This window comes from Delphinus delphis, chromosome 10 (assembly GCF_949987515.2).
Source record: "Delphinus delphis chromosome 10, mDelDel1.2, whole genome shotgun sequence".
Taxonomy (NCBI): domain Eukaryota; kingdom Metazoa; phylum Chordata; class Mammalia; order Artiodactyla; family Delphinidae; genus Delphinus; species Delphinus delphis.
This window is the reverse complement of record NC_082692.2, coordinates 13,139,419-13,283,597: the sequence shown is the minus strand read 5'-3', so window position 1 is coordinate 13,283,597 and position 144,179 is coordinate 13,139,419. Positions and strand designations below refer to the sequence as shown.

Below are 144,179 nucleotides of genomic sequence, written 5' to 3'. Positions count from 1 at the left end.
GAAACTTCTTTATCAAGTTAAAGTTTCTTGGAGATTTCTCTGCATCAGTATCAGCCTTATTCTTTGCCTCATTTGCATATTCAATGTATGGATTTTGTCTGGATTGTCTGGCTTTCTCCCATCTGCAAATTCAATTGTATCCATTGCTCCTATTGCAGGATTACTAAAGTGGACTTGCCGACAGCCTGTGCACTTTTTATTTTGAAGGGTGTTACCAAATGGCCCTCCAGACAGGTAATATAAATGTACATGCCCACCAGCAATGCATGCTACGCAGGCTGTGGTCACTGGGCCTGGTGCAGGCATCAGCAGGGAGCTTGTTAGGAATGCAAATTCTCAGGCCCCACTCCAGACTTTATCCATGAGGTTCTGCAAGTTAATTGCACCTCCAGGTGGTCTCTATGTGTGTAAGATTTAAGACGTCCTCTTGCCTCTTTATGGACAGCTGTCATTCTGACTGTGTCTTTTTATGGTTTTATTTTGTATTTCATCTAGTATGAGTAAGGTTGAGAATATGTTTATGTACTTTAAGAGCCATTTGTAAGTCTTTATATAGCAAGGAAATTATCTCCATGTCTGTGATACGGGTTGCTGTTACTTTTCTAGGTGATGGTTGTCTTGAATTTTTGTTTTTTCTTTGTTGTGCAGAATTTTAAATTTTCACATGGTTAAATTTACCTTTTTTATAGTTTCTGTGTTCTGAGTCATAGAAAGTTCTCGCCACTCCATAATTATTTTAAAATTTTCTGTTTTCTTTAATACTCTATGGTTTTATTTATATTTAACTATGTGTTCTACCTGTCATTTGTTTTGGCTCAAGGAATGAGATGTGGATTTATTTAACTTTTTCCAGGTGGCTACCTCCTTGTCCTAGTACCATTTATTGAATAATTGAAATTTCCCCACTTATCTGAAATATAACCTTTAATACACACTAAATTTCCCTATGTGAACTCTCCATCAATTACTTATTGTATCATGCTGCCTTTTGATTAACCAAGATTCTCTACTGAATTGCTGAATATGTTCTCCCAGGGCTGTGCTTCTAGCCTCCAGATAATAATTAAAAGGATCAAAAGTTATTGCCTTGTACCCCATCCCATCAGAATTCCTATAGGTGACAATTCATCTGATAAAGAAATGCAGGATAAAGGCTTCCCAGCATTCACAGGTGCGGTTTTTTTTTCTTTCATTTTGTTTTAAATAATGCCTCTAAACGAAGTAACTGAAAGGGATAAGAAATTCTAGAATAGGTCAGGTTTTTAGAATTTATTATTTCATATCACAGAAGCAGTGGCTTATTGTGCTTTCCCAGTTCTAGTTCTAAATTAGGAAACTAGACTTAAATTCTCCCCCCTCAATTTTCCTAAGTTTTCAGAGCTGTTCGTTGACCATCTAGCACTCTTTATGTTGCTGTCATCATCTTTATCACCTTCTTGCCTCTGATTCATTCCTTTCTTTTCTTTGAATCAAAACTTCAAAGTACTTAAGTTTCTTGACATTCTTTTTAGCATCTCTCTTTAAAGAAATTTGTGCAGCAACGCTGATAAGTGAAAACAAGGATTGGACCTCAGCTATTATCACTTAAAAATAGGAATATCGGCTTTTGCTGTATGTTTTTGTCATATTCCTTCTAAATATGATAGAGTTATTTTCTCTGATGATGTAAAATGAGGACATTATGACCAGAACAAGGCTGGTTCCTTGTGGGTCTCAAGATATTCCTACAAACACACTTGTGCGAATGTTAGCAGATGACTTTATGTGAAATGCAGGCAGTTTTCCACTAAGAAATGAAATTCTGGGAATTCAACTGAAGATTCCTTCTTAAGGGCACCACACATTTTAACCACAGTTTAGTTTGGAAGAAGAAACTCCATTAAACTCAGTAATAAGAGGGATGTGTTAAATTTCCTCGTCTCTTAACATGATAATTTTCCTCTTACCCATTTTGGAACAATTTTAAGTGCCCTCCTTTTGTCAGACTCGCTTGAATTTTGCAAGCCTGCAATCTGGGGACACTGGTTGTTACCGATACCATTAGCAACAAGCACATGGTAGCATAACGTACAGTGGATTGAAGTTCATCTTCCTCTTTAAGAGCTCTGTGTGGTAACACTGTCACAGAGTCTTGGCTAAAATCCATGGAAGGCTCATGCCATCCTGCTCTTGTGGTCTTTCCTGCTGTCTGAGCCTGGAAACACACAGCCAGAGACTAGGATTGGTGCCTAGTCTCAGACTAGAGCAGCCAGTATACTTAGGGATTTGAGCCCAAGAAACAGAAGGAAGGGGGCACTGGGGAGAGTGAAACAGAGAAAGAAGGAAAGCCAATTCAAGGAGGCATGATTGAACTTGTTACGCCTGTAATCAGTGGGGATCTAGCCCACTGTGGCCCCTCTGAGAAACTTTCTAGAATGTATTTTGGGACTATCCAGAGAGTGGGAGCATGGGAGTATTTACTCCTTGTCTCAACGTCTCTTGCTCAAGGATTATTCTGAAAATGTTGACTCCCTTCTCTCCCAGAACTGTATAGAATGTGGGAGTATGTGTGGCTCAGTGGTCTCTGCAGACATCCTAGGTGGAGAGCTCCCGGCAGGCAGCAAGAGAAAAGCCACTCCACCTGAGGGCGCCTGGCGACCTCGGCAATGCGCACAACAAAAAGAGGTGCTGAGAGGGTACAAAACAGGCATTAAAGATGCCCCCCATCCCATACACCAGGAAACCCATTCCTAAACGTAACCGGGCTTCTGACTACACGTCATCACCTGCTCCTGGCACGGGGTGGGGGGTAGATGTGGACATGACATTTTAACACCAGCAAGATGGTGAGTGACAGAGCACTGCTCCTTGTGGCTTCCATCCACAATTCTCAGGGCCTGGGGCAGCATTTTCAGAGTCCCACAGAGGGCAGGCCACCCAACCAGCACCTACCACCTTATCCACTTGGGAAGTGTCCTTGGGCTTCTGTAATACCACAGACCATTTCTACCTACTTACACCTGCCAGGCCTCAGCGCTAATAAAAGAAATCACATCCCAGGGAAATAAGTTCTGAGGTTTTGCGGTTACCTGCTAGTGCCAGGAACACGGCTAATGCTGCAGGGGGCACTGCACAGCTCACCCAGATTCAGCCAACTGGGACTAAAGCCACACACACACATTTCATAAAGCTATTTTATGGGCATCAGGTACGTACTCGCCCAGCCTTTGGCAAATGATGGGCACCAGGTCACAAAACTTTCTCCAGTGGCCTCAGATCATTTCTGGAATAAAACAGAAACTCCATTCTTACGTCTATATAGGTAAGCACAGCTATAAGCATATACATGCCAAGACCAGTCCTAGTGTGAAGACAGACAACTGTCTATAAAAATGCTCTCGGGTTGTCTCTGAAGATCCAAGTCAAAGGGATGTCTGATGAGGGAACAAAAGCATACGTGGACTTTTAGGCAGAGAACATTTTTATTTTTCTGGGAGAACCAAGAGCAGGACCCAGTCTGACCCTGATGCTCAGAGAAGCAGGTTCAGGGAGCAGTCAGGGGTGGATGCTCACGCCTGCTCAGCAACATGGGAGGCGGGGTGGAATCCTGGCCTGGCTGGACAGCTCGCTTTACGCCCAGGCTCCCTGCCCCTCTTTGTTGTGTGTTGGCTGACCATCTCAGCCCCTGCATCTTCACAACTTGTTTGAAAGCACTTAAGAACACGTTATATGTCAAGCATTAATCTAAGAAGCTCACAAACACGGACTCACTTAGCTCTCATAAAAATAGTACAAAGTGCATAGTATTATCACCCCCATTTTACAGATGAGGAAGCAGAGGCAGGAGAGGGTACGGAATTCAATGCAACGGTGAGGGAGGGGAGAACTGGGACATGGGGTGCTTTCTGTGCCCTTTTTTTGCCTGCCACTGGAGATGAATTCACCACTTCCCCCCTTTTTCACAGTGTTTATAGTGGTGGGGTTTGATTCTCGTCCGACCTATATGATTCTCAACTGTTTTGCATGTTTGTCTTGTTCCCACAACTAGATTGTGAGACACCCACAGGTAACATGTAGAAGCTTACCAAGTCACTGAAATTGTCAAACACAGTCTGAAGGGTATGATCTTTCAGAGAGTCCCCAGATTGTCACTGGGGGCTTATTAACTCCACTGATAATCTTAGCCAGCTTAGGTGTCTTATTTCATGTAAAGAACAGACCATCAGCAGAAAATCAGAAGTGGGGAGGTTGGAAGAGGCAAACACACCAATGGCAGGGGGCACAGTGGGGAGTGACCAAGAGTGTGGCAGCAAAGGAGAAGCAGAAACTGCCTTGTCGCTGCGTCAGAAATGTCAACCTTGTCCCTCAAGGAAAACTCACATGATGTTCTATCTTCTTTTTTAAGAGATGAGGGGAGATCCACTCTATCATGAGGTAGTCAAGATGCAGTAATAGACTAGGGAAATTAACTGCCTTTTACAGAAAGACGGGAAAGCAGTGTTTAATAACAAAGCGCACGAGTGCAATTTCTCAGCTCTGTTGAGAAGCCAGGTTAAAGCATTTTACCTGATGCCTGGTTAAGCCAGGCATCGAGTGTTATTCCCAATCCTCCCTACAGCCACTGGAGGTGGGTATTATTATCCCTAATTTTATGATAAGAAAAGAAAATACAGGGACATTAAGTCACTCGCTCTAGGTCACAACCCTAACAAGTTGCTAACACAGGAGTCTAGCCTTGAACATCTGATCAAGTTCAAACCCTCTCTCACAGCTGCGCTGTATAATAGAACGTGGATAGGTGAAAGGCAGGCAGAGAGATGGAAGGATGAAATGATCCAGGGCAAGGTTGTGAGGCGGCATTTGGCTAGAGAAAATGCCAAGAGTAACCAAGAGCTGTTCTCTTGGAGGGAGAGCTGAGATTCTTTGATGGATAGTAACACTGGACTTTACTTGTCCTGCCTCTGTATTTTTGGGGGGGAAATTGAGAAGGCGCAAGACGCAGGTGTCAAAAATTGAGCAGGAGTAGGTGTGTTGTGAAAGGTTGTTGTGTGATAGGAGCTCTCCCTGCTACTCCAGTGGAAACCTAATTGAGGCTGTGCTTCGAAATGCAGCCAGGGAGTGTCCTGGTAGCAGAGGGGAAGGGGGAGGTTTAAAGGAGAAGAGCCCAGAGAAGAGAGAAGGGAGTTTGCATTCGGCCTTGGCTAGAAACCAAACAAGTATTTGGGTGCAAACAGGTATGACAGTTTATTCGCTCAGCCGCTTGGTCTTCTCTCTAGGTGCTGGAGAATGGTGACTAGAAGAGCTTCAGCCCCTTAAAAACAAACATACCAATCCCTGACTCCAAGTCTTTTGAAAAGAAAATCTAGACCTTAGAAAATAAGCAGCCATTGATAAACTCGGGGTAAATCTTGTCTAACTGGCAAGGAACACAGTGGCCTCCTGGCTGGGGTGGGGGAAGGCAGCGGCTGAGTGTGTTTGGACCACGTTCCTCCTTTTAAAGGCCCCTTGGCCAGCTGGAGGCTTTACAAGGGCCCCTACTCAGGCCAGCCAGCAGGGAGTTAAAGTAATCTAATTTTAATTATGTGACAAAAGCATGAAGAATCATTTAAAGGTCTGTCGAAGGGAAAAATGGCTCCAGTCTGCCAGGACTCCTTAGATGGTAATAAAGAAACCTATGGGCTAAAAGCTGGGTTTTGGTGCTGAAAAAATAGAACTCACATAATAACCAGACTGTACACTATTGAAAGAGAGACAGGCAGTGAGGAGACAGCCACAGCTCTATCAGATAAAGACAGAGGCGGCTATGAGGCAGCCGGCTGCATGACAGTAATTCTAAATTGTTATTGGGGTTAAATAGTCATAAAAATAAGGTTAGTATTCTCCATTTCTCTAAAGCCAAGGAAGAGAGCATTTCTCTGGATAGTAGCAAAAAAAAAAAGAAGTTCAAAAAGCACTTTCAAGTACATTATCCAATTGGGGCTTCAAAAAATATTAGCTCATCAGGTCTTTAAGGAAAGTTCTTAGCTTTAAGTAAAAAGGGTTGATTTTGAGATCTCATCTGTTTAATTTACCACTGGCTATTATTTATGTAACAATGAAATGTCCTTTCGACTAAATGCTATACTCTGTAGCACTACTTTGAAATTTTGAGAGCCTAGAGCCAAGAGGTCAGTTTTTCTTTGGAGCACCTGGCCTTGACCAAAAGATCCTGGAAAATTGGAGGCAGCCTAGTGCTACAGAAAGTCTTCAACATCAGTTGAATAAATGGGAAGGAAGTGTTGAAATCATTAAACAGATTAAGACCAGTGGCTTCATCAAAGGTGTTGCCACATCTTTTTCCAAGTTAGCACAGAATTCTGTCCAGGCTCGACTCCAGGTAAATGCAGTAAGGTTTACTGAAAAGTTGGTCACAAAAAGCATTAGTCAGGAGATCAGTGGGGACCTCAGAGAACTAGGCAAATAGATACAAAATTATCTTGCCTCACAATGTCCGTATCTCATCTGTCTTTGTGGCTCTCATCAAGTGGGAAGGTAGCCTTCCTGAGTTGATTTCTAAAGTAGTGGCCATAGTCTTTCCTCCCTGTACATAGTTTTCCAGTAAGAAGAAGAGCAGAATCTTTTCCCCATTTTCCTCAGAGACCATGTGAGTCAGGGTAAAGCTAGGTTATGCTTCAATAACAAATAAAGCTCAAGTAATCCTCAGGGGCTTAAAGTAACAAAACTGTATTTGTGCTTGTAACAGGCTGATGCAGGCTTCCCTTGGGAGCTCTCATCCAAGCAGAGATCTGGGAGTCTGGGCTTCCATCTTACTGCTGTGCTATCTGCATCATACAACTTCCGGTCACTGTGCAGAGAGGGGAAGTGAGAGGAAGCACTTTAGCTTTGAAATGTCCTGGCTTGGAAGTGACGAACATCACTTCTACTTGAAGTTCATTGTCCAGATCTAGTCATTAGGCCCCTAACCCAGCTGTAAGGCGTTGGGGGCAATGCAGGGAAGCCCACCCATATTTGGGGGATATTAACCATCTCTGTCCCTGAGGACTCTGTTCGGCACCATTTCCCACTACACCCTTGCCCAGTTATTGTGAACCAAATAAAAGGAAGTTCTTTCACATGAGAGATCGGGTTTATACAAGAAAACGGTGGTCTGTGTTACTACTGACCAGAACAAATTTTTTCCTTGCTTCTCTCATATGACTATCTACAAACTATTTTAAATTTTAGATTCCATCTGCAACAGAGTACAGGCATGCCTTGGAGATATAGTGGGTTCAGTTCCAGACCACCCCAATAAAGATAATACTGCAATAAAGTGAGTCACATGAATTTTTTGGTTTCGCAGTGCATATAAAAGTAATGTTTGCACTATACCATAGTCTATAAAGTGTGCAATAGCATTACATCTAAAAACACCAATTTACATATCTTAATTTAAAATTACTTTATGGCTAAAAATGTTAGCCATCACCTGAGCCTTCAGCTAGTTGTAGTAGTAACATCAAAGATCACTAATGAAAAAGTTTGAATATTTCAAGAATTACCAAAATGTGACACAAAGACACAAAGTGAGCAAATGCTGTTGGAAAAAATGGCGATGATAGACTTGTTTGCCATATGCCAGGGTTGCCATAAACCTTCAATTGGTAAAAAAAATGCAGTAAAACGAGTAAAAAACACAATGAGAACATGTTTTGTTTTGCTCTTCTCTCATGATACTGAAAAATCAACTAGTCATGGTAACATCTTGTTAATAAAAGTAGATATAAATGCTGAAAAGGTGGAGTGTTGCCCCAAGGACCTTGCCTCTAATGTACAAGGGGAGCAGAAGTCCCTGGGGCAGCACTGCAGCTCCCAAAACTATGTTCCTATTTACCTGATATTTGCATATCTGGAACCAGCTTCAGAGTGTGGGGGTGCATCCACAGAGCAAATGAAAGTACTTAAAAAAGCAGTTCCACCCCCTTATTTGTGTTTCTCAGAGAATGTCAAAAGGATCCCTTTCATAATCCACAGTAACACTCTTTCTCTCACACCCCAAAGCTGGTCCAGAACAAAATTCTCTCAACAAACAGCCAATGCAGTTTTCTGGCATTTCTCCACCTTCCAACTTCCGCCATGTAGGTTCCCTTCCATCTGGGGGGCAGCGGGGGAGGAAGAGAGTTGAAGTTAAGTCGACAATCCAAAATTCTCTTCAGCAGTGGGGAAAGGGCAATGCCGTGAACACTGAGGTGCTCATAACTCGTGCCCCATCACGTTGGCCTGCATTGCGATCCACGAAACATCTTGCACAGTTCTGGTTCCTATCACCTCTCTCCACGGTCTCTCTTAGCATTCACGTTACTGCTCAAAATCAGAGGCCCAAATATGAATCGTGCTCACGAACGCCTTTGAAATAGCAAAAGAAAAACAAAAACTTTTTGTTTTTTTTGCAGTACGCAGGCCTCTCACTGCTGTGGCCTCTCCCGTTGCGGAGCACAGGCTCCGGACGCACAGGCTCAGTGGCCATGGCTCACGGGCCCAGCCGCTCCGCAGCATGTGGGATCTTCCCGGACCGGGGCACGAACCCACGTCCCCTGCATCGGCAGGCGGACTCTCAACCACTGCGCCACCAGGGAAGCCCAAGAAAAACAAAAACTTTTAACGTGGGGGCAGAAAAAGACATTGGAAAGGGAAATTAAAATCAGAATCCCTCTCAGCAGAAAAATATCTATTTTCTACTCAACTGTGAAGAAAAACTTTAGTTGGTGCTAGGGTACCTTCATTTTCCATTAGTCCAAAGTTATAGAAATAGGGTTTTCCTTTCACATTCTTCCAGGTTCCACCCTGTATTGTCACGTAGTCTTACAAAGAGTCCCTCCTTCTCTCTTCCTAGTGAGACATCCTCACAGACGGACTTCACAGTGGACTCTGCCACCTTCCAGTCTCTATAGCCCTCTTCCTCACATATCTGGTGCCAGTGACTCCTTTGTAGCTCATGTTGCAGACTCTCAGATCCTACCTCTCCTGCTCAGGAGTTCTCAATCCTGGGTGCATATTGGAATCATCTGGAAAGCTTTGACAAATCCCAGTGCCCAGGTGCACCTCAAACTGCTTAAATCAGCAGCTCTGGGGGTGAGACCCAGGTACCAGTATTTTGTAGAGCTCCCTAGCTGATTACAGTGTGGAGCCAAGGTTGAGAACGACTGCTCTAACCCAATGTCTCTCTCTCTTTTTTTTTTTAAATTAATTTATTTTATTTTTGGCTGCATTGGGTCTTCATTGTTGCTTGGGCTTTTTCTAGTTGCGGTGCGCGGGGGCTACTCTTCATTGAGGTGCACGGGCTTCTCATTGCTGTGTCTTCTCTTGTTGTGGAGCACAGGCTCTAGGCTTGAAGGCTTCAGTGGTTGCAGCACGTGGGCTCAGTAGCTGTGGCGCATGGGCTTAGTTGCTACGCGGCATGTGGGAACTTCCTGGACCAGGACTCGAACCCGTGTCCCCTGCATTGGCAGGCATATTCTTAACCACTGTGCCACCAGGGAAGTCCCTTGACTTTTAAAATGATGATTTAAAATGGTTTTACATTCCGTCATTATCCTGTCACAAAGCCCAGTATCTTCACTTTACTTGAGCCCTGTGTATCTCCTCCAAGGTCTCAACCCCTTGAGCAGTGTGGTGTACACAGTGGGTACTCCATAAATGCTGATGATTTCTTATGATTACAGATGTGTAGATACAACACACACATATCCTCCATCACTCTTGAGATTGTCACAATTTATTAATTACAATCCATGAGTTGAGTGACTATTACATGTGTAGGACTGCATTAGACAACCCCTGAAGATAGAGTCACATACACATGCTACTGCCGCTCAAGGGTTCCAATAAAAAAAATCTACAGTCATTTTAAAATATATTAAGTGGAATGATTGGTACCTTTTAAAATGTACTGCTACAAATTCAGAAAGATTATATCATTCTATAAGAGTCTTTATCAGTAATCCCTTTTTTCTTAAACATTTTCTTCTTTATTTCAGGCTTTCACTTTAGGGAGTCAAAATAATTTCCCCTAAAACAGCCTCTTCCGTCATGCCCCATGCCGGCCCCTTTGTTATTTTTATAATATAGACTCAAAGAAACATAGCCTTGTAGAGCTGGAAGGAAGGTTGGATACACATCCCTTTCCAATTTTCTCTTTGAAATGTGTGTCATGTTACTTTCCACTCCGTTATATATATTGTGCAGCTGCTCAAGTTTTGAACATGGGGAAGGTCACTGGTATAAATAGGACACCTCACCAAGTGGGGGATGTGCTCCCAGGACCTTTGGAAGTGAGGGAGCTCAATACCGCCACCATCACTAACATGGAGATTTACTGTTCCCCTTGCTCCTTGGTCACTGCAGATGGGAGAGGCAAAAGGGATTATGGAAGCTGAGCAGAAGCTGGGAGAGGACGGTGAGAAGTGATTTCCTCTGCCAAGGTGTGTCCTCAAACTAGTTTGGTGTTTCCAAGGTTCAGGTCCTTGGAAATGGCTTGGAAAAACGTCCTCAATAAGTAACTTTGTGTAATGCCCTTGGTGGTATTCAGGCCCAACTCCCAATATGATTAACTGACTTTAGGAGGGAAGAAAAACATAATCCAAGGTGTTAAATCACCCAGAATGAGGTCTTTGACCATAGAGTGTCTTAAGAGGCCTGGCATGTTGTCAGGTTAAGGTCTAAATAAAGTTAAGACCTAAATAAAGACCTAAATAAAGTTAAGGTCTGTATTAATTTCACCTGTATTTATAACTGCCATATTTTTTAGAAATACTGATTCATTTTTCTTCAGAATGTATCTTACATTTAATGTATGAATGATAGGAATAACTTTCTTAACTTTGGAGCCTGCCAATAGGAAAATTCACAATGGAAAAGAGTAGCGTATTTGACCACATAATTATAAAGAACATTCATTTATTTGTTTATTCAACAAATATTTAATGAACTCTCATTTTGTGACCAACTCTGTGCCCAGGGCTCGGGGCCCTGCTTAACTTGATCATTCCATCTCTGTACGCTGAACAATAAAAACTAAACACAAATAGAGTAGGAAAATATTTCCATGAAACTGGCGAATTGCTCTTCTATTTACTATATAAGGTTCAGTAGAATATAATCTGTGATACGGATACTATGCCAGGCTAGGTTATTAAAACATGAAAAAGCTGACAAGATAATAAGAAATTAACAGGTTAAAATCTGAATGGAAATGGGAACCAAGCGGACTACATGGGAACCCAAGCTCTTAAAACTCTTGTGCCCTGAGGGCACTTGTTCAGCCAGGTAAATGTAGGCTTACATTTTGACAGTTCCCTGCTGCGAAGGGGACAGATGCCAAAGGCAGCTTCCCCCTAAGGTAGGAAGCCTCCTAGGAGCTTCTCACTGTTATGGCTAAATTTTGCACCCCCTTCCCAAACTCTTACATCGAAGCCCTAAACCCCAGGATCTCAGAATGTGACCCTTTTGGAGACAGGGCTTTTAAAGAGATAATTAAGTTAAAATGAGGCCCTTAGGGTGGATACTGATGCAATCTGACTGGTGTCCTTATAAGAGAAGATTGAACTAAAGGTTCAAACTAAAGACAATACATTTTAGGCAGTATAACTTATTCATTTAGTCCCCAAATTTTGTAGACAGATAGATAGACAGAAATGTAAGAAAAAAGAGACAAATCCACAGTCATAACAGATTTCAACATACACCATACAGTAATTGATAAATTTAGCACATAAGAATTAGATAGGGTACAGAAGATTTTAATAGCATTATTAACAATCTTGATCTAATGAACATAGATGTAAAACTGAACCCACTAACTGCAGGATTCAGTTTTCCCTGGCACACATAGAGTGTTTATAGCAAAGGACCAAATACAAGGTCATGAGGCACGTCATAATAAATTTCAAAAAACTGAAATTTTACACAGCTTGGTTCCAATTGCAATGTAATTAAGCTGAAAATCAATAATTAAAATGAGTAGAAAAGCTTACATTTTTATAAATTAAATATGTAACTCCATGTAACATACAAGTCAAAGAAGGAACCGTAATAGATATTACATAATATTTTGAACTGATTATAAAACTAGTATATGTTTAGCTGCTTATGGAATGCCGCTAACATGCCTTATAAAGGAAAATATATATTAGATAAGAAGAGTGGCTGAAAATTAATGAACTAAGCAGCAGAAAATACCCACCGTGCCCCCCCCAAAGTAGAAGAAAGGAAATAAAGTACAGAAATAAATTAAATGAACTTTAAATGAAGAAATCATATGCAGACTCAATCATGGGAAGGGCAGTTGTTTGAAAAATATATATATACTGAAAAATGTCCAGTGAGATTGTTTAAGAACAAAAAAAAGGAGGCACAAATAACCAATAACAAGAATGAAACCAAGTTTCCACTACTGATGTTCTGGTTATTTTACAAATAAGAGGATAATATGAGCAACTGTGTTCTAAAATTAACATCTAACAACTAAGATGATGACCTCATTTCTAACTTCCATGAGAAACTGGAAATAGAAGAGAACTTCCACAGATCTCGACCACCCAACTCAAGCACCCTCATCTGCAACCACATATTTCCTATTAACATAATGAACTTACCCATGCTCCTAACTCTTCCTTTATGCCCTAGATCCCATCCCTCTCTCCTACTTAAGGATATTGCTTTAGCAATTCTCCCTTCTCCTTGTTCCCTATTCAATTTTTTACTCGTTACTGGGTTATTTCCACCAGTGCGCAAACATGCTTATTTCTCCATCCTAGGGAGAAAAACTCCTCTCTTGGCCCCAAATCTCCCTCCATCTACCCATTTTTCTGCTTCTGTTTGTTTTTCTGCTTCTGTTTCTGCTTACCTTTCCTGTTCTCCCATTCTTTCTCCACTCACTCATGTCCTTTCTCCTACCACTTTACCAAAACAGCTCTTGTCAAGGACAACAAATGACCTTGCTAAATTTAATGGCCAAACTCTGCTCTCAACTTAAGTTACCAATCAACAGCATCTGACAGAGTAGAAGTGCCCTTATTCTTTCTTCTTGAAGTACCTTTTCCTTTGGCTTCCACGACAGCACAGTCACCTGGTTCTTCACCTCCCTCACTCTCTATTCATCCCCTCTCTCTTTTGTGGATTCCTCCTCTTCTCCTCAAAGTCTTAATGTTAGGGTTCATCAGGGTGAACCCCTGAATCCCCTCTTCTTACTTTTATGTACATACACTTCCTTGGTAATCTCACCAGACTATTAACTTCAAATATTGTCCATATGCTGAGAACTCCCAAATGTATATTGCCAGCTGAACTTCTCTCCCAGTTTCAAGATCCAACTACCTAGTTGACAAAACCACTTGGCTGTCTAATAGAAACCTCAAACTCAACACATACCAAAATGACCTTGAGATTTTATCTGCCAAGCACTCATAACCATTCTTCCGGCCACATGTGTGAAAAAAAAATTGGAGCTAGTTTTAATTCCTCTTTTTTCCCCCTCACTCTCCACATCTAATCTGTCAGGAAATCCTGTGGTCTCAGCCTTCAGAGCATATCCAGAATCTAACCACTGTTCACCATCTCCACTGTTATCACCCTTCCTTGAACCACCACCACCTCACGCTTGGATTATTTTAATAGTCTTCCCTGTTTCCAAGCTTGCCGTCTTATAGTCTATTCCCAACACAGCTGCCAGAGTGGTCCCTTTACGGTGTAAGTTAGGTCACGTCATGCCTCTGCTCAAAACCCTCAGTGCCTCTTCATTTCACCCAGAGAATCCCAAATCCATCAATAGTCTACAGAGCCCTACATGATCTATATAGCCCTTTAACTTTCTGACTACCTCACCTACTGTCTTCCCATTGCGACTCCAGTTCAGCCACACTGACCTCTTTGCACTTACTCTTGCTCTTCCCTACTCCTAGAACGCTATTCATCAGATATCCACATGGCTAGTGCCCCTTATCTAGTTTAACTCTTTTCTTAGCTGTTATCTTTTCAACAAGCCATATTCTTATCATCTTATTCCACTGCACCCTCCCATCCTATCCCTGAATCTCTGTATCCTCCAGCCCCTGCTCCATTTTTCTTTATTCCATAGAACTTTTCATCTTCTAACACACTGAATAGTACTTATCAATTATGTTTAGTTATTCTTTTCTGTCTCTCCCTGCTAAAATTTATGTTCCATGAAGGTAAACATCCTGGTTTGTTTTGTGGATGTGGAACTGTGCCTGGCACATTGTATGTGCTCAATAAATATTTGCTAAGAGAGTGAATGAATGAAATATATACATTTCCACAAAAATCAAATCCATCAATATTCTAAAAGGGCAATATATTATGACCAAGTTATGTTTGTCCTAGGAATACAAGGTGATTTAACATTAGAAAAGTCAACTGCAGTAATCCACCACATGAAATTCTTACAGAAGATTCATCCTATTATTTCCTTTATAGATTAAAAAAAAACACATTTGATAAAATTCTACATCCATTCATAATAATAATTTAAAAGATACTTTTAGAAAACTAAGAATAGAAGGAGAATTTCTTATGTTCATCTGAGTATCCAAACAAATCTTCAAAAAAAAGGAAGCTTTCTCTTTGGTTAGGATCAGACAAAGATATCCACTATCACCACTTATATTTACCAGAGATTCAAGTCGGAATGATAAGACAAAAATAAATAAAGATAGTAAGATTGAAAAATAAGAAACAAAGTTGTCATTATTTGTAAATGATATGACAATGTATGTACAAAATACACAAGACTATACAGATAAATTATTAGAGTTAATAAATTAGTTTATCAAGGTTGCTGGATACAAAACCAACATGCAACATTTACTTGTATTTTTAGTGCTAGCTACAAACAACCAGAAAGTGAGGTAAGAAAAAGAATGCTTTTAACATGAACAACTAAGCATACCTAGGAATAAATCTAACAACAGATGTGCAAAAGACCTGTATGGAGAAAATAATAAAACTTCATTGAACATTAAGGAAGACCTAAATAAATGGAGAGCTAAACCATGTTCATGGATTGGGAGATTTAGTGTTACTTAAACATGCTGATTGTCCCTAAATTGAACTATAGTCCTTTTAATCATAACAAAAATTAAAGCAGATTATTTATTGAAATTGACTCATTGCTTCCAAAGTGTATGGAAATGTAAATGATTTTTTAAAAAGGCCAAAACACTCTTGAAGAAAATACAAGGGGTGACTTTGTCCTCCCATATGGTATAAAGCTACAGTAATTAGTGTGGTATTGATGCAGAAAGGTAAAGAGAGTGATGGAATAAAGACCCCAGCAACAGAGATATACTCGTATAGAAAGTTGATATGTGACCGCTATGTCCTTGTACATCAGTGGGGGAAAATGGACTTTTCAAATGGTCCTGTGGGGACAAGTATTATTCCGTAACATCCAACAGGGAAACCGAACAAACTTTTTGGCCAACCCAATAGGTATCCATACGGAAAAAAGCAAAAGTGGATCCTTGCCTCATATTGTACATAAAAATCAATTCCAGGTGGAGAAGAGACCTAAATATGAAAGGCAAAATTATAAAGATGAAGAAGATAGGAATATATCAATGACTCAAGAGTAATGAAAGATTTCTTAATCATGAAGGAAAAAGTTGATGTATTTAATTTTAATAAAATTAAGAATTCTGTTAATCAGAAGACATCATAGAGTGAAAATGGGGAGGGGGAAGCCCGAATAGAAAAAAATAGTTGGCAACATGTGTTACCAAAAAGTCTAGTATCTTGCATATATTTAAAATTCCTACAGATCAATAAGGAAAGAACTGAGAACTCATAGAAAAAAATGAGAAAAACTCCCACATAAACAGGCACTTCACAAGAAAAGGAAATAAAATAGCCAATAGACAAATGAGAAGCTGCCCAGTCTAATTGGTGGTCAGGTAAAGTACTTTAAAGTCACATATAGAATCTACATTTTAAACACTTCCTAGGAAATTTTAAATTCTTTTTAAAGTTTCAGAACTATCTTGTAGCCCATGAATTATTAAGAAGAACTAAATAAATGGAAAGATATTCCATGCTCATGAATAGGAAGACTCAATATTATCAAGATATCAGTTCTTGCCAACTTAATCTATTGATTCAATGCAACCCTAATTAAAAGTCCAGTAAGTTATTTTGTGGATATTGACAAACTGATTCTAAAGTTTCTATGGAGAGGCAACAGACTCAGAATAGAAAGCAGAAAATTGAAAGGCAAGAATAAAGTCTGAGGACTGACACTACCTGACTTTGAGACTTTATTAAGCTACAGTAATCAGGACAGTGTGGCATTGGAGAAAGAATCGACCAACAGATCAATGGGACAGAATAGAGAGCCCAGAAATACATACCCATACATATAGTCAACTGATCTCTGACAAAGTAGCAAAAGGTAATACAATGGAGCAGAGATAATCTTTTTAACAAATGGTGCTGGAACTACTGGATATCCACATGCAAAAAAAAAAAAAAAAAAAAAAAATCTAGACACAGGACTTACACCCTTCACAAAAATTAACTCAAAATGGATCACAGACCTAAACGCAAACACAGAACTATAAAACTCCTAGAGGATAACATAGGAGAAAATCTCGATGACCTTGGGTTTGGCAATGACTTTTAAGGTACAACATCAAAGGCATGATCCACGAAAGACAGAACTGATGAGCTGGACTTCATTAAGCTTAAAAATTTCTTCTATGCAAAACACACTGTCAAGAAAATGAAAAGACAAAACACAGACTGGGAGAAATTATTTGTAAAAGACATATTTGATAAAGAACTGTTATCCAAAATATACAAAGAACACTTAAAACTCAACAATTAAAAAAAACCTGATTTAAAAATAAGCCAAAGACCTTAACAAACATCTCACCAAAGAAGATATACAGATGGCAAATAAGTGTATGAAAAGATGCTCCATATCATGTGTCACTTGAAAACTGAAAATTAAGACAAAGACCTACCACTAGCACCTATTAGAATGGCCCAAATCCAGAGCACTGACAACAGCAAGTGCTGACAAGTTTGTAGGGCAACAGTAGCTCTCATTTATTGCTGCTGGAAGTGAAAAATGGTACAGCCACTTGGGAAGACAGTTTGACAGTTTCTTTCAAAACTATACGTCCTCTTACCATACAGTCCAGCAATCACACTCTTTGCTATTTATCCTAAAGACGTTAAATTTATGTTCACATAAAAACCTATACACAGATGTTTATAGAAGCTTTTTTCACAATTGCAAATAGTTGGAAGCAAACAAGGTGTACTTCAGTAGGTGAATGAATAAATAAATCGTGGTATGTCAAAACAATTGAATTTAATTCAGCACTTAGAAGAAATGAGCTATTAAGCCATGAAAAGACACAGAGGAAAATTAAATGCATATTGTTAAGTGAAAGAAGCCAATCTGAAAAGGCTACGTACTGTATGGTTCCAACGACATGACATTCTGAAAAACGCAAAACTAGGAAGACAGTAAAAACATCAGTGGTTGCCAGGCGTTAGTGGGGAGGAAGGGATGCCTAGGGTAGGGCACAGAGGATTTTTAGGGCAGAAAAACTACACTGTCTGAAACTAGAATGGTGGATACATATCATTACAGATTTGTCCAAACACATAGAATGCACAACACCAAGCGTGAACTCTAATGTAAACTGTGGACTTTGGGTGATAATGATGTGCCAACGTATGTTCATCTATGGTAATAAACGTACCGCTCTGGTGGGGGACGTTGATATGGGGGAGGCAGTGCAAGAACAGGAGCAGGAGATACATGTGAAATCTCTGTATCTTCTGCTCAATGTTGCTGTGAACCTGTATCCCCATATACTGGGTAAAGATAACGATACCACAGAGACCTGACATTGGAATGTTAGCAGGGAGTGCTGGAGTAGTGGAGCACGGAGTGAAGTAACAGGGGAACTTGGAGTTAGGGGGACTGAATGATGGACCCAGGAGGATAAAATTAAGCTGGATCTGAGAGCACTTGGTGCTCTTGGGAAGAGTAATGGTCCTTCTCCCTGCTGGTCCTTTACCTCTCCTCTGCCTTGTTCCTCCTCAGACCTCTCGGATCTACATTCTGAAAGATGACCAGACAGAAGAGAACTACTGTATTCCAGGACTTCCCTGGAAGTCCAGTGGTTGAGACTCCGTGCTTTCAGTGCAGGGGGCACAGGTTTGATCCCTGGTCAGGGAACTAAGATCCCACATGCCATTTAGCCAAAAAAAAAAAAAAAAAAAGAGCTATTCCAAGAGATTTTAAACACAATAATTTAACTGTACACCCCCAGTGGGTTATACCTTTAGGATAAACATAATGGGGAAAAATCTAAACACAAGTTTCAGCATTCATATTGTCAGTGAGTGGTGGCATTATTTCTCTAAGACCGTTGTGAATATATTGTGGGATAAAACAAATGAAAAATGGTGTGATATTCTAATTGTATCATTTCCAGTGTCACTGACAACCAGTTTTATTGGTGCAGGAAAAAGGACATATCTACGATAGAAAAGGTTAAATAAACCCTTTACTCCTGAATTTTGGAAGTATCAATATGTTCTCATGATGTATTTTGTCTTTTAAAAATTAAAAATAAAATCTTTTTCAAAAAAAAAATTCCTAGTTCTGTCTACAGAAATAGCCAAAAAAATAATGATCAACTTCATAGCAATGTATATCCTGAGTGGCCCGACTGTGATCTTACAATACCATTTCCCACTATAAGGAAAGATTTCTCTGGAGAGATGACTTCTTCTAGGTCTGGGTCAGGAAACATACAAGAAAAACCTGGAATATGTGTTCGGATCAGAAATCAAGGAAGAAAGGATGACGGCAAAGACATCTTACTATAAGGCATGTCAAAAGGACTTGGGGCTGACCTAAGAGGCTCTCCCTAGCTAAAGACTGAGCAATTTTAACATTATTAAGGACAATAATTGCAATGGATTGAAACACATAAAATATGTTGAAATCCACAAGTTCACAATGGTACAGAAAAACAAACCAAAAAAACCAACTCAGATTAATTACCAATTGGTCCCCTTTGGAGAATGCTGGTGAACCAACACATTAATTTGAAGCCAATAAACAAAGGGAAATAATCAGGATTTATCCTGATGTTGTTATCTAAACTGTACTGGATAACTAAACAGTAGATGAGGGAAAGTTTCTCTTTATAGAATTATTCCAGCTAATAAATAGATAAGGATCAACAGAATATTATCATTTTCATCCCTTAATGAATTAATGGATCTATGTATTAATCATCAGTGCCTGCCAACATCACAGAAACAACTAAATATTATTTTCATTCACATGGAAGATCACAGCACCCTTATAAAGCAGTCTTAAAAGAATTCGTCCTGAATCTTGCCAAGCCTATAGATCCAACTAGCCATTTACAGGAAATCACAAAGGAAAGAGGAACATTTTAAAATACCATGAAGATAAGACAAGCAAATCCAAACAGGGGAACCCTATAGGATAAATCGTCTGGCTTTCCCCACAATGACAATAACAAACAACAACAACAAATTCAAGGAAATAAAATAATGAATGTGGACCCAACAGATTATAAGAGACTTAAATGACATAGAATTAACTGCCGTTGATGGCCCTTTCTTGGACTTTGACTCAAATAAATTATTTGTAAAAATAAAAATGCACACATTTATGAAACAAATGGAAATGTGAATATTGGGTACTAGATAGTTGATGGTATTGAGGAATTACTGGTAATTTAACGGGATGTGATCATTATGGTTATTTCTGAAAACTCCTTATCTTTTGGAGATAATGCAAAACATTTTATGGATGGAATTCAAAAAAAGAAAGAAATCACCCCAGAAATAATAGAGAACTGACCACAGATGTGAAAGAAATAGAATTAGTTTCAGGAAAGTTTCATTCCCTCCTCACCACACCCCTGAGAAGCCAGAGTTTATTGATTCATGGATGAACAAGCAGAGCCTCCTTGGGAGGTGGATCTTCAGCTACAGACAGAGGAAGGCGGATGAAGAAATGGTTCCATGTTGTCGTAATCTTGGCTCTGACACTATGCCCCCTGTATCAGTCAGCTCAGGTTGCCATAACAAAATACTGTAGCCTGATGGCTTAAACAACAAAAATTAATTTTGTCACAGTTCCATAGGCTGGGAAGTCTAAGATCAAGGTACTGGCTGGTTCAACTTGTGGACAGCCACCTTCCTGATGTGTCCTCATGCGGTACAGGAGGTGGGGAGAGAAATGGAGAGAGAGAGAGAGAGAGAGAGAGAGAGAGAGAAATAGAGAGGAGAGAGGTCTCTTCCTCTTCCTACAAGGCCTCAGGTCTACTGTATTAAGGCCCAACCCTTATGAACACATTTAACATTCATTACTTCCTAAAAGCCCCATCTCAAAATACCCTCACATTTGGGGTTTAGGGCTTCAATATATGAATTTTGGGAGACACAATTCAGTCCATACCACCCCCATGCAGGACTCTTCTGCTCAGTGCTGGGTCCAAGCCAGGTCTCTGTGTCGGTAGCCAAGTACCTGGAAGGATCCAGCTACATGAATATTTGCTGGGCTTCACCACAGCCCATATGGCTTTGCACTGTCCGCCAGGGCTGAATGAATTAGATCAAATCAAAGAAGAGAGCCCAACAGGATACTGCTTTTTTGCTAGTTCTTTCCCTCATATGAACAAATACTAAATCTAATTAATCATGTGATAGAAATGGGGAAGGTTGGTTTTTTGTTTTGCTTTGTGTTCATTCAGTTTCATTTTGTGAGGGATTTCTTCAAGGACCATGCCCAAACATTTAACTCACCTGCTTTTTAACGTAAGGATAATGAACATGAAACAAATCTAAGGAAACAACAGATTCTACTGGGAAGACTTCAATATTGAGAGCAGTTGAAAGGCAGGGAGGAGCAAGAAAGACAAAAGAAATAAAGAGAAAAAGAACAATAACAAAAGAGAAGCCCCCCCCCCCCCCAAAAAAAGAGAGAAGGCCCAGGGCAAGTCTGGAAGGAGGGGGAAGAAGCACAAGGAGGGCAAGGGAGAAGGGGGAGGGGGAGGGGAGGGAGGGAGAGGGAGGAGAGCTCCCTGGAGAAAGGGCAGACACCAGCCATATTCCAGAGGACAACCAACAATTCAGAAAGAGAGGGAATGGCTCAGGAGCCCCTGAGGTTGGTATTTCTTTCTTTTTTTTTTTTTAACATCTTTATTGGAGTATAATTGCTTTACAATGGTGTGTTAGTTTCTGCTGTATAAGGAAGTGAATCAGCTATACATATACATATATTCCCGTATCTCCTCCCTCTTGCATCTCCCTCCCACCCTCCCTATCCCACCCCTCTAGGTGATCACAAAGCACAGAGCTGATCTCCCTGTGCTATGTGGCTGCTTCCCACTAGCTATCTATTTTACATTTGGTAGTGTATATATGTCCATGCCACTCTCTCACTTCATCTCAGCTTACCCTTCCCCCTCCCCAGGTCCTCAAGTCTATTCTCTACATCTGCATCTTTATTCCTGTCCTGCCCCTATGTTCTTCAGAACCTTTTTTTTTTTTTTAGATTCCGTATATATGTCTTAGCATATGGTATTTTTTTCTTTCTGACTTCCTTCACTCTGCATGACAGTCTCTAGGTCCATCCGCCCCACTACAAATAACTCAATTTCATTTATTTTTACAGCTGAGTAATATTCCATTATATATATGTGCCCCATCTTCTTTATCCATTCATCTGTCAGTGGACACTTAGGTTGCTTCCATGTCCTGCCTATTGTAAATAGAGCTACAATGAACATTGTGGTACATGACTCTTTTTGAATTATGGGTTTTTCAGGGTATATGCCCAGTAGTGGGATTGCTGGGTCGTATGGTAGTTCTATTTTTAGGTTTTTGAGGAACCTCCATACTGTTCTCCATGGTATTTCTTAAAATAAATAGCTCTCATTTCTTGCTGAGGTTGATTTGGGCTGAAAGCATAAAGGATTAAATCATAATCTTTTCTAATTGTAAGGTTAGTTAAATATTGTTCATGCACAGTTCTTTAGCCTTAAGTCATGGGATAGTCTGTTCTAAAATCGCAAAGCCCCAAGTGAATGGAATTTGTTTTGGCATTTCAGAATGATGTCAACACGACTGTAGAAAGGAATCAAACCGAGGACCAAAACATCTTTATCCCTCAATGTGCACTTTTTAATTAGTAGGGGAGACATCATTGGTGGCCTCCCCAATAGCCATTCTCCATTCTTCGTTTCTAAAGGAAGAGTGATTTTGTTTGAATGGCAATGTCCCCCAACCCATGGAACAATCCCATGTGCCCTTGGTAGTGGCAGGACTAGGGGTGAGCAGAGAGGGATAAGGGAATATCCGCATGTGGGTTTATGGGAAAGATTTTCTACCTAATAAAGGAGAGAGTTCCTTCCTGCTCTGGGTGCTATCGTGTGAAAATGAGCTGCTGCAGCCAGCCTGTGACCAGGTGTAGCAGGCCACAAGCTGCTGCCCTAAAATCCTGGTGTTCTTGAACCACCGAGCAAACTCTGAAGCTCCCTCCCTCAAGGCTTCTTGTAACAGGGGACAATTCAGTGGCTGCTTGCTCAAATTCTAGCTATTCTGTCACTTGCAACTAAGCACCCTTAACTGAGAACATTAAGTACAAATAAAGCTAAAGGGTGTGAGTAGGATTTGGCTCAGTTATGAGGTACAAACCCCCAAATAGCAGTGGTTCGAAGGAGATAGAAATGTATTTCTCTTTCATGTAAGAATCTGGAAGCCATCCGTCCATGATGCTGTATAGTGCCCTACAGCCTCGGGAACTCAGGGTCCTTCCGGCTTAACGATCAGCAATCCATGACCTCATTTTCCAAGGTCACCTTCTGGTCTATGTTGGCTGTTCCAGTTCAGCCACCAAGTGTATTTTTCAACCAACGGGAAGGAGTAAAGGGGGAAAAAGGGCACAGACATATAGCTTATGTCCAAGTCCTCAAGAAATAAAGGTATAATAATAACCCCAAATAACCATCCACGTAACGGCCTCTGCTTAATGCCTGGGAGGAGAGCCTCCCTTTCAGAAGCAGCCACGGAGCGGGGCTTTGGAGGGTGTTGACCAGAGGACACGCCTGGCTGGTGGGGCTGGTGGTACAATCCCCTCACTTCTCACTCCACCTGGATGGAGGTTCAAGGTGGGAGAGGGGAGCAGGAAGCCCTGGGGAGGAGGGGACTGCAGAGCCAGAGAAATATTTTGCATTATTGTCAGCAGGCCTCGTTTTCCCTCTGCGTCAGTGTGAACTGGGAAACGTAGGCTCCACAACCGCGCATGCGAGTTACGCACCAGAGAGGCCGAGCCAGGCAGGCAGGGCCGTGGGTAGATGATGTGGGAGACGTCAGCTAACTCTCCAGTCCCCAGAGCTCACCCCACTTCCAAAATTAACCCCTACCCTTAGGTGGGCATGAGTGCAGCTGTGGCTTCCCCAGCTGATAGGAGACAGCTAAGGGAGGAGAAGCCTGGGGCCAAGCTCTCGGGAGAGCTACAGTTCAACTCCCAGGAGAACAAATGAGGCAGAGCAGATAAAGACAGATCTGGGTTTGAAGCTGGCTGCTTGACTTCCCAGTTCTTGTTCAAGATACCACCTGAGGGCTTCCCTGATGGCGCAGTGGTTGAAAGTCCTCCTGCCGATGCAGGGGACACGGGTTCGTGCCCCGGTCTAGGAAGATCCCACATGCTGCAGAGCGGCTGGGCCCGTGAGCCATGGCCGCTGAGCCTGCGCGTCTGGAGCCTGTGCTCCACAACGGGAGAGGCCACAACAGTGAGAGGCCCGCGTACCGCAAAAAAAAAAAAAAAAAAAAAAAAAAAAAATACCACCTGAGTTCCGAACCAAGAGAATGCCAGGGGTGAACATGTCTTCTTCTTTAAAAGAGAAGTGTTTCTAATTCTTAAATATTCATTCCCCCCAAATAGTAAATTCTACCAATTAAAGATTTCTAAGAATCCTCTCTAAAAATGGAAATGTTTTGAGCAAATGATGGCATTATCTATTCTGATGAGAACTGATTCAACCAAATAGATTTTCTTTGAATCTTTAACTGACATGAGCCACATTTCAGAAGCGGGGGCTTTTCTCCAAAGAAGACATACAGGCACATGAAAAGATGCTCAACGTCGCTAATTATTAATGAAATGAAAATCAAAATTACAATGAGGTATCACCTCAAACCAGTCAGGATGGCCATCCTCAAAAAGTCTGTAATAATAAATGCTGGAGAGGGTGTGGAGAAAAGGGAACCCTTCTACACTGTTGGTGGGAATGTAAATTGGTGCAGCCACTATGGAGAACAGTATGGAGGTTCCTTAAAAAACTAAAAATAGAGTTACCATATGATCCAGGAATCCCACTCCTGGGCACATATCCAGAAAAGATGAAAACTCTAATTCAAAAAAATACATGCACCCCAATGTTCACAGCAGCACTATTTACAATAGCCAAGACATGGAAGCAACCTAAGTGTCCATCCACAGATGCATGGAAAAAGAAGATGTGGTATATACACACAGTGGAATACTACTCAGCTATTAAAAAAAGAATGAAATAATGTTATTTGCAGCAACATGGGTGGACCTAGAGACTAAGTCAGACAAAGACAAATATCAAAGGATATCGCTTCTATATGGAATCTAAAAAAAATGATACAAATGAACTGATTTACAAAACAGAAACAGACTCACAGACATAGAAAACAAATTTATGGTTACCAAAGGGGGAAGGGGAGTGGGTAGGGATAAATTAGGAATTTGGGATTAACAGATACATGAGAAAAAAAAAGACGTGGGGCCTTTGATAGTGGGATGGGAAAGTGGAAGGTAGAGATGAGACGTAGTAGGGGGTGGGAAGATGGTGTGTAGAAGGGAGGTCTGTGTGGCATGGGGAGGGATGCCAAAGGGCTTTGAGACTGTATGAGTGTCCTGTGGCTGCTGTGACAAACTGCCACAAATTTGGTGTCTTAGAATAACAGACATTTATTCTTTGACAGTTCTGGAGGCTAGAAGTCCAAAATCAAGGTAGCAGCAGAGCCATGCTCCCTCTGAAGGCCCTAGGCAAGACTCCTTCCTTACCTCTTCCTAGTTTCTGACAGCTCTTAGCATTCCTTGGCTTGTGGCAGCATCACTTCATCTCTGCCTCTCTGCCTGCCTCTTTACACAGCCTCTTCTCTATCTGTATCTCCCTGTTGTCCTCTGTTCTTATAAGAACAGTAGTCATTGGATTTAGGGCCCCCCCCTAAATCCTGGATGATTTCATCTCAAGCTTTTCAACTAATTACATCTGCAAAGATCCTGTTTCCAAATGAGGTCACATTCTGAGGTTCTGGCTGGACATGAATTTGGGGTGGGACACTCTTCAACCACTATATAGGCATTGCAAGAGTGGGAGAGAGGGGAGGGGGCCTCATAGGTGGTGCTGGGTAGGACATGTACAAGCTGCAAAATTTAAGTGCGTACTCTAGGACTGGTCCTTTTTCCTCGTCTCTTTGCCAGGTGAGACGTGGCGTCTCCTTTTGGAAAATCAGGCCCAAGGGAGCAGGAGATGGTACCTGCAGATGCCCACCTGGAGGGTCGAGCTCTGTTCCATGCCTTAGACCTCCTGTGTATCTGGAGAACCTTCTCTCCTGCCTTTCTCCTCTGCCTGCTTACTCCTCCCTACAGAGGACCTGATTCTAAGGCGCCCGGGTAGGCTTCACAGGGATAGGGCCATAGTGTTCTGAACATGATAGGCTGGTGTTTGAGGTTTCTGCCCAGGAAATAAATGACTAGTGGCATTCACTCATATAAATGGCATTCTCCAGTTGCCTAAGTGTAATTGTTAATTATTGGCAAGACTTGAATGTGATTGGATCCCCTCAACCTCCCTATAGAGCACCATTTTGAAAATTTCGTCTCTACATTCAAAGGCTTGTGTTTCACGGATTCTTCAGCTCAGCTTCTTTTGGGACAGAGCACAAGCCCGGGGTGGAGTGCTGGATTCCTATTAGCATTTTCCACCAGCCAGTCTGTGTGCTCTTATGCAGATGTGCTGAATGCTTTCCTTTTATGTAAATGTCTGATGCACAACAGGACTACCCTGTGCCTGCTCTCATCTTGCTCAGCTCTTACCGAGTCCTTTTAAGGTAGGGACCATTTGGCAACTCTATCAAAGAAGCTGGCTTCCTTATATCAAGAAGTTAAAATTCTGACATAGTCCTGAAATTTCTTGAGACAAATAGTTCATATAGTTTCAGTTTGATGGCATGTTAGTCAAGAGTTGTTTTTTTCTTTGAATGTGATAAAAGATCAACTCAAATGAGCTTATGTACAAAGAGAGATTTGATGGGATATGGGAATTTCTTATATCATCAAAGGAAACTGACACCCAAAGAGCCAGAGGGGCGAGGATGAAGATGCAGCCCTGCGTGAGAAACTATGATGAGAGACCGAAATATCACAAGGATCTGCGCTTTGTCTATGCTTTTCTCTACCTGTCGACTTCATTATCACTACACACTGGTCCACATTTTACATCTCGCTACTCCCACAACTAGAACAGGACCAACCCACTTTCTTCTTGGTCCCAAGGTTAAATAAAATGCCAGGGAAGGGCACTGATTGGTTCAACTTGGGCAAGCACGTCACTCCTGGATGCAAGAGCCCTCAGATATCTGGAAAAGTTGTTTCCTTTGGACAGCTTATCAAACTATACTGAGTGCTTGAGCCTAAATCCTCTCTTTTGTGTGATGCAAATCTTGATGATTTTGCTGTGTACATGTCGTCACTTTTTGAAAAATGAATGCTTTGAATATGGTGTTTGTTTCCTTCAACAGAACCTTTCTGGAATGAGTGGAAACATCGATTCATCTCGGCAAAAAAGTCTGCCATTTATTAAAATGGGTCGGACATTCTGTTTAAAATCCTGTATTAAATGCTATTGTGTAAAAAATATTTAGTGTTGTGAATAATCGATAGATTTAATAAGCACTACAGCACTGTTTCTAGCGAGAAAAAACTGTTTTAAATATACATTTCATTTGTTGAGGAATTAAAGCTGAGGTTTTGGGGGAAAAGCTGATAAAAGCAGCTCTGGGCTATGTGCCCATATTTTAAAATAGGAATGAGCACTGGTAGTATGTGTCACCATCCTTTAAAAAGCCAAGTATCGATTGCAGCAGAAAAGCAGCCCGGGTTCCACCATTAGGTTCAGCCTTGTTGCATTCAATCATCACTTCACAGAGCAGCATTCTTCCTTTATCCCGCCTACTCCCCATTCCCGGGTCCTAGGGGTAGCTAGTACTTCACTGGAGATATTTATTTGCCCCCTTTGAAGGATGTGGACAAAGTCTGGAAGACCAAGCAGAAAACCTTGCTCTCACAAAGGGTGAGACTTGGAGGCAGACTGGCCTGGATTCAGGTTGAGACCCGGCCACATCCTGTGTGGCACTGACTATAGCATACTCAACATTTTAAAGTTTTTATGTTCTCATTTGTAAAACCGGGACGATATTGGGCTGTCCAAAAAGTGCCCTCGGTTTTTAAGTAAAACTAAAAGACACATTTTTCATTTTCACCAAGAACTTTATTGAACGTATTCACCCTTTTGTTCCACTACCTTCTGCCATTTTTCAGGCAACTTCATAATTCCATCTTCCCAAAACTTTTTATCTTTTTGAGCAAAGAACTGTTCCAGGTGCCTTGTACAGTCTTCCAGGAAATTGAAATCTTTTCCATTAAGAGAATTTTGTAAAGACTGAAATAAATGGAAATCTGAAGGAACAATGTCTGGTGAATACGATGCATGAATCAGAACTTCCCAGCCAAGCCATAACAGTTTTTGCCTGGTCATCAAAGAAACACGCGGTCTTGCGTTATCCTGATGGAAGATTATGCATTTTCTGTTGACTAATTCTCAACGCTTTTCTTCAAGTGCTTCTTTCAATTGGTCTAATTGGGAACAGTACTTATTGGAATTAATCGTTTGGTTTTCCAGAAGGAGCTCATAATAGAGGACTCCCTTCCAATCCCACCATATACACAACATCACCTTCTCTGGATGCAGACCGGCCTTTGGTGTGGCTGGTGGTGTTTCATTTCGCTTGTCCCACGATCTCTTCCATTCCACCTTGTTGTACAGTATCCACTTCTCATCTCCAAGCACAATTTGTTTTAAAAATGGAACGTTTTCATTAAGTAGAGAATTGCATGAGGAAATATGGTCAACAGGGTTTTTTTCGCTTAACTTATGTGGAACCCAAACATCAAAGCTATTAACATAACCAAGCTGGTGCAAATGATTTTCAATGCTTGATCTGGATATTCTGAGTATGTTGGCTATCTCCCTCGTGGTATAACGTTGATTGTTCTCAATTAATGTCTCGATCTGATGGCTATCAACTTCAACTGGTCTACCCGACCATGGAGCATCGTCCAGTGAGAAATCTCTAGCATGAAACTTCACAAACCACTTTTGACATGTTCAATCAGTTACAGCACCTTCTCCATACACTTCTCCAAAAAGAGAGCACAAATCTCTGTTTGCACTTTGGTTGAGTTTTTACCTTTCTTGAAATAATAAAGCATAATATGCTGAAAATGTTGCTTTTTTTCTTCCATCTTCAGTATTGACATGGCTACACAAAAATTCACCAATTTTGATGTCTTTTTTTAAATGCACGCTGATATGACAGCCATCACACACAATTTAACAAAATGGTTTTGAATTAAGTTAAAGACAACTAAGAGCTACTAGAGCCATCTTATGGAAGAAAACAAATGAACCTTTTGGCCAACACAATACTATCACCCAGGGTTGTTTGGGGTATTAAAGGAGATGGTTGATGTAAAGTGCTTGGCACACGATGACTTGGTGAGAGCTGTATTTGGTCGCAACCATACTCTGACCTCCTTCCCTTTGCTGGGTCATCCGAGCCTCTCTCCGTCCCCTCCGCTCCCCCCAGCATCCAGGGGCATGTTGAGGATGAGCCTGACCAATACCACGTTAGCCTGGCTTCCAGCGGCACCGCTTAACTCACACTGTCCCTTCCCTCTCTGCTGTTTTCACATGAACTGTGGGTCATGGCTGGTTGGCTGGCCTCACGTAGGACAAGCACCCATTCGACGTGGACGGTCTGCCTGTCCTGTGTGTCCAGCTCCCCACTGAGGTGAGAAGTCGGCCTTGAGCAGAAGATTGCTCTTTTAAAAGCTATGACTTAGGTGTTCCAGTCCTGCATCCTCTCACCTTCCATGTTTACTTTTGTGTTCATTCCAAGTACCCCATGTTCTTGGAGAACATTTCTTAGAAGGAGGAAGCAGCGTTCCTGTGAAAGCACCAGCACAGATGGTGGGGCTCTGCTTTGTGGTGTGAGAGGCCGGCTAACCCTATCCACAGCTGACTTGGGCCCTGGGAATGACGGGAAAGAGAATTAACTAGCAGTCAGAAAGAGCACCATGTAAACACTCAGGCACCAATATCCTCATCCAAGAAGCTGCTACGAACGTCAAGTGCATCATGTTTGCCGAGGCAGGCTCAGAGACCAGCCAAACTCTAGGCCATACCAGTGGAAGGATGAAATACTACTGGCGTTTTCCCTGCTGTCAATATCCCGTTTTCTGAGGTTTCCTCACACTGAGGAAACCTAGTGCGAGAAGGAAGCAAACATGTCTCTGTCCTTCTCTGGCTCTTGATATCAAACTTAGTTTTATGAAGAAGCACCCAGGCTCATTCCAATGGTCTATCCATATCAACAAAAATGGCAGAAGGAATCTATGGGGCAGGACCTGCACTTAGATGTGGATGAACGCAGGATACACTGTGGCATTTGGGCTTCCTGGACGGTCAAGAATCCTGCCCTTTCCAGAGTAGCTGAAGGAATGGCAGTGACCAGCTGCCTTTGGAAATTCTGGTCGAGCTTCCTGAGAATTTGCACAAGCACCACGAGCGGCAACTCCACCCTGACCTGCCTTCTGCTGAATACTGTATATTAGTCTAGCCAAGGGCTCAACCACCCAGGCCCAGGGCCAAGGACAGTCCTATTTCTGTTGAGAAGAGTCAGGAATGCTTTTCTTTTAATCCTGTCTCAAATAACATTCAGATGCTTTAACACATAAAAATAAATTCAATTCTCTGAGGTCTAATGTGTGTTTGGATCTTTATATATAGATGATGGGGGCTGTATTTCATTATTGGCTTTAACAGAAAAAGAAGGGACTGAGTGTCTGTAAGATGAAGCCTGTGAAGCCATTTTTAAAGTCTATAATTATCTTGATAATTAGGTGGAGATGCAGTAGAATTCAATAACATAATAAGGTAGATTTGAAAACTTCTAAAGACAATATTTGGATTGATCGTTATAAATACTGTTCAAGCAGGCCTAACTTCATTTCTCAATTAGAAAAAGGTAAGAAAACCATTTCTGATTGCTGCAGATCCAGACCATGAACGAATAGCCATTTCTGCCACAGAAAGATTGAATTTCTCTAATGGGACCCCCAACGGTGGCAAAGGCAACAGCTTATGGATTTGTCCAGAGTACCACCTAGTGGAGAGAAGTACTGCTGCAGAAACCTCAGGGGGCGATAGTGTAGTGAGTTGAAATTTCTTGTTAAGAGAAATAACGTGAAAACCCTCTTTAATCTCTAGTTTGTAAATGATTTTTCTAATATGTACATATATATTTTTTACCTCAGTAAATGTAGCGCAGTGAACGTAACCAACCATTTCTTAGGCAAGTCGGAATCTGATCGTGCTTTAAGGTCAGCCTTTTGAAATGATGCCACTGGTTGATCAAATCATAGGTTATAGTTAGTTAAGTGGCACACATGGGTATATATACGTGTGCATGTGCAAACACATGTATACACGTGTGTGTGTATATATATACATACATATACATATATATAAAATCACTCCCTTATGAAAACATTCAGAACGTGCTTTGCCCCCAAACCACCCAGCTGCGAGCTCCCTGAGAGCAGGGCTCACTGCATGTGGGCCTTTGCAGCCTGAGCGCCTGGCGCAGTGCTCCTGTGGCTGCAGATTCACAACAGTGGTTCCCAACCTCGGCTGTACTTTGGAATCCTCAGGGGAGCTTTCCAAAAACAGTGATGTCAGGTCCCACCCCCAGAGACTCTGATTTAATTGGTGTGTAGAATGTGCTGAGAGCTGGGAATTTTAAATGCTCCCCAGATGATTCTAATGTGCCGTCAATGTTGGCAACCAGTGCTTTCAGGAATAAATTCTCCCAAGTTCAGAAACGGCATTCTCACTCCTCTGAGGGAGCAGAGGGCTGCAAGAAGGAAGAGGGTAACGCAGAGGCGGATGGGGATTTGCCTGGAACCACATGGCAATTAACTGGTTACCTAGTGTTACCCACCGAGTTACCTAGTGTGAAAATAGAGCATTACGGGCATTTTTCTGGCTTGCCAGTCACAGGTAGTTGAAATGAGCAAAAGAAGGAGTTTGAGGACATTAGAAAGTTCCAGAAATCAACCTGTCATTGGTTTACAAACTATCACAAAAACAATTCATAAAAGGGAAATAAATTAATCAATATATGGAAAGTGTTGAATTTCAGTAGTAATTATATGGGTACAAATGGACATTTCTTCCCCCTTAATTACAATGAAAATTATTTTAATGATATTCAGTGTTAACAGGGAGAGAGTGAAACTAATCTTCAACTGACTAAATGCATTTTGGAAAACAATTGAGCAGCACAGATCAAGGCTGATAAACATGTTTACCGCTTGACCACATAATTCCCCTGAGAATCTAAGGAAACAGTTCATAATATGGGAAACTCTAGATGGACAAAAATGTTCATCATGGTTAGCCCCAACAGTGCAAGATCAGAAATATCCAAAGTATTAAACAACAAAAGAAAGTTTAAAAAAGATAAATTTTATACCCGCAGGGAGGAATATTATGCAGCCATTATAAACATTGATAGAAATAAAAATGTTTCTCATCAAAATCTTTATGCTCTACACTGCTAAGTAAATCATGATATAAGGCTGTTTGTAAACTATGATTTCAATGGGTTTTTTTAAAAAAGTCACCTGGGACATCTTTGTGGGTTTTTTGTTTGTTTGTTTGTTTGCGGTACGCGGGCCTCTCACTGTTGCAGCCTCTCCCGTTGTGGAGCACAGGCTCCGGATGCACAGGCTCAGCGGCCATGGCTCACGGGCCCAGCCGCTCCGCGGCATGTGGGATCTTCCCGGACTGGGGCACGAACCCGTGTCCCCTGCATCGGCAGGTGGACTCTCAACCACTGTGCCACCAGGGAAGCCCACCTGGGACACCTTTAATTCCAAAAAATTCTTCTCCAGGAAGGACTGCTATTCTGACACACCAAACATTTGCTGTCTCTATTGATTGGCCTATGGTGGCACAATTTTGGCTTCAGGTCTTTGATCTAAACTATCATTTGAAATAGCTGTTGGTTCTTTTCATGAGAGCTTCCTATGGGTACAGAGTCTTTTAAAACTCTCTCTCTTGCACTTTCTTAGATGAGGCAGAGATCAATAAAAGGGGAGCTAATCAAATCCCATGGAAATGTTCTTTTTGTACTGGAGAGAGGAGGAACAAGGAACCCATTCCGCTCACCTTTTAGATGAACTATTCCTGGGGCCCCTCCCCTTCAGGGTGAGGTTTCTGGGTGTTCTTAAAGGGACTGGCCAACCACCTTGAAAAGCAGTTTAGAGGCACGGTGCATTACCAGCAGACTGGGGTCTCCAACTCGGGCAGTGACAAAAATAACCAAGTCGGAAAGAGGATGAACAAGAAGGGGAACCGCTCCAAAATGAATGAGAATCATCTCGCAAATCCATGTGAGGTTTTCAGAACTTATATGGATTTTGGCACTTTGGAGCAGAATCAGTTACGTACAAGGAAGCAAAGCAGTTGCCTGACGCATAGGCCACAGTTCATCTTTTCTACTAATGAAACCAGTCAGCACTTTTAGATTGTGCAGCAAAATGCGCCACAGCCAGTCCACAGCAATTAGTGAACACACTGAGCTAAATGCAGATTCAGTTGTGGTAGAGACATGTACTCTATTATTAACCTATTATTTAAGAAAGGATTTACAACATTGTGGTCTGAAGGATAAAATAAGAGTCAGGCTGGATCCTATAGTATGCCTTTTTCCCTGTTTTTTTAAAAAAAATTTTATTGGAATATAGTTGATTTACAGTGCTGTGTTAGTTTCATCTTTTTTTTTTTTTTCTTGAAGGAAAAAAAAAAGGAGTTTGATTGTCTCTCCTAACTGAAAATGCCAAAGGGTTACTGTTTCAGGTATTACATGACCCAGGGGCTCAAATGACGTCACTAAATCTCAGTCTTTGTTCATCTTTTGACTTTTTATCTCCTCTTTGTTAAATCATGATTCCTTTCCAGCAGAGAGGATGGAAATCCTTCTAACCAGATAAGCAGCAACCCTACGAGTGAGGTGATAAATGGGGGTTATTTGGACCTTAAGACTCTCTATCTATCTATCTATCTATCTATCTATCTATCATTGTGGTAAAAGAAACATAAACTTTCCCATCATAATTATTTTTAAGTCTACAGCAGTGTTATGTATATTCCCATTGTTGATCTCTAGAATTTTATCATCCTGCAAATCTGAAATTCTATACCCATTGAACAAGCACTCTTCATTTCCCCTCCCCTCAGCCCCTGGCAATCACCATTCTCCTTTCCTATTCTATGAGTTTGACTACTTTGGTTACCTCGTCTAAGTGGAATCATACAGTATTTATCTTTTTGTGGCTGCCTTATTTCACTTAGATAAAATGTCCTCAAGGTAAATACATCCATGTTTCATCGAGTGTCAGAATTTTCTTCTCTTTTAAGACTGATAGGCCTCTATTTTTTTATTGTTTGTTTCCTTTAACCTACAAATATGCTCAGCGGTTCCATCTAAAAATAAACATACAAACATAATCATAATTCCCTGTCTTTTCTCACATAAACCCTCAAACTTCTCTTTTTCCTTTTTTTCCTCATTATTATAATAAAGGTCTACTTACCCTGTACTTAGTCCTTTACTCTTTGGGATCCAATTTCTACCTCACCACTTTTCTAAAACCAATTCCTTGAAGAGTATTAGAATCTTCTTCAATTAAAAAAAAAGTATTTTAAAAATAAAGTCTTCTGTAGCATGATGTACTCATGGGAAATCTACTTCTACTTCTTGGTTTATGTTTTCTTCCAGACTGGGTTCTTTGCCCATTTGTTGCATGCTCTTTTTTTCACTTTTAATTTTCTTTTAGTTTAGTTTTGTTTTCAGCCACAGAACACCTGTAGAGCAGACAGAAGTTATTCATGCTTTAAATAGCTCTGCTCAGTTGTCTAATTGCTCTCATTTGGTGGAATGGATTCTACTTGATGTGTTCCCCACCTTATTTTGAGGCCAGGTTATTGTGCCTTTCCAGTTTGAAGGAAAGGTATTGCCCTTAGACCACTTTTCTGTACCTGCTGGTAGGAGGACTGTGGGGGTGGAGCCAAGCTGGGGCTGAAGTCTGAGCCTAGGAGACATGAGCTCTGAAAGTGCTTGGAGATTCTGTCAAGTGTAACAGAGCTCAGTCAACCCAGCAAGGGATACACCCAACTTCTGTGAGGTTTGGCTCATCACTCCAACTCAACCCAATGTCTTGGAGGATGGGAAGACCTTGTAGTCTTTCTGGCATCTTTCAAGGGCCCCAAGGGAGAGAAAAGGGCTTCTAATCTTGAAGACTTTTCTACAGTTTCTCCCCGGGATGCCAATCCATGCCCTTGGTCCTCTTCTCTGCAAATAGGAAGGTGTTAGTGAGAAGATTCAAGATTTTGTTGGCTTGATATAGTGCTTCTGGGGAGGAAAAAGCAGAAGCCACAACAGACTGTACTGCTCCAGGATCACTTGGTTCTTCTGTTGATGCCTCTTTTTCAAAGTGTATGATGTGAAGTTTTGCCTTTTTTCTTATTTAATTGAGGCTGGTAAGTTTTTATTGTTTCCTTGGCTTTTGTGTGTTTTCAATATTTTTTTTGTTGCTTCAACTCTTGGGGAGAGAAGAGAGCCCATGAGTTGGCTTTGTTCTGCCATCTGTGTCTGGAAGTCCAACAGTTATCATCCTCATTACCAATCATAAAGATATTTTATGGTACTCAACCTCCTTCACCTTTTAAGCATTTTAATACACTTGATTATACCTTATCTGACCCAGGTTACAGGGTCTGCTCCTCTTTGACCCTAGGATCTTTCTTTTCCTCTTTTTTCCTGAAATGAAGCTGTTGGACTACATTATAGTTCTTATTGCTGGCTGCACATTAGAATCACCTAGGGAGCATTTTAGAAATACATCACTCCCAGGAACTCTAATTTATTTAAGCTTGAAATTGAGCCTGAGCGGCAGCATTTTAAAATAAATTGTCCAGGGGACTTCATGAGTGGCAGGAATTGAGATTCCTGGGTCTCTTCATGGTGACAGCGCTTCTCAGCTCTGATGCTGTAAGGCCATCTTCCTCCCTAAAGAAAGCAGGTGGTACTTATAGAAACTCCCCCAAAGTGCAAGTAGTTGAACAACTTTAGCAAGAAGGAAGATTCCACGAACAAACACCACAAAATGCAAAGAAGACATAGGAACAGCAGAAGAGGATCCCCAAATAGGATGCCAATTCTGTTTCATGAGTCAAGAGTGGGACCCAGGACTTCCCTGGTGGCTCAGTGGTTAAGAATCTGTCAGTGCAGGTGACAGGGGTTTGATCCCTGGGCCGGGAAGATCCCACATGCCGTAGAGCAACTAAGCCAATGAGCCACAACTACCGAGCCTGCATTCTAGAGCCCGTGCATCACAACTACTGAGCCCACACGCCGCAACTGCTGAGCTCGCATGCTGCAACTACTGAAGCCCACGCACCTAGAGCCCATGCTCCGCAACAAGAGAAGCCGCCGCAATGAGAAGCCCGCACATTGCAACGAAGAGTAGGCCCCTCTCACCACAACTAGAGAAAGCCCACGCGCAGCAATGAAGACCCAACACAGCCAAAGATAATAAAATTTAAAAAGAGATAAAAGAGTGGGACCCAGAAGATAAAGTTTTTAAAAGCCACCCAGAAAATGTTGGTGAGATTTGGCAACTGGTGCTCCAGATATCCTTTGCTTATCTCTTGCCAAGTGTAAGGTTTCAGAGAGTTCTCTCTAATGCATCCTGTCCTGCCCACACTCATGCCTCTGGCTTTTTTTCAGGACTGAGCTATGTGGAACAGCCTATCGAGCTTCAATCTGTATTTACCCCACTGCATCTTCCCTGTTGTTACCAGAACAGTGGTTCTTAAAACTTAAGTGTGCATCGGAATCAGCTGGGCACCTTGATACAACACAGATTCCCAAGCCCTATGACCAGAATTTCTGATTCTGAAGTCTGGGATTGGAGCTGAGAATTTGCAGTTCCACCAAGTTCCGAGGAGAGGCCACTGCTGCTGGTCCACGGCCACACTTCGAGGAGCGCTGCACTGGAATGAGCGTCCTAAAACAGACTGATGGGTTTGTCCTTTGCCTAAAAGCCTTGCATGTTTACAGCAGAAAGCCCAACCACTAAGCAGCGTCCACAGACACTTCAGCTTTCCCAGTGACCTCTCCACCTCTCCCTCCTGTCCACATCTCTGGCTCAGGTACACCAAACACTTCCCTGTGCTACCACAATGCCGTGTTCCTTCATACTCGCAGTCTTTGCAGATACAAGCCTCTCCCTGGAGAGATTCTCCTCTTTCTATATTGGGTCAACTCCCACTCATCAGTCAAGATTCTGCTTAAATGTCACTTTCTCCATGAAACCATCACAGGATCCTTCAGAATTATCATTCCTCTCTCTGCTCCTCTGTGCTCTGATGTGGAATACAGTGCCTTGCATTTTGATTCTCTGTTTGAATATCTCGATTATCTGTTTGCATACCTTGCTAATGCTTCGTGAGCCTCTTCAATAAAGCTAAATTTTATTCTCTTTATTGCTTATTCTCTATATCCCTAAGACCTAGCACAAAAGACATGCTAGATTAACACTTGTTGCACGGAAGACTGGATAGTCAAGGGCACTATAGGCAAAGAGTTGGTTGGCTTTTTCCTTAAAGCATAAAAGTACTTAAAGTAAAAAAACAGAATCACTGTTTAATGGGGGTTAAACTATCAGTCAGCTAGATGTGGAAACTGTTTAAGGCTGGACAGTGTGGAAAATATACAGATTTCATAAAGAATATCCTTAGAACACTATCCTTTCTACACAGGAATTAATGCTACATTCTCCATTCCTTACCCTACCCTCCAAAAAAGGTCTTAGCATTTAAAATTTGGTACAAAAGAGTTTGGGTGTGGTCTCTCTCTTCTGAGCAAATAAACTGCAAATAAAATTACTTCACCTGACAAAAAAGAGAAATGGCTTAATAACACCCATCACATTTGAAATATAGGACATGTAATTTGGAGGATAGAGACCCAAAGTCCTTCCTTTTTATTCAGATCAATGCAAGTATCTTAGGGCTTAAAGACACATAAGTGGCTACAGGAGAAACTTATCATGGTTCACAAAAATAAACTACAGTCATCCATTCTCAGGGTTCTAAAACATTGGCTAGACTGACAAAATCCTAAATTTATAGATGATTCTAAGGGTGAGGATGCTTTTCTCTCACTGGCTGGTATTTTACAACACATGTCATTGTGTTCAGCCTTGTAGAATTTATGCCATTAGGAGTCATACATTCAGATAAAAGCTGGATCAAGGAAAGAGGATTGTTGGCAGACTATTTGTCAGTAAATGATTTACAAAAGCATGTGACTTCCTTTGTTCTGAGTTTCAAACTTCCTTTTCAATAAAACCTTGACCAAGGGCTTGGAGATCTGCCCATGCTTGTACTTCAGAAGGGCAAAGTACTCTACGTCATGAGGGCTAGGTGACATTGGTGTGCTGAGAAATATTGGGATTCAACCACTAATTCAATGTAAAGTAATCATTTATTTATTCACTCATTCAACAAGTTTTTACTGAGGGCCAATCATGTGCCAGGCGCCCTTGTTGGCCCTGAAGATACAGCAGTAACAAAACAGATACGAGTCTCTTCCCGCATGGATCCTACGCTCTAGCTGGGGAAGAGATGGGTTAAAAAAAAAAACCAAACGTGTGCGTGTGTGTGTGTGTGGGCATGCCTGTGCGTGCATGCGCGTGTGTGAACCACCCCAGAAGAATAAAGCGGGGAGCAGGCTAGAGAATTATGGGAGTTGTAGGACTGGTTTTCATCCAGGGAAGAGCTCACTGGCTGTCCCACCTGGAGAGGTGGAAGAGTGACCAATCAGCTGTCTGGGGGAGGAAACTTCCAGGCAGAGGGAACAAGCGGCACAAAGGCTCTGGGTGGTGTCACGCCTGACACGCCTGAGGAACATGGAGGGACTAGTGTGATTGGAGCAGAGTGAGTGAGGGAGAGTGTTAGAAGATGAGATCCAAGAGAACAGGGTGGCGGGAGTTGGGGGGTGGGGTCTGGTCTTACACGGCTTTGTAGACCACTATTATTTTGGCTTTTACTTGGGGTGAGGTCAGAAGTCTTTGTATCGTTGAGTAGAAAAGCGATAGGATCTCTCCTATGTTTTAACAGAGGCAATCTGGCTGCCGTCTCTGGAACTGACTGAAGGGAGACAGGGCAGAAGCAGGGAGATGAATCAGAGGGCTGTGACAACAATCTAGCTGAGAGGTGGCTGCTGATTAGACAAGGATTTAGTGCATAGGTGGTGAGAAGTGGCCAGACTCTGGATATATTTTTAGAGAAGAGCTGACAGGATCTGCTGAAGGACTAGACAGAAAACGTGAGAGAAAGAGAGAAGTAAAAAATGATGTCAGGGTTTGTTTGGGGCGGGGGGCAGATGGGAAAGGCTTTGAGAGAAGCAGAGAGCTCTATCTGGAACATGTTGAGGTGCTGATGAGACATCCAAGTGGAGCCTGGACTTAAGGAAGATGTCCAGGTTGAAGATATAAATTTGGTGGTCATGTGCATGTAGATGGTATTTAAAGCCATCAGACAGGATGAGATCACCAAAGATGAGTATTGTAAAAATAATTAATAACCAGAAATTGCAATTAGAGTTGGGAAACCAGAAGGGGGAGCTCTCACACCCTGAGCCATGCTTAACGCAGCAGGAAGAAGAAAGACTCCTTTCCTGGCAAGGACTCAACCAGTGAAAAGCTATGGACTCTTTGTTTACTACAGCCCTCCCAACTTTCTTTTCCTTTTATTAAAGTGTTCCTCTCTTCCTCTGCAGGGACTTGCATGTGGCTCACCATGGTTGCAGACCCCGAATTTCAATTCTCTGCTGATCCCAAATTAACCCATCCTTGCAGGAGAAATATGTCAGTCTGTTTGTTTCAGGTCAACAGTATGTATATAGATAGAAGAGAGAAAAAGCCCAAAGCAAAATGTTCTGAGCTCTCCAATGGGAAGAGATCAGGGATATAAGAAAGTCAAGGAACTGAACCAAGAAGTGAAGGATGTGGGAATGATCTTCCACGAGGATATTGAAATCACCAAGAATTAAGACAAGAGGAGTGTTGGAGAGTGTAACAGTGACCCAGGAGCTAAAATATTCAAGGGACAGACCATCCAAAGTTTTGATTATTATGCAGTCAAGTAGGACTCAAAATGCTGTATACGCCAACAGATGTTTAGTCTATGGTGGAGATGCATATTTTCTATTAACTATCCTTTAGTGCCACCTGCTGGACATAGATCAAAGCAAATATCAATAACTACAGAAGGATGAACTCTTTAAGGAAAGTCCTTGTGATTAAGAGAATTTCACAGCAGGTGGGAAAAAAGTTCTTAGTGTACTCTGATTAATTAGATAATCACTTTGCAATTTCACCAGAGGTAATCAATTTCACAAAGCTTGGTTTCTGAACTATCTAGGGGAAAAAATAGAGAACAAAGGAGGATATATAAAGAGGGAAGTAGAATTTGGAGAAGACTAATAGGCACACAAAGGGATAAAAAAAGAAGTGGAAATGAGACAGAAGAATTGTCTAATTATTCTATGATTTGTCTTTTGGGAAATACACTATCCATTTTTGAAATTTCTCATGTGTACACGTGTTATCCCCTCTCCCAAAGGTTAAAGTTTTCTGTCATCAGGTCTCCCGTCTTACACATTACTAGTGACATGCCTATCCTACCACTGTATCTATGACAGAGCCAGGCAGAGTAGATGCTTACTATTCACCAAGGACTGGAGTAAGAAGAAACAATCAAGAGTAAAGATAGTTTAAACAGACTCACAGACATAGAGAACAGACTCTTGGTTACCAGTGGGGAGAAGGAATGGGGGAGGGGCAAAATAGGGGTCTGGGATTAAGAGATACAAACTACTATGTATAAAACAGATAAGCAACAAGCACATCTATTTTACATATGTGTGTGTACAGCACAGGGAAATACAGCCATTATTTTGTAATAACTTTGAATGGAGCACAATCTATAAAAATATTGAATCACTGTGTTGTACACCTGAAACTAATATAGTATGGTAAATCAACTATACTTTAGTTAAGAAAAAAGTTAGTTGTACAATATGAACATACTTATTACCAAACTGTACACTTAAAAATGTTAAGATGGTTCATGTTATGTGGTTTTTAAACCCACAATTTAAAAATTTTAAAACAATTTTAAAAGGGCACCATGAAGCGTCCTTGTGGTGATGGAAATATCCCAGATCTTGATCGAATTGACGTTAATTAATATCCTAGCTGTGATATTGTACTACAGTTTTGCAAGATGTTACCCCTAGGTAAAGGGCACATGGATCTCTCTATGTTATTTCTTACGACTGAAAAATAAAAGTTTAATTTAAAAAAATATCTAATAAAATGACTTGGTATTGAAAATAAACTGCTCAAAGACCAGAGCATGAATAAATTAGATACTGGTGAACTGAAAGGATGGTCTAAAGTTCGCTAACGTAGCTTTCTCAAATGCAGCCAAGATGAAAGCAAGTTATTCAAATCCCTTAGTGATGAATAGCAGGAGACAGTCAGACAGCAGCTTGGGAGGAAGATGCGCTGCATGATGGTAGGTTTTTGGTAGAGAATCTTAAAATAGCTTTCTTATGTGAAACAGCCATAACGCAGAAAACTACACAACAGTATGAAAAATTCAACATATGATATTAGCAAAATGAGTCCAGCATCATATTAAAATAATAACACCTCACAACTGTGGCTTACATTGTACAGCACCCACCCACTTGCCCTCCTCTTTTCTGAATGGAACCCAATTTTATTCAGGTATCCACCCCTTTCCAACTTGCCTCCAAGAAAACAATTCTGTCCCCAACTCCAAGGTGGGGGGATTTGATTGTCCCAAAGGTAACTCCCGTTCCCTTGACAGCGGCTGGCTCAGGAATTGGCATGGACATGATCTAGGTATATGGAATGCAAAGGGATGCTTTCAGGGTTCTTTAGGAAACTTCCCCCTTGCTTTTATGGGAGCGCTTCCTGAAATGACTCTCTTCTGCCGAAGGGAAGTGAGCATGTAGCCCCAGCTGCTACTTAAAACCATCCCATGACCACGAGGAATACCTGCCTTAGAAGGAAGCTAATGATGTGGGTAGAAGAATGGAGCCGGAAAACCTGGATCCAGGATGACTGCTGAGCACTGGATCCACATACCATGGGCTCGCCTTGCCTTTTATTTCTGATTATATACATCAGTACATTTCTTTATTTCTTTATTGTTTATATTGGTGCAAGTTGAGCTCTTAATTATTTTTACGTGAAAGCATCCTAACTGATAAAATGACTTGGTTGAGGGTTTATTCTGGGAGTGACAGTGTTGTTCAGTATTGGCAAAGATGCTGTATATTCACCCCATCAATGGGTCAGAGGAGAAAAACACCGTAACCATTTTGAGACCATGTGTGTGTGTGTGTGTGTGTGTGTGTATGTGTGTGTGTGTGTGTATGTTTGTGTATGCATGTAATCTCAGAAAAACTGGGAATTGGAGTGACAGTGTAGTGACTAAAATCATTCCAAAACTTTCAATTTAAGACCATGGGAAGGATTTGGGATTAGCAGATGCAAACTATCATATATAGCATGGATAAACAACAAGGTCCTACTGCATAGCACAGGGAACTATATTCAATATCCTGTGATAAACCATTATGGGAAAGTCTAAAAAACAATGCATATATATGTATAACTGAATCACTTTGCTGTACAGCAGAAATTAACACAACATTGTAAATCAACTACACTTCAATAAAACAAATTTTTAAAAAGACCAAAGGAAGGAGAAAAACAAATGGAAGAATATTCACTGATCTTGTTGAAGCAATGTGGGAGATGGGGAGAAACACTTCATGAAGTCGCCACCCCTGGGAGGGCTCAAGCCGCCTGGTGGTTGGGAAGTTGGGGGGTGTGGTCACTGTTAGGGTCCCCACTGAGGCTGTCCTCACACTGGCCTGGGGAAGTGCTGTCTAGGCAGGCCCTGAAATGCTCCTTGATCATATGAAAGAGCAGGCTTTTACTAGACTGAGTGACACAAAATTGGCAATGACTGGACCACATTTAACCTACAACTTCCATATTACAGAGAGTTCTAGCACCTGACTGGCGGGCCAGCAGCTGTTCCCCTTGGGCTGAGGACGAAGGTCTAGATGAATTTCTCCACCTCGGCTGCAGCTGGTAATTACTTGTTTTTTTCTGGTGTGGGTTTCCCACATTCAAGCTGCACAGATTTCAACAATTCTGGAAGGACAAAGGGATAAACAGTCCCTCCCTGAAGAATTAAATAAATGGTTCCAAGTATTCTGGGCGAATCTGGCAATCGCTCATTGTCACCATATTCCTGTGGAAATAGCAATTCTCTGCATCATCAACTTCTCTGCAATGCTAGACACAAGATCCAAAATGGAAATGTCCATTTTATAGAATTTATGAGGTGAAATTTAAGACTAATAAGCTGGCATTTTGGTGATGACTGTAGAACTGTTTACAATAACTTACTGATAAACTGAAAATAACCAAAACCTCCAACAAACAGGCATTGGTTAAATAAATAGTAGCATCTTCCAACTTTTTAAAAACTGTAAACCCCTTAAGTGGTTTTAAAAAAATGCAATTTTGAATGGCATGTGAGAGAAAAACTCATTTTAAATTTAAAATGTTAGGGCTTCCCTGGTGGGGCAGTGGTTGAGAGTCCGCCTGCCGATGCAGGGGACGCGGGTTCGTGCCCCGGTCCGGGAAGATCCCACATGCCGCGGAGCGGCTGGGCCCGTGAGCCATGGCCGCTGAGCCTGTGCGTCCGGAGCCTGTGCTCCGCGACAGGAGAGGCCACAACAGTGAGAGGCCCATGTACCGCAAAAAAAAAATAAAATAAAATAAAATGTTAAACATTTTGGGGTCAATATACTAAAGATTGTGTTAGAAAATTTCTTAAAAATACAATAGATGAATCGTGTGGAAGGTTATTAGTTAATAAAAATAGTCAGTTAGACAGGGAGTCTTAAAAAACAGTGCATATATACCCTAAATATTTTGTTTGAACTTAAAACATTTATATATACTTTCACCTGAATGTACTGTGATGTAACACCAAGGCATGGTCAGGATTCTTACAAAAACCACATTCGTAATGCATTATCTACAACTGCAGGTTTAGTTTCCTTGAATTGGAGGGTGAAATTTGTACATTTTATGAAACCATGTGAGTCTAGAAGCTTCCAAGATTTTTTTTTTTACAGTCTTGTCTATTCCTTTATAGAGCACATTTTTTCAAAAAGCATTTCAAAATTAAATGTAACAGCCAGTTGTTGGGCTGCACCCCACAGGCTTGCAAGCCTTGTAGTTGCCCAGCCTCTAGACCAAAGAAAGAAAGAGCCCGCAGACAGTGACAGAGACATCAACGGCTATCGGATAGGGGATCTTACGCATCTGAAGCAAAAGGTCCTGGACTGACATCCTGCCATGCACAGCAGACAGCAGGCAGGACACAGCTGCAATCTTCAGTACTCGCAAGAGAAGGAGGCTACCATTTATATGGGGAATTGACATCAGGTTGACTCATCAGTTACCACGGAAACCAGCGAGTAGGGCAGGGGGCAAGCAGGTAGGCAGCTGATTAAGCCTTATAATTAAGAGAAATGGATAGTCATGAGTGAAGCAGAGACTGGTCAAGCAGAGGATGTACAGCGAGCAAGAGTACAGCCATCTTGAATGGCCTGACCATACATCAATACAAATGGTGTTAATATGTTTTAGAAGAGACATAACTGACTCTCGGTAAATATTCAACTTGACCCTTGGGTGCATGGGTACTTGAACTTGCTGGAAAGTGGCCTACTAGTCATAAATGGGCAGCTTACTGTGGGCATGGCTGGATAGGCTTACGGAGTGAACGAACACACAGGGCAAACCCGAGTGGGCATCACCTGGAGGGCTTGTTAAATTCAGATTGCTCAGCCCCGTGATCTGATACAGAAGGTCTGGGGTGGGGCTGAGAACCTGCATTTATTACATGTTCCCAAGTGATGCTGATGCTGCCAGTGGGGGGGCCACACGCTGAGAACCACCGGCACAGGCCAATCCCACAGGGCTGGTTAAGGGCTAAAATCCTCTGTACAGTCTTTCTCTCCTTTAACAAGTGAACACTGCTAGTTCCTCCTTAAGAGGAAAAAGCACGAAGTGTCATATACCTTTTATTTGTCATACACCTTTTTAAGCGATATGGTTGGTTCAGGAATTGAACTGTATTACACAGAGAGGAAATGTATGTTTCAATTGCTAGAAATGACTAGGAACTGAATCACTGCTTTCATGATCCTGATGTTTAGAATGACTGCATTTGGTGCTCAAAATAGCTGATCGCTTAATTTTTCTGACAGTAATTTCTTGTTTCTAAATGACGAGAGAAAAGGTTACGGATCCTTAACTGCAAACACTTTTCTGTCAATAACACGTTGCAAATGTAGGTAGCCTTTATTCCTGATCAGTGAAAAACTAACTCAGATATAACTGATTCACTTTGTTCTAAAGCAGAAACTAACACACCACTGTAAAGCAATGATACTCCAATAAAGATGTTAAAAAAATAATTTTATCATGTGGGCTTTTGAAGCATACTTGAGATCTCAGTGTGCTGAATACAAACTGTGATGAGGCGAATACAGTTTCCTGAACAGGAGAAGAGTCTGGAGGTGAATTTGCAAGACTGGTCATTTGTCCTCTGAGGGACAGGGACCAAGAATAAGGGCAATGGAAAGCGGGGTCCTGGACAAGCAAGCATGGCAGCTGTCTGACTTCCCGGGGGTTCAAGACTGTTGTTAAACGGGGAGTGTTCAAATTATTTTACTCACCAACTCATAAAAAACAGGAACAGAAATGTGTTATGACTGGCTTTAAGGATGAGAATCCCTAAACACATAACAGGGAAACTAAACAATGTTACATCAAGAATGACACTGTGGGGCTTCCCTGGTGGCGCAGTGGCTGGGAGTCCGCCTGCCGATGCAGGGGACGTGGGTTCGTGCCCCGGTCCGGGAGGATCCCGCATGCCGCGGGGCGGCTGGGCCTGTGGGCCGTGGCCGCTGGGCCTGCGCATCCGGGGCCTGTGCTCCGTGGCGGGAGGGGCCGCGGCGGTGAGAGGCCCGCGTACCGCAAAAACCAAAAACAAAAACAAAAACAAAAGAATGATACTGTGGGAGCAGATTTATTTACATGAAAAGATATTGTACTTCTGAGTGAAAAAAGCAAGTTACAAAACAGTTTATGTTGTATTAGTCCATTTATGGGAGGAAAAAGCTACAGTACCTGCAAAATGTTCCCAGTAGTTTTCTTGGTAGGAGGGGAAAATGTTGGATTCTTGGTGTTTTTTGATTCTTATGTTTTTCAGTGCATATTTCCTATAACATATTACTTACGGGCTTTAGAAAAATAAAAACAAAGAGGTGGCTATTATTTTTAAGAAGCAAATACAAGTGACACAGAGAGACCATAAGGGTCATCTCCCACTGTTTATTTTAAAATAATGCCCTTTATCGATCTCCTGAGACAAAAATTCCACCATCCTATAGGAAGGCGCTGTATACACAGGTTATATGGGTGCAAAAGTGATCTATCTGCTGACACACCGTAGCATTATATATCTTTAGAATGCAGCATTTACTGTATAATTACTCCTTCAAATACGAGCTATTTACTGATAATGAAATAACAAAGACAGAAATAGGCACAGTCATAAATTACTGGTAGCCACTACCAACACCCTATAATAAATTCTATTTTTGTCCTTGTGATTGTAAAATTTCTTTTGTTAACATAAGAATCTTACATTGTGTATCTTTTAAATGTATGTAAAATATTTTTAAATACACCTTTTAAATATTATTTTAAATAAATATGTTATCCGTAAGTTTTTTTCCCCCAGAAAAACTGGGGGATTTTTACTAGATATCAAAGTACCTTTTATTAGACACAGCAAGGCCATCTTTCACAAGGAGATCAATACAGGCATATTTTCAGCCGCCCTCAATTAAAATGCTTACAAAGATGTCTATCTAATCCCTTCTTCTGACTCATAACTTTCCTGAAGGTTGTGGTTTGGTTTCAATTGAAGTTCGCTGGTGATGTTCAAAACTTTGTTTTATGAATGAGAAAACCAATTATGTTCTTTCAATAGATAACATTAACATTATTCCCAGAGGAAATATTTTAGAAATCTCAATCCTTTAACGTTCAGTGTGAATCATCTTTAAAAAAGAAAGAAAGTCAATCATGGAAAAAAGTCACATTTACATTTGAAGTTGTTGGTTTTGTTTTGTTTGTTCGTTTTTTAAATTTTGCAGAGATGGGGTTAATGGCTCATTAGAGGCAGAGCGGATTCAAAAACAAGCCTCCTGCCCAGTTGATGCTAGTGGCTCTGGGAACGTGGGAAGTGCCTACAGTCTCTGAGCCTCCTCTTCACCCCTAAACCCTGAGAAGGTTTTACGAGTAGTAACACGCCTAGAATTTTAGGGCAGTTCCCAGAATCCAGGTAACGACGCATCGTCCCTCCATCCTGTTAAAATGGATGGTCTTGCTAAGAAAATATATGGCTTATCTTTAGGGTGTGTTACTACTTGGCATGTTTCACTCTGTATATAGAGAGAGAGGTTTTCAAGCCAGGGTATCAGTGATAATGCTCACATCTATATTGTATATATTTTAACTCAATAAATATGTCTTCCAAGCCACTATAAATAGCATAGGCAAGAGCATGAGATTTCAAGAGAAAGTGTTATTTGGGTATTTAGCAAGTTTGAGGATTGATTTAACTTACAAGAATTACTAAAATTTGAACTGAATGTACTTTGGGTCATTTAAATTTTATTATTTGCAGAGATCTGAATGATAGTCCAACTTTTCCTAAGTGTCCCAGTACAATCATTTTGTACTAGTAAATCATCAGCTGATCTAATATTTCATAAGACTGGCACATGCCACCACGAGATCATCTCCATAGAAAAAGCAACGGACAGACGAAAAACATCATGTTGCCCACATAGGATTTTATATAAATAATATGCTATAAATATTGTGGCATATTCTAGTTTGCACAGTACTTTTAAGCATTATTTCATTTGGTATAACTCCGGGAAAATGGCGATCCCAAATTAACAAATACAGTATGTCCCCTACATATGAACGAGTTCTGTTCTGAGAGCGCATTGGTAAGTCCAATTTGTTCGTTAAGTCCAACAAAGTTAGCCTAGGTACCCAACTAACACAATCGGCTAAATAGTACTGTACTGTACTAGGTTTATAATACTTTTCACACAAGTAATCCATAAAAAACAAACAAAAAGTAAAGAAAACATTTTTAATCTTACAGTACAGTACCTTGAGAAGTACAGTACAACAGCTGGCACACAGGGGCTGGCATCAAGTGAACAGGCAAGAAGAGTTACCGGCTGGAGGAGGGAGAGGAGGTGGGAGACGGTAGAGCTGAAGAATCGTCGGCAACAGGAGACGGAGGGCAAGCTGCAATGTCACTCACGCCTGACACTGATGGAACGCATGTTCACATCTTTGAAAGCTCTCAACTAGAAGGTTCGTATGCAGTGGACTTACTGTAAGGTAAAAGAGGTCTAGGGAGCCTAAAGGACTTTCCAAGGTACCGCTGTAAGAAGTAGACTGGTTCTTAAAGGTTTTGGTTCTGGAATGAGTTAGGAAAGAAGCCCCGTCTACCACCACCATCATCATATCTCACTGCTGCAGGAGTTCTCAGTCCTACAAGCTATAGGAAGATGAGGTGTCCATTTGCAACATCCCAAAGGGAATGTACAAACAGGAGGTGCCCAATGGTCTTCTGCTCAAATCAGCACTGCCATGGGTTCCCAGGGAAACAAGCCATCTCCTGGGGCTGTCCTCCAGCTTCTGGAGGATATATGGGTATACTGATTTATCCACAGAAGAAACATCTACACACCATGTATCATGTGCCATTCACTTTCCAAGGTACAAAACTGCAGCCGTGATCAAGACGGACCCATCCTCCGTCCTGTTAGAACTGACACATCTAGCGGTAAAGATGGACACGCACCCGGTAATTCCAAAAGAGGGTGGCAAGTGCGACACTGAGTAATCCGGGCTGCCAAAAGGCAACTATGAGAGACGGCCACCAACCCAGACCAGGGGCTTCAGAGGAAGTGCTGTCTGAGTGGAGACGTGAGAAACAAGAAGACATCAGGCAAGTAAAGCAGTGAGACGGGGAGAGGGGAAGGAAGGAACAGCATGTGCAAAGACGCAGAGGCTAGGGAATGTGCTGAGCTAGAAGGTCAGCAGGAGGGAGTTATGAAAGCTGAGAGTCTTACCAGCCAGAAGGCAGCTGGACTTTACCTTGACCATAAAAGGGAGCCAACAAAGGGTTTCAGCAGAAGACCATTGAATAGGGACTTCCCTGGTGGTCCAGCAGTTAAGACTCTGCGTTCCCAATGCAGGGGGCCTGGGGTTCAATCCCTGGTCAGGGAACTAGATTCCACATGCCACAATGAAGATCCTGCATGCCACAACTGAGACCCGGCGCAGCCAAATAAAGAAATAAATATCAAAAAATAAAAAAGAAGACCGTTGGATAAATACTAAGAAGACTGTGTAGTCATATAACTAACTGAAAAATGGTCGGGTGGTCTGAACAGGTAATGACAGGGGAAAGTATGAAAAGGGATGCAAGAGATCTTCACAGAATGTAGACTCATAAGACCTGGTAACTTTTTCATTTTTCATATGAAGAAAACTCCATACTTCATTTAATTCTGAGAAGTGGATTTTGCTTCCTTAGGCTATATGGATGAAGCTATAATTCAACCAACTTCAGGATATTGCTTTAATCACAACACAACACAAAGAGAATTAGAAAAAAAACACACCTAAACATAGAGCATAAGAAGCATACAGATCATTAAAATACTTAACACAAATCCTACAATTTGTCTTAAAGGACCCTCAGAGGGCAGACACAGCCAAGAGGCAGGAACCAAAAAGAAAGATTTCATTTGGCACGAATACATTAATGGAAGCTGAAAGGTGCTCATAAATGAAAGACATTTTCACATGTTGGAAGCCACACTGAAGGAGAATGACAACTTTATAAAACCGAAGCTAGTCAAATCTTCCTCTTCTTTTTTTTAAGCTAACATAGTCATTTGGTTTACTCAGCTAAGCTCCAGCCCAGGCAGCTCTCACAGTCATTCCTAAACCCAAGGCACATCCCAGTGGGTCAGACGGTCAAAGAAAACATAAGACATACTAAGAAAGTCACACCTGGGGGAAAGGATGCCTTTTCACGAAATTCACATAAAACGGCTCATTAGAATACGTCATCTGCTTGGTTGTAAGACATGTCTGACTCCACGACCCCGATACCTCCGTACCTGTAATTTCTATCATTCTATCATTTCAGCAGCTTTCCTTCTGGCAGGTCAGAGGGTTCAAACGTGGCACAACTCACAGTTTTAAGTCCTTCTGCAAACGGAGCCTCCTTCCCACCTGCTTCAGCTGAATCTGAATGATGGGCTGGGGGCAGAAGTCGGTCACTCCGCAGCCTTTTTCTTATTTCTTCTTCTTTAGTCTGAAAAGCAGTATTAAAGAGTGAAAACGAGTCCGAGTGACTTTCTCCAAGTTCTCATTACTACTGCCTATAATGAACATTCCTGGCTTCCCTATTTCATTATGCAATCATTCGACAAGCAGAGGTTGAGGAATTACTGTTGAAGAAGACAGAGCCAGCCGCCAGCCCCCACCCCATACCCTCCAGACACCCTCCAGACACCCTCCAGACATTCCCTCACAGGGCTGTGGTCTGTCCTTGCTCTCTGAGAGACCAAGTAGAGACACCGAAGTAAAGGCTGTCAGACCAGAGCTGTGAAGGCTGGTTCCGGCAGAAGGGCAGACAGAGGGTTTATGGGCACCATGTGTGTGTAAACGTTGTAGAAGTTGTCTGAGGGTCTGCACGGCCTCCTCTCATCTCCCATCCTCCACCTGGGACCTCCTGCCACCCCTGGCCCCAACTGAAGTTTCTCTTTTTTTTAATAGGAAAAAAACACCATACTTAATTCTCAGAAGTGGATATTGCTTCCTTAGGCTACAGGGATGAAACTGTAATTCAACCAACTTCAAGATAGTGCTGCATTTCTTCACCACACAAAGAGAACTTAAAAAAACTAAACATACAGCATAGGAAGCATAGAGATCACTAAAAGAATTAATACAATCCACGTAATCGGTCTTTAAGCTGGTGACTGAAGAGGAGGCACACGTTTCAGAGGCAGCGCCCCTCACGCGAGACCTGGGCTACCTTCCTGCACTCCTCCACTGCCTGCATCTTCTCTTCTATGTCCTTCATCAGGAAATCTTTTATTTCCTTTTTGATTTTAAGTTTTTTCAGCCTGGCTGGTGGCTTTCTCAGTAGCTTCTCAGTCATGCTTACGTGCAGAAAGACACTTTTTAAAATGCAGAAACAAATGTATTTATTAGCAGAGGAGAAAGATAAGAGAGAGAGAATAAACATTGTTTAAGGTTTTAGTCCTAAAAATCTAAACAGATTTTTGGATAGATTTGTAAAAATAATTACGTGAAAACTGGTAACAGCTGAACTCATCCCTAAAGACTTTATGCCTGGTAACAACAGAACTAATTCCTAAAGAAAAAATATCTATTAGATGTCTAGGAAAAAACAGGCTATTATCAAAAAAACATGAAAGAAACATGCAGTGATGGAGGAGGGCTCTTGAGAAGTAAAAAAAAAACGTGGAGAACAAATAAAAGATGGGAAAAGGTGGCGAATGAATGATGCATTTGTAGTTCAAGGTAAAAAGTTAAACCCCATGATTTTATAATATTCCATAAGCTACAAATGACTTTCATTTGGGGTCGAGATTAGTTTTAGGACTTTTGGTCTGGTGAAAGAGAGAATTAACACTGGTCTTTGCTGTCAGTACTTTACAAATGTTTTCATGACAATAGAAAAAAACCCATACTATTTCCTGATTGACTACCGTTTATATGTTTAGAGCAGTGATAATGACTTTGATTATAATTTCTAGTTATTAAAAAAGGTTAAACTGTTGTAAAGGGTTTATAAAGTTTAATTTTTTAAAATTGGTTTTTAAAAATAATATACCTTGGTTATAAAAAAATTAAAATGATACAGAAATAGTCCCCTAATTCTCTGTTTAACCAGCTGGCCCCCAATCCCACTCATCAGCACGAACCATTTTAAAGAGTTTGGTGTGTGTCCTTCCAGACATTCTCTGTGCACATATATCTATATACACATATATTAACAGTGCACCTGTCATGTTCAACCAATCAATGGGATTATACCATATACACTGTTTTGCAATTTACTTTCTTCATTTAATTTAATATGGACATCTTTCCAGGTCAGTATATAAAGTATATATAAAGAGTTATTAAACTGTCTTAATGAACACCAAGCCTTCATTATAAAATGAACCAAAACAGGTAGACCTCATTTTATTGTGCTTCACAGATATTTTGGTTTTCTTTGTTTTACAAATTAAAGATCTGTGGCAACCCTGCCTCGACCAAGTCGCAGGTAGGCGCCATTTTTCCAACAGTGTTTGCTCACTTTATGTCTCTGTGTCACATTTTGGTAATTCTTGCAGTATTTCAAATTTTTTCATTATTATTGTATTTGTTATGGTGACCAGTGATCTTTGAGGCTACTATTGCAAACCGATAATGACTCGATGAAGGCTCAGATGATGGTTAGCATTTTTTAGCAATCTAAGTATGTTTAAATTAAGATCTGAACGTTGTTTTATTAGACATAATACTATTGGACACTTAACAGGCTACACTATAGTGTAAACATAACTTCTATATGCGCTGGGAAACCAAAAAATTCGTGTGACTCGATTTATCGTGATATTTGCTTTATTGCAGTGGCCTGGAACCGAACCCACAGTATCTCCAACTAGGTACTCCTGTATTATTCTAGATAATTTCTCTAAAGACTTTTAAAGACAAAGGAGCTATTGATATCCATTGTCATATCGAAAAGACGGTCTCTTCAGATTGCAGTACTGTAGTTACTGAGAAAGTAAATCACACAAAGACAGACAGGTCAGCATAGCAGGAAAGGGTACCAGATCCAGACACATACAGCCCTGGGTTTGAATCCTGGCTTGGTCATGGTGTGGCTTTGCCTGAATTCTTAAACTCCGTAAGCCTTCCCTTCCTCATTTATAAAATAGGTTTTATTTCACAGGATTTTTTTTAGAAAAAAAAGAGGAAAATCTTTGCCAACTTGGTCCAGCAGGCAGATCACTTCTCCGGTTGAGGCACTGACTGGTGCATCTCTCCTGCCACGTCTGGCACAGAGAAGCGAGGCCCAGCCACCAGTGGTCAGAACAGAGCAGGTAGTGGGATGGGCCACGACCCTGGATCAGTCAGGGGAGGAGCGGTGCCTGCCGAATGGCGTACCAGGGTCGGCCGAGACGCAGCCCCTAGAGATTTCCAGGTGGTAGTGCGAACTCTTCGGGCAAAGGAGGGTGGGCAGGAGGGCGCCCAGCCCATAGTCAAGGAGTACTGGGATGTACAGCCAGTAGGAGAGGGGGAAGAGGCAGAAGAAGAGGAGGAGAGAGTTGGACAAGGAGAAGGAGAGATGAGGGAGAGGATGAGAATTATGTGGACCAAGAGGAAGAGGGGGACGATCCTCCTGAGGGCAGGGTACTAGATTCTGCCGCTGATTTTAAATTGGGATACTTTTTCCGCCAACTTATGATCCCAAAGTCTGTATGGTTCTAAAGAAGAGAGTGAATATCAATATGAAAACGCTGATGACGAGGATGGGAATGAAAAACCAGAAGAAGGACTTAAAATGGATACGGTCTCAGCAGAGGGCAGCTCTGGAGAACACAGCTGGAAGGCATAAAAGAAATGGATGGCAAAAGAAAGACGCATTTGCTCCTCATGGATATTCTAGTCTTCGTTAGCCCAAAATACCAATTTTGTTTCAAAGTTCAACACCCCAAAATGATATTAACTGACATCTGACTTTACTCTTAACTTTTAGAGATAACAGTATTGTTCACATTGAAAATAAAAGCTTGTTTGAAATGAAAATAATAAAGAGGAAAGTATACAGTAGCCACTCAATAAATGGTAATTACTTATTCAGTGAAAGCAGTGACCTTTTTCAATGACAGCACACAGAATCACAACCAAATACAGTTTTTGTAATGAAGGGGAGAAGTGAGACTCAGAATCCCAGGGGCCAGCAGGCAGGAGGTCTGGGCTCTGTTTAACCCTGGGTCTACTGCTAATACCCACTGTGTGACCTGACACAAAGCACTTCTCTTTGGACTCACTTTTCTCAAAAGTATACCATATAACGCTCCTCTGCAACTTGCTGAGGATGGCTAGGGTTCCTTCCAGCTTTAAAACCTATGATCCTTGGAAAGAATCCTTCTAAAGGATAAACATTTATTAAAGTTCTGGTTCAGTTGCAGCCTTCAGACACTTTTATGTGATGAGAAATTTTTCACTCCAGGAAAACTGGGAGATGTTTGTCAAAGCAAGTTCCCCCTCCCCCATCCTTGTGTCATCTTTTGTGACAATTGGCTTTTAGGCTCCCTGCTGACAAAAGCCATCTGCTAAAAAGACGGGACATGCTTGCTGTGGAGGCTCAACTAGAGATACTGTGAAATTAGGATGAAACAGGTTTGGGGGGAAGTTCACTCATAGACGGCTAACAGAGAATGGAATAGTCATCTAAGATCCAATAAAGCAAGTCTCCCTCAGGCTTACACAGGAGTCTGAGCCTTGATTTAAATCATGAGATCAACAGTTTCAAGAGAGCTTGGGCTTTCTGGTTTGGCTGACCTCTTCCTGTGGCTTTATCCCAAAATGATGCATAAGAAATCATGTACTTCCTTTCCCTTGTGGAAGTTAATCCTACCTGTGCAGCCCTTGTCCTTTCTTGAGTTTGACACTTTAAAGAAAAGCACTGAAAGACCTGAGGAAAGCTATCTGTATTCTTTACCACTGGATTCTATAAAGTCAGGAGTTACCAATTGTTGGCACTTAAAAAATGATAGCATTATATGATCACATTATACGTAGAGAGGTACTACCCATAGAAACTCTAAAAAAAAAATTAACTTTAAAACCTATAGAAGTTACTAGTTCAATTATTCTCTTTAAGAACACCAGCAGGGGATGGAACCAAAGATGCTGTGATAAGAAGGGGATCTCGTTTCTAGCCAACCTGCTTGTATACATTACTTCTTGCATCTGCTGTGTCTTCCTCAGAGCTTTCCTAGTTAATTATTGACCGACAGATAAACCTACCCTGGCTATGTTCTCTTAATAGGAGTCTTGTGCATAGAATAAGCCGAAGTTTCTCACAACAGATCGGTCACTCCTGCTCTGCCACTGTCAAGACCTCCTAAGATGGTCACTCTGAGCGTTAACTGCCATTCTTTTGTCTTTACCCTGGTCAACTTCCTCCTCCTTAAGACTCCCCATGAGGTTCAGCAAATAATGTTACTGACTCTGATCCATTGTCAACAAACTCCCAAACTGCACTGAAGGCTATCAAGGACAGAGGTTGCCTGGAAAAGGGAATCAACTTAGACTAGAGACAGAAGGGATCAATAGAGGATTGAGAGTCTTGTGTAGGGAAACCCAGAACGGGAGGAATGAGTTTGGATGAAAAACACCTAAAGTGGTTAATACCTATGTGGATAAATGAGAGCCACTCCCATCTCTTTTAAGAGATCTGTACCAATCCATACATGTATTTACAGGTGGATATAAAACTAATATACATTTATAATACAGCCACTGGAGTCTCAGTAGAATGTTTTAAAATATACTGGAAGATTCACTTAGTCTGATAATTTAGCTTCTTAACATCGTCTTACTTACATATCATTATAATTCTTTCTGAGTGAGCGTAACATCTATTAGCGCGAATGTGCTTGCAGGCAGGTTACCCAGAGGGGCTATGGAATGGCTGTAGTACTGGCTAAAAAGCAGATAATGAAAAAAATTAAGAAAAAAGATGATAGGGGGCCCTGTGGATACAGATACTGCTGTAGACTTCTAAGAAGAGACTAGCTCATAGGGGAGTCCCCTTTTCAGCATCCTTTATTATATTTCACTCTAAATGATAATTGAATTAAAGATAACAACCTGGCTAAGACAGGGACAGATGTATGTCTAAAATTCCCTTGTATTTATATATAATATTGGTCTACACAAGGAGCCTTGTTTTTAAGTATTCTCACTTTTATTGTTCTGTTTTTCCTCATAATATTTCACTTAAAGTTTTTTTTAAATGAATGAAGAAATGGTGTTCACATGTCTGATTGGATTCATCGTATTGTAGTATCTGCTGACATTAACATCCTTTTTTTTGACTATCCCCTTTTTGTTTCCTTTGGCTCTTTGTTTCTTAGTTAAAAGTATTAACTGTCTCATAATATTTTCATTTTCAGTCCTTCAATATTCATTCTCATCTTTTTGTATTGGCCTCAGAACTTTCCCCCGAATATCTAAGACATCTGGTGTCTGACACACATGTTCTCAGCTACACCTGGACTGAAAGAGACTTTACCTGTGACACTGAGCAATTATATCTCTTCATTTCCATACGCTTCCTGGGTATCATCTTAGTCCTATAGTGAACACATGTTCTATTTTCAGGAATATTTTAGGACTCTCTTTCACAGTGAATGGGGATTTCAGTTTCAAAAGCTTTAACCCTTCCCAGCTTGATAATGGATTTGAGGGCTTGGTGTATATTTTTATTGAAACTTCATGGCAACGGTTCTCAGCCTGGGCTGCCCACTGAATCACCTGGGAGCTTTCAAAAGCACCACATTCTGGGCCCACCCCAAGCCATTGGTCCCAGGAGTTTTGAAAGTTTCCTGGGTGATGCAAATGTACAGATTAAGGACTGCACTAGGCAATAAGATGCACAGCTGTGCGTTACAGCTCCTGCCTGTTGCAAGTCTGGCTTTTGTTGGCCATCTTGGCCCAATTCCAAAGCAAAAAAAAAATAATAATAACTGTGTTATTCTTTTTTTTTTTTTTTTTTTTTTGCCGTACGCGGGCCTCTCACTGCTGTGGCCTCTCCCAGTGCAGAGCACAGGCTCCGGACGCGCAGGCTCAGCGGCCATGGCTCACGGGCCCAGCCGCTCCGCAGCATGTGGGATCTTCCCGGACTGGGGCACGAACCCGCGTCCCCTGCATCGGCAGGCGGACTCTCAACCACAGCGCCACCAGGGAAGCCCAACTGTGTTATTCTTGCCTACCTTTGCAGTCCTGTCACATTTAAATCCTTCTGAGAACACTCCACCAACGCCCCTGACAACCATTCTATTTCTACGTAATACGAATAGGATCACAGCCTTCATCTTTGGCTCTCTTAATGATGTTACTGAAAGTCAAGCCTGTAGTTTTCATTTCTTAATAGATACGTTTCCTTCACAAGGTAGCTTATATTAATTAACCTTGCTGGTGCCCTTGCAAGGTCCGAGTCTGAAGTCATTCATCTCTGGTACTGGAATCATTGAAAAATGTTTTAATGTTACTCCCACTGATGTGAGCATCAAGAGTCCATAGCATCTCTCTTCAGAAGGCTTGCTTAGCTACTGTATGTTCCCACAATCTATCCTCCTCCAGATGGCTCTCCTGTCTTTTTTTTTTTTGAATTTTTGAATTTTATTTTATTATTTTATACAGCAGATTTTTATTAGTCATCCATTTTATACACATCAGTGTATACATGTCAATCCCAATCTCCCAATTCATCACACACCCCCACCTCCCGCCGCTTTCCCCCATTGGTGTCGATACATTTGTTCTCTACATCCATGTCTCAATTTCTGCTCTGCAAACCAGTTCATCTGTACCATTTTTCTAGGTTCCACATATATGCGTTAATATATGATATTTGTTTTTCTCTTTCTGACTTACTTCACTCTGTATGACAGTCTCTAGATTCATCCAAGTCTCTACAAATAACTCAACTTCATTCCTTTTTATGGCTGAGTAATATTCCATTGTATATATGTATCACATCTTCTTTATCCATTCGTCTGTTGATGGGCATTTAGGTTGCTTCCATGACCTGGCTATTCTAAATAGTGCTGCAATGAATATTGGGGCACATGTGTCTTTTTTTTTTTCTTTGCGGTATGCAGGCCTCTCACTGTTGTGGCCTCTCCCATTGTGGAGCACAGGCTCTGGATGCACAGGCTCAGTGGCCATGGCTCAGGGGTCCAGCCACTCCGCGACATGTGGGATCTTCCTGGACCAGGCCACGAACCCGTGTCCCCTGCATCGGCGGGCGGACTCTCAATCACTGCGCCACCAGGGAAGCCCCACGTGTCTTTTTGAATTATGGTTTTCTCTGGGTATATTCCCAGCAGTGGGGTTCCTGGGTCATATGGTAATTCTATTTTTAGTTTTTTAAGGAACCTCCATACTGTTCTCCACAGTGGCTGTATCAATTTACATTCCCACCAACAGTGCAAGAGGGTTCCCTTTTCTCCACATCCTCTCCAGCATTTGTTGTTCGTAGATTTTCTGATGGTGCCCATTCTAACCGGTGTGAGGTGATACCTCATTGTGGTTTTGATTTGCATTTCTCTAATAATTAGTGATGTTGAGCAGCTTTTCATGTGCTTCTTGGCCATATATATGTCTTCTTTGGAGAAATGTCTATTTAGGTCTTCTGCCCATTTTTGCATTGGGTAGTTTTTTTAATATTGAGCTGCATGAGCTGTTTATATATTTTGGAGATTAATCCTTTGTCCATTGATTTGTTTGCAAATATATTCTCCCATTCTGAGGGTTGTCTTTTTGTCTTGTTTGTAGTTTCCTTTGCTTTGCAAAAGCTTTTAAGTATCATTAGGTCCCATTTGTTTATTTTTGTTTTTATTTCCATTACTCTAGGAGGTGGATCAAAAAAGATCTTGCTGTGATTTATGTCAAAGAGTGTTCTTCCTATGTTTTCCTCTAAGAGGTTTATAGAGTCCAGTCTTACATTTAGGTCTCTAATCTATTTTGAGTTTATTTTTGTGTATGGTGTTAGGGAGTCTTCTAATTTCATTCTTTTACATGTAGCTGTCCAGTTTTCCCAGCACCACTTATTGAAGAGACTGTCTTTTCTCCATTGTATATCCTTGCCTCCTTTGTCATAGATTAGTTGACCATAGGTGCGTGGGTTTATCTCTAGGCTTTCTATCCTGTTCCATTGATCTATATTTCTGTTTTTGTGCCAGTACCATATTGTTTTGATTACTGTAGCTTTGTAGTATAGTCTGAAGTCAGGGAGTCTGATTGCTCCAGTTCCTTTTTCCGTCAAGGCTGCTTTGGCTATTTGGGGTCTTTTGTGTCTCCATAAAAATTTTAAGATTTTTTGTTCTGGTTCTGTAAAAAATGCCATTGGTAATTTGATAGGGATTGCATTGAATCTGTAGATTGCTTTGGGTAGTATAGTCACTTTCACAATATTGATTCTTCTAATCCAAGAACATGGTATATCTCTCCGTCCATTTGTATCATCTTTAATTAGTTTCATCAGTGTCTTACAGTTTTATGACTACAGGTCTTTTACCTCCCTAGGTAGGTTTATTGCTAGGTACTTTATTCTTCTTGTTGCAATCGTAAATGGGAGTGTTTCCTTAATTTCTCTTTCAGGTTTTTCATCGTTAGTGTATAGGAATGCAAGAGATTTCTGTGCATTAGTTTTGTATCCTGCTACTTTATCAAATTCATTGATTAGCTCTAGTAGTTTTCTGGTGGCAGCTTTAGGATTCTCTATATATACTATCTTGTCATCTGCAAACAGTAACAGTTTTACTCCTTCTGTTCCAATTTGTATTCTTTTTATTTCTTTTTCTTCTCTGATTGCTGTGGCTAGGTCTTCCAAAACTATGTTGAATAATAATGGTGAGAGCAGACATCCTTGTCTTGTTCCTGATCTTAGAGGAAATGCTTTCAGTTTTTCACCATTGAGAATGATGTTTGCTGTGGGTTTGTCGTATATGGCCTTTATTATGTTGCGGTAGGTTCCCTCCATTCCCACTTTCCAGAGAGTTTTTATCATAAATGGGTGTTGAATTTTGTCAAAAGCTTTTTCTGCATCTGTAGAGATGATCATATGGTTTTTATTCTTCAATTTGTTAATATGGTGTATCACATTGATTGATATGCATGTACTGAAGAATCCTTGCATTCCTGGGATAAATCCAACTTGATCATGGTGTATAATCCTTTTAATGTGTTGTTGGATTCTGTTTGCTAGTATTTTGTTGAGGATTTTTGCATCTATATTCATCGGTGATATTGGTCTGTAATTTTCTTTTTTTGTAGTATCTTTGTCTAGTTTTGGTGTCATGGTGATGGCGGCCTCATAGAATGAGTTTGGGAGAGTTCCTGCCTCTGTAATTTTTTGGAAGAGTTTCAGAAGGATGGGTGTTAGCTCTTCTATAAATGTTTGGTAGAATTCACCTGTGAAGCCATCTGGTCCTGGACTTCTGTTTGTTGGAAGATTTTTAATCACAGTTTCAATTTCATTACTTGTGATTGGTCTGTTCATATTTTCTATTTCTTCTTGGTTCAGTCTTGGAAGGTTATAATTTGTCCATTTCTTCCAGGTTGTCCATTTTATTGGCAGAGAGTTGCTTGTAGTAGTCTCTTAGGATGCTTTGTATTTCTGTGGTGTCTGTTGTAACTTCTCCTTTTTCATTTCTAATTTTATTGATTTGAGTCCTCTCCCTCTTTTTCTTGATGAGTCTGGCTAATGGTTTATCAATTTTTTTTATCTTCTCGAAGAACCAGCTTTTTTATTGATCTTTGCTATTGTTTTCTTTGTTTCTATTTCATTTATTTCTGCTCTGATCTTTATGATTTCTTTCCTTCTGCTAACTTTGGGTTTTGTTTGTTGTTCTTTCTCTAGTTGCTTTAGGTGTAAGGTTAGATTGGTTATTTGAGATTTTTCTTGTTTCTTGAGGTAGGCTTTTATAGCTATAAACTTCCCTCTTAGAACTGCTTTTGCTGCATCCCATAGGTTTTGGATTGTCATGTTTTCATGGTCATTTGTCTCTAGGTATTTTTTGATTTCCTCTTTGATTTCTTCAGTGATCTCTTGGTTATTTAGTAACGTATTGTTTAGCCTCCATGTGTTTGTGTTTTTTACGTTTATTTCCCTGTAATTGATTTCTAATCTCATAGCATTGTGGTCAGAAAAGATGCTTGATATGATTTCAATTTTCTTAAATTTACTGAGGCTTGATTTGTGACCCAAGATGTGATCTATCCTGGAGAATGTTCTGTGCGCACTTGAGAAGAAAGTGTAATCTGCTGTTTTTGGATGGAATGTCCTATAAATATCTATTAAGTCTATCTGCTCTATTGTGTCATTTAAAGCTTGTGCTTCCTTATTAATTTTCTGTTTGGGTGATCTGTCCATTGGTGTACGTGAGATGTTAAAGTCCCCCACTATTACTGTGTTACTGTCGATTTCCTCTTTAAAAGCTGTTAGCAGTTGCCTTATGTATTGAGGTGCTCCTACATTGGGTGCATATATATTTATAATTGTCACATCTTCTTCTTGGCTTGATCCCTTGATCATTATGTAGTGTCCTTCCTTGTCTCTTGTAACATTCTTTATTTTAAAGTCTACTTTATCTGATATAAGTATTGCTACTCCAGCTTTCTTTTGATTTCCATTTGCATGGAATATCTTTTTCCAACCCCTCACTTTCAGTCTGTATGTGTCCTAGGTCTGAAGTGGGTCTCTTGTAGACAGCATACAGATGGGTCTTGTTTTTGTATCCACTCAGCAAGCCTGTGTGTTTTGGTTGCAGCATTTAATCCATTCATGTTTAAGGTAATTATCAATATGTATGTTCCTATGGCCATTTTCTTAATTGTTTTGGGTTTGTTTTTGTAGGTCCTTTTCTTCTCTTGTGTTTCCCACTTCGAGAAGTTCCTTTAGCATTTGTTGTAGGGCTGGTTTGTTGGTGCTGAATTCTCTTAGCTTTTGCTTGTCTGTAAAGCTTTTGATTTCTCCACAAATGTGAATGAGATCCTTGCCGGGTAGAGTGATCTTGGTTGTAGGTTCTTCCCTTTCATCGCCTTAAATATGTCATGCCACTCCCTTCTGGCTTGCAGAGTTTGTGCTGAGAAATCAACTGTTAACCTTATGGGAGTTCCCTTGTATGTTATTTGTCATTTTTTCCTTGCAGCTTTCAATAATTTTTCTTTGTCTTTAATTTTTGCTAAGTTGATTATTATGTGTCTCGGCGTGTTTCTCCTTGGGTTTATCCTGTATGGGACTCTCTGCGCTTCCTGGACTTGGGTGGCTATTTCCTTTCCCATGTAAGGGAAGTTTTTTACTATAATCTCTTCAAATATTTTCTCGGTCCTTTCTCTCTCTCTTCTCCTTCTGGGACCCCTATAATGTGAATGTTGTTGTGTTTAATGTTGTCCCAGAGGTCTCTTAGGCTGTCTTCATTTCTTTTCATTCTTTTTTTCTTTATTCTGTTCTGCAGCAGTGAATTCCACCATTCTGTCTTCCAGGTCACTTATCTGTTCTTCTGCCTCAGTTATTCTGCTATTGATTCCTTCTAGTGTAGTTTTCATTTCAGTTATCGTATTATTCATCTCTGTTTGTTTGTTCTTTAATTCTTCCAGGTCTTTGTTAAACATTTCTTGCATCTTCTTGATCTTTGCCTGCATTCTTTTTCCGAGGTCTTGGATCATCTTCACTATCATTATTCTGAATTCTTTTTCTGGAAGGCTGCCTATCTCGACTTCATTTAGTTGTTTTTCTGGGGTTGTATCTTGTTCCTTCATCTGGTACATACCCCTCTGCCTTTTCATCTTGTCTATCTTTCTGTGGATGTGGTTTTTATTCCACAGGCTGTAGGATTGTAGTTCTTTTTGCTTCTGCTCTCTACTCTCTGGTGGATGAGGCTATCTAAGAGGCTTGAGACTCCTGTCTTTTCTTTTTTTTTTTTTAATAAATTTATTTATTTAATTTATTTGGTTGCATAGGGTCTTCATTGCTGCATGTGGGCTTTCTCTTGTTGCGGCGAGTGGGGGCTACTCTTTGTTGCGGTGCGCAGGCTTCTTATTGCAGTGGCTTCTCGTTGTGGAGCACGGGCTCTAGATGTGCAGGCTCAGCAGTTGTGGCTCACGGGCTCTAAAGTGCAGGCTCACCAGTTGTGGTGCATGGGCTTAGTTGCTCCAAGGCATGTGGGATCTTCCCAGAACAGGGATTGAACCCGTGTCCCCTGCATTGGCAGGCGGATTCTTAACCACTGCGCCACCAGGGAAGTTCCTGTCGTTTCTTTTTGACCCACCTTTTATTTTCTGACCCCCAGCGATTCACCTACAGCAAGAAAACAAACTCTCCTTGTCCTTTCCATATTAAAGATGCATCATTTTTTAGTACTTTGAAGTAAGATAAGGTACTCGAAAATGCCTTGCATCCTGATAGCTAGCCTTGTGCAAATGTAAATTGTCATTATGTTGGCATCAGTTTTTCCATTATGTGGTCCATTTTTACCTTCCCCCCAGTCCCTCTTATTATTGGCAGCCTGATAATATCATTCATAAGGCTTAACAAACTTCTTTCCTTGCCAAGTACTTTCTGCAGTACTTATTTTTCCTTCTTCAAAAGAAAATGCCACTTTGGCTTTTATTTATGAGTTCTCAGCAGGTCCCACACACAGAGAAGGAAATTACCTTTATTGAAACACTAATTGACTTGGTCTAGGTGCAAACTTGATTTCACTAATGAATCTTTTTATTCCCTATTGACTGTTTTCCCTACAACACAGGGGACTGGCCACCACTAAGGTGCCTTTGATATAATTTCTGGTCTCAATTTCCATCACTTCTGTTTCTTTCTTTTCTTTCCTATTCATTTTCCCTTATGCCTCTTTTCTGTGTTATTTCTTCTTTTTATCTTCCTTCCTCTGTCTGTGCTTTAGGATTACTGGTGCTGCTGGCAGTGGCTTAAAAAGAAACCCAAACCAATGAGAACTAAACAGAACAACAGCAAATCTGCCATCTTCTTCATAGGTTTACAAAGAAGTTATTAAAAAGTCAAGAACTCAAGACTTTGGCCACGACAAGTTAACATCAGGCTACAAATAATGCTCACACTACAGAAAAACAATGATAGATCAGTCAAGATGAATCAACAAAGAAAATTAAGGGTATAACAATTTTTATCATTGTATTTATTACCTCATGGTTGACCTCAGGGTGTATATATAAATGTATACGTGTATCTATTTTAGCTTTAACATTTAGGCCTATTTTCTTATTGGATAAGTCAAGGTTCAGTTTTATATTCACATGCCTAGTACACAGGCAATGTTTAATAAAAACTGCTGAAAGAATGAAGGCATTTTATTCAATGGGGCTTATCATGTCTCAAATTTGGTAAAACCCAAGATATGTTTCATTGGATTCATTAATCATTAACAATCAGGCAATTCCTGAATCCGTAGAGAAGGATGGTGTGCAGAGGGGTGAGGGAGTTCATGGGAGAAAAAACTGGCTTAGATAAATGCAGTAATCTGTACTGTGACACTAAGATGCATATTGGTGGAAAAAATAACTCGTGATCAGTCATATTCTGTTGCTATTTTAACTATAAGCTACTGTTAATTACAAAATTACTTGCCGTGACATCATATGATTCTCCATTTCTAAATATTTTGCTGTGGCTTTGTATTATTCCTTAACAATTAACTCCTCTAGGATGTCTGATGACTTCTGTTGCTCTCGATTCTCTAAGGGTTGGGGTTTATGGATTAATCCACTGATCACTAGGTCTTCCAAAGGAAAAGAAAAAGAAGAAAAGAAATTTAAGCACGAAGATTTTATCAATCAAATGCTAAATACATGCCTTATAAATCATGCTAATTAACTCTTAGTCTCAACACTTGTACCTAAATAGCTGTTTCTACTACAAATCTTTATAATCCTTTGAACTTCAAATCCTTAATGTTCTTACAGAGGATACACATCAACATAATATACTGTATACTTAGCAGGTCGAATATTAACATAACAAAAAGTCTTTGTGCTGCTATGTACTACTTTTTTGTTGTAACAACACTTACACACTTGGGTACGATTATACAGGTTCTGTGCAATAATTATGAAGCTAAACCATAGCCACGAATGAGATAGTCTTTCAGTGACTCTGAGTTGCAGTTTGGTTTCTATGCTTTGTATACAAAGGATAAACAGCGTGATGTTGCCAAGAGACTTCTAGTTCTGCAACCCTGAGTTTACAATTACGCCATCTGCTAAATCTACATAAGTAAAAGCATGCCTTTTTGAAAAGCGTCTTTGAACCAAATCAGAATTGGAGTCGACTGGTAGCTAAATTTTTATTCTAAAAATGGCGCTGAAATAGTTTATAGGGGAGCACTAATGAGAGAGACCGCTCCCATTACACATCACCCAATTATATAAATAAGCGAGCAAGCATCTGTTTTTACAACCTCATAAAATAAAGGTGCAATGAGGGGTCCTCAGAAATGAGCTCTCTTCTATTTTAAGAAGTCCATTTCATCCAGTGGATGGAATCTTTGTATGAAAATTTCTAAACCCACTGGTTAACAAAGACAGTTTTCATGAATTTGTAATGGGAAGACAGGAAAAACACACACATGCGCACACACACACACAAACCAGATGTCTCTCACTTCAGAATATTAACCTTCCTAGTATCAGACACTTCTCTAATTGCCTGCTGCAGTTAACCCCAACGAATTTCCTATAGTCTTATCACCTTTCCAGTGCTATGTCTTCTACTCATACACGTGTTTGAAATAGAGTCAGTTCTCATTTTAAAGTGCTCTGTACAGATTTTGGTACAGAGTAGTAAATAAAGCATGGGTTTCAAGGAGGTAAACTAGAAACTAAAAGAACAGAAAAAAATCAAGAAGAGGTGAATCCTCTTCAAGGAATTAGAATGAATTATTTGTTAGAAGCTGGGCTTATCTGCAAGGGTCAAAATAATAATAATAATGAGCATTTATTGAGCACTCATGTGCCTGGCACTATATTAAGTACTTTATGTTCTTTGTAAGATCTAATTCAAACATAAATTCTGTGACAGAGGTGTTAGTATCTCTTCTTTTTCTTTTTTTCTTTTTTTTTTTTGCGGTACGCGGGCCTCTCACTGCTGTGGCCTCTCCTGTTGCGGAGCACAGGCTCCAGACGCGCAGGCTCAGCGGCCATGGCTCACGGGCCCAGCCGCTCCGCAGCATGTGGGATCTTCCCGGACTGGGGCACAAACCCGTGTCCCCTGCATCGGCAGGCGGACTCTCAACCACTGTGCCACCAGGGAAGCCCAGTATCTCTATTTTATACATAATGAGAGAGGCTAATTAGCTTGCTCAAGGTGACACAAGTAGTAAGTGAATTAACTAGGATTTGAATCCAAGTCTATTTGACATTAGCATCCACGCTCTTCACCACCTCACTGTACTCCTTCCCAAATAGGTTTTGTATCAATAAATGGCTCCCACTGGTCATGGTCCACTTCTCTCTCAGGATGTTCTTAAAAAGAGTGTCATCGTTGACATCTGTCACTACCATAACAGAATTATTTTAACCATTTCTATCCATTCTTTTCTGAGTCTACCAAAGTACTTGGCTTGACATTTACAGTAGCTCACTTATACAGAAATCCCTGAACTACATCAGTCATTTCAGCTAATATTCATGATTTCTTGGGACACTGAAGACTATTGGGGGAATGTTTAAAAATAACATTGTGCTTCTGTCTGATTATAAAAGAAATACGTAGTTATCAGAGTAAACTTGGAATATATAAAAAAGAGTAAAGAGGAAAATTAAAATGTCCATACTCTTACCTTTCAGAGGTTGCCAGTTAACATATGAAATTTAATTTTTATAAATTTGACATCATACTGAACATCCAGTTTTATTTCTTATGTAGTTAATATTTACAGTAGTATCAGTTCATGCCATTAGAAATTTCATAAGCCTAAGTGTAAAAAGTGAAATTATGCAAGAGAACATGGGTGGATTTGTCTTTAATCTTAGTGTAGGGAAAGGCTTTCTAGCTATGTCTCAAAATCCAGGTTCAATGAAAGAAAGATTGATAACTTTTACTACATTAAAAAAACCCTTCAGGGGCTTCCCTGGTGGTGCAGTGGTTGGGAGTCCGCCTGCCGATGCAGGAGATGCGGGTTCGTGCCCCGGTTTGGGAGGATCCCGCGTGCCGCGGAGCGGCTGGGCCCGTGAGCCATGGCCACTGGGCCTGCGCGTCCGGAGCCTGTGCTCCGCAATGGGAGAGGCCACAGCAGTGAGAGGCCCGCGTACCGCCAAAACAAAACAAAACAAAAACAAAAACAAAAAAACTTTCAGAATGGCAAAAAAAAAAAAAAAAAAAACCCACAGTAAAAGTCAAAACTAGGTATCACGTACCTCCTGATTTGATGTGCTAAGTAGGATACAATATCATTTTTGGTATTCTCGCTAAAAATGCATATTCTGAACCTAATCATGAGGAAATATCAGACAAACCCAAACGGAGGAATGTTCTACAAAGTAAGTGGCTTATATCTCCAAATATATCAAGGGTTTAGAAGACAAAAAAAGGCCAAGGAATTGTTCCGGATTAAAGGAAACTGAAGTCACACAACAACTACATTAAACGTGTGATTCTGCATTAGATCGTGAACCAGAAATTTATTTCCAAAGGACATTTGTGAGACAACTGACAAAATTTGAATAGGTGAGTGAACAGCACTGCATCAGTGGTAGTTGTCTGATTTGGATCCTTGTACTGCGATTTTGCAAAGAATGTTCTTGTTTTTAGGTAATGCACACTGATATATTTAAGAGTAAAGTATCATTATGTCTGTGACTTACTCTCAGAAAAAATATAGATGTATATGGGAGAAGGGGGGGAGAGGGAAGAGGGAGGGAGGGAAGAGAGGGGACAGTGATAACACAAACGTGGTACAACATTAACTTTGGGGGAATCTGGGTGAAAGAATACAGGCATTCTTTGTTTTGGACAACTTTTCTTATCTGAAACTTCTCAAAATCAGAAGTTCTTTTTGTTTGTTTGTTTGTTTTGTTTTTGTTTTTGGCCGTGCCATGCAGCTTGTGGGATCTCAGTTCCCCGACCAAGGATTGAACCCGGGCCCTCGGCCGTGAGAGTTCAGAGTCCTAACCACTGGACCACCAGGGACTTCCACAGAAGTGTTAGTTTGTTTTGTTTTTTTACTAAAAGGAAATACTTGGGAAATGTTAGTGTGAAACTTGAAATTTAAAAACATTTTTATTGAAGTATAGCTGATTTACAATGTGTGAACCTTGAAATTTTTAACAAATATACTTTGTAGCTGTGAAGAGGAGGGATGCAGAGAGGAGACAGAGAGGAAACTGGGCAGAGAACAAGTAGAAAGCTCAGGGTACCGGTTCTTATGCATCCTGTGGGAAGAGCTTTCCTGAAAACAAATTTACACTACATTTTGAAAACACCTGCTTTGGTGGTTCAGTCCCTCCCCCGCTGGTCTCTCTTAGCACCATCCTGCTTACCTGGGGCCCTCCCTCCCCACACTGCTTTCAACGGTGTACAGATGGCAGGACTGCCTGTCCGAGGGCACCCCTGTCCTCCTAACAATCCCTAGTCTGTTAACACATGGATATTGAGTATTCGTGTTGCAGTCTAGGAGGGATTCTCATCAAGAGAGTCATCAGAGAGAAAAAATACATGTGCTGGCCCAACACAGAGGTAGAGAAAGAGGCCATCCCTGCCCTGCATCCCCCATCTCCTCCTTCATCCTCAGAGGTCATGCTACACCCTATCAGAAGCACAAGACGAGGGCAAATGTGAAATTTGCGATGGACCTAGAGAATATTATGCTTCGTGAAATAAGTCAGAGAAAGAAATATACTGTATAATACCACTTCTATGTGGAATCTAAAAACTAACACAAATGAATGCATATGCAAAACAGAAACAGACTCACAGGTATAGAAAACCCACTAGTGGTTACCGAAGGGGAGAGTGAAGAGGGGAAGGGCAAGATAGGGCTAGGTGATGAAGAGATACAAACTACTATGTATAAAATAGATAAACAACAAGGACATTTTATAGCCCAGGGAATTACAGCCATTACCTTGTAATTACTTTTAATGGAGTATAATCTGTAAAAATACTGAATCCCTATGCTGTACTCCTAAAAACTAACATAATATTGTAAATCAACTATACTTCAATTTAAGAAATAAATAAAAAGGGTATTAAAAAAGGAAATTTGTCATAACCTGAGTTGCCACAAAAGTCCAGGAAAAAGAATCTCACTTACCATCCAATCTATTTTCCAACTCTAACTGGTCCCTAGGGAAGAAACTACAGCAATGAGGAAGGAAACCCTCCCCCTACCCCAAATAAGTCTTCCTTGAAGTCTGTTAAGTTCAATTTGTTTCAAAGGCTGATGAAACAGAAACAAGAGCTCTTAACAACAGAAGGGTAACTCAAGTAAAGTGAAAACATACCACAGGAAAAACCACAAATAGTTTCTAAAGAACACACCAGGTCAACATCACATCTTTTATGTTTTTGAAAGATATTTTTATTGTACATTTGCTTATAACTTTGAATGGGGAGAGACAAGAGAAAAAGTTTGATGTAGATTTTACTTAATTTTTCAAATGTAGAACTTTGCCTTGGAAAGAGGTCAACATAGTGCAAGTTTTGAGGAATTTAACGAAAGCCTGTGCAACTCGTATTCCCAAGGCCTTATCCCAACCACCAATAAAGGCTCTTAGTTTAAAAAAAGATAGTTTTAATTATGTCATCAACAAGATGATTAACGGTTAGTATTACTTACCTAATGAAGGCCTAAGGCTATGTCTTGGAGATGCGACCTTGACATTTGAAGCACTGTCTGGTTCACAAAGCTGTGGTAAGTCACCAAACACACGTTATAAAATATATTCAGAGAAACAGTATTTTATATAGATCAACATGAACAGGGGCTGTTACCTGAATTTATTCTTCTGTTTCTTTCACTAGGAAATGGGGAACTTTCTGGAATGGTTCCAGGTAAGCTTCCCAACTGGGCCTGCTTGTCCAGGCTTCCAGGGCTGCCCACATTATCCTTGGGGAGCATAGTTTCAATCTGGGGTCTGAAATTCTCCCCGGAATAAGCCACACCGACATCAGCCTGTGAAAAGGAAACGGCTCTGTAAGAGTCAAGATTTCTTAAAAGATGAAAATGCCACACAGTCTGCTTTGTGAATAGCTGAGTAGTACCCAGCACCCTGTCAATGTGACCTTATGTGGCAAAAGGGACTTTCTTTGCAGGTGTGATTAAATTAAGGACCTTGTGATAGCAGGAGTATCCCAGGTTATCTAGGTGGGCTCTGAATGTAATCACAAGTGTCCTTAGAAGAGGGAGGCAGAGGAAGATTTGATCACAGAGAAGGAGATGGTGATGCGATGTCAGAAGCACGGACACAGTTGGAGGTGCTGCAGTACCAGCAATGAAGATGCAGGAAGGGCCACCAGCTGAGGAACGCAGGAATGCAGCTCTAGAAGCTGGAAAAATCGAGGAAGAAGATTCTCTCCTCAGAGCCTTTGAAAGGAACCAGCCCTGCAAACATCCTGACTTTCGCCCAGTGGAACCAATTTTGGACTTCTGATCTCCAGAACTGTGAGGGAATAAAATTGTGTTGTTTGAAGCCACTAAACTTACATTAATTTGTTATAGTGGCAGTAGGAATCTAACACAGTGACTAATAGGAATCTACCAGGTACAAGCTATCATGCTGAGTATTCTGGAGGGCACCAAGATGAACAAGTTTAATCATCAAATGTAAAAAGTAAAGACACTGCTATGTATAAAGCCTTTTTATTTATTTATTTTTTAACATCTTTATTGGAGTATAACCGCTTTACAATGGTGTGTCAGTTTCTGCTGTATAACAAAGTGAATCAGCTATACATATATCCCCATAGCCCCTCCCTCTTGCGTCTCCCTCCCACTCTCCTTATCCCACCCCTCTAGGTGGTCACAAAACACCGAGCTGATCTCCCTGTGCTATGCAGCTGCTTCCCACTAGCTATTTATTTTACATCTGGTAGTGTATATATGTCCATGCCACTCTCTCACTTGGTCCCAGCTTACCCTTCCCCCTCCCCACGTCCTCAAGTCCATTCTCTACATCTGTGTCTTTATTCCTGTCCTGCCCATAGGTTCTTCAGAACCATTTTTCCCCCTAGATTCCATATATATGTGTCAGCATACGGTACTTTTCTCTTTCTGACTTACTTCACTCTGTATGACAGACTCTAGGTCCATCCACCTCACTACAAATAACTCAATTTCGTAAAAGCCTTTTTAAAAATGAAACTACCATTATTGTTTTTGTTTCAATCAGACACTAATCTAGGCTTTGCTGTTATGGTATTTGGTAGATGTGGTTAACATCTAAAATTAGTTGACTTTAAGCAAAGGAAATGATCCTCAAATAATCTGGGTGGGCCTCATCCAATCAGTTGAAGGCCTTAAGAGTGGAACCGAGGTTTCTCTGAGGGAGAAGGAATTCTGTAGACGCAGCTTCAGCTCCAGCCTAGCTTTCTGGACCACCTATTCTATTGTATGGGTTTTGGACTTGCTTTGCCAGCCCTTATAATTGCATAAGCCAATTCCTTATAACACATCTATTTATCTATCTGTTCATCCATCCTACTGGTTCTGATTCTTTGGTAAAACCCTGACTGATATAGAAACACAGTAGAAAATAAGAAGGACCAGTCCCCAGACAGAAGCATTATTGACATCTTAGTATATAACTTCCCAAATATGTTTGATTATATAACTATAATCTTTAAAAATAAATTGGAATTGGCCAGTAAGCATATGAAAAGATGTTCAATATCATTGGTCATTAGGGAGATGTAAATCAAAACCATAAAGAGATATCACTTCACACACACTAAGATGACTATCATGAAAAAGACACATCATAAGAAGTGTTGTCAAGGATGTGGAAAAATTGGAACCCTTGCACATTGCCGTGGGAATGTAAAATGGTGCAGACACTTGGGGAAATGATTTGAGAGTTCCTCAAAAATTTCCTCTTAACATAGAGTTACCAGATGACCCAGAAATTCCACCCCTAAGTATATGCCCAAGCAAAATGAAAACGTCTGTTCATACAAAATCTTGCACACAAATCTTGCACAAATCTTCATAGTTATTATTCAAATATCTAAAAAGTGGAAACAACCCAAATGTCCAGCAACTGATGACTAGATAAATTAAATGTGGCCTATCCATACCAAGGAATATTATTTGGCAATAAAAAGCAATGAAGCTTTTTATAGACTTACGTGTATCAGTAGATACATGCTACAATACAGGTGACACCTGACAACATTATACTAAGTGAAAGAAGCCAGTAACAAAGATCATTCCACTTACATGACATGTTCAGAAGAGGCAGATTAATAGAAACAGAAGGCGGATTTAGTGGTTTCTCAGGAAATGCCTGTTGGCTGCCAATGGATAGTGGTTCCTTTTAGGGGGACAAAAGTGTCCCAAAATTAGCTTGTGGTGATGGTTGTCAATTGTGCATTTTAATGGATGAATTGTATCAATATATGTGGTTTACATTTCAATAAAGCTGTTTAAAAAACAAAAGAAATCAGATTATATATTAAGTGATATATTGTATTTCTGTAACCTTTGTTTTCTAGTAACTATTATATATCAGAGACATTTACCTATGTCAATACATATAGGTCTATCTCATTCTATTTAATGGTGAGAGTAGTTGTTTATTTGACAATTGCATTGCAGTCCATTATGTAACTAAACCACCTACTGAAGGACATCTAGGTTTCTAACCTCTCAATATAAGAAACAGAACTGGTATAATATCTGTGCATATACATCAGTGTGAACTCACCCAATCCTTCCATGAGAATAAATTCCTAGATGTGGACCTGCTGAGTCAGAGGATATACATACTTTATATTAATATGTGTTTCCAGAGGGCCTTCTATAAATCCTGCACTGACTTACAATCCCACCTTCTCCTTTTAAGGATGTCTATTTCTTCATACCACAGTTTCACTGCTTGTAGATAGGCTGAAACATGGCATAAAAGGGGCTGATAGGTGATTTAGTAAACCACCAACTCCAAAATGCTGGTGCATGTCAAATTTTTCATAATTCCACAGTAAAAGAAGGAAAATATAAGGAGTCTTTCATGAAGCTAAATTAATTTGATTTAAAGAACTGTCATTTATTTTGAAAGGAAGTAAATTAATATGTTCAGAAAAACTTTTCTCTCCCACTCCTCATTCAATGGAAGTCAAGGCCTCTAGTAGATGTTATCAGCCAACTTCTTCTCCATCTAAGACACACTTACCAGAGGAATCCTCTATAGTATCCCTAGAAGAGGCAAGAACATAAGCATCTTCTACAGACTACTGTCTTCTAGCTATTTTTTTTTTTGGCTAGTAATTTTTATTTAATTTTAAAAGCTTAAGGTAAAAAATACAGGCAGTAAGTTTTACTAGTCAATAAAAAGCAATTCTACCAACCCAGTGGTAATATACTAAACGGAGTTGGAAAGCATTTTACTGAAAGCAAAATATTTCGAGAAAATAGACATTTATACAAAATTATAAAATGCTTGTAATAAGAATAAGTGCATTTCAAGGAAAGCACAAACTTATTTTAATCTATAGAGCCAGTTAAAGCCTTAAAAAATTTAAGTGGAGGGCTTCCCTGGTGGTGCAGTGGTTGAGAGTCCGCCTGCCGATGCAGGGGACATGGGTTCGTGCCCTGGTCCGGGAAGATCCCACATGCCTCGGAGAGGCTGGGCCCATGAGCCATGGCCGCTAAACCTGCGCGTCCGGAGCCTGTGCTCCGCAATGGGAGAGGCCACAACAGTAAGAGGCCCACGTACAGGAAAAAAAAAAAAAAATTTAAGTGGAAACTGACATATGCAAAAATGTATAAACATTCTACAAAAGATGGTTGTTCTTTTCCTGAGTATACTAAAGCTATGAAACATAAGGTGACATAGAAGGTAGAGGTTTGGGAACTCTTCTCAAGGGCATTTCCTTTCTACACGCTGCTTCCCTCCTTCTTCATATTCTTGTTTGGAAATCCACATCTGCTGAAATGTGCCCAAAGAAGCTAGAATGGAGCCACCGATCCATGAACTAAACCTCTGTTCCACTGTTGTATTATTTGCAATCAGTTTCAACCGCATACTTGGGGGTGTTTTCTGAGAGAGTTCTCTATTCAACCTGTCAGTAAAGCTCTGTATTAGCGTGTTTCCTCCCGCCACTATAACGCTGGCACAGAGACCTGGTCTGATATCAATATCGCACATTCCAACACTTGCAGCGACAACATGACTGACGCCCAGCATTGTATTTCCTGATAACCCCTTTACACTGGAAGAGTCAAATAATCCTTCAGGAATCTTTAACCGTTCTGCTCCAAAATCACAGTGTAGTCATTGGGGAATTCATAATGAACAGTTGGCATCTGTGCGGCTACTTTTTCATCGTAAGTTGAATCTGATACTTGAAGTACTGAGCCTTGAAAATCCTGGATAACACAGTTACACATGTAATTGTGCCAAGACCTTGTAACCTGTGGCCACTTCTCTCTTCTGTTCCAGTTTGCTGGAGATCCTTCACAAACAGCTTCTTCTGATGCAATCATATATGGAGCAATCAGTTCTATATTCATTTCTTGGAAGAGTTCTCTGCACTGCATAGTAATACAGTCTCCAGCAACAGGGGATTTTACAATGCTTTGCTGAAGGACATGGCCATCGTGAACTGGAACTGCAGTGGTATGAGTGGCTCCACTGTCTAAGATAAGCCCAGTAGAATGACCATTAGCAAATGCTGTCAAAACAGCAGTTTTGCAAAGGAAGAATGCGGGGATGTTGTGGTGCTCAAACATTAACTCTGTCAGTTTCTCTCTCTTTGCTCTGGTATTCCACGGTGCTTCTGACATGAGAACAGGATGCAGGCTGGCTTCTGATATGACTCATTTTGGAGGTATGAGCCAAAATAGCCTGGAAACTACCCCAATCTTCAACCATCCCAGTTTTCAGTGGTGGAATATGGCCTCTGTATTCTCCCTCGGAACACGCAGGGCATTTGCATCTATGTAATAGGTGGGACCGCCTTGTTTGCCTTTCCCACCATCTATTTCCATCAATGTACTTCCATCACTTCTTTCTACACCATACCAATAGCCATAGGGAAATCCATCTTGGGAGAGTCCTCACCAGCATAACCAGCTTTCACAGTATAGGATCCAATGTCAAACACAAGGGTTCCGGGCTTCCCTGGTGGCGCAGTGGTTGAGAGTCCGCCTGCCGATGCAGGGGACGCGGGTTCGTGCCCCGGTCCAGGAAGATCCCACGTGCCGCGGAGCGGCTGGGCCCGTGAGCCATGGCCGCTGAGCCTGCGCGTCCGGAGCTTGTGCTCTGCAGCGGGAGAGGCCACAACGGTGAGAGGCCCGCGTACCACAAAAAAAAACCCAAAAAACAAACAAGGGCTCCAACCTCATCTCCGCCGTACACCCCGCTGCTTATGGCTGCTATCGATGCGACTCCTACGCTAAAGGCCACCAGGCGAAGTGACTGTGGGTCCCGAAAAGCGATGGCCCCCGACTCCCTTAACTTCCACCGCCACCCACCTCAGGCAACAAAGCTGCGTCCACACCCTTCTAGCCATTTTTAAAATGTCTACTGATTTTACTATTTTGGCCCAAGAGGTGATCTTCTCCTCTGAAACTTCAAAGGGCCTCAAGACTCCACCCTCCAACTCCCACTCTTTTCAGCACAGCCCTGTCACACGGATACACGTGTGTGTCTTGTTGGGGGTCACGAATGGTACCAACGAGAAAATGCCTGGATCGGGTCTTGATGAATGAGCTTCCGGTGGGGAAGGAGAAAAGGTCATTCTAGACACAGGAGAAAGTACACACAAAGACAGGGTGTGAAACAACATGGTGTGCCGAGGAACTTGAATTACTCCAGTTTAGCAGAAATAGACTGAGGTAGAAAGTGGTCGGTGCTGAGGTGGGAAAGTCTTTTGCGACAGGTAAAGACGTGTCATTTTATTTTGAAGGCAACAGGAATCTTTTGTAGGATTTTTACACATGGATGTGTAAAAGCATCAGGTATGATTTTTAGAAAAATGACTTTGGGGTTAGTGCAAATGGCAGGAGTAGAAGGAAGGATGGGACAGCACAGAGCGACCAGTTACGATGCCTACAGTTGTTCAGGTGAGACTGGATTACGCATGAACTAGGACCGTGGTAGTGAAAATGGGGGAAAGAGGTGGGCCCCGAAATATCAGAAAGGTGGATAACGGACCTCTCAGAGCTTCAGTTTAAAGGAGAGAGGTCCCTTCTGGCTCTAAATTATGACTCTAGGAACTAAACAGAAAACATTCCCTTTAGGAAAACAATAAAAGGCCAGGACACTGGCATGAAACTCTTGGGACTTTCACAATAAAAATCATACCAATTTAAAAATCTAAGCACGTTTGACCACCTTCTGGAAGCATTCCAAAGCTCCCTCAGAGGCTAAGGAGAAATCACCACAGCTAGGTGGTGGGTCCCTGTCACCCTCGGGTTCTCAGAATTCAATTAGCGATTCTCACATGTTCGTAGGGAGACTCGCATTGCTTATCACCCTGTTTACAGAATGTGATCACTCCAGCTAAACCAACATCAGTTCATTGTGTTGATGGTTAATTAGTTCTGTGGCTCAGAACTACACGGGAAAATATGAAAAACCAACCAACTGAACAAACAAGTAAGCAAATAAAAACTCAACAGATCTGTACTATGACTCAGCGCAAGGAGAAAGTGGGAGAGGATCTACATGCTTTTCTCTTTCTCTCTCCATCTCTTTCTTCACAGACTCAGTTACTGCCCATGTAGCCCCTGCATGGTAAGCTGACCCAGGAAAAGAGTCTTTACATATTACATGCTATGTTATTATATAATAACAATCATATCAGACAGGGCCTCACACACACACACACACACACATATATTTTATATAACAAAGGAAAAGGAGGCCATGTCTGATATTTATCTTTTCGGGGCTCACAGTTCACACTGAAGGTAAAGATTATACTGTCCCTCTTTCCAAATGAACTATTAAAAACCAATATCTACAGTGAGAGTAAGACAGTTATTTTGACGAGTTCACTTCGTTTCACAGATCCATCGTTTTTTGAACCTAGAACAGCACTGAGTTACACACAGGGACTAATTTTGCCATTTAAGATTTCCCAGTGGAGATCCTGAAACAGAGAACTGATTTAACAACAACAATAAACAAAATGCCCATATTGGAACTGAGAGCAAACTTGAATGTTTTCAGTCTAACACGTGGCTTTTCACAAAGATCATCTGTCAAATACAAGTCAGAATAGATTTAAAGGCCACAACCCTGAACAACCTCCCAATTGTTCCCACAAAGCAATTCATCCAGGCCTGAGCAAGGAACTATTCCATTTATGCTTATTTAGGTATGGTCTGCCTTCAAGCTCTGTCAGTGACCAAAACTTAAATTGTAGCCAATGAAACACAAGCTTCCAGCATAAAAGAACATGCACCAGCCTTCAGTTTCCAGAGCAGAAATTTAAGGTTTTTCTCTTTTGCAAACTAAGAAGTCTTTCAAACATCTTATCTATGTGCAACACATTCTGGAAATTTTAACACCCAATTTCATAATCTAGACTTGAGAATAGACATAGTCCAAAGATGAGAGATATTTACAAACTAATTAGATCTATGCCTCACAGGGATACGGCATAGACAGTTTTCCTGGTCTACCTATGCGTGCGTTTATATTTTCACACCAATAAGAAGTATGTCTGCAATGGTATTGGGGGAAGGGGGTGGGGAGGTGGGTCGAAGGTTTTATTTTTTCCTTGAGATGAAGTTGTAGCAGAAGTACAGATTCAATGTTTCCACATTTTGTATCAATTTCATTTTATGCTTCCTTGTCTTAATAAAAATTGATAAATTTTAGACAGAATTGAAAAACTGTGAATTCCAAGGTAACAGCTATGCATGGGAATTAACACCATTCCGAAAAAGGTATTACTTTTAACTACAGAAAGGTGTTTTGTTTGTTTGTCGGTTGGTTGGTCTGGCAGTATTATATGTTGTGTTCTAAAGCTTTGGGGAAACAAATTTGCCAAACAGCTTGGAGGGAGGGAGTCATTTGTCAAGGCTCCCTGGAGCTGAAACCTTCTGAAATCAAATTACTGGCAGATGCATTTTATAAATATATTTGTCTGTAGACATACAGGAAGAATTTTCTCATCAAATTTTGATTTTTTTCTAGTGTACTTCAAATAAATGTAATAATAAATAGCAACCCTCCAAAAACCAAACAGAAATATATATATATATTCATATTTTAACATCTTTATTGGAATATAATTGCTTTACAATGTATATATAAATATATATTTTTAATTGCACTTTAAAAGTTAGCTCCTTTTACTGACGACAAACAAGAATTTTCTTGTCAAAGTTTAGGGGAAAACTGTGAAGGATACTTAGAGATCATCTATTCCAATCTAGTCTCTCCCCTTTTATATTAAGCAAGAAACTTTGAGTTAATCACATAGAAGAAGAGCATTTCTCTAAATAAAAAAGTTTCCCATGCTTTCCTTCTTATGCATTATTTTATTACCATGTCCTCTTTCCACTTTAAGGGAGAGTGAACAGAAACTCTGCAGGCAGATCTCAAGAAGTTTGATTCAGAATATTTTGAAGTCGTGCCGCTAAGAAACATAAATATTTCATGCAAGCAAACATGTTCATCTCATTTAAAAGACACTGCCGAACTAGTAAACTCTCAGCCTTACGCATTTATGAAGGTAGCAAAAAGTACTGTTCTGACAGCCTGAGAGTGTTTAATTAATAATCATACTTTTCCCAGATCAGATTTCCAAAGTCAAATGCTTGGGGTAGGGAAAGAGAGGTACAGACGTGAGTCAACTCTGAGTCTATTTTCAGGTTATTTTAATATTAAATTTCCTCCTTGCTGAGTGTCATTAGTCTAGTTATGCTACTAGGAAACAGGAAGATGCTAAGGAATTGAAGGAGCTGGGAGGGACATGCAGTCACCCAAGAAACATTCATTAATGGCTGCTCTGCACCAAGCACTGTAGCGAGCACTGGAGACACAAAGACAAAAAGCAGTTCTTGGGCTTCCCTGGTGGCGCAGTGGTTGAGAGTCTGCCTGCCGATGCAGGGGACACAGGTTCGTGCCCCGGTCCCAGAAGATCCCACATGCCGCGGAGCGGCTGGGCCCGTGAGCCATGGCCGCTGAGCCTGCGCGTCTGGAGCCTGTGCTCCGCAACGGGAGAGGCCACAACAGTGAGAGGCCCGCGTACCGCAAAAAAGAAAAAAGCAGTTCTTTTCCTCAGTGATAGCTTAGGATGGGAGGCAAGCATGGAAACAAATAAGTACAATGAAAAATTCTGAAATATGATAGGAGAAGGTGTAAGGTCCACTCCACCAGCACGGGGGCAGGGGCAGGGGGACTGCAAAGAGTAGTCTTGAGTCATATTGAAACCTGGGGGCATATTTGCCTGTGGTCCAGGAAGACAAAGAAGGAAAGGTCTGAAAGAAAGAGAACAGGTGCAAAGGCACAGAGGTAGGAACAGAATGGGGTTGCGGAACACGTGGTGAGGTCTGACCAGAATCGGAGGGAAAGGAGAGATGAAACTGGAGAATTTGACAGGCATCAGCTCGAGAGTCGCTAGTAAGGCACACTAAGAACTTAGGATTTTATCTCACATAAATAATGGTAATAATAGTGATTGTAATAATTAATATCAAGTGCTTATTCTGTGCCAAACTTTGGTATGAGCACTTAATGTGAACTCAATTCATTTCATCCTCACAACTCTATAAAATAACTATTATTACCCTCATTTTACAGATAAGGAAGCCAGGGCACAGAGAGGTCAAATGACTTAACCAAAGTCACACAACTAACAAGTGGTGAATCCAGAAATCAAACCTAGGTAGTCACATTCTTGACCATTGGTTGGTGTGTCTACCTAGTGGGTCACTGACTTTTTTCCAGCAGAGAACTGACATAATCAGATTTTATTTTAGAACGATCCCTCTGGAGGTCATGTGGAAGATTGGAGCTGCAGGGCAGGTGCAGGCTGGTCATGAAGGAAGCACCCAGGGAGACTAATGAGGAGTCTTGTACCAAAATCCAAGCAAGGAAATTCAGGAAGAAACCCAAACCCCTCCCAGGCCTTGAGATGCTTGGCCCAAAGGGACCTAGTGCATTTGACACTTGGAGAGGATTGCTTTTCAGCACTCCTTCTCTATACAACAAAATTATTTTCAGTAATAACCATGAAATGGGACAAATGATAAATGGCCAGAAAACAAACTCAAATAGTGAAAATTTTCTTCTACTGAAGTCTTATATGTAATCATGCCAGTAAAGTAAATTTTAAAAGATTTTTGCACAAACAAGGAAAAGCAAAATGGATTAGTACTTTAAAATCACATTATTTTTTGGAAAAGGAGAGGGAAAAACAGCATTCTTAATGTTACTCCACAGCAGTGATGAATAATAACAAAGATGACCAAATTGCTCCCAAGAAGCCCATAAATCTATTAGGGAGAAGCAGCTTTAAACAAACATTTACCACGTGATAAGGGAGCACCAGAGTATTTGGGCAGTGGTGCTTGGGCTCAGCGCTGACAGGAGAAGTAGGATTTCACGAGGCACACGGGAAATGCGACCCAGGGAGGCATTCCAGGAAGAGGGAATGGCATGGGGAAAGGCACGGAGGATGAGGAAGCCTGGAGGAACTGAGCACTGCAGGTTCTTGGCTTGGCAGACCTGAGGGTCCACGAATGAGAGCGTCTGGGGAGCAGAGGATGACATCAGAGAGACCAGTAGGACCAAATGTAAACTTTTGCACACTGCACGGAATTTTTTTCTTAGCAAGATAGCCTGGTTAGGGTGGTGATGGGAGAGGCAGAAAGACCCAATAATAGGTAATGGGGCCCTAAAGGCAGACAGTGGCGGTTGGGATGGAAAACAGAAAACAATGTTGAGATGGGTGGGCATCTGGGGACAGGCATCCCCCAGGGCACCAGGGACTAAGCCTGAGTCCCAGCCTTTAGCTGCCTCTGGTTTGTTTTTGATGGACGCACACACAGTAGGTGCTGTAACTGATACTGAAGAATGTCTTGCCCATCACCTGCTGAGAGAAAGTGTGTGCTCTTTAAACTGTAGTTCCAAAAATGCGCTTCAGAAGGGGTGACCTTAAGTCTTGGTTTGCGGCAGGCAGTATGGGCTTATATCAGACTGTCTGGGCAAAGTTATTAATAGGGTTCCCTTCCATTCTTAGGAGTATTCTGCTTTTAATGATAAATTATATGGTAACACTGTCTTTGGGTAACCGCTCCGGAAGGAACCTTTGTGGGTTCCTAGTTCTGTTTGTGGAATCTCGCCCTGGTGGTGAGGATGTAAATCATGGACCGCATTTCCACCTCCCCCAGCCCATCCCTCCATACACTACCCTAGAAAAAAGCGCCTATTCTTTTCTCCAGAAGAATTACGGGAGATGCAACCGTGAGGGAGAGTGGGCAGTCCTAGGACGAGACTCTTGACAACTGGTCCTATCTCCAGCTCTGCCCCCAAACGAGCTGTGGAGCCTCGGGCAAGTTGTCCACCTCTCTGGGCTTCTAGATCCTCTTGTGAGCAGCACGAGGGCTCAGCCAGACGGCTGCTAAGATCTCTTCCAGCGCTAAGGAACTCCCAAGAGGCCCACTTTCCGGAAGCCTATATGGCGGCTCCCAGGAACTCTCAGTTTCCCCTGCGAATCACCACCAAACCAGCTCTGTGCCGAACGCCCCGCTCATCCCGTTATTCCTACCTCTGCCCTGGGGTGCGACCACCTTCGCGGCCTTTTGAAACACAAAAGCTAGTCCTGTAGCAGCACGGGACCTGGTTAAGACAGCAGTTAAGCGGCCCCAGAAGAAAGCCGCTTCCTCCCCGCCCACCCACTGCCCGTCGTCCAAGCCGCCTCCAAGCGTGGGAATCGCCAGGCCTGCCGGGTAAAAGACTTTGTTCCCGTTTGTCTCTTTGTTTTTACCTTGAATCCCTCTTTCCAGCCCTTCTGAGGCGCGGGCACACGTCTCTGTTCTGCAGCGGCCTGGGAAGGTCGGCAGCCCACGGCGCGCGCCGCACGGCGCTCCTCAGGCCGGGCCGCCCCCTGCGCGCCCTCGAGCGCTCCTCGCCGCGCTCTTTGCGCACGTGCATTTCGGCCCTGCGCGCTGCCCCTCCCCCCGCCGCCCTCAGTGACTCCAGCCTCTCCCGCCTCGCGCACTTAAAGGCTCGGCAGGAGGCGCTCGACACCAGGCCCGTGGCCCGGAACCGTCGCCACCGTAAACCCCATCACGCGGATAGGACCTGGGCGGCAATGGGACTTTTGTAACCGGGACCTGCAAGATCGGAGGCGTTCAAAGGACACCTGGGTTGCCCTCTCCCGAGCCTAGTGAGGGGAGAGACTGCTGCCTGGCCACGCTGGTTTTAAAAGTACCCTAGGCGCCAGCATCCTGCGGGGACCTCTTTTTTTTTCCTTTCCAAGGCATCGTGGGGCATGTCCCCACCCCTGCTGCCTCAGCCGGGCGCTCAAGCTGTTGGCTTTGGGGCTACAGACCCCGTGGGGACTGTGTAGAAGGAGGTTGCGAGGAAGGCGACCGTAGGAGTCCCGCCGGCGGAAGCGGCGCTTGAGGACAGGTGGACGGTGGAGGCGGCCCGGCTGGCAGCAGACTGCAGTGGCGCAGGGAGACCCTGGAGGGGACGGGCACGCAAACAGAAGCCCACTCAGTGAAGAAAACCAGACTTTTAGGATCATAAACAGCTCAGCAGCCGCGAAATGGGTCATGCAAATCATTTTTATGGAAGGTGCATTTTATGGGCTGTTACCTTGTAAGGAAAGAGGGTGGATGGGTGTGCATATTTCTCTCAGAGAATTAAAATGGTGGCATCCATCAAAGAAAGGCAGACCAGGCGGACCGCCCACATGAGCAACAAGTTGTTCCTTCCTGGATTCTTTTTTCTTTTTATCCTATTTCCAATTAATTTTTATTTTCCAGAATAAATTATTTTTAAAAGAGTTGAAAGGGATCTAGACGTTATCTACCAGCCCCTTATTTTACAGGCTGCAAACTTAGGTTCAGTGAGGTTGAGTGACGTAGACGGGGGTGGGGGGGTGGGGGGGGGAGTTAATGAGGGAGCTGGAATGAGGCACCAGGTGGCCTCACTCTGTCCCGTGTATCCGTAACACCAGGCAAATACGAGAAAGGATTCTTGGAAATGTAAAAAGTTCTGGGTCCTGCTAAGGAAATTAATGGTCAGCTGTGTTATAGGAAGCTGATTATTTGCTTTATACCATTTAAGCTCATTTCACTCTCCTTACTGCTGTGAGGGTGCTGCCTGTCAATTTTCCTTTGGCTAAAATTGAAGAAGAGGAAAGATGAGATGAAACTCAAGCCAAGGCATTGTGATTGTTGAGCGACAGGCATTAAAAATTTGTGAATGAAGAGTTGAAGCCAGGCTAAAATGGTGTTTTGGGAACTTCTCTGTGTTAACTCATGGGTGTAATAAGTCACATGAAATGTTCCAATTGGAAACTGAAAAATTCTCAACTAGAACTCAATACAGAGGACACCTATAAAACGTTCTTGAGAAAGTTTAACGGAAGTTTGTAGGATGAACTGTAAGAGTGAAATACTACAGATCTTTTTTTTTTTTTTCCTTTGAAGGCCATCTGTGAACAGAGGCTTGCTAGGACATCAGTGTGAATGAATGATACCCAAATGTATTGTGCAGCTATCTTTTGAGGCATCCTATCATTTACAGTCCAAAGTTGTGAAAAATGCCCGTTTTTTAAAAAAATCTTTATTGGAGTATAATTGCTTTACAATGGTGTGTTAGTTTCTGCTTTATAAAAAAGTGAATCAGCTATACATATACATAGATCCCCATATCTCCTCCCTCTTGCGTCTCCCTCCCACCCTCCCTATCCCACCCCTCTAGGTAGAAAAATGCCCTTTTTAAAGGTATGTGCTGGAGCCTGCTTTGTACTGTCTCATGAGAGACAATTCTCGGGAATATTTGGACCTAGTTGTTCAACACAGCCATTACTAAAAATTAAATTATATAAACTCACAAATTAGTTATATTAAAAACAAAGGTAATAAGTACAACTCAGTTTCTAATTGAAGAAGCGGAAATTATTTTAATCAGTTTCTAATTATTACAACTTACTACGTTTCTGAGTTTATTGACGTCTCTTGTATCTGTATGGTGTGCTACTGGGTGTCTCTTCCCAACTCCACCTTCAGTGATATCACGTTGATAGTTTAAAATCAGCCAAGGTAGGACTATGTACACCATGAAAACTGGTAAATGCTCCAAATCAAAGGCTTTCTCCCCAGCCCTCCTCCCCCTCCCCCTCCCCTTCCCCCTCCCCCAGAGAGCACACCACTGACTGTTTATTCCAGAATGCCAAGGAATGCCTCTGCCCTCTACACCGTCCTCTGACCTCTCTCTGCAGTGAAGCGGCCTCTGTTACCCGTAGCCTAAGAATGTGTGCTGGTATCATTTCCACATCTCCCTTCACTGGAGCTGGGGCGCTATTCTAAGGCTCCAGGCTCTGTGTCCTTAACTATCCTATTCTGGTCTTGGATAACCTGTTTCCACCTGGATGACTGCTAGAGGGAAAAATCCTTCGAGGCTCACCCAAGCAGGGCTGTCACTTGCTCACTTTAAAGTTTGACTACTACTCTCCATTTTTCTCCTCAGATAGGAATAACCTCTGGAAGGTCAAGTTTTTACTTCCCTCCGGAATCTATTTAAGCCTGAGCTTTGTCTTGAGCTTTTTTTCCCTCTGGAGCGATGAGGGTATTGTAAGGACTTGGGCCTCTCACACTTTACAGTGCACACCCTGGAGATCTTGTTAAAATGCAGATTATGATTCAGTAGGTTTAGTGTGCGGCCCCAAATCCCACATTTCTGAAAAGCTCCCAGTGCTTCTGTCGCTTTTTGCACAGGGTCACACTTGGAGGGGGAAGGGTGCAGAACTCATCAGAATATCAAATCATGACTTCAAAAGGCAGAAAGGAGAAAGGAAAAATGGGAGGAAGGAGAAAGAATAGAGGAGGCAAATGACAGGGAAGAATAAAATGAAGTTTATTAGACAATCAAGCATAGAGGAAAAGAAACCCTGGCCTCATTTTATCAAGGTATCCTCTGTCTAGAAAGCACCTTTATCACATAAAATTACAACTAGGAGCCTGAGTGCCACACCAGCTTCTCATCCTCTTCCCTGGTAGAGAAAGGATCTTTGCACGTTAGTGGATCAGAGTGAAGAAGAAAAGAAAATCCTTACTTGCCGTCACCCAAGCTCTGGAGGTAGCTTTTCCTCTCCTGTCTGTTCTGAAAGTTACCCTTCCAGGGATGACGGGCAAACCAGAGAGCAGACGTGTCTCCCCGCAGCACTGGGAAGGTTAGTATATCAGGGCGGCGGGGGTTGGCGGGGGCAGCGGTTGGTACCACGCCGCCAAGGGGTTTCAGAGTTCACATTGAAAGCTCTACAATTTTAGTTCAGACCCTAAGCTTTTCTAGGAAGTGGGACGTCAGAGAAATCAATTCTGATCCCACCACCAAATCCACTGAGTTTACCAGCATTCTTCCTATGCATAGAAAAATTACGTGCTGACCTTCATTCCCAAACGTGTCCCAACTGACTAATTATTTCAGTAATAGCTGACATTGTTGAGGGCTTGCTAAGGATTAGGTAAATGAGGGAAGCTGATGACTATGTTGGTGTTTCTATTTTATCAGTCAATTGGTTTAAAGCAAGGATGGGAAAACTAGGGCCCACTGCCTGTCTTTATCTGACACATGAGCTAAGAATAGATTTTAAATGGTTGAAAAAATATAGGAAAAAAAGAACATTAATTAGTAATTCCTGAAAATTACATGGCATCCTAGTTCCATTGTCTGTAAATAAAGTTTTATTGGAACAGAGACACCCCCATTCGTTTACATATTATCTCTGACTAATTTTTGCTACAATGGCAGGGTTGAATAGTTGTGACAGAGACCATATGGCTTACGTAGCTGAAGATATTTATTATCTGGCCTTTTATGGAAAATGTTTGCTGATCTCTGATTTAAAATGATAAAGTAATTCCCACAAGGGCATGAAATAATTCTGCGGAACCCCAACGGCCTGAAAGAGTTTGTACTGCTTCCAGAAGGGCCAAAAACTCCCAGGAAAGAGCTGCCATACGAGGGGAATTTATCTCATTAACTAACAACTCCCAGGCCCATGAAACATTTTGTTAAGTGGCTTCATTCAACTGCTAAAACCCTCCCCTGCTTCTATCGAGTGCCCTGTTCAACAGGATGGCTGTGGAGTAGCGAACAAAACTTCCCTGTGCTGCTCATCTGTTTTGCATCCTGAGACTTAGCGCAGGGACGCTTGTCGTTTCTGGAAAAAGAAAAAAGAGCACCAGATTGTAAGAAAGAGGGTGGTATTTCAAGTGTCATCTTGAATTTAAAGACCTAATTTAAAAACCCCATATTGTTCTGGTTCTTCACGTCCTTTGTCAGACGCTTCAACCCAAACATTGTATTTCTGGAAAACAGTCCTCCCCTTCACGCACACATTGTGTCGCTCAGATGTGAAGTTTATAGCTGAGGAATCCACTGGGGTAGGTTGCCGCAGTAACAGAACCAAGCACACTTAGAAACCTCATGGATCTGAGCGGTTGTGTGATAAAACTACTATGAGTCAAGGCAAGTTGTACCAGCGTATTGTTAGGAAATACACAACAACACATTTGCATAATCAAGATTTTTGCAACCCCTGTGCGAAAGCTTGCCGTGACACCAGCGATGAATTAATGGAGTTGCCTAAAATGCAGAGTGCAAGCGTATTTTAGGCCTCCCTCTAAGGGACTTGATAGGACAGATTCTGGCAGGGAACACCCAGAAATAAATGAATAAGCCCACAAACAGGGGAACAATTGTTTACCAAACCTTGGCATTAAGCCACCAATCTGGATGTTGGCTCATTCAACACAAACTGGGTAAATACAGAGAGAAAATGCCAATCTCAGAGGAATACCTCAGTGAATGGCAGCTTCACAGGAAGTGTAGCCATGATAATCTCATAGAATTATAAGCCTTCCATTTACATCTACCCTTAAGAACCAGTTCTGAGCCACCTTTAGGTCTTACGTGGGTCTAAGACTGTGCTGAGGGCTTAATGGGGGTGTGTAAGAGGGGGACCAGTCCTCGCTGAATGGCAGTGAAAGGCAAACTCGCTTTTTAGAAAGCTGTAATAACTCTTAAGTTTACACATGGCAATTTTCACACACTGATATTCTCACAATTAAAGAAAAGTAATATTTAAGTGATTTTCACCGCTTCTAATTTTGGCAGTACGTGGGCACGCAGCACTGAGCCTTTTAGAATGAGTGGTGTGATTTTTCCGCTCTGGCCTTGAACATATTGTTTGATACTCTAGGGGAGTTTGGCTGCTTGCAGAACTGAAAGACTAGGGGGAGAACAAAGCTTTCTAAGAGACTTGAATTTTTTCTCCACTGGAATGTGGTGGAAAGAATGCTGGGCCAGCTGGCTTGGTAGTGGACTGGCCTCCAGGAAGTTGTTTAACCTCTGGGGGTCAGCGCCTCACTCTTGTAATAAAAGGACTTGACTAGGAGGATGCTGAATATTTAATAGCCCCTGGAGCACCTATTCTCAAAGTGAGGTACTGTAGCATCTGTTTCAGAATAACCTCTGCATGTTGTCATAAATGCAGATTCCCAGCAATACGAACAAACGCATTGGATCAGAATCTCTGAGATGGGTGCCCCAGAATCTGCATTTTTAAGAAGCATTTGGAGTTATTCATATGCATAGGCATGCTTGCCACATTGCAAAGAGCAGAGGGGAGAAGAATCTGGGCTTCAGAGAAGATCAACCTTTGACCTTGGGAAATTATTTCACCTTCCTAAATCTCAGTGTACTCATCTTTAAAATAGGAGATAGCAATAATACCTACCTCCTAGGGTTACTGGGTTATATATTTAATCGTCCTAATATATATATTTAATATATAACTAACTAAATATATATATAGGCATGGAAAATGCTTCACTCACCCACAGTAATTACAAAATTCAGGGCAGCTAAGACGATTTAGACTATATTTTGACATTTAGGGTTGACCTATTTTTTTTTATTGTAAAGTTGTAAAATTCTAAACTCTGACTGAAAGTCCACAGCTTTATCAAACTAACATCACTGCAAGTGAAGAAAACAAGTTTTGTTGGATAATCTGGCTTTTGAACAAGATTAGTTTTTTAGGTTTTTTTTTAACCACAAGCTTGCTTACATCTCATTTTTAGACCCACAAGGACAGTTCATCTGCCCTCTAGCCCTCATGCATCAGGCCCCAAAGCTCTAGGAAAATAATAATTTTTAAAAAAGAGTGCAAATATCACTTGTCATTTACCACCAACCGAAAGCAAGCCTTGCCCTTTTCACAGTGGATGCTGCCAATTTCCTTTCTTCTGGAGAAGCCCCCTTCTGAGCGGGTGGGGTTCACACAAGCCCCATGATTCCCTGCTTCGCTCTCCTTCCCTCTGTCTTGTCTTTGATCAGGCTCTACAATTATAGCAGCCCCAGCGAGCTGCCTGCTCCGTGCTCTCTTTCGGAACAAGCTGTGGTGAGGGCCTGATAGTCTGAATTACTTGGAGGGAAATTACAGCTCTTCTCCCCTCAAAAGTCTGTTGAGTCTCTCCAGGAGATTCATCACAGGGAGGCTGTTACTGATTTCTCTCTCTCTGTGAAGACTGAAATTCAGGTACAAGTACTCTTTTTGAGAGTTAGGGATGGGGGAGGGAGACAGAGAGAGAGAGACAATAAGGAAACAGAGAGAGAGAAAGATTTTTTATGAAGGGGAAAGGTAAGGACAACTTTCCCAAACAGAGAAGTGTGCGTGAGTCTAGAGTATGCTCTGGACCAGCCTCCGGTGGGAAAGAGGAACTCAGTTCTTCAATTCCCTGTGCCTGAATGGGCTTCATCCCCATACCAGGTGGCACCAGTGTCATTGTTTGCAGAAATAGCTCCCTTCCATTTAATTCCCCAAACATGGATTGGGCACCTACTAAGTGTCAGGTGCTCTGCTGAGCTCAGAGTTGGTGTGTGATAACATCTGCTTTAGCCCTACCTTTCAACCAGGTGTCGGCAGGTGGAATTCTTGTAGGGACAACTATTAAGAGTAGAAGGGTCATGCAGAGACTGTGGACCTAGAATGAAAAAATGTCATTCATTCTTAAAAAAAAAGGTCCGTGTTCAGAATGCCAGCTCGAGGGCTAATGCTAAACTCCAGCTCAGTTTTGTGAATGCTCTTGAGTGGCAGCTGATGGTCACTTTTTGCACGTGGTGAGGTACCTGCCACCACACTTTCAGGTGCTAGTAAAGTAACTGTGTGGGTCAAAAAAAGCCTGTGTTGTTCCACTCTCCACGGAGTGTACATCAGCCAGCTACGGGATGACGGCCGCCCCTGTCCTTCCAGAGGCTCTTCTTACTAATTATTGGGGAAGTGTTTCAGACCCAACCTGCCTCATTTTTCTCATGAATCCTTCATCACCTTCCTAGATTGCCCCTCAGACACCCCAGCTGACACCATACCTATAGGCTCCCATGAAATCTCCCATTGTCTGATGTATTGAATTTTAATTTATGGCCAAGCATCATTTGTTACTTCCACCTAACCAAGCCAATCTTCTTGTCATCCACACATACTTTTGTAGCCTGCCATTTGTTCTACATGTTTGCTTATTTACACTCAACAAATATTTAGTGAGCTCCTACTGTGCACCAGGCACCGTTCAGGTGCTGAGGGTACAGGAGAGGCCAAAACAAAGTCCCTGCCTTCAAAGAGCTTAGAGTCTAGAGTGGCAACGGAATACACAAAAGAGTAGCCGGATACCCTGGGAGGTGGTGAAAAGTGCTGTGCAGGAAAATAAAGCTCAGAAAAGGATAGAAAGTAACTGGGAGGTGGGGGGGGGAGCTATAATTTTAGATGAGGGGTCAGGAGGGGTAGAGAGGAAATGACCTTTGTGGATGGAGGGAGACGGCGTTTTCTAAGCAGAGAGGACAGCAAGCAAGAATGCCCTGCGCCAGAGCATGCTTAGACTGTGCAAGGGAGAGGTTGGAGGCCAGTGTGGCTGCCCGGGAGTTAGGAGAATATAGGGTCCAGGTCAGTGAGGCAACTAATGTCAGCATCATTGCTCATAGGACTGGGTGGAACCCCAAGAGAAGTAGTACCATCTCCTTCTTGTTCTTGGGGAGGTTGTGTATTATTATACTCATTGTATCAGGTGTGTGAGGGTCAGAAAGGGGCTCATTTGTCAATCTATGGGCCCACGATATGGTCACACCCAGTGATCCTAAGTCCACGTCGCCTGCATGAATCCCACTGTTTCTTCTTCCCTTAGCAGAGTTTCTGCAGCACTCAGCAGAGGCTCATACTGTATTTCATGACAAAAATCCTCCTTTTTTTTTCCAAATGTATTTTTACTTTACAAACAGGCAGTGGGGACTCTGACGGGGACCCCAAGATTATGCCCGGACAGTGATGTGCTCCAGAAGCACTGCAGCAGGGAACATGCTTCTCTCCTGACAGGATTTATCACTAATGGATCCATCAATCTCTTTCAGTGCAGTATCTGAAGAATTAAAAGAACTGAAGAACTGTCCGTAGTGGGCAAGCCTACAACTTTCCTGCTGAGTTTATTCTTATTCCCCCTCCAGAGTGAATCCCAGCTGACTATTAATTAGGCTGACTATTTACCAGCTAAGTGCAGAAAGGGCGACAGTAACAGATATTTGCAGTAATATTAGCAGTGATGCTCACCTAGAAGGGAGAATCTTACTTTCAAAGTACACCACACAATGCAGTAAAATTGTACTTTCAGTTGTTCAGAGCACATGTGATATCCCTTCAAACTGCTAGAGGGGAATATTCAGCTTGTTATCCTCTTATACAATACATTTAGCTTGGGTTGAATTCAATTTAGCAACAATATAAGAATTCTTTTATTTCCCATTCTGTTAGGAAAAAAAAGCAAAGAATGCTTCAAAGTTGCCGCAAGAGGAAAAAAAGAGACATCTCCCCTGTCCTCTTTCCTCAATCTGTTATATATTTTTAAAAAATTATCTGTTTTATGATTATTATATATCTTGACAGCATCAAAAATTTGGTTAAGTGATGCCTCCAACCTTCTCCCTTTCCCCTGATGTAACATGATTCAGGTAGACTTCCAATCAAGATTGAGTAATAAGAAGCAGACTTACCCTCCCACCAGAAACAATTAAAAACAAAATATGTGAAACAATGGCTTTTAAGACAGTGGACACCAGGCAATGAAGGACAGTGGTCCCTGAGAGATGGAAAGCAAATAGAGTGAGCCTATGATTACCTTTATCTAACTGCCTTGAGAAAGATTCCAGATGATGGTACAGGGAAAGAAAACCCCAAACAGCCAGCAGAGTCCTTGAATTGAGGAGACGATGCTGGGAGTCCAGGGAGGAAAAGGTGGCAAGAGTTTACAGGGTGCAAAGTACCTGAGAGGAGACAGAGAGAACTCTGGGGACTGCAGAGTATCCCCTTGAGTACTCAGTGGAGGACTGATCAACACAGGCATGTAAGAAAACTACTCAAGGCTGGGGAAAGAACCACCCAAAAGGATTAGAGGGAATAGAACTCTGAGCTCTTACAGTGCCTGTTCTCACCAGTCAGACTAGAAAACCTCAGCAGGCATAGGTTGGAGTACTCAGAAGGTACTAAATACTTGTCCTTAGTAGTGGGAAAAAAATTAGCCCTTCACTAAGCATCACTATGGCCCCACCTAGCAAATCATAAAAGCAAAATCTGAAACTGCGTGCAAGTAATGGAACTGCACCCCAGAGTTTAGGAATATTTATAGAGACTCAAAGCTATCCAGGACCCAACAAGATAAAATTGATATTGTCAGAATTCTAATTAAAAAAATGGACCAGGCATGCAAAGAAACAGGAAGATACGATCCACAATTAGGAGAAAAATAAGCCAACCAAAACAGACCCAGAACTAAAACAGATGTTGGAATTAGCAGACAAGGGCATTAAAACTTATGATTACTGTGTTCTATATGTTCAAAGAGCTAAAGGAAAGATTAAGCATGTTAAGATTAGAGCCAGGAAATATTTTTTAAAAGACTCAAACTGAACTTTTGGAGATGAAAACTTCAATGTCTGAGATTTAAAAAAAATAACCTGAATGGGATTAATGACAGTCTTAATCCAGACAGGATGCTATAACAAAGTACTATAGACTGGATGTCTTATAACCAAGATGTTTATTTCTCCCACTTCTGGAGGCTAGAAGTCTGAGACCAGGGTGCCAGCATGGTTGAGTTCTGAGAAGAGCCCTCTTCCGGTGGCAGACTTCTCACTGTATTCTCACATAGTGGAAAGAGGATGAGAGAGCTCTCTGAGGTCCCTTTTATAAGGGCACTAATCCAACTTGTGAGGGCTCCACCTCCAATACAATCATATTGGGGGTTAGGATTTCAACATATGAATTTTGGAAGGGACACAAACATTTAGTCCATTGCAATGACCAGTTAGACATTGCAGAAGAAAAGACTAGTGAACTTGAAGACATAGCAATAGAAGCTATTCCAGATGAAACACACAGAGAAAAAAGACTAAAACCAAAAATGAACAGAATATCAGCGAACTGAAGGCCAACTTCATACAGCCTAAAATATCTGTAGTTGGAGTTCCCATTGAAGAGGAGTGGAGGGATAGGAAAAGTATTTGAAAAAATAATGAACAAAAAAATTCCAAATTTGATAAAAACTATAAATCCATAGATCCAAGATGCTCAAGAAATCTGCTGCACAAGAAACATAAAGAAAACTACACCAAAGTACATCATAATCAGCCAATCAAAACCAGTGATGAAGGGAATATCTTAATAGCAGACAAAGAAAACTTGCCATGTACAGAGGAACTATAAAATAGCATCTTAAAATACTGAAAGGAAAAGAGGGGGAGCAAGTTATAATTTTATAACCTGTGAACATATCTTTCAGAAACAAAGGCAAAACATACTTGTCCAGATATACAAAAATTGAAAGAATTTATCACCAGCAGACTTATATATAGAAATGGAAAAAGAAGTCCTACAAGCAGAAGAAAAATGATAGAAGATGGAAATATGGGTCTACACAAAGGAATGAAGAGCACTGGAAACAGTAACTACTATGCATGAATAGAAAGGAATGTTTCCTACTATTTAAATCTTTTAAAAAGATAATTGATTGTTTAAACAAAAATAATAACAACATAGTATGGGGTTTATGACCTATGTGATACAATGTATGACAATGATAATAGCACAAAGGCCAGGAGGGGAGAAATGGAAAAATATACTGGAAATATTATTAAAAAACCAATGACACGATCTCTGAATAAACTCCTAAATATTTGGAAACTAAAAAGCTTTCTTCTAAATAACCCATGAGTCAAAGAAGCAATCAAATAACTGAAAGAAAGGGTCTTGACATCTAGTCTCTTTTCCCAATTCTTTGGGAAATTAAAACACCAGTAACTATTATGGTAGGATTTGGGGGGAGTAATAAGTAATAGTAATTACTTGTAACAGTAATTGGGAAGTGCATGAGTTTTCTATAGCTGCGTAACAAATCTTCACAAATTTAGTGGCTTAAAACAGCACACATTTATTTATTTATTTTTTGCGGTACGTGGGCCTCTCACTGTTGTGGTCTCTCCCATTGTGGAGCACAGGCTCCGGACGAGCAGGCTCAGCGGCCATGGCTCACAGGCCCAGCCGCTCCGCGGCACATGGGATCTTCCCGGACCGGGGCATGAACCTGTGTCCCCTGCATCGGCAGGCGGACTCTCAACCACTGCGCCAGCAGGGAAGCAAAGCACACATTTATTATCTCAGAGTTTCCATAGGTCAGGAGTCCAGGTCTTCTGTTCAGGATTTCACAAGCTGCAAAAAAGGTGTTGGCTGGAGTCTCAGCTGGGACTCAGGATCCTTTTCCAAACTCACGTAGTTATTGGCAGAATTTATTTTCTTGCATCTGTGGAACTCATTGAGGATTGCTTCTTCAAGACAAAAGGGAGAGATTCTCTGCTATTTCTTTTTATCTTTGACCTGCAGACTCTCCTTTAAAGGGCTCAACTTGTTGCCAAGCGAGAGAGGGGTGGGAAAGGGGTGGATTGGGAGTTTGGGATTAGCAGATGCAAACTGGTATATATAGGATGCATAAACAAGGTCCTACTGTATAGCACAGGGAACTATATTCAATATCCTGTGATAAACCATAATGGAAAAAGAATGTATATATATGTATAACTGAGTCACTTTGCTGTACAGCAGTACTTAACACAACATTGTAATTCAACTTTACTTCAATAAAAAATAAATTAAAAAAAATAAAATCAATTGCTTAACAAAACAAGGCTCACCTGATTTGGTTAGGCCCACCCAGGATAATCTTCTGATTAACTCAAAATAAACTAATGTAGAACCTTAGGTGAAATGCCTTCACCTTTGCCATATAATTTAACCTAACCATGACTGTGACACCCCAACATAATTACAGGGTCTACCTACATTCAAGGAGATGGGATTATACAGGGGGTATACACTAGGGTCCTGGGATATTAGGGGCCATTTTAGAGTTCTGCCTGCCCCAGGGAGACAGGAAGAAATAACTGTAGAAAACGAATATTATTTGTCAATTATTTGTTATTCATAATATCTCCTAAAAGAGATTCTCTTCTTAAAAGAGATTAAATATTGCTCCTGAATGCAAACGATTAGCTTTGATTGGCTTTATGTTATTTTTTTCCCCTCAAGATCATTCATACCCTTCTGAATAACCTTAAGAATAATTACAGTTATGGTAATAGCTACTGTTTCTTGAATGCCTAATATGTGCCTGGCATTTTGCATAGCATTTTACATATAATATTACATTCGAACTTCACAACAAGTGTATGAGGTGGGTATTATACCCATCTTGTAGATGATTAGAAGATCCTGAGGCTTAGAAATCTTAAGTCACTTACCTAAAGTAGCACAACTGGTAAGGAAGGAGTCAAGATTCAGACCCAGAACTGTCTGATTCTAAATCCAGTGCTACAGAGACAAAAATGGGAATGCAGAGAGCAGGGAAAACTGCGTTTCCACTGCTAGCTCTCCTTTTTGAACAGTCAGTCACTTCTTATTGAATTGTTTCCTTTAACGATAAATGCAGCCATCTCTGAAGATATATATATATTTTTTCAACTCTGTTAAAGCATTTTCTATCAATTAGAAACATTCCCCATATCCACCTTTTCCCTACTTCATCTCAAAGGCTAAAAAAGGGATGTACAATTGTGAGTAGCTGACTTGTGTCTCTTGGGTAAGCTTCTGATTTGAAGAGTGAAAATGCATTTGGAAACATGAAAACATGTGTGCAGGTGACACTTCCCTAGAATGCAATTATTATATGCAGTTATTATACATAACCTCAGATGTCTGATTGTTGGTAGTTCTTCTATTATTTTATACATTTGAATCAATTTGCCGCCTGAACATCTAAGTCCCATGTGAAAGCTAGCTCCTATCGGATTGAATATTGTTCCCTAAAATGGGGGTCCCCAAGCAGTTGTTCTCTGAGACCAAATGGCTAATCGCTCTGGTGGTTGCCTCCCTGGATGGCGACTCAGAGGGGACAAAAACGTCTCCTGGGGGAAGGGACATAAAAGGGAGGGAGCAATCGCCCTTAAGGAAAAAAATGCATGTGGAGCCGACACAGAAGTTTTCATCAAGAGAATGCCCTCACGCCCTTTGTCTCTAGTTTTACTCGGAGAGAAGCGAATACCATGATCTCCAGGGGAAAATCTGTGGACCCCGGTTTAAACAGCAGCATCTTCAAACGTGCAGGGCTAAGTAATTAACGTCGCCACCAGGGGGCAATAAAACACAGCGATGCTGGAGTAATAATAAGCTTGCCTTTATTGTGTCCAAAACTTCTCCAAGGATAATCTTAGGTGAATGGATTTTGTGCTACTCATGGTCAACGATGCAATTAAGAACGAATACACTAATTACATTTCTACTTTAAAGTACCAATAATAATCAGCCTATGCAGCTGGGCAGTACAGTTGGGCAGGCTCTGTGGGGAAAACTTTTATTCCCCTCTGCTACCTTCCCCCATAGAAAGAAATCTTAGCCTTAAAAGGGATTGTGATGGGAATCATGGGGTGGGTTGGGGGTGGGCATAGACAGGAGCAGGGAAACTTCCAGATAAGGAAAATGAAGCCCAGCGACATGAAAAGTGGATTGTCCAGCACCATTCTCCTAGAAACAGGCTCGGACCCCAGAGATCCTGCGTCCCATCTACTAGGAACCCCACAGGACTGTGCAGCCTTCTCAGTGAGGAATGGCGTCACCAATCATATTCTTTGTGTGCCCACAGTATTTAACATGGGCTTAGTGAGTTCCTAATAAGGTCAAGGCATTGAGGTATACTGGAGGGAATAATAATAATAATATAACAACAATAATAATACAGACATGACCCCTGCCCCCAGGAACTCAGGGTCTGGTGAGGATACAGATAATGAGTTAATGATCAGACCAACATCTAATCACAACGATATAAAGGAAAGTACAAGTTAGTGTGAGATCATATAATGAGATGGGAGTGGGGGTTAGACACTTAACCTGAGGCTTAAGGGGAGAGACAAACTAACAAACAAAAACCTGGAGAAGAACATTCCAGGCTGACACCAAATTATACTGGATTAGAGAGAGAGAGGCTGGTGCCATTGAGTGCAAAGTACCCTCTAGGCCATGTCAAGGGTTTGGGATTTCATTCTAAGTGCAATAATAAGTATTGAAGGGTTTTGTACAGAGGATTGACATGAATGCAATTATATTTTTGTAAGATCAGTCTGGTTTCTATTTCGAGAAAAAATTGAAAGGGAACAAGAGTTAAAGCAGGGAGAATTATTAGGAGGCTGTTATGGTCCCCCGGTGATAAACAATGAATGCCCAGTAGTGAAGATGGAGAGAAGTAAACAGATTCCCTCTGTAGTTTGAGTGAGACTAGATCTACCGTTGTCTTCGATGTTAGGGTTAAGGGAGAATGAGGCATCAGTGATGACCTCCCCAAATACTGGGCACATGACAGGGTGGATGGGTGACATTTACTGAGTTGGGGGACGCAGGAAGAGGGACAGAGATAAAGTGTTCGATTTTAGACACGATAATTTGGGAGGTCAGGAAACCATCCAAAGGGGATATAAGGTTGGAGCTCAGAAGGAAGGTGGTAGCACAGAGATTCAATTTTGGGGATCATCTGCACAAACCCCGAGAGTAGATGAGGTTGCCTAGCAAAACAGGGTTGAAAGAGAAGAGGGCTGAAAAGTGATCCCAGGAAGACCCCAGTATTCGGAAGACAGGCAGGAAATGGATTCATGCAAAAGTGATTCTGAAGGAGCTGCCAGATGTGTTTAAGAAAAGCTAGGAGAAAGTGGTATCATGGAAGCCAAGAAAAGAGGATCTTTCAAGAAGGAGGGAGTGATTCACTGTGTCAAATGCTCCTGAGTGATTACTTCCTAAGGTAAAGCCTGAAAGGAGAATTGGAGGAGGATGGTTGGGGCAGGGGGGAATCAGAGCTGTGAGAGTGGGGACACAATGAGTCAGTCACTGTACAGCTGGGCCACATCAGGTGTCCACTTGAGGTTGGAAATCATGAGTTTATAGTGATATCAATTCTCTCATTTGTATAATCACTTTGGCTGAAATGTTCAGTATCAGGGAGTACGTTCCCCTCCCCACCTTCCCCGACATACATAGCAATGTGCCACAGTGGCCACTCAATGCCGCATGATAAACATGGCCCAACTTTCGGAAGGTAAATTTACATGACAATAATTAATTTAAAGCATTTTTATTTAAAACCAAGAACACATATAAAATGTGGATTTGAACACAAAGTTCAAATAGATTTTTATAGTAAATCGGAGTATTTAAAAAAAATTTTTTAAATTGAAGTATAGGTGATTTACAATATTGTGCTAATTTCTGCTGTACAGCAAACTGATTCAGTTATACATATATACATCCTTTTTAAAATATTCTTTTCCATTATGGTTTATCATAGGATATTGAATATAGTTCTCTGTGCTATACAGTAGGGCCTTGATGTTTATCCAGTCTATATATAAAAGTTTACATCTGCTAACCCCAATCTCCCACTCCATCCCTTCCCCAACACCCTCCCCCCTGGCAACGGTTCTCTATGTCCATGTAAATCGGAGGATTTTAAACAGGATATTATGATTTCAAGAAGTTTCTCCAGGCCCTCCCTCAAATTCCTGAGTAAGTGACTTGCTTGCTCCCCTTTGCAGATAAGGGTTCCCGTGTGAAAAAGTTTGAGAACTAATGACTTAGGCTATAGTGGGTGTGGGAGTCCCATAGAAGCCAAGTGGAGATTAGGAACCATATTTTTGGACTCCAAAGCATGTGATTTTTCTACCTTCCCACATACATCTAAAGATTGTTCTTCAAGATTGTTCATTTCTGTGCTAGAATGTTCTGTTAAACTGTGTTCTAAATGACGCATACAACAATCCTGTCTTTCTTTTATTTAAGAGACAATTGTGAGTGTGGCTCCAGATGCTGGCTATAAATAGAATTTTATTAAAACCCGTGGCAACCCTGGCCTGCCATTTGGCTGGTGGACTACTCAGCTATTTTGGGCCTTTCTTTTGGTAAAATTCAGAGCTGTGCAAACTGGGCTCAACACTGTACTAATTCTGGATGCTGTTTAGGGAAATACATTTGCATTTATATCATCCTTGCTGTTTGACAGATGAGTAGAAGGAGTCACAGAGGTGTTGCTTGCTTGAAAGGCTAAAACTCACAAGCAGAAGCTGCTAGTTTCCTATTCTGTCAGAGTAAATGGTGCTACTATTTTTGGTTCGGTGTTCTTTTCCATTTCTGGTTATAGTGATCAGAGAGAGACAAATTCTACTTTGTTTCTAAGATACTCTCTGATCTCTTTCAGGCAACTCACAAGCCATGTATTGTCACTGAAGCTCTCACATAGTAAGGTCCTTGGGTGATGGTGGCCCGTGGGGGATTAGTTAGTGCTAAAGCCCATGTAACAAAATAAAAAGGAAATATTACCTCAAACTCTGTGCCAGGAATGATGATGAAATCTGTGGACTTAACCCTTCTTTAATAACTTGTCAAAACCTGTTATCTCCTTAATGCTATGCCCTTTGAAAAGAGCCAGAGGTGACTAAATCTCACCGGTAATGAGTAACATTGAAAAAGCATTTAAAGAGTGTTTAAAAGGGTAAAAATTATTTTAAGCATTTAGGGAAACCCAAAATTCTATCTATATGCTAAAAAGGGTAATATGATAATGGAGTCTAATAATATAGTAGTAATCAGATTAGGGAGAAATTTAGGAGATAGGAGACTGGGAGCCAGTGACATTGTCATCCCAGGAAGGGGCTTGGTTTCAGGGGTACAAGAGAGGTGCACAAATTCCCTGCAGTGACTGAGAAGATAGGTGGGGGGGGGAAGCAGATTAGGAGGTTGTTATAGATCCAGCCAGAATTTTCTATCACATTTTTCAATTGGGAGGGTATTTACAATGCAGGGCATATGGATAGAGATTTACGTCTCCTTCTAGACATGGAATGGCCTCTCTGTGGCAGGGAGACTCCTAAGCTGCTCCTGCCTCAAACCCCCACCTTCCAGTAATCTTCTCTCCTCGAGTGTGCGCTGGTCTAGTAACCGGCCTCTAATCAATGACATCCAGCAAGATGATGGGTGACCCTTCTGGACTGAACGACATAAGATGCTAAGTTCCAAGTTGCTGGCAGACTCTCCGCTGCTGTCTTTGATGAAGCAAGCTGCTGGGTTGGGGAAGCTCTCGTGGCCTCAGGAACTCAAGACAGCCTTTGGCCAACAGTCAGCAAGGAACTGAGGCTGCCAGACCAACAGCCTGCAAGAAACTGAATCCTGTCAAAAACCCCATGAGCTTGGAAGTGGATCCTTCCCAGGTCAAGCCTTAAAATCAGACCCCACCACTGGCCAATACCTTGAAGGCAGCCCAGTGAGAGACTCTGAAACAGATAACCCAGTTACACCATGCTCAGACTCCTGACCATGGAGTCCTAACTGTGAGATAATAAATGTATGCTAAGTTGGAAAAAAAATACCATCTTCTAAGGGCAGGAATTCATCATGCTCTCTCATACTTGCATCCTTTGCCCACCTATCCCTTCTGCCAGGAACGTCCTTCCTCATCCTTCCCTTCCATTTGGGAGACTCCAAATCTTTTTGCAACAGTCAGCCATGACATTTCTTCCCGGAAACTTCCTTGAATAGTCAGGCTTTTCCCCCTCTGTGCCTCTTTGGCAGCTTGTGCCATCTCTTGTCACACGTGCTGCATCGTCATCGATCAACGATAGACTGTGAGATCCTTGAGGGCAGGGGCTGAACATCTCCATCTATTTCCCCAGCATCTACCAGAGTGTCTACCCCAGTGTTTACAATAGTAGTACCTGCCAACTGGATAACCTGTGTCCAGAAGAAAAATACCCAGACTGTGACTTTGTAAACATGCCAACAATCACAAACTCACCCTGGTCAAATCTCATTGTCTTAGAGGTTTAAATTAAGCAAAAGACTTCCCAGTTTGTGCTGCTGGCCCACCAATTTTGAAATCGCACTCATGTGGTTCATTGCATTAACATTTCAACATAGACAAAAGACCTGAGATACTCAGATCATTTATTGCCAGGAAATTTTATTTCAATAACAGAATGAGCCCTGGCTGCCTAAGATGCTGCCCTGCTTGCCAACCTTTTCCCCACTTTGCATCCATTCCAGCTGTCCCATTTCCACATCCCTCCTCCTACCACCATCTTTTGTTTCTCTGTTGCCCACCCCTCTCCACCATGGCCTCCACACTAGGCGGTATGCAGAATCATTAATAGGGCGTCTAGATGGTAAAGGTGGCCCCATTACCCTCCCTGGTCTGCCAGTGAAATTGTAATCTGTGGACACCTCCTGTACAATATTAATTAATATTATAATAATAATAGGAGCTTTATGCTGGCTCTTCCTTTGCTTTGCAGTACCAACCAGTTACAAAGCCTCACAATGTTGTGCTGGGAGATTTTTTACCACTTGGAGGTTAAGTGCATGAGCTCCAGTTAGACTATCTTGATTCAAAACCACTGCTTCCATTTGCACGCTGTGACACTTTGGGCAAGCTATTTCTCTGTGCGTAAGTTTCCTTATCAGTAAAACAAGGTGATAATAATAATGCTTACCACACAGAATTGTTTCAAGAGGATTAAGTGTATTGATATGTCCCAAAAGCTCTTGAAATAGTCCCTGGCACTAGATAACTGCTTTCTCTCGTTGAAGATTCCAAAGTTTGCCAAATAATTAGAAATGTGGTAAAAGGGATCTACATGATAAGTTCTGGCCAACACGATGCTGGAGAAACACCATACCAGAAGCATTCAATATTGTGCCTTTGGCCAGTCCAGGTTATGTTAATGGATGCAGTCTGTTCAGGTTTTGATGCCTATCTCTTATTTTCTTGCCTTTTCTATTTGGTTAACAAGATAATGTTCTTCCTTCAGGTGTCTCTGCATCCTGGCACCTTTATCCCAAGGATCTCCCTTGGTAATCATCCCTTCCCTCTATGAGAAAGGATAAGTGTTACCTCCAGTTTTTCAAATGTGAAAACGAAGGCACTAAAGGATAAAATAGGAACTGATGGATATACTTTGGCGTAAACTTATTTAAAACTCTTTTAGGTGCAAGGTTTCCTGTCACAGCTTCATGAATAATGGTAGTCCACATTAATTTTTCCTTTTTCTAAAGCCTATAATTTGCTCCTTGCTCAATCAGACACTATTTTGTTGTTCTCTGTTTCATGCATATTAGTTATGTTTCATCAAGGATGCTGGAAACTTCCTAAGGCTGGGGACTGTACTCTGGGCCACTCTCACCCTGTCCTAATCACCCCAGGGCCAGATACCAGATGAGTAGGGACAGCCCCTATGCCCCAGAGCCCACAGAAATTATTCAATCTAGCCAGTCCTAAGCCTGCTTCCTTACCAAGCCCATTATTTCCCTCAGAAACCACAATAAAGGCTCCTGCCAACTGTTTCCCCCTCTCTCTTTCTCTCTGCCCACTCATCTTACCTCAGTGCTTCCTGTGTGGCTCTTCCTGGCACGCTGTGCCTCCTGTTTCTAGGAGACTGTGAGTATAATAAAAACTTCCTCCTCTCTGGTGACCATTTCCATGTCTGTGTGTCTTACCACAACTGCCTAAAACAAATCCTGCTACCAACTGAATGCCAACTCAAATGGCTTAAACATTAATGAGATACAGTACTTCGCATAGCAAGAAGTTCTTGGATAGGGAAGACCTAAGGTCCAGTTAACTCAGTGGTTAGATTATGTCATTCCTTCTGCCTTTCTGCCCTGTCTTCCTCAGAGGGTCAACCTTGACTTTGGCTAGCCTCTTCTGGGTCAGAAGATTGTTGCTTCTGTTCGAAGTATTACATCCAGATACTACTACAAAATGGAGTGGAAGAGGGACTATTTCTTCTCTTTAAGGAAACATTTTTTTCCATAGGCCCCGCCCAGCAGATTTATCCCATGTCTCATGTAGGCAGAACTGAGTGACAGGCACACCTTAAATAATCATTGGCAAGGGGGAATGGACCACCATGATTGTCTGAGGCTCATAAATGTTTGTTCACGCGTCACAAAGAGGAGGGAAGGATACCCAAACAAAAAAGTAAGGGTCCTGCCAATAACGGAGAAGTTTGGATGGAACCAGCAGTTGCTACAATACACTTCCATGCTGATCTATCCTTTAATCTTAAGGAGATTCTCATTTGCATAGGAAGGAGTCTAAGAACTTAAGTATAGAATAAAGAGTTACTATTTCTGGGTTAATATATCAAAACACATTTTCTGGAACAACAACGTCCCTTATTTTCCAATTTTGTCTGCGGATGTAGAGTTCCTCCTGATGAGGGTCTATGGCGCCTGAAGACCCCTCTTCAGCACATTCTGCTCCAGGTGTCATCTTCCTTCCACTCTCTCTCCCCTCTCCTTTTTCTCTTTGCTCTGCTAAAATTGTATGAGTTTACTACAACATTTCTCTCTTCTTTCTTCCTGCAGTTTTACTTTCCAAGGGAATTTCTTGGCTTCCCTGACACACCTCCCTTCGTTGCATCAGGACAGGAAGAACTAAGGTTTCAATTTGCTTCAGAAACTGAGCTTTGAGCTTGTTGCCATAACTTGACGGACTTTGGGATCATCTTTATGGAGATGGGACAAATACGCACTGTGAGTAAATAAAAATATCGGTGAGCCAAAAGGGTGGACTGTGGCAGACAGCACTCATTCCTGTTGTTCCTGAAATCTCTTCTCTACCAAATCCTCCAAGTGTCGGTCTCTTCCATCCTAATCTTGCTAATTCTGCTAATGAATGATGACTGCAAGGGAAATGTTTGCCAACTATATCCTGCATGACAACGTCTGTGATCTAGTCTCTTTATCTAAGAGGCTTGAAATATTTGATAATCCAAATTAGAACCAGGGCTATGCAGAGGGTTACAGTTACTCCAGACTTATCCCAAAGAAAGGCCAAAATTAGCTATGATGTGGGTGCACATGAAATCTATGAAGCTTCTTTCAGCCATCTCAAGAGCAGACAAGGACTTCCTGATGTCACATGTGTGTTATCATAGCATCACATGGGAGGCAGAATCACCGTGCTGAAGGGTGAGGCCTGGAGCCAGACTGACCTGCGTTTGAAGCCTGACATTGCTGAATCACTTTGAGCAGCATCCACACCTTCCCTCACCTCCATTTCCTCTTCTGTAGGTTGGTGATAATAGTACGATCATGGTAAAGGACAAATGTTTGTAAAGCCCCTGCCTATTACAGTGCCTGGTATGGAATATGTATTTGATCAGTGGAAACTGCTACTATTATCACAAAAGTGTATACAACTTAAGTCATCACTTCCTGGTCTTGATTAATTGGGTAAATAAGTCTTCCTTATTTCTCAGCTTCCTTAGTCTCCCTGAGGGTGAATCTTCCCAGAAGACAGAATTACCTAGAATGCCTCCATCAATACTTTCCCATTTTCAGATTAAGATCAGGTGTTATCATTTTGCTTTGTATTACTTGTGAACATAAAATAAAATCCTAGCCATTTAAATGAAAACAATAGCATCTATATTTAAAAATCTATGTCATAGGTTAAAGTATTAAAAGTGACAGCAGGGCTTCCCTGGTGGTGCGGTGGTTGAGAGTCTGCCTGCCGATGCAGGGGACATGGGTTCGTGCCCCGGTCCGGGAAGATCCCACATGCCGCGGAGCGGCTGGGCCCGTGAGCCATGGCCGCTGAGCCTGCGCGTCTGGAGCCTGTGCTCCGCAACAGAAGACGCCACAGCAGTGAGAGGCCCGCGTATCGCAAAAAAAAAAAAAAAAAAAAAAAAAGTGACAGCAAGGGCCAGAATGAGGTTTTAGCAATATCTTAATGGTGCACTAAGAAAACTCCAAAATGTTTGCTTTATCCCCATCCTCAAGTCATCACTGGGAGGATTTTTATTAATAATACATGGGACACCATATCAGACTGACAGCAGGGACTAGCTGTCTAAAATTCTTTCGGGGACAGGGCAGATATAAACAAACCAACCAATAAAAACTGTAACCAGGGAGACTTTCTCCATGGGAATGTGGTTTAGGTGGAACATTCCTAGGCACCAGTTAAATAAACTATTTTAAGTTTGTTCCTGTGGCATAAAGGCCATTTTCTTGTTAGCCAACATCCAAATGGCCTGTGCTAAACATGGACCTCCTAAACACAGAGGATATTTGCATCACTCCATATAACATCCAGACGAGGTGCTAATAGATGTCCGAGTAACGGGGAGCTGGATAATCTTAGTTTCCCTTGATTTGCTTTCCATTTAAATGTGATAGGATCACGATATGAGAGGGCAAGACATCTGAGAGATTAGAGCCACACAAATACTATATGAATTTAAACCTCAGAAAAACCCACTGCACAAAGACAAATGACCAGATGATATTCTGCTTCAGATGCAGGGAACAGGGCTGCAGTCCAGGTGACTGGGGAGCTTTTCTGCTCATTCTAAAGCTGCTTGATATGTGTAAAATATCGTCATAGTTTTAATACAGTTAACTACCCTTACCCTCACAGCAAATATAAGTGCCATAAGAAGGGGTATATCTGCTAGAATCTCATGAAATTATTGCAAGTCAAGGTGATACGGATACAGAAGATGTGGCACATATATACAATGGAATATTACTCAGCCATAACAAGAAACGAAATTGAGCTATTTGTAATGAGGTGGATAGACCTAGAGTCTGTCATACAGAGTGAAGTCAGTCAGAAGAGAAAGACAAATACTGTATGCTAACACATATATATGGAATTTAAGAAAAAAAAATGTCATGAAGAACCTAGGGGTAAGACAGGAATAAAGACACAGACCTACTGGAGAATGGATTTGAGGATATGGGGAGGGGGAAGGGTGAGCTGTGACAGGGCGAGAGAGAGGCATGGACATATATACACTAACAAACGTAAGGTAGCTAGCTAGTGGGAAGCAGCCGCATGGCACAGGGATATCGGCTTGGTGCTTTGTGACCGCCTGGAGGGGTGGGAGGGAGGGAGATGCAAGAGGGAAGAGATATGGGAACATATGTATATGTATAACTGATTCACTTTGTTATAAAGCAGAAACTAACACACCATTGTAAAGCAATTATACCCCAATAAAGATGTTAAAAAAAAAAGATGATATGAATGGTTCAGAAATGAATGTAAAATGAAAGGGTTCATTCATGAGAAAATATGGTATATATTGAGTCTTACGAGAATTCACTTTAAAACCTATATTTTTGTGTTATGGTTTCTTCTCAAAGAAAAGTGCTTCAAGGTCCATCTTTAATGGCTGTTTAAACATCCTGTGTCTGAATTAGCAGCCTCCTGGTACTGAAACGTGACCATAATATGTTCTTTGTTGTCGAAGGAAGCTTCTGTGGCATATTAATTTCTTTCAGTAACTGATATTTACTTTGAACAGGGACTGTGGAAGAGCTGTGATGATGATTCAGAAGACAAACAAGTGAAGGAACAAAATAGCACAAGATAGTAGTTGCTCAGGTTATGCTGAGGCCAGCTGTGTACACATGGAATTAAGAGAGGGAATGATTTGGACCAGATTGGGGAAACTTTGGGCTTGGAGCTAAATTGATTCTTCAATTTCAATTTAATCCTCAGCACAAGACAAATAACAAGAGCCTGTATTTTCCCTTATCCCATGGTTACCCAAACACAATTATATCATACAAAAGTGACCACTGGCAACTTCTCTAATGGGGACCTGGACGATTTTAGTTTCTCTTGATTTGTTTTCCATTCAAATGTGATAGGATCACAGAGAAGGCAAGATATCTGGGAGATTATAGCCATGCAAATATGAATATGTAGTCAATTGAATATATATTTGAATATATGTATTGAATATATATAATTGATTGTGTTTTGAGTTCTCCAGAGAAACAGAGTCAATAAGATATATATGTATATGGGGAGATTTATTGTAGAAATTGGCTCACATGGTTAAGGAGGCCAAGAAGTCCCACAATCTGCTGTCTGCAGGCTAGAGGACCAGGAAAGCCAGTGCTGTAATTCAGTCTGAGTCTGAAGGCCTGGGAATCGGGGGGACTATGGTACAAGTCCCGGTATAAGTCCAAATGCCTGGGAAGCAAGAGCACCAGTGTCTGAGGGTAGGAGAAGATGGATGTCTTGGCTCAAGTAGAGAGAATGAATTCACCGTTTCCCCATTTTTTTGTTCTTTTCAGGCCTTCAATGGATTGGACGATTCCCATCTGCATTAGTAGGGTTGACCTTTTTTCAGTCTACTGATTCAAATGCTAATCTCTTCTGAAGACACCCCCAGAAATAATGTTTTACAAGCTGTTTGGGCATTCCTTAGCCAAGTCAACACATAAAATTAACCAGCACATGTGATGTCACTCCTGTGGTTATGGTAAATTTTACAAGATTTTATCTTCCTCCTTCTCAAGAGGTCCATGTTTAGCACAGGCCGTTTGGATGTTGTTCTAGTCTCTCCATTCCTCTCTCTCTCTCTGTCCCTTTCTTGTTAGCTTTGAAGAAACAGGCTGCCATGAATCCTACAGTTGCAAGGAAATAAATTCTTCTAACAACCTGAGGGAGCTTGGAAGTAGGTCCTCCCCAGCCCAAGTCTCCAGATGAGAACTCAGCCCTGGCTAACACCTTGATTGTAGCCTTGCAGTGGACCCAGCTAAGCTGTGTCTGGACTCCTGACCCAAAGAAAACCTTGAAATTCTTTAAGCAGTATAGTTTGTGGTTATTTGTTATACACCGTAGAAAACATACAGTTGATATTTCTACAGAGTAACTTTTTGTATCCTTTAATTTCAACCTTTCTGGATCCTTATGTTTTGAATGTGTTTCTTATAAACAGCACATAAATAGAAAAAAAATCAACCATCACAGTATTCAATTAAATATATATGCATATATATGTGTGCGTATGTATAAAACCTATATGTGTGTATGTATGTATGTATTCAATTGCTCTCCTTAAATCTTTGGAGTTTTACTCCATCCATCAGTACTTATTTTTAAAATTTTCAACAGTATTTTTTTTCTTCCTTCTACTTGTCTCCCATTCTCTCCTTTATAAAGAGCCAAGATATGAAACAATAATTTTTATTATTTGTTCTCTTCTCATTTGTTTTCTTGTTAACAATTTTAAATACACAAAGTGGCTGAGCCTTATATTTGATATTTACCTGCTTTTTACTTATACAGCCACTGAAAAACTTTCTCTCATGGTCAGTGACCTTCTACAGAAAAATGTCCCCACCCTTGTTCTAAGTAAACAGTGGAGCGTAATGCCAGACAATGCAACCTGACTATGGAATGTGGGTAGCAACTTTGTAGCCCAGCCAGCCTGTCAGGGAAAACATTCAAGAGGGCTCTTTGTGTTGGAGCAAAGAAGCAGGATAGGACTAAGGGCAAAAGAGGTAACACAGGCCAAAGCTTGCTGGCATCTGTGGGATTGATTCCTACAGGTTTAATATAGCTCAAGTTAATTGAGCACATGTGGTTGTGAAGTCAAGCATCACTAGGATGGACTATTAAGATTGGCAATGGGGACCTGCAGGCAAAATGCTTGAAACAAATGTATGGTTTTTCTCCAAGATAGGCTGGGAGAATATGCCCCATCATGATACTACAGTTCTGATTTGTGCCTTAAACTATGTGAAAGCAAGTGGAGCAGAATGCTGAGGATTTTGTCATCAGAATGAGAAAGGTTCAAACTACACTCTGTGTTTGCTACCTGAGCTATCTTTAGCAAGGTCACAGGGGAGATTTCAGACCTCGGATCAGTCTGGTGAGATAGAGTCAATGGGGCAGACTAAATGCTCAGCACTTCATATAGACATAATCAATCCCAACTTCCAACTGTATAAAAATAGCACCAGTCCATCAGGGGGTAAGGAGGCAATACATGGTACTCGTGAAGATCTACTTTGCTCCAGGTTTCTAAGAACTATGGCTAATTTAAAATTGGTTTCTGGGGGCTTCCCTGGTGGTGCAGTGGTTGAGAGTCCGCCTGCCGATGCAGGGGACGCAGGTTCGTGCCCCGGTCCGGGAAGATCCCACATGCCGCGGAGCGGCTGGGCCCGTGAGCCATGGCCGCTGAGCCTGCGCGTCCGGAGCCTGTGCTCCGCAACGGGAGAGGCCACAGCAATGAGAGGCCCGCATACCGCAAAAAAAAAAAAAAAAAAAGGCGGTTTCTGGCTCTTCAAACTAAAAAATCATATCACATCTTTACAGAGTCCTGCTTGCTACACAGTGTCTGCATGGGGACATTAGCTTATGAGAGCCTCTGGTGAATATAACCACCTCAGCAATATCATTCTTCTATCAAACATTGTATTCAGATTCTTAGAAATCTGAAGCTAAAAATGTTCCTTCATCTTATTTGGGGGGGGGGGGATTCTGAATTTTGTTACTTACATTATAGCTAATACTAATTGAGTTCTCATATATGTAAGGCAATGTGTCAAGCACTTTACATGATTTCATTAATCCGCTCAAATCCTATACTTCAGGATAACTGAATTGTGGCTATAACAAATAACCACAAACTATACTGCTTAAAGAATTTCAAGGTTTTCTTTGGGTCAGGAGTCTAGGCACAGCTTAGCTGGGTCCACTGCAAGGCTGCAGTCAAGCTGTTAGCCAGGGCTGAAATAGTAATGTTTTGAAACTATATATGGAAAAGCCACCCCGTACACCTGAGAACATCAACCTAGAATGACTAACACCCAGGCTTACTCCAATAAAATTACTGGACCTTAAAGAAAAGGGAAAAAAATCCATTGGGCATCTAGCTAAAAAGAACACTCAATTTATACAGGAAATTAAATTGGATTATTGTCAGACCTTCTAATAACAACAGAAAATAAATTATATATATATATAATATTAAAGAAAGAAAAATGTGAGCTAAGGATTTTATATCCAGCAAAACTGACTTTCAAACATAACTAGGACAAACTAGTAAACATGCATAAATGCAGGGAATATTATTCATATGACTTCCTCCTGCAGCATCTATTAAAGAATGCTCTTCAGACAACCAAAATAACTGGAGAGATACTGACATTTGTTAATATTGGCAAACATCAAGTGTACTGTTACTTTTAGAACCAAGACTAAAAGAGGCTCAAAAGGAAGAGGATATAGTATGTAATGGATATATGCTCTGACAGTGTAGATACCGGACGATTGTGAAAAATGGGGAGAGTGTGAAAACTTTAAAAAATATTTTCAGTAATTACATGGGTGGTGGTAGAATTAGCTTGCTTTTATGAGACTGCTGTATATGCTTTGTGGTTTAAACAAATAATTATGGTGTATTCTAATCTATTGTCCTCAGTATTCTTTGGAACTAGGATTCTTAGTGTGGAAGAAAGGAGATACGAATGTAATACAGAAAAGTTCGAGTAAAAAATCTGTAATCTTGAATTTAAATAGAAAATGTCAGTTGAGCTCATTAGATATTTTATCTCATATATATTTTTTCTAGGTCTATACACTAAAACTTCCTTAAAAACAATGACCAACGCAGTAGCAATAATCACCCCTAGCATTTAGATGATGGTATTGAAACACAACTGACTTCCCACTGAATGATATCAATGATTCTTGGGGAAATGGCTGATTCTAGATTTGGAGTAGGAAATACACAAAAAGTCCCTGGAATATCTTGCTATATCAGGTAGCAAGGAAGTTATCAAAGATGACTAGAGTCATATCAAAAAAAATTCAGTAGCCAACTTGAAGAGGATCACACTCATCGAAGATGGAAGAATCTGAGCTTCGCTAAAGATAATAATTGCAAGGAAAGAGAAACATTATCCTGACCTCCCTATTATAACTATACCCTTGAGTAACCAAATAACAGATAGAGGGATGTGTCTCTCTTTATACGTATTCCAATAAATCAATAAAAAAGAAATCATGGAAGTTAATAACGTCATTTTTACCATTCATTGCACCCACTAATGAATTAATGGATCTAGAGGTTGAATATAATGGCTATAAAGATTATAGAAAAATAGGCAAGACATTATCTGCCTCCCATTGAAAGAATACCCTGTCACCTACAGTTTTGCAAAAGTGATCAAACCTGAGTCTTAATCCACAAAATCTAGAGTATGGGAAATGTATTACAGCTCAAATGGCCCAAGTCCTTTAGCAAATGAATCATAAGGAAAAGAAAAGGATGGACGGGAACATTAAAAGAGGCCTAATATAGATACTAAATTTTCTTTAAATGGGAAAGACCAGACTTCCAGTCTCAGTTGATGGAGTAAGCACACTATACGCTATCTCTCCTACAGCCTAGCACTAAAAACCCTGGACAGAATATACAAAGCAACTATTTGAGGACCCTGAAAATAAATAATAGGAGGTAGATTGGAGAAGGAATTAAAAAGTTGAAGAATGGTGCATAGGGTAACAACTTGCCTCTTTTTTTCTCTTCCTGTATCTCCTGGATTAGTCCCACTGTAGCCTGAACTCGGGAACTGTGCTATAGGCAATGGTCAGAACAAGCTCCAGGAGAAAATCCTTCTTTCTAAGCAGAGGAGGAAGATGGTGGGGATGGGAAGGAGGATGGAGAGTAGGAGAAACCACCTGTTTTCTTCTCTCCTGGCCATTCCATGAGGCAAGACCTAGTCCTGAAAATGAGTCACGGCTGCTAACACTGCTGCAGCAGTGCACAGGCACCTAAAACTCCTGGAGAGAAAAAAATTCCTTCCCTCTGTGGAAAGAAATGGGGGTAAAGGGAGTTACTTTACCTGATAGAGGAGGGGAAGTCCTGCCATGGTTTCTTTTCTTTTACTGCTTCGCTCTGGAAGTGGAACTAACCATGGGAAGTGTGAAACAGAAGGTGAAAGATAAAATCCTATATTTTGGACCCAGGAACTAGGACAATGGGACTCTGGGAGCTGAAGAGAATGGAGGAAGTCATGACGAGAAGGAGCTTGAGGAAAGAATCCCATAAAACTCTCCGTGAAGCCCCAACCTGTACATGCGTGTGGCTGATGTGAAACAGAAAATAAAGGAGAGAACACTTCCCAACTCACGTAGAAGATCAGCATTACCTCGATCTTAAAATGGGACAATGACAGTACAACAAAAAACAATATCCTCCATGAAAGTAGATGCCAAAATTCTCAACAAAATATTAGCAAATGAAATCCCACAATATGTACCCAAAAAATCACATCTACATGGATTTTATCTCAGGATGCAAGTCTGGTTCACCATTTGAGAATCAGTGTACTTCACCATATTAGCAGACTAAAAAACAAAAACCACATGATTGTCTCCAAAGAAGCAAAGAAAAAGCATTTGACAAAATCCAAAACAACTTCATGATAAAAACACTCAGCAAACCAGTAACAATAAGGAACTTCCTCAACCTGATGAACATCAACAACCTGCAGCTAACACCAGAGTTAATGGGAAAAGACTGAATGCTTCCCCCTTGAGATCAGGAGCAAGACAAGGATATCCATTTCTATCGCTTCTATTCCACATCACAATGGAAGACTTAGTTCGCGCAATTAGGCAAGAAAAAAAGAGGCATACACACGGGAGAGGAAGAAATAAAACTATCTCCCTTCAGAGACAGTATGATTATCTGTATAGAAAATACCAAGGGGTTTACAAAACCAGCCTCTAGAACTAGTAGGTCAATTTAGCAAGGTTGCAGGATACAAGGTCACCGTACAAAAATCAATCTTATTTCTAGATACTAGCAATAAACAATTGGAAACTGTAATTTAAAAAAATTACCATTTATAATAGCTCCAAAAATTAAATATTTAAGTATAAATATGACAAAAGACTTGTAGGATCTATACGCTAAAAACACAAAACATCATTTAAAGAAGTCAAAGATGCAAATAAATGGACATGCTTTGCTCATATATTAGAAGACTCAGTATAGTTAAGATGTTAATACCTCCCAAATTAATCTGCAGATTCAATGTAATTTTAATAAGAAAATAGCAGAATTTTTTGTAGAAATAGACAAACTGATTCTAAAATTTGCACAGACATCAAAAGAATTAAAATAACCAAAACAGTTTCATGAAAGAATAGAGAAATCACATTACTGGATTTCTATGACTTACACTTATTAAGGGTAGTATGATTCTTGCATAAAAATCATATAGAAAATAAATCTAGAAGTAGACCAACACAAATACGGCCAATTTATTTAACAAAGGTCATTCAATGGAGAAAAGATAGTCTTTTCAACAAATGGTACTGGAACAATTGGACACCTATATACCTCACATTGTATACAAAATTCAACTTAAAAGACTTTATATTTAAGTCAAGAATTCTTTTAAATTACAAAACTTTTAGAAGAAAATGGGAAAAAAATCTTTACAATCTTATTAGGTAAGGCAGAGTTCTTTGATATGACACCAAAACCGTGATCCATAAAAGAAAAAATGATAAAGTGGACATCATCAAAATTTAAAAATTAAAATATGAACGGCAAGGTTAAGAGAATGAAAAGAAGCCACAGAGATAAACTATTTGCAAATCTCATATGCATCAAAGGACTTGTATCCAGCATATATAAAGAACTCTCAAAATTCAATAAATAACCCAATTTAAAAGTGGGACTGGGATCTGAGTAGACACTTCTCTAAGTAGGATATAGGGATGTCAAACAGGTGCATAAAAAGATACTCAACACCATCACTCATTAAGGAAAGGCGGATTAAAACAACAATGATACACTACTATACATCTGTTAGAATGGCTAAAACAAAAATAAAAGTATAAAACTTGCAATTCTTGTGATGGCAAAGAAACAAGGCTGGTGGGACTGTGAAATGGTGCAGCCATTTTAGGAAAGAGTTTGACAGTTTCTTACAAAGTAAAACATACCCTTACAGTCTGACCCAACAATCTCACTCTTACGTATTTAACCTAGACAAATGAAAACTTAAGTTCATCAAAAAACCTGCACATTAATGTTTATGGAAGCATTCTTCATAATCACTCAAACCAGGAAACAACCCAAAGGTCCTTCAGTGGGTGAATGGATGAACAAAACTGTGGTAGCCCATTCAGTGGAATACTAAGCAATAAAAAGATAGCAATTACATGGATGAATCTCAAATGCATTATGCTGAATAAAAGAAGCCAGTCTCATGGTTACATGCCATATTGTTCCATGTATATTACATGCTGGAAAAGGCAAAATTCTAGAGAGAGAGATCAATGGTTGACAGAGGTTAGGGGTGGAGGAAGATTTGAATACAAAGGCATAGCATGAAGGAATCTGGAGGCCAATGGAACTGTTCTGTGTCCCAGTTGTGATGGTGGTTACATAAATTTATGCATGTGCTAAAAGTCAATGAACTGTACAGCCCCAAAGTTAATTTTACAGTATATAAATACTGAAAAGATGAATAAGACTATACTTGTATCATAAAGAATTTCAAGAAATTGGTTACTATAAAATTTAAGATGGTGGTTGACTTTTTTCTGGATAGAGAACACGGAGGAGATTTTAGAATGGTTGGTAAATTTCTGTTTCTTTACCTTATAATTATTCATTAGGCTATACCCTAATGAATAATTAGGGTATAGGTATAGGGTATAGTGTGGTCTTCTCTATCTCTATTTTATTTAACAATAGAAAGGTATATAGCTATTGAATCAATAAAATTTTAACAAAAATTCCAGTATGGTTTTATATGGAACTTGTCAAGAAGAGCAATTCTTAAGTACTGATAATGTTCTGTCTCTTAAGCGGGATGATAAATTTTTGAGCATTCATATCATTAGTATAGTTTAAACATTACACATATTATTAGTATAGTTTACACCGTACACATATGTTTTATACACTCTTTTGTGTGTGTGATCTATTTCACAGTAAAATCCTTTTAACTGAACACTTGGAGCATTTTCCAATATGCCAAATGACAGTATTCTATTTATAAAGCTGACATTTTCCTAAACACTTATTTTATGCCTAGTATGTGCAAGATCTTTTCAGGTAGACAAGAAAAGTACAAAGCATTACTTGAATATTTTACATGGAGAATGTATTCATGTTTTATTCCTGTAAAAAGATCAGTAGAATTAAAAGTAAGAAAACTACAAAGCTTATTTCCTGCTTCAAAGAATTAGAATCTTATTCAGGAGATGAGAACACGAATGATAGTCTTGGAGAATTGTTAGACCGATCTTCTGGACCTCCTGCTATGAGTGGTGACTGTGTAAATGAGTATACAGTGTGTCGAGGATGTGCATTTTGGGGAAGAGTTGCTGCAAGTAGTTGAATCTCAACCTGCGTGGGCATTCATCCCAGTCATACAGAAGTGAAAGTTTATTAGACTTTTAAGTCCACTTGTTCCAGGAGAATGTACAAACACTGAACGACATATTTTAAGTTGAAATTCAACAGGAACGTAAGCTATCATAAACAGAAATTTATTTTACAGGCAGCTTTTCTTACAGGCAGAGTGGTACTTATTCCAAATGGCAAAATACACCTACTTACATATTTAGCATTAGGAAGCTGAAGGAAGAAGTAAGATTTTGATTTTTCTATTTTGTTGTAATTCATTACACTTTATTATAGTTCACCTGCATTCCGACTTTCCCCCATAACCTCAATACCTTAACGTTCTTCCATCTCTTTGCCATCCTTTTAGAAATGGGACAGCCTAAGATTATTAGCTTACTGTTGACTTAGAAGTCAGTGGATGGCTGTTCTCGGGAGCTCTTTTGGGGGAAACACTAGAAGTGACTCCCATTGGGATTTCGGCATCTTCTTCTGAGCCTCACACATGAAGCTGAGCATGATTAGGGGACCATATAATTTAATGTCCACTGGTAATTACTTGAGGATAATGTGTGTAAACTAGGGCTGTCCTGGACAAACAGGGACATAGGTCACCCTGGGTGTAACCAAGCTGTAAGGTACAGAAGAGAGCGGCCAGGAGGGCACTGGTAACCGAAACGGTGATGGATGAGGCCAAACTGTGGATGTTTGGCCAGGTAAAGAGATGGAGGCAAAGGTGCGATGACCACCTGGCCTGGCTTCATGCTTTGGATGAGTAATTGGACAACCTCTATGAGTCGGTACAGGTTCCTATCACAGAAGGAAAAGCACAGAAGCATCAAGGCTGTGAGTGTGTGTTGCATGTGTGTGAGAGTGTTTCATGGTGTGAGAGTGTGTATGTGTGTGAAGTGTGTGTGGCAGAAGTGGCTTTTGTCAAGGTCTTTCCCTCTCCCCCCACCTTTTGCTCACTTTCTGGATCCTGCTCTATTTTTATAAGGATACTGATCTTTTATAGAGTCGGCCCACGCCTTGCCTTACTTGAGTAGCCATAAAATCTGCTATTATTTCTAGAGGGTTCAGCGTGCCTTTTTCTTCCTGAGTCGTAGCAGCTTATGAAGTTACACCTGTGGGTCATAAGCACATGTGTGGAGGTGCTGGTTAGATGAGATCTTTGCTTGAGTGCCCAGAGACAAGATCAGAGGGGACAGAGGGCTTTGGAATGCACTGAGAGAATAAATCCTTGATATATAGTGAAACAGAAGCAGGAATTCCCCAGAAACCATCTCACCTAAATATGCAGCTACTGTGTCCTCACCTCTTTTTCATCACACCTTTGCTCGTTGGTCTCTAATATACATACATCTAATGTTCTTTCATTCACTAACAACACATATTTATTGGGTGCCTACTAAGCACCATTCTAGAATGCTGGGGACAGAGTGGTGAACAAGACAGGGGACTCCATGCCTTTGTCGTGGTGAGGACGACAATAAACAAACACAAACAGTTGAGATAATGTCAGAGAATGAGGTGTGTCACATAACCCTAAAAGCTTAATCAATATTTATTGAGTGTTTACTCTCCATCAGACACTGATTCACATGTGTTAATTCATTTAATCCCACCAACGCTTCTATGCTGCCACTGACATTATTATCAACCCCATTTTATAGAGGAGGAAACTGAGGCATAGAAAGCAAGATTAAGCCACTTTCCAAGGTCACCCTGCCAGTAAGTGGTGAAAGTAAAATTTAAATTCAGACCACCTAATTCTTGAGCCCACAGTCTTAGCCATTATGTCACTTGACTCCTCTACTGCTAGGAGGGCCATGGGTCAGTGGAAGGGTATAAAGTGCAAAGGGAGACTTAAAGCTATGGCTGGGTGAGGAACCTGCATTAAATAGGGTAGTCAAGGAAGACTTCTCTGAGGAGGCGGCATTTGAGTTGAAACCTAAATAATGAGAAGTAGCCAGATATGTAAAATACTGAAGGTAGAACTTTCTAGGCAGAGAAATCAGCTAATATAAGGATCCAAAGGCAGAAACAAGCTTGAATTGTTTGAAGGACAAAGAGAGGGCACTGAAGTGGTTATGATCTTCGTGAAAAGGGAATCCAGATTTAAGGCAGAAAAATCTGGCTTACTATTTGAGTCTCACTTTCTTCACTTATAAAAAGGAAATGACGAGTCGACCTTACTTGTTACAGAATTAAAGGAGATCGTGGTAGCCAGTATGATAAATCACTGTTATTAATAATATGTCCACAGTAGATATAGCCAGGGTAGCTTGCCTTTTTCCGTAAAATCGCATCTGTGTTACTTGTTAAAGCTTAATTGAGCAGGTCCTGTGTACCTAGCACAACACACATGTATTTTAAAGTCATCACATCTATTTTGGGAGGTACCTGTTATCTTCATCTTGTAGATGAGAAAACAGAGGATCTCAGAGGTTAAATAATATTCCCAAAGACAAGTATCTAATGTATGTGACAAGACTGCAGTCCTAACCCAGTTTTGTCTTCAAATCACAAGTGTTTCTTCTACACCATACTCCTTTGTAAACAGCAAACTCATCTACAGCAGGCAGGGAGCAATGTCTTGCTGTATTACAGCATCGTCTCAGATACAGACGTAATAAATCTTTTTTAGATGGAAGTTATGATGAAGATGATGATCATGTTGGACGGACGAAGATGAGGTAAAACAAAGTGAACTGGAGAAATGGATGGCTTTGGCCACGTTCCTGTCCTCAGCTGTCCAAATGCTTCTGACAAAAGCACGCTCTTTCCACTGCTCTTAAGCTGTGCGGGCTTGGCCTGAGAGAATCAAGAATAAAGCTGATTGCAAACTTGGTGCATAACAGAGAAAATAAAGACATCATTTACTGACTGATTTGGACTAAGAAAAGATGTATTTACTTGCAGTTTATTATGTTGGATGTGACAGGCATACATTTGGGCTTTTTATTGAATGATGACTTACTACATACAGGAATTGGTGCAATTTGTAATGCAGATTATGTTTTTAAACAAAAAAGGGTGCAAATACACTGATGACTGTCACATGACTTGCTCTGCACTTCTCAAAAAGTGGCTTGAGCGTGGGTGGAACGACAAATATACCCTAGATGCACAAATGTAATTTCCAAAGAAGATGATTCTGGGCAGCTTCCAATTCCGTCGGGCAGATTTAGACAGAAGAAATCCATGGCTAAGAAAAGCTAAGGATCTTAAAATAGCCAGAATTGGAGTAGGATCATTTGAATCACTCCCATTAACTGCTGAAATGCCTCCAGACAGAGCAAGAAGGGCCACAACAAAAATCAGGCTATGGGATGAGAGAGTACATGTCGCATCTTTGCAAGATTACATAAGTTAAACACCTGGAAATCCCATTTTTACTTCTAATGACAGGAGATGGGGGCAGGAGAAAAGTGGAAGAGATCTCCGTTCAACAGTGGAGACCAATAGAATGAGAGCCTGGTCCACTGCGTATTTTCTGAGTCATGAGTTTGACCTCATCCGCTTCTGGCATTGGGCCAGATCTTGTCTTGTGATACATTTGTGCAATTCCTCGAGGTCGCAGACTTGGGTTTTCCACTTGGAGCACATTTGTGAATTGACCCGAGGGCAAGATTCAGTCTACTTTTCCTGATAATCAACTACCATATTCATTTCCCTCAGCACATAACTGCACGAACAATCCAAGTTTCTTTCAGATGAAGGAGAATTCTATTAATTGCTTTTCTCTGTCTGACTGTTTGGGCTTTACAAACGATTTCACCCAGGATTCAGCCATTAAGAAAGAGTGTTCATTCATGCTAATAACTTCCATTAAAGCTGCCGGTGAGTAATATCAGAGAGAATGTGTGACGAAAGGTGCAACCCATGCAAAGATCTGAAAATCAGTGGAAACATTTTTTGTTTTTGTTTTTGCTATACGTGGGCCTCTCACTGTTGTGGCCTCTCGCTTTGCGGAGCACAGGCTCCGGACGCGCAGGCTCAGCGGCCATGGCTCGCGGGCCCAGCCGCTCCGCGGCATGTGGGATCCTCCCAGACCGTGGCACGAACCCGCGTCCCCTGCATTGGCAGGCGGACCCTCAACCACTGCACCACCAGGGAAGCCCCAGTGGAAACATTTTTATTTCAAGACTTTTATTTGCCATAAGGGAAGGCAAAGCAGGGCAGAATATTTTCAAATCATGTGTCACGGCTTTCTCATGATTTAAAATGAAAGCTTTTCTTGTTGAACAGAGCCATAGCATGCACGACATGACACATCAGAATGGTTTCTTCTCACAGAATCTTGGAACTTCACAGTAAATTCCGCTATGGCGATCCTGACTCCTATCTCCCCCACTTGGTAATTTACCAGGGCAATTTCCCCTCCTGCTGATGACGGCAAACCCTGCAGCTCACACAGGCTGGAGAGCCCTGCCCCTCACGAGAGAGCAAGTGCTACGCCCTCGTCCACATTTCAAAGAAAACCTCAGCTTGCCAGCTCTTGTCAAAAGTTCCCACAGACAGAGATTCCGTTTCAGGTCTGGGTGCAGTGTTGGAGGCTGGAACAATTCAGGTCTACGCCGCAAATCCCACTCCCAACACAGGCGTGTGATCCAGGCTCGCAGAGAGGGGTAGTGCTTTGCTTTCCTAGGTGGTGAGGATTCCGGTCTAATTTTGGACAGCCCAGCATGGATTTCCTTACCTTGCCTTCCACAGAGCTGCTTTTTCCTTCTCTGATTACCCAAAGGGGGCCTGCGTTTGTGCGAAAACAGGTGAAACTCACTGGGTGATGAAAGAGTGAGAGGGTGCTGCCCAGGGACTCTGCTGCTCAGAGACGCCGAGTCGCGTGAGCCCCGGTGCTCTGCCTAGTCATAGAGCTAGCTGGTCTTCTGACCCAGAGGTAAATCGGATCGATGGCGTTTGGTCTTATTTTGTTCCGTTCAAACGCCCGGCAAGAGGTGAAGTAGGAAAAAGGGACCCGCACTAACCATCCCTCCCCCTCCCCCAACTTACCTACACTGATTCCCCCCACAACGTCACCACATCCCCCAGACGCCTCCAGGATAAACCTTAGGAGCTGACGGGTGGGGGGCAGTGGTGTGGAGGCAGAGGAAGAGGAGGTGAACTTGACCTCATCTAGAAGTAAAGAAGTGGCCTTAGGACAAGTTCCATTCTCCTTCAGCACAGATGACACTTTGGGTGAGCTCCTGGAGAACCTTAGTTTGCTTGGTGTGTAACAAAGTACCACAGAGTGGGTGCCTTAAACAGCAGAAACGTATTGCCTCACGGTTCTGGAGGCTGGAAGTCCACGATGAGGTGCCAGTGGGGTTGCTTCCTTGTGAGGGCTTGAGGAAGGTTCTGTTCCATTCCCCTCTTCTAGCTTCTGGTGTCTTGCTGGCTATCTTTGGCCTTCCTTGGCTTACAGAAACATCAACCCAATCTCTGCGTTCACCTTCACGTGGTGTTCTCCCTATGTGTGTGTGTCTGTGCCCAAATCTCCCATTTTTATAAGGATACCAGTCATTGGATGATAGCCCACCCAGATGACCTCATTTTAACTTGATTACCTCTGTAAAGACCCCTTTCCAAATCAGGTCACATTCTGAGGTCCTAGAGGTTAGGACCTCAACATATCTCTCTGGGGGACATATGTCAACCCATAGCAGAAACCCTGTTTACTTTCTTTTCTAATTCTACTCCCTGTGTATGTGCAACCTCCAGCGCATGGGCCAGCTCCTTCCAAATTCGCTACTGCTGTTCCTGCAGGGATTTTGCAGATGCTTTTGGCATTCTTTGAACTTGATATTACATAGAAGAGTAAGAAGTTTTCCTTGCCCCTGGCTTTGACTTTCCCATGCTTCTCCAGGCAGAGGAGAGCCAGTTCTATGACTGTTTACTTGATACTACTCTTGAGGGCCAGAACCATTAAGGGAAGGGGATGAGCCCTCTGCTCCTACATAGACAGAGGTAAGTTCTCCCCAGATCTGCCAGATACACCTGTGTGCCCCTTTCCACCTGCACGAGGAGGATGGGGGAGTCAGTCAGCCAGTCAGTGTCTATGCCAGGATCAGAACTCACTTTCTGTGACCTGCTAGACTCTGGACCTGGCCAGGCTGCCTTCAGGTTGAGAGGATGCTCTGGACCAGTGCACATCTACCTGGATCACCAGGGCCCATGTGATCCTTTACATATGTTTTTCCCTCAGTAATTTTTTTTTTTTTTTTTTTTTGCAGTACGCGGACCTCTCGCTGCTGTGGCCTCTCCCGCTGCGGAGCACAGGCTCCGGACGCGCAGGCTCAGTGGCCATGTCTCACGGGTCCAGCTGCTCTGCGGCACGTGGGATCTTCCCGGACCGGGGCATGAACCCGTGTCCCCTGCATCGGCAGGTGGACTCTCAACCACTGCGCCACCAGGGAAGCCCTTCCCTCAGTAATTTGATTCCTCACCTGCCATGGTTTTAACCAGGCCCTACGTGCAAGTGGGCTCTGCATCCTGTCCCCATCTGAATTCAGCACACCAACTTCCTCTCCAGCGCCATTCTATCTCTCAGAGAGCCAGGAGGGCAGTGGAGGTAGGAAAGAATCCTGGTCTTGCCTTCCTCACAGGATCACTGGCTGGAACAAAACTTGCTGTGACCCATGAGATGTTTCACAAATGTCAGGTGTTACTACAATTAGATAGAGCCGATGAAATCACACGCAGTGTAGACAGAGTGCTGTGTATTCTTGCCAATGTGTGGTCTTCACAATAGGTCTCTGAGTTATTGACCATTTCCATTTTACAAATGAAGGGACGAAGATGAGTTTTAATGAAGGTGCAGAGTTAGTGATGGATACATTTGAGATGCAAAGGTAAGATTTCTGATTTTGAATCCAGTGTTCTTTGTAGTATCCCAGGAGTAATGGCCAAGAAAACATGCCACTCAGATCTTCTGCTGCAGGAAGCAAAATTGAATGACGGTCAAAACTGCTGTGCTCCAAATCCACCTCTGTGTCCACGCCCAGGCCGCAGTTACCCGGAGTCTGCTCGGGGCAAGGATCTGGCTCGGCAGAGCCCTAACGCAGCCTGTTGCTGTGAGACTCCTCCCACCGGGGACTTCAGCTTAGGAACTCCATAGCTGTTAGACCAAGATTGTCTTAGAACTGTGCTGCAGTCTGAGAGTCTCCCTAGCCAACCCTCCTTCCTTTCCTTCTCTTTCATAGGGGTTAGCCCGGCATCATGTTCTAAAGACTGTTCCCACCTCCACGGACTCTCCTCTTTTTCCCTCACAGCATTTTTAGCCCAAGAAATCTCTTACATAAGTGAGACTCCCAGTAAGTCTCATTCTGTCTCGTTATTTACTTCTCAGAGGACCTGAATGAACACGCCAGGCTACCCCACTCTACCTATGAAAGGAATTCAATGTCAATTCATTATTTGGGGAGTATCTTTCATGTACTCAATATTTGCAAGGCTTGGCTGGGGGTAGGGGAAAGAGGCGTAAAAATGGCAAAGAAGGAAAGAATGAGGGGGAAGGACGCAGAACCATGATAAGCCATGGTCCTTGCCCCCAGGGTAAGACTCCTGCACAGGAACCGTTAGGGGGATATAAGACAGCTATGTCATCAAGCGCCAACTTACGTGTGGAAGAGGGTGAGTATTGTAGGAATCAACGGCGATAAATATTGAGACCTGGAGTTTTCAAGAAAGATAAGTTGTCAAGGAGAAAGGATAAAGCTGGCAATTGGGCTTTGAAAGATAAGTAGGATCTTTATAACTAACAGGTAGATCAGTGGCATTTCAGGAGAGGGGAACACTGCAGGTAAAAGAAATACGACCTTCCCGGGATACAGGGAGATGAGATACATGAACATGGGTATCCTTTGGGTTCATACACCTCTCTGTGCTTCTGTTTTCTCCTATGTAAAAATGCGAGGTGATATTACCTACTGTGCACAGGGCTTTTCTGTCAGTTAAAGTTTTAATATGTATAAGGCATTTAGAAAAGTTCTGGGGAAAATACAATTTAAGGGTTTGTTAAATAGATTGGTGGAGATGGGTCTATATTTGAGGAGGCAGAGGGAAGGAGTTTGAGGTTAAAAAGTGGAAACAGTCAGAAAATGAAATGCCTCATAGCAGGAAATGAGAGCCACTTGTTCAGTGAGGAGAAATAGTGTGATTAGAGATTACTTTAGGAGAGTTTTTTGTTTTTTGTTTTTTGGCAGTGATAAGAGGCAGACATTGGAAATGGGGAACCTGGGACCAAAAAGACCACACCTCAATACATATTTATTCTGTTCTGGGAGTATATGTACATGCCTATGGGGAATGAAGAAAAGAGGAAAATTAAACATGATTCCAGACTTTAAATCATGAGTGATTGAAAGGGTGTTGGTACCATTAACAAAGACAGAAAAGATAGCAGCTGAAGTGTATTTAGGGAAAGAAGATACAATTTTTGGAAAGGATTGGATGTGGAAGGAGATCTGAAGTGAAAATATCTAGTGAGTAATTGAAGATGTGGAACAAAGGCGAAGGGAGGTTTCAGATCCAGATTTTGGATTCGTTGACACTAGCTGTCAACGACCTCATGACTGAACCGCACAAGGGCACTGCCATGCTGGCTAGAGGGAGTTCCTCAGAGCTGGTCCTAGTTCATGGTCTCATGAAGGCAGAGCAGCTCAACGACGCCTGAGCTAAGGATCCATGTGATACCTTCGTCAACGTGTAAAGTAACTCGGTATGGAAACAACTAATAGTTCATTGAGCTTTAAAAACTCTCCGTCCTTATTTCCCAATTTTCTTCTCAAGTGGGGCTATATGTGGAATATCTCCATGAAGAAGGCTGTATTATTTAATTCCTTCATCTGCAGCCACACCACTATCTGGATTGGTATATTATCTTAGCTCACAGTCATTTGGAAAAAGCAGAAAATATTTTAAACATAATCATTAGTCTGGCTTCCTGGCCTGTATCTTCTAGTTTCAAGTCAGAAGTTTTCAAACTTCTTTTGGCTGTGACATTGAGAAATGTATTTTACATCACTAGATACCTGTACCTCAACTGAAACCATTACTATGTGCAGTGCCCTTCATTACCTTCTTTTCTCTTCCATTCCAGTCTATTTTATTTATTTTCAAGAGTGTTCTTTACTACCCACTAAACCAATTTCATGACCACGGATGGGTCATGACCCGCAGCTTGAAAAACACTGGCTCAGCCTATATAACCGTCAGCTGCAGGCTGAGCTCTAGTAAGTCAGCAGAAACTTCCTCAGCTGAGTAGATCAAGGTCGAGGCACACTTGCTGCTCAGCTGACTTTCACCTATTCTAGCAATCAGGCTCTTGCTTTGTTTCTTGTGCTCCAATTCCAATCCGGGATCACTGTTTGGGGCTCCAGCACAAGACCCTCTTTGTGATTTATTCTTCTTACACTGAAGTCTTCTCGCTCATGTGGTTGTGTTTCCACTGCACGCTCTCAGATTTCCCCAACACTGACTTCAATTGTCTAGCAGCTACCATAGCACCCTGCAAAAGTGGCCTTCATTGGCCATTGAATAAATACAGGTATGGTCATTGTTTGCTGCTTGTTACTGAATCAATAGGGTGCTAACTTTTTGCCCTCTTGAACTTCCAGCTAAGCCCATGGGAGTCCTCTCAGGAGCATCTCTGTGCCCTCTGCAACCCTCTGCAACCCTCCTTGAGTTAAATGAACCCCAGCTCTGCCACTGAGGGAAGAAATAGAAGTCTGAAGCCAATCAAATGGGGGCTCTAGAATGAGAGGCTTTGGGTGACAGGGTGACAGGAAAGCACAGAGCATCTGAGATGCAAAGTCAGGGAGGCAGTGGAGGAAGAGGCTGGTACCAAAGATAAGCTTCGCGAGAGGAACTGGGGCAGCATAATGAGTCCCACAGACCAGGCACTTATTTAGTGACTTGTTCACCTCCAGCTCTATACGTCACTTTGTACCTCCTTAAATTTGGAATCATATTACCACCTAATAAACCAGGCTGTTGTAGGCATAGATGAGATAGCAGTTAGTGCATTTAGCAATTATTATTTTGTGATTTTGCTCGCAGCTGAGTTTGATAACAGCTTGAGTACAGAGTTCTTAAACTTCGCTATGGCCAGCCTTAGGCAGATTCTGGTGTCCTCTTTTCTTCTTTTTTTAATATTCCCCTCCTTCCCCATCTCCTACTCTCCTCAAAAGGAATCTATATGAATTATTCCTGCTAAAGTAGCTGGTGGTAACGACGTGGAGAGTTTCCCTATCCTATGGATGTTGGCATTTGAAGAGAAGACTAACGCACAAGCTCTTACTAACATAATTGAACAAATGGCTACTAATGGAATTTCAGACATTAAGATGAAAGTGGAGAGTACATTTTGGCTGAGAGGGTCTCGTTGGTATCTCTCAAAACATTGTAATTGGGGCAGAGTTCAGGTTTAGAGCTTGGCACCACTCATGGCTTCTATTTATACATTTAACCTTGACCCTAGTATTATATAAAGCAGACAAAATATTTTTTCAGCTTTGCTCAAAGATCAGGATTTTTCATATTCTTAGGAAAAACCCAGTGAAATCAATCATTGGTTTACCATGAAACACTGGTCAGACTAACTCTGGCAATAGTTTTTCAAGTAAAGTACTATATGGGGAAAATCTGGGTAAGTCACACGTAATTAAAAATGGATTAGGTACTCTTACCCCAAAAGAGTCTTATCACACTCTTCTGTTTACACCTCTCTCAAGATAGTGTATATGTGTGTATTTGGGTGTGATATGTGTGTGTGTGTGTGTGCATATATATCATCTGGATATGTTTATAATATTCAGACATATGCTTATAAATATTCATTAGGCAATTTATACATAACTGAATAATTTAAATTCCTTAGCATCACCTGATCTGTTTATAGAATTCCTGTTCTGTCCCAGTTGAGTGTCACCTCATTAAGCTCTTTCCAAACCCCTCTCAGCTAGCATTCTGAATATGCCTAATGCAACTGATGAAGTTTATAGAACTGCATTAGTTTTCTATGGTTGTATAATAATTGACCCAAAACTTAGTAGCTTCAGACAATGCAAATTTACTATCTTTCAATACTGGAGATCAGAAGCCTTAAAAATCAAAATGTCAGCAGGACTATGTTCCTTCTGGAAGCTTTAGGGGAGAATCTGTTTCCTTGATTTTTCCAGCTTCTAGCAGCTGCCTGCATTCTTTTGTCCATGGCTGCTTCTTCCATCTTCAAAACCAGCAACAGAGTAACTTCAAATCTCCCTCTGACTTTGTTTCCATCATCACATCTCCTCTGACTTTTGACCTTCCTGCCTCTCTTATAAGGACCCCTGTGATTACATTGGGCCCACTTGGAGAATCCAGGGTAATCTCTTCATTTCAAAATCCTGAAATTAATCACATTTGCAAAATCCCTTTTGCTCTGTAAGATAACAGGTTCCGAGGATTAGGACATGGACATTTTTGGAGGACTCTTATTCACTCTACCACACGTAGAAAAGAAAAAGTTTAATGTAATAATTTTATGTCCGTCAAACTATTTCTTGCAAAAGGAAGGAATGGAGTTTCCTCATGATGACACGTATGCCTGCTCCAACCCTCTTGGTGCCATGCTTTCAACGGCTTTATCATTTGAAACGCCAAATATATACAGGACTCCAAAGAATGCATATAGGAGACTGCAAACAGGCCTCCAAGGTTGGGAAGTCTTAAAAACAAAACAGGAAATACTTTAAAATTATTAATAATTTAGTTCCCTAACTTAATTTCTAAAAGTGTTCAACCTTACATGTGTAGGATAAAAAAGCATTGCCACCTTGATATTCTCCCTAGTTAAAGTCAACATATTTAAAATCACTCATTCTTTATTAAATCATTGATTTAACCAAACAGTGCTTACTGAGCACCTGCAACATACCAGGCTCTGCACTGGGGCCTAATGTTGACCAAGATTGACAAGGTCTTTGCCTTCCTAAGCCTACAGTCTAATGGAAGATAGGAAAAGTAAAGAAGTGATTTTAATACTATATAGTAAGTGTGTGATAGAAATGTTTTTCACTATTGTCCAGTTACACCTAAGTCTTAGTGCAGGGACTGTCTACTATCTCATCTCTGGGTGTCAGGGCCCCAACCCTATCTGTTGGGAGAAGAATTTATGAGTATCCTAAGCTTTTAAAAAATGGAGGAGAGCAGTGACTACCCATACATTTCAGATGGAAAGCAACAAACAATTGAACTGTTATAATGGAAGCAGCCAAGGACAAGATGAAGAGCTAACACTTCACCATTTGGGTAGAGTGTCATATGCCCTAGAATGGCAACAGATGGTCTGCAGGCACTGGTTCAGCTTCAACAGGAATTCCTAGTGCTGTTCAGTCTGGTTAGCAATTCTTCTGTTGCTCACCCTGCTTCTCTGTATCTGTCCTGCCCAGTCAGGCCTCTCATTCCCAGCCCCCACCTTTTCTAAGGTCATGCCCATCTTCTACTCCACACTCCCGATTCTCAGCCCAACAGACCCTCTATTTATATGTAGTGGTGGGGAGGCAATGCTCCACTTTCCTTTTATCCTCTTCCTACTTCTATTTTTATGGTCTAAACTCTGTTCTCTGATTCCCTCAGGACTTCTCTTCAGATATTCAAAAGTTTGTTTAGAGGTTTAAAAAAAAAAAAAAGAAATTCTGAACATTGACTGTTTCCTGCTTTTTAAATTCCTAATTTAACTCTACTTTTCCTCCAAGCAAAGTAAATGCCTCTGACAAACAGAAAAGTCACGCAACTATATGGATGCTGGGAAAAGAAAAGCACAAAGACAGACGTTTCAAGATATTATCATGTAATTAGTGTTATGGCAGGGAAAGTTCAGAATGCTGACGAGCCAACCACCAATCAGATTACACAGGGCCCATAAGAATGTTAAGAGAGTTGGACTTCATTGCAGAGCCAATAATGATCTTAAGCAGGGGGATGTCACGATTAAATCTCAGTTTTAGAATACCAGTTTGGCGGCAATTTGGAGAACAGACTATAGGGAGAAAAGATTGAGTAAGAGGAGAACAGTTAAAATACAAATGTAGAATCGAAGTGAGAACTGAAGGTAGATTGTACTAGTATAATACAGTGGGGTTGGAAGGGATTGGATGGGCTTGTGAGATTTTGAGGAGGTTCAACTGGCAACATAATGACTGACTGAATGTGAAGGACTGAGGAAAAAGAGGAGTCAAGGATGACACCCAGGATTCTGATGGGAGCACCTGGACGTCCCATTCCTGTGAGATTAGGAACACTGAAGGACAAGGTCGGGTGGAGGTGGGGAGACAATGTAGTGAGTTCAGCTTGAGGCATGTGGAGTTTGGACACTCAAGTGGAAAAGTTAAATAGACAGTTGGATATAAGATCTGGGGCTCAAGAGAAAAGTTTGGTCTGGAAATAGAGATTTGGAATTCATCAGGGTAGAGACAATCATTGAAACAAAAGGAATGACTGGGAATGTCTGGGAGAATTTTTTGGAAATGAGGGAACAAAATGCAGTCAACTTCTTTAATAGATATAGAATAATTTAGATTTTCCATTTCTTTTAGTTTCAGTCTAAGTTATATTTATCAAGAAATTTGTCCATTTCATCTAAGTTGTCAAGTATTGGTAGTCATAATATTTTCTTATTATCCTTTTAATATCTGTGAAATCTGCAGTGATGTTCCCTTTTTCATTTTTGATATTTGTAATTTGGAGCGCTAGTCAAGGCAATAAGACGAGTAAAAGAAATAAAGAAATTTAGATGGGGAGGGGTAGAAAAGAGGGAGTACATGAAGGCACAAAAAAACTTGAGTGTAATGGATATATTCACTATCTTAATTACAGTGATGGTTTTATGGGGCTATACATGTGTCAAAACATATCAAACTGTAATAATTAAGTATGTTCAGTTTCTTCTATGATGATTTTTATCTTAAAGCTGTAAGAAAAGAAGGCATACAGATTGGAAATTAAGAAGTAAAGTGGTCTTGCAGATAATGTGATATTTTATAGAGAATACTAAATATTTTAAAGAGTAACTACTAGAATAAGTAAATTTAGCAAAGTCACAGGATGCATGATCAATATGCATAAATCATTTACATTTCTATAAACAAACAGTAAAGAATAGGAGAGTAAATTTTTAATTCCTTTAAAACAGAACTTAAAAAAATAATAAAATACTAAGGAATGAATTTAATGAAAGAACACACAAGACATGTTGAGAACTATAAAATATTCCTGAGAAAAATTAAAGAAAATGCAAATAAATGGAAGAAAATACCATCTTCATGGATAGGGCAATTCAATATTCTCAATACGTCAATTGTCCACATATTTATCTGTAGATTTAATATACAGTTGACCCTTGAAGAACATGGGTTTGAACTGCATGGGTCCACTTATATGGCTTTTTTCCAGTGGTAAACACTACAGCACTACACTGTCAGCAGTTGGTTGAATCCACTGATGTGGAACTGCAAATCTAGAGGAACGACATATACTAAGGGTCAGCTATAAGTCATATGTGGATTTTCAACTCTGAAGAGGGTCAGTGCCCCTAACTTCCATGTTGTTCAAGGGCCAACTGTACTCTCAGTCAAAATCACAACTGAAGAGTTCATTCTAAAATGTATCTGGAAATGTAAAAGACCTAGAATAGCATACAATATTGGAAAAGAAAGAGAGAAAGAGAGAGAGAGAGGAAGGAAGGAAGGGAGGGAGGGAAAGAAAGAAAAGAAGGAAGGAAGGAAGGAAGAGAAAGGAAAGAAGGAAAGAAAGAGAGGGAGGGAGGAAGGGAAGAAAGAACCAAGTTGGGAGGCCTACAGTGTATGACTTAAAGACTCAGTATACATTTCAGTAAACAAAACAGTGTGATAATTGGTGTTAGAATATACAAACGGAGCAGTGGAATACAACAGAGTCTAGTCATAAGCTCACATATATATGGTCAGTTGATTTTCAACAAATGTGTCAAGAGAATTCAATAAGGAAAGTAAAGTTTTATTAACAAAATAGTTCTGGAACAGTTGAACAAATGCATGAGGAAAATCAACTTTGAACCCTACCTTATGCCTCATAAAACTTAATTCAGGCTAAATCGTAGACCTGTACTTAAAAGCTAAAACTATAAAGATTCTAGAAGAAAACATAGAAGACTATCTTTGTGACTTGGGGTAGGCAAATGTTTCTCAGAAAGGACATAAAAACACTAAAACTAACAGGAAAAAAGCCAACAACTTGTATTTCATGAAAAAATTTTAAAGTCTTGTGTATGTATAACTGAATCACTTTGCTGTACACCTGAAACTAACACAACATTGTTAATCAACTGTACTCAAATATAAAATAAAAAGTTAAAAAAAAGATTACCTATAAAAAATGTCATTGTTAAGAAAATATTCCCTGTACGTATATCTGACAACTACAACTATCCAGAATATACAAATTAAGAACAAGGTTGAATTATCAGACCAACAGCTTCTGTGAGAGCCTACTAAAATTAAACGGAAGTGGGTACGGTTGACAGTCCTGTGGCACCCTGAACCTGGCCCTAAGGCCCCAGGGGAGAGATTTCTAATTAAGGCTTTCCCAGACAAAGACATCTCAGGACATGATTCACTCTCCTAGTTCCATTTATTCACGAAAATATGGTTACTAAAATCTTACCAAAGAACTTTTGTAAGTCAACTTATAACACTATATTTTCATGTAATATTCAGTTTACCTAAACCCTCTGAAATTTGCAACTACAGAAAAACCCTGGAGGATATGCGAAGCTGCTCCAAAATATTTCTGAAAGTCTTGCATGTGGTTTGGTAATCAGGGCTGTGGTAATTTTAATTCAATAAAGGATAAATATAGAAAGTTATCAGAGAGTCTAAGAATCTCAGAAGGAAACATTTATACAGTTTCTTTTCTCAGGGAGTCAGACATCAGAGAATTGGTTGGTGGGTCGAGTCACAAGGTTTATATAAGTGTTCGAATTTCTGTCTTGGGGTCTACAGGTTTCTGAGAATGATTGTTAAAGTAACATTGGTATATTGTAGAGACTTTGCAAGACCTCAGAAACTCAAAAGGAAAAAAGTACTTATAAATCCACATTCAGTTTTTCTTACTCCTATCATCATAGTTTAGATAATATCTTGCTCCTTTTCTCCTAACACTGTATTATAAACATTTCTCTATATTTAAAATTATCTGCAAATCATTTTCCTTAACTATTTCCCTAATGGTAGATATTCAAATTCTTTCCAATTTTTCTTTCTTTATGCAATGATGAATAATACTGTAATGAACATCTCTGTTTATTATTTTTAAAATCATTTCAGAATATATGCTTAGAATCCTACCCAGAATTCTATGTTACTATGTCAATGGATATGAAAAAAAATGTTAAGGATCTTAATGTTCCATCAGACTGATTTCCAAAACCTCTGTGTCCTTTTATGAGTCCCTAAAAGTCCCTTTTCCACTGTATCTTTAACAGCACTAGTTATTCTCAGTTTAGAATCTATGCCAATTTAGTATGTGAAAAACACTCTCTTTGAATCTACTTTAGAAATGAGTAACTTTAGTTAATTTTCACTTATTTTAGTCACCCTTTCCCAACTTGGAATATATTTATTCCAAGTTTTAAAAAAGCACTTTCCTCCAGTGTTTTTGTACACTCTGATCATCGTTCCTATTCTTTCTTACGCTCCACTTTCCTCCTCCCAATTATGAAAATTGGTTAAGATTTCACTCAGAATGTCCACCAGATGTTGATGTGGCCACTGGATAGGAATGTGGGGGAGGGATGGATACAAGAGATTGCCTGTATTTCTATTCATCAGAAACTCGTGGAAGGCTGATTTGAAACATTCTTATAGCAAGGATTGAATACAATCAATTTTCTAAAATCTTCAGAAGAGCCTTCATCTGAATTCTGATGGCGTCATGTGACTTGGGCTTCAGCTCCATGACACTCCTCGTGAAGTTATCGAATTCCTGATTATTGCCTGGGTGTGGTTAGAAGACGGGGCACTCCATATTTCCAGAGGCATGGCATGCCTCTTCCTCTTCTCTATATGTCTTTTGGCAGACTGCTAGACCATTCTTTTTTTTTTTTTTTTTTTTTTTTTTGATCTTACTTTCCCAACCAGGGATTGAAACCTTGGCAGAGAAAGCTCAGAGTCCTAACCACTGGACTGCCAGGGAATTCCCATGCTAGTCCATTCTTAAGCATCCAAATCTTGGGAATACAAAATCATCAGTTTCTTCTTACCTGGAAAACCCTTATCCAATCAGGTCTCTATAGTACAAGAATAACCTATAAATGGGGTAGGTCACACTGACTCATGTGACCAACTAGTGGCAGCCATTTAACAATAGGATTTTCTTATTTTAATGAAAGGACTACACTGGGAAAAGTAACATGGGAGAACTAGACAGATAAAGATAGACACAGAGTCACAGAGACTGAAACAGAAAGAGTGGAAAGTCATGAAGAAGACAGACTGATACAGAAAGAGACAATCAGACACAATGAAAAATGAAAGACTGTATCTGTGTGTCTCAGTGTGTATGTGTGTGTGTGTGTGTGTGTGTGTGTGTGTGTGTGTGTGTGTGTGAGAGAGAGAGAGAGAGAGAGAGAGAGAGAGAGAGAGAGAGAGAGAGAGAGGGAAATACTAATGTGAAACAGGGGATTTAACTTTCAATATGCAGTGCTGACGTCCCAAAATATACCTTTGCCTGCAAGACTCCTGCAAGTTCATTTCAGCACTTGGAAAGGCTGGCCTAATTTGCATGGTCTCTCAGAGGCTCCTGTGGTCCCTGTCTGTGAGGCTGTCCCCTTGTAGATGATTGCCAACAGGCAGAGAGCTGCTTCTGGACAGCAGGAGAGGACAGGAGGCATCCAACTATTGAGCTGATGATTCCATTAGATGATTCTAGAATAAGTAAGTAACCAGCAAAATAGAATTCAAAGAGACAGAGCAAAATCCACAGATTAAACATAAACGACAGTATTTATGTTTTCTGAGGTAACCAGAAAGCCTTTGGGAATCCTAGAAAACAGTGACTAATTACTAATGAGGAATTAGGATCTTTCAGATGAGAGAGACCAGAAGGCTTGAGAGTTGTTCTTTGGTGGAATGTCTCCCCAAGGTCCTCCATGGAGGAAGTCCTACCTGCCAGCCTCTTCAGATTCCGAGACAAGAGGCATGCTATAAAAAAGCACTCCAGAGAAGAAAATGACTCAGATATTTCCTCTGGGCTCGTGGGTTGCTGCTTCCGGAACAGCAGGTGGGCAGCACACACTATGAGATGCTGATGGTCCGTTCTCAAGGGAAACACCTGGAAAATGTGGCCGTGGTTTCGGAACAGAGAGAGAAAGCAACTCTTCTGTGATGTTATCATCAGCTATTCACAGTTGGATATATTTGTATTGGTTCTGTATAGGATTAGGAGCTAAAGTTCCCCCACGTTCATCAGAAGGAAGATAGGTGAGCTTGGAAATTGTCCTACATTCCCCCAACTTCCTGAGTATCCCTTAGGGATAGACTCTACTGAGTAACAATACAACCTTTGCTTGTTGATGTTTAATGAAGTTAACTGAGCTCGGCTGAAGGGTGGCATGCTCAGGGCTTCTGAAAAGGAGCTCTCGTGAGACTACGTGCATGATTGTTTCCTTGTCAGCACAGGTTTGATCCCATCTTTTTATCCCCTCTGAGATTTCCTGGCTTTAGGGTGTGCTGCCCATGCCTCGTGCAGCAGGTGGAGCTCTATAACTATGCAGGGAATGACGTGTCTAAGCCTGGAGATTTTTCTTCTTTGATTCAATAGAGATCAGACTTTTTGGAGAGGGTGGAATACCATGGACTATGGTGACACATTTGTTCTTGTGGGATCTTCTTCAAAGAAAGTGTTTCTTGACGCATTGCTTCTGAGAGTGTGCAGCTATAGAGTTCACGATAAGCATGTTCTCTTCTACTATGACTGGTATTCTTTGTAGTTATTCCAGGTCAATTAAGTTTGGTTTGGAGGATTAGATTTATTAGTGTTATCAGCACACTCAGCACTGGTAATGATTACAGTTTGCCAAGTGCGCGCTGGGGGGGTTACTGTTTAACTTAGAACCATATGATCATCTCTCTCCATTTGCTCATTAGGCCTTGAAGTCCCAGCTCTACTAAATCCTCAGGACTTTTACCTATTTACTCAGGTTTGCTTTCCCAAAGCAATGTAAAAAAATTATTTTGCTTTCTTCAAAAGGTAACTTTCTGGACTTCCCTGGTGGTCCAGTGATAAAGAATCTGCCTTACAATGCAGGGGACGCAGGTTTGATCCCTGGTCAGGGAACTAAGATCCCACATGCTGTGGGACAACTAAACCCTGGCGCCACAACTACTGGGTTCACGTGCCTCAACGAGAGAACCCACGTGCCACAAACTACAGAGCCCACGCACCACAACGAAAGATCTCGCAGGCCTCAACTAAGATCCCACATGCAGCAACTAAGATGACGCAGCCAAAAATAAAAAAGAATAAAAATAAGTAAATCTTTTTTAAAAAGGTAACTTTTCCCAAAACATGGCATATTTATCATCAACGCCGATAAAAGTGCTTATGATCAGATAAAAATACCGATAATAAACGTGTTAAGGAGAAATGACACATCCATATAGTCTTCTTTTCTCCTACTTTTAATGCTGAAAATTCTATAAGAAATACTACAAATATCATATGATATCACTTATATGTGGAATCTAATTTTTAAAAGATACAAATGAACATATCTACAAAATAGAAGCAGACTCACAGATATTGAAAACAAACTTATGGTTGCCAAAGGGGAAATGTGGAGAGGGGGATAAATCAGGAGCTTGGGTTGAACACATGCACACTACTATATATAAGATAGGTAACCAACAAGGACCTGTTGGACAGCACAGGGAACTCTACCCAATATTCTGTGATAACCTATACGAGAAAAGGATCTTTAAAAAATGAATATATGTACATGTATAACTGAAACACTTTGCTGTACACCTGAAACTAACACAACATTGTAAACCAGCTATACTCCAATAAAATTAAAATATTAAAAAGGAAAGAAAGGGCTTCCCTGGTGGCGCAGTGGTTGAGAGTCGGCCTGCCGATCAAGGGGACACGGGTTCGTGCCCCGGTCCGAGAGGATCCTGCGTGCCTCGGAGCGGCTGGGCCCATGGGCCGTGGCCGCTGGGCCTGCGCATACGGAGCCTGTGCTCCGCGGTGGGAGAGGCCACGGCGGTGAGGGGCCCGTGTACCGCAAAAAAAAAAAAAAAAAAAACAAAGAAAGAAATACTGAAATGCATAAGACTCTAGTGTCTTGACACCATTTTGTGATAGAGTTTAAGCTTAACTGACATTAACTGGTGAATGGATGGGTGGATAGGTGGATGGAGGGATGGAAAGAGGGACAGACAGATGGCTTTGAGTTTGGATGCTCCTTGCTGAAATTTGTCCGCAGTACAAATTTCAGGACTGCTTCAGAGAAATATACAATGATTATTGTTATGGAGCTTACTAAGAAAACTTAACCAAAATAGATATTGTTTCACTTCCATCCATAACTTATAACAGGCTATTGCATATTTTGTCTCTAAGGTTTGCAGACTTCTGAAATCATCAGCAGTAATAGACAAAGAGTACAGTAGCACTTTTATTTTCTCTGGCACAGCAGAAACAAGGACAGTTTTTAGAACTGGTATAAACTGGTTTCTATAAATTTGAGACTTGCTTGAATAATATTTGATAAGAGTTGTGTTAAGACTAGAATGATGAAATGTGTATTTGTTCAGTCAGACAAATATTAGCTGAGAACCTACTATGTGCCAGGAAGTGTACTAGGCCCTGGGGGATCAAGAGTGAATACATCCATTTCTGACTCTGAGGACCATAGAGTCAACAACCTCATGGAGAAGGTACCACATATGAACAGATGATGTTGGGATATTACGGTGAAATTACCACAAGGGATCTGGGAGAAGAATTAGACTATGGTATTCTTGAAAGCAGGGACCACCTGATTCATCTTTATTTCTTAGTGTCTAGAGAGTCTCTGGAAGACTGTATGGGTTTAAAAAGTATTACTGAATATAGTTAGGGAGTGTGGGATTGACATGTGCACACTGCTATATTTAAAATGGATAGCCAACAAGGACCTAATGTATAACACAGGGAACTCTGCTCAATATTATGTAACAACCTAATGGGACAAGAATTTGAAAAAGAATAGATACATATATATGTATAACTGAATCACTTTGCTGTACACTAGATACTCTCACAACACTGTTAATCAACTATACTCCAATATACAATAAAAAGTTAAAATATAATAAAATAAAAAGTTAAATTATAATAAAATAAAAAGTATTACTGAATGAATGAATGAAACCTGGAAATTGAACAGAAATTTCTTGAAGGAGATAATGTCTAGAACATCAGTAACAATAAGGATACTAATGATGATGGCTAATATTTGCTGAAAGTTGATTATGTGCATTGTTTAAAATGCTCATTTGTGTCATCTTCACAAAAACTCTCTGAGATACATACTATGATTATCCCTATTGTACTGAACTGAGGATAAAGCTAACACACAAAGATAGGTTAAAAATTTGCCCAAGGAGGCTTCTGGGAAGATGGCGGAAGAGTAAGACGCGGAAATCACCTTCCTCCCCACAGATACACCAGAAATACATCTACACGTGGAACAACTCCTACAGAACACCTACTGAACGCTGGCAGAAGACCTCAGACCACCCAAAAGGTAAGAAACCCCCCACGTACCTGGGTAGGGCAAAAGAAAAAAGAATAAATAGAGACAAAATAATAGGGACGGGACCTGCACCAGTGGGAGGGAGCCGTGAAGGAGGAAAGGTTTACACACACCAGGAAGCCCCTACGCGGGCAGAGACTGCGGGTGGCGGAGGGGGGAAGCTTCGGAGCCGCGGTGGAGAGCACAGCCACAGGGGTGCGGAGGGCAAATTGGGGAGATTCCCGCACAGAGGATCAGGGCCGACCGGCACTCACCAGCCCCAGAGGCTTGTCGGCTCACCCGCCGGGGCGGGCGGGGCTGGGAGCTGAGGCTCGGGTTTCGGTCGGAGGCAGGGAGAGGACTGGGGTTGGCGGCGTGAACACAGACTGCCGGGGGTTAGTGCACCTCGGCTAGCCGGGAGGGAGTCCGGGGAAAAGTCTGGAGCTGCCGAAGAGGTAAGAGACTTTTTCTTACCTCTTTGTTTCCTGGTGCGCGAGGAGAGGGCTGCTTAAAGGAGCTCCAGAGACTGGTGCGAGACGCGGCTAAAAGCGCGGACCTCAGAGAAGGGCATGAGACGCTAAGGCTGCTGCTGCTGCCACCAAGAAGCCTGTGTGCGAGCACAGGTTACTCTCCACACCTCCCTTCCGGGGAGCCTGTGCAGCCCGCCACTGCCAGGGTCCCGGGATCCAGGGTCAACTCCTCCGGGAGAACGCGCGGCGCGCCTCAGGCTGGTGCAACGTCACGCCGGCCTCTGCCGCCGCAGGCCCGCCCCGCACTCCGTGCCCCTCCCTCCCCCCCCCCCCCCCCCCCCCCCCGGCCTGAGTGAGCCAGAGCCCCCGAATCAGCGGCTCCTTTAACCCCGTCCTGTCTGAGTGAAGAACAGACGCCCTCCAGCGACCTACACGCAGAGGCGGGGCCAAATCCAAAGCTGAGCCCTGGGAGCTGTGAGAACAAAGAAGAGAAAGGGAAATCTCTCCCAGCAGCCTCAGAAGCAGCGGATTAAAGCTCCACAATCAACTAGATGTACCCTGCATCTGTGGAATACCTGAATAGACAAGGAACCATCCCAAATTAAGGAGGTGGACTTTGAGAGCAAGATTTATGATTTTTTCCCCTTTTCCTCTTTTTGTGAGTGTGTATGTGTATGCTTCTCTGTGAGATTTTGTCTGTATAGCTTTGCTTTCACCATTTGTCCTAGGGTTCTATCCGTCCGTTTTATTTTTTCTCTTAATAATTTTTTTTTATTTTAATAACTTTATATTTTATCTTAATTTTATTTTACTTTATCTCCTTTCTTTTTTTCCTTGCTTCCCTCCTTCCTTCCTTCCTCCCTCCCTCCTTTCTTTCTTTCTTTCTTTCTGCTTCTACTAATTCTTTCCTTCTACTTTTTCTCCCTTTTATTCTGAGCCGTGTGGATGAAGGGCTCTTGGTGCTGCAGTCAGGAGTCAGTGCTGTGCCTCTGAGGTGGGAGAGCCAACTTCAGGACACTGGTCCACAAGAGACCTCCCAGCTCCACATAATATCAGACGGTGAAAAACTCCCAGAGATCTCCATCTCAACACGGCAACCAGCTTCACTCAATGACCAGCAAGCTACAGTGCTGGACACCCTATGCCAAACAACTAGCAAGACAGGAACACAACCCCACCCATTAGCACAGAGGCTGCCTAAAATCATAATAACTTCCCAGACACCCCAAAACACACCACCAGACGTGGTCCTGCCCACCAGAAAGACTAGAACCAGCCCCATTCAAAAGAACACAGGCACCAGTCCCATCCACCAGGAAGCCTACACAACCCACTGAACCAACCTTCGCCCCTGGGGCACAGACCAAAAACAATTGGGAACTACGAACCTGCAGCCTGCAAAAAGGAGACCCCCAAACACAGTAAGATAAGGAAAATGAGAAGACAGAAAAACACACAGCAGATGAAGGAGCAAGATAAAAACCCACCAGACCTAACAAATAAGAGGAAATAGGCAGTCTACCTAAAAAAGAGTTCAGAGTAATGATAGTAAAGATGATCCAAAATCTTGGGAATAGGATAGACAAAATGCAAGAAACATTTAACAAGGACCTAGAAGAACTAAAGAGGAACCAAACAATGATGAACAGCACAATAAATGAAATTAAAAATACTCTAGATGGGATCAATAGCAGAATAACTGAGGCAGAAGAACAGATAAGTGACCTGGAAGATAAAATAGTGGAAATAACTACTGCAGAGCAGAATAAAGAAAAAAGAATGAAAAGAACTGAGGACAGTCTCAGAGATCTCTGGGACAACACCAAATGCACCAACATTCAAATTATAGGGGTTCCAGAAGAAGAAGAGAAAAAGAAAGGGACTGAGAAAATATTTGAAGAGATTATAGTTGAAAACTTCCCTAATATGGGAAAGGAAATAGTTAAGTCTAGGAAGCACAGAGAGTCCCATACAGAATAAATCCAAGGAGAAATACGCCAAGACACATATTAATCAAACTGTCAAAAATTAAATACAAAGAAAACATATTAAAAGCAGCAAGGGAAAAACAACAAATAACACACAAGGGAATCCCCATAAGGATAACAGCTGATCTTTCAGCAGAAACTCTGCAAGCCAGAAGGGAGTGGCAGGACATATTTAAAGTGATGAAGGAGAAAAACCTGTAACCAAGATTACTCTACCCAGCAAGGATCACATTCAGATTTGATGGAGAAATTAAAACCTTAACAGACAAGCAAAAGCTGAGCGAGTTCAGCACCACCAAACCAGCTTTACAACAAATGCTAAAGGAACTTCTCTAGGAAAGAAACACAAGAGAAGGAAAAGACTTATAATAACGAAACCAAAACAATTAAGAAAATGGGAATAGGAACATACATAGCGATAATTACCTTAAATGTAAGTGGACTAAATGCTCCCACCAAAAGACACAGATTGGCTGAATGGATACAAAAACAAGACCCATATATTTGCTGTCTACAAGAGACCCACTTCAGACCTAGAGACACATACAGACTGAAAGTGAGGGGATGGAAAAAGATATTTCATGCCAATGGAAAGCAAAAGAAAGCTGGAGTAGCAATTCTCATATCAGACAAAATAGACTTTAAAATAAAGACTATTAGAAGAGACAAAGAAGGACAGTACATAATGATCAAGGGATTGATCCAAGAAGAAGATATAACAATTGTAAATATTTATGCACCCAACACAGGAGCACCTCAATACATAAGGCAAATACTAACAGCCATAAAAGGGGAAATCAACGGTAACACATTCATAGTAGGGGACTTTAACACCCCACTTTCACCAATGAACAGATCATCCAAAATGAAAATAAATAAGGAGACACAAGCTTTAAATGATACATTAAACAAGATGGACTTAATTGATATTTATAGGACATTCCATCCAAAAACAACAGAATACACATTTTTCTCAAGTGCTCATGGAGCATTCTCCAGGATAGATCATATCTTGGGTCACAAATCAAGCCATGGTAAATTGAAGAAAATTGAAATTCTATCAAGTATCTTTTCTGACCACAACGCTATGAGACTAGATATCAATTACAGGAAAAGATCTGTAAAAAATACAAACACATGGAGGCTAAACAATACACTACTCAATAACGAAGTGATCACTGAAGAAATCAAAGAGGAAATAAAAAAATACCTAGAAACAAATGACAATGGAGACACGACGACCCAAAATCTATGGGATGCAGCAAAAGCAGTTCTAAGAGGGAAGCTTATAGCAATACAATCCTACCTTAAGAAACAGGAAACATCTCGAATAAACAACCTAACCTTGCACCTAAAGCAATTAGAGAAAGAAGAACAAAAAAAACCCAAAGTTAGCAGAAGGAAAGAAATCATAAAAATCAGATCAGAAATAAATGAAAAAGAAATGAAGGAAACAATAGGAAAGATCAATAAAACTAAAAGCTGGTTCTTTGAGAAGATAAACAAAATTGATAAACCATTAGCCAGACTCATCAAGAAAAAAAGGGAGAAGATTCAAATCAATAGAATTAGAAATGAAAAAGGAGAAGTAACAACTGACACTGCAGAAATACAAAAGGTCATGAGACATTACTACAAGCAACTCTATGCCAATAAAATGGACAACCTGGAAGAAATGGACAAATTCTTAGAAATACACAACCTGCCAAGACTGAATCCAGAAGAAATAAAAAATATGAACAGACCAATCACAAGCACTGAAATTGAAACTGTGATTAAAACTCTTCCAACAAACCAAAGCCCAGGACCAGATGGCTTCACAGGCGAATTCTATCAAACATTTAGAGAAGAGCTAACACCTATCCTTCTCAAACTCTTCCAAAATATAGCAGAGGGAGGAACACTCCCAAACTCATTCTACGAGGCCACTATCACCTTGATACCAAAACCAGACAAGGATGTCACAAAGAAAGAAAACTACAGGCCAATATCACTGATGAACATAGATGCAAACATCCTCAACAAAATACTAGCAAACAGAATCCAACAACATACTAAAAAGATCACACACCGTGATAAAGTGGGGTTTATCACAGAAATGCAAGGATTCTTCAATATACGCATGTCAATCAATGTGATACACCATATTAACAAATTGAAGGAGAAAAACCATATGATCATCTCAATAGATGCAGAGAAAGCTTTCGACAAAATTTAACACCATTTATGATAAAAACTCTGCAGAATGTAGGCATAGAGGGAACTTTCCTCAACATAATAAAGGCCATATATGACAAACCCACAGGCAACATCGTCCTCAATGGTGAAAAACTGAAAGCATTTCCACTAGGATCAGGAACAAGACAAGGTTGCCCACTCTCACCACTCTTATTCATCATAGTTTTGGAAGTTTTAGCCACAGCAGTCAGAGAAGAAAAGGGAATAAAAGGAATCCAAATCAGAGAAGAGGAAGTAAAGCTGTCACTGTTTGCAGATGACAGGATACTATACATAGAGAATCCTAAAGATGCTACCAGAAAACTACTAAAGCTAATCAATGAATTTGGTAAAGTAGCAGGATACAAAATTAATGCACAGAAATCTCTGGCATTCCTATACACTAATGATGAAAAATCTGAAAGTGAAATCAAGAAAACATTCCCATTTACCATTGCAACAAAACAAATAAAATATCTAGGAATAAACCTACGTAAGGAGACAAAACACCTGTATGCAGAAAATTATAAGACACTGATGAAAGAAATTAAAGATGATACAAATAGATGGAGAGATATACCATGTTCTTGGATTAGAAGAATCAACATTGTGAAAATGACTCTACTACCCAAAGCAATGTACAGATTCAATGCAATCCCAATGAAACTACCACTGGTATTTTTCACAGAACTAGAACAAAAAATTTCACAGTTTGTATGGAAACACAAAAGACCCTGAATAGCCAAAGCAATCTTGAGAATGAAAAACAGAGCTGGAGGAATCAGGCTCCCAGACTTCAGACTATACTACAAAGCTACAGTAATCAAGACAGTATGGTACTAGCACAAAAACAGAAATATAGATCAATGGAACAGGATAGAAAGCCAAGAGATAAACCCAAGCACATATGGCCACCTTATCTTTGATAAACGAGGCAGGAATGTACAGCCTCTTCAATAAGTGGTGCTGGGAAAACTGGACAGGTACATGTAAAAGTATGAGATTAGATCACTCCCTAACACCATACACAAAAATAAACTCAAAATGGATTAAAGACCTAAATGTAAGGCCAGACAGTATCAAACTCTTAGAGGAAAACATAGGTAGAACACTCTATGACATAAATCACAGCAAGATCCTTTTTGACCCACCTCCTAGAGAAATGGAAATAAAAACCAAAATAAACAAATGGGACCTAATGAAACTTCAAAGCTTTTGCACAGCAAAGGAAACCATAAACAAGACCAAAAGACAACCCTCAGAATGAGAGAAAATATTTGCAAATGAAGCAACTGACAAAGGATTAATCTCCAAAATTTACAAGCAGCTCATGCACCTCAATAACAAAAAACCAAACAGCCCAATCCAAAAATGGGCAGAAGACCTAAATAGACATTTCTCCAAAGAAGATATACAGACTGGCAACAAACACATGAAAGAATGCTCAACATCATTAATCATTAGAGAAATGCAAATCAAAACTACAATGCGATATCATCTCAGAATGGCCATCATCAAAAAATCTAGAAACAAAAAATGCTGGAGAGGGTGTGGAGAAAAGGGAAGCCTCTTGCACTGCTGGTGGGAATGTAAATTGATACAGCCACTGTGGAGAACAGTATGGAGGTTCCTTAAAAAACTAAAACTAGAACTACCATATGACCCAGCAATCCCACTACTGGGCATATACCCTGAGAAAACCATAATTCAAAGAGTCTTGTACCAAAATGTTCATTGCAGCTCTATTTACAATAGCCTGGAGATAGAAACAACCTAAGTGTCCACCCACAGATGAATGGATAAAGAAGATGTGGCACATATATACAATGGAATATTACTCAGCCATAAAAAGAAATGAAATTGAGCTATCTGTAATGAGGTGGCTAGACCTAGAGTCTGTCATACAGAGTGAAGTAAGTCAGAAATAGAGAGACAAATACCGTATGCTAACACATATATATGGAATTTAAGGGGGGGAAATGTCATGAAGAACCTAGGGGTAAGACAGGAATAAAGGCACAAACCTACTAGAGAATGGACTTGAGGATATGGGGAGAGGGAAGGGTAAGCTGTGACAAAGCAAGGGAGAGGCATGGACATATATACACTACCAAACGTAAGGTAGATAGCTAGTGGGAAGCAGCCGCATAGCACAGGGAGATCAGCTCGGTGCTTTGTGACCACCTGGAGGGGTGGTATAGGGAGGGTGGGAGGGAGGGAGACGCAAGAGGGAAGAGATATGGGAACATATGTATATGTATAACTGATTCACTTTGTTATAAAGCAGAAACTAACACACCATTGTAAAGCAATTATACTCCAATAAAGATGTAAAAAAAAAAAAATTTGCCCAAGATCATCCACTAATGAGTGTTAGAACCAAGATTCAAGCCCAGCACCACCCCAGATATGGAGGGGCATTCCAGGCACAAGGAATGGTAAGAGCAAAGGCAGAGTGTAAATCAATGTTTCCAGAGATCTACTAAGGAGGTTGAATTTTCTGCTGCAGGAGATCAGAAATCACTGAATTGCTTAATCAAAGAAGTGACATAGTTAGATTTGTATTTTAGCTAAGGCATTCCAATTGCTGGATGGAGGCTAGTTGTAAACCTTGGTGGTAAGATTGCAGGGGTACTGAAGGATGAAGAAGAGTTCACCATGTGATATATGTGAGGAGACAGAAGGGTTCGGGGCTCTGGGCAGAGTGTGTGTAAAGGCTGCATGATGAGAGAGTACAGCATTTGCAGGGAATCTGAAGTACTGCACTCAAGCTGTAGCATAAATTGCAAGGGTAATAAGAGACAAGGGCGATGAGGGAAGATGTTGAAGTG

General features: G+C 41.2%; 1 protein-coding gene and 1 pseudogene across 1 annotated transcript; both read right to left on the bottom strand.

Moving 5' to 3' along the window:
* Window positions 1-49,988: 49,988 nt before the first annotated feature.
* On the bottom strand, window positions 49,989-121,330 carry STMND1 (stathmin domain containing 1). Its single transcript, XM_060023817.1, is given in 10 exon segments — window positions 49,989-50,165; window positions 50,892-51,018; window positions 55,031-55,035; window positions 64,281-64,339; window positions 64,342-64,431; window positions 69,642-69,822; window positions 81,813-81,963; window positions 82,330-82,513; window positions 119,891-120,013; window positions 121,324-121,330. Coding segments are annotated over 10 exon segments (1,104 nt in total).
* On the bottom strand, window positions 73,590-81,579 carry LOC132431865 (actin-like protein 6A; annotated as a pseudogene).
* Window positions 121,331-144,179: the final 22,849 nt, after the last annotated feature.